At 40.6% G+C, this 144,179-nt stretch overlaps 4 protein-coding genes across 4 annotated transcripts in view; all 4 read right to left on the bottom strand.

Moving 5' to 3' along the window:
* UPB1 (beta-ureidopropionase 1) overlaps positions 1 to 9,111 on the bottom strand; it is an 18,198-nt gene extending 9,087 nt beyond the window's left edge. The window contains exons 1-5 of the mRNA XM_050906960.1: positions 8,992 to 9,111; positions 8,066 to 8,237; positions 6,436 to 6,523; positions 5,644 to 5,738; positions 4,196 to 4,357 (exon numbers count right to left, since the gene is read on the bottom strand). Of these exons, the coding sequence (XP_050762917.1) occupies positions 4,196 to 4,357; positions 5,644 to 5,738; positions 6,436 to 6,523; positions 8,066 to 8,237; positions 8,992 to 9,092 (618 nt within the window). The 5' untranslated portion in view covers positions 9,093 to 9,111. The remainder of the gene's footprint in view (positions 1 to 4,195; positions 4,358 to 5,643; positions 5,739 to 6,435; positions 6,524 to 8,065; positions 8,238 to 8,991) is intronic.
* Positions 1 to 27,066, bottom strand: part of GGT1 (gamma-glutamyltransferase 1) — a 129,297-nt gene extending 102,231 nt beyond the window's left edge. The window contains exon 1 of the mRNA XM_050906959.1: positions 27,056 to 27,066. The gene's annotated coding sequence lies outside the window, so the exon portion shown is untranslated. The remainder of the gene's footprint in view (positions 1 to 27,055) is intronic.
* Positions 27,067 to 36,956: 9,890 nt separating this feature from the next.
* ADORA2A (adenosine A2a receptor) lies at positions 36,957 to 45,930 on the bottom strand. Its single transcript, XM_050906782.1, has 2 exons — positions 45,563 to 45,930; positions 36,957 to 37,933 (listed from the first exon to the last, which is right to left on the bottom strand). Exons 1-2 carry the CDS (start codon positions 45,910 to 45,912, stop codon positions 36,973 to 36,975), a joined length of 1,311 nt encoding a protein of 436 aa, XP_050762739.1. The 5' UTR covers positions 45,913 to 45,930; the 3' UTR covers positions 36,957 to 36,972.
* A 30,440-nt stretch (positions 45,931 to 76,370) lies between these two features.
* On the bottom strand, positions 76,371 to 143,735 carry SPECC1L (sperm antigen with calponin homology and coiled-coil domains 1 like). The gene is made up of 16 exons (XM_050906819.1): positions 143,682 to 143,735; positions 128,017 to 128,206; positions 122,300 to 122,459; positions 119,681 to 121,314; positions 117,602 to 117,809; positions 110,564 to 110,637; positions 109,866 to 110,041; positions 107,877 to 108,040; positions 106,129 to 106,220; positions 100,417 to 100,507; positions 98,555 to 98,638; positions 96,548 to 96,704; positions 92,981 to 93,083; positions 81,669 to 81,785; positions 80,718 to 80,777; positions 76,371 to 78,551 (listed from the first exon to the last, which is right to left on the bottom strand). Exons 2-16 carry the CDS (start codon positions 128,167 to 128,169, stop codon positions 78,462 to 78,464), a joined length of 3,363 nt encoding a protein of 1,120 aa, XP_050762776.1. The 5' UTR covers positions 128,170 to 128,206; positions 143,682 to 143,735; the 3' UTR covers positions 76,371 to 78,461.
* Positions 143,736 to 144,179: the final 444 nt, after the last annotated feature.

Genomic DNA, 144,179 nt, shown 5'->3' with positions numbered 1-144,179 from the left:
CACTGTTTAAAGAACAAGCAATTCCTTTACATTCACCTGTTATGTAATGACATGTAGTAATTTTATGAATGCTATGAGGAAATATCAGTGTATAGCTAAGACTAGTCATTTAAATTTCCTATATGCTTATTGCTCTGAACAAACAGAAGGCTTGAAATAACTACTAGGAAAATCACAGGATAAATCTAGAGAACACTCCTTAAAGAAAGTGGAGCCAACTGTTGGCTTAAAAGAACCCTTTCACCATATGCTGCGAACTTTTATCTTACCATATCAAACATTTCTAAACAGTCAGAAGTGCACTGGTTCCTGTAAAAGGCACTGGTGAAGAGAAGGATAGGGCATTGTTAACAGCTATCAAGAGACACAAACATTCACAGAGATATTTTAAATGACATGTACAGAAATGGTTCTTCCCAGATACAAGAAAAGGGTATGTGTGGAGTCACTGTCAGTTACCTGCTCAGTGGTAGTCAAAAACCCAAGAAAATCTCAGACATCAACAGGAAGGGTACTAAAACAGAAAACATCGTTTTGCTGGTTTATAAGAATTCTGTGTGCCCATGGCTTGAGTACTCTGGGCAATTCTAGTGTCTGCATCTCAATAAGGATATACTAGAGATGGAACAAGCAAAGGCAACTGAAACGATGAAGGGGATGGGGCAGCTCCCTTGTGAGGGGCAACTAAAAAGGCTCTTCAGTCTGCAGACAGAAAGCTGAGGGTGATATGGTAAGATATACAAAATCACAAAGGCAGTGGGTAAGATGAATACAGAAATCCCAAAGTAGCAGCAGCAGTGGGTATTCACTGAAATTACACTCTTACACCTGTTCTCAACCAAAGTAACTTTTTTCATGCAGCAGGCAGTGCACTTCTGAAATGTGCTTCTTTGTGGAAGCAGGTATTATCACCAGGTTCAGAAGGCATTAGACAAAGTCACTGATAAAAGACCCACAGATAAGAAACGAAATAGACACGAACATGCCACCCAACATCCCTAATACAATGACTGTGGATAACAAGGGACTACAAAAGTTGCAGAGTGGCCAAACTTATTGCTAATAATACCTTTTTGTGACTATCTCAGAGACAGAAAAGCAAGGTACACAATCCACCAGCCTGACCCAATGGGGCGTGTCTCTTATCATATAAGGAAGACGTGTTGTAAAGCAATTCCCTTTTTATCGAAACTATCCGTCCATGGTAACAACCACTGCCACTGCTCTTGAAGGAAGCAGAACCACATCAAGCCTAAAGAAAGCAGTTACAGCTGGGGAACAAACTAGGGCCTCATGTAGGAGGATGTATGATAGGAGTGTAGGAGAATGGCATGATAGATATAAGGGGATCATCTTCTGAAACCAAGAATGACTAGAGGTTCAGTATGCCCAGTAAAAGCGACATCTCACGTTTCTTACTTATTATCAGGTCTCATGAAATTGCAGTCCCTTGGGCACTGATTTTATCTCCTTTCATGTCCGTAGAGAGCACACCACGTGGTGGGCACTCACACAATCCTTTCTCAAAACAATTCTGCTGATTGAATATATTTCCATTTTTTCTTCTATTCTCAGTTTTCTTTTATTACAATAGAAGAAAAACAAGAATGCTGTTGCTTCAGGGAATTCATCAGTTCTTACTTCTTTATTCCTCACCAGAGGTCACAATCATCTCCACAGCAACAAACTGTGATGTCTCAAGAAGGATTGATTTTTGTTTATTTATATGCCCTCCCACACATGGCTGAATAGGTTACAGACCAATCTCTTTCCCCTTTCCATTTAGTTCTCACCGACTCAATAAGGATGATTTTAACAAGGCTCCTTTCCCTATCTGCTCTACAGAGAAAATCCACAAAAAATAATTTCAAATTCAATGCTTCCTTGGGGGTTAACTTTGTTGATAAAGAAAACTGCATTAAAGCAACAGAGATGAGCATAATCTTTCCCTGTAGTCTTGGTGGTTTCTAAAGTTCCTCTATCAGAATTGCTCAGCTCAGAAGAATGGACTTAAAGCTTTGCTAATAAAACTAGCTAAAAAGACAGTGCTGTTTTGGGTAAACACTACTTGCTTCTATAATGAGGTAGATACAACAAGAAATGTCAAATCATTATAGTATACCTGCAAGATATAAATAGATTGTTTTGTGGTAATTCTGGCATTTAGGATTATAAGAACTAACTCCTTTTAGGAATTACGCAAAACTCTTAATGAAACTCTATTTATGCTTCACATAGAAAACTAAAAATATTTTCTTTTTTTAGGTGCCTTTCATTACAGTTTCATAGCTGGAAACAAGACATTTCTTGTAATCTGTTGATGCTCCAACAAAACACTGTCTGGAAAACTGGAAGACATCATATTTTAGCACAAGCAACAGGAATTTGTTTTTTGTTTGATTACACAAGGAACAGATCAAGAATGTGGAAAGTAACTGTCATGGTTTAACCCCAGCCAGCAACTAAGCACCATGCAGCCACTCGCTCACTCCCCCCACCCAGTGGGATGGGGGAGAGAATTGGAAAAAAAACCCAAACTTGTGGGTTGAGATAAAGACAGTTTAATGGGACAGAAAGGAAGGGAAAATAATGATAATATGATGATAATAATACTAAAAGAATTAGAATATACAAAACAAGTGATGCACAATGCAATTGCTCACCACTCGCCGACCGATGCCCAGTCAGTTCCCAAGCAGCGATCAGCCCCTCCCGGCCAGCTCCCCCCAGTTTATATACTGGGCATGACATCATATGGTATGGAATATTCCTTTGGCCAGTTTGGGCCTGCTGTCCTGGCGGTGTCCCCTCCCAACTTCTTGTGCCCCTCCAGCCTTCTTGCTGGCTGGGCATGAGAAGCTGAAAAATCCTTGACTTCGTATAAACACTACTTAGCAACAACTAAAAACATCAGTGTGTTATCAACATTATTCTCATACTAAATCCAAAACATAACACTATACCAGCCTCTATGAAGAAAAATTAACTCTATCTCAGCCGAAACCAGGACAGTTACCAAAATTCATTTTTATTAGTGCTTGTATTTTATATGGGTTTGTTAAGTTACTGTTCTGCTAGCTAAAAGACAGATCCAATAAAATAACATTAAATATCAAAATAATTGTTAAGGATAGAAGTCAACACTGGTGACTGACAGGCCTGTGGCAGAAATCCATTGTGTAGAAACCTATTAACAGCCTCCTCTGAAGAAACACAAACCTGTCTGATCAGGTCTGGGAGCCCAGGTCAAAACTTCCAGAGGTCTTTGAACACAAAGTTTCAAGACACAAAAAAAATCTTTTAAAATTAATAAAAAAGCCGTTTGGATTCTGAAGCCTCAGTTTAGTGACTTGAGCATTTGGACAGGGAACAAAAGCAACTGCAGGTATATAGCAGCCCCCAGTGCTTAGAAGAAATGCCTGTTAATTACTGACTTTAGCTGACAAGGAGAGATTTAGTTAGGTAAAACAATGTATTTTTAGACTTCGGTTAATTTTTAATCCTGATCTTTCTGCTTGTGATAATTCTATGGATGAATAAACACATTTCAGATCTACCAGTTTTCTTCTGACGTTGCCTTTAGTACCAGTTCAGTTTCTGAAACTGATTCTGGAGGATGGCCTAAAAACTGCTGGGGGCTTCAGTGGAAGTAATGTGATTAGTAAACAGAAGATGCCGTAAACCAGCTATTCAGTCAGAAGCGTAATGAATTACGGGATTCTGCTCAAAGAACCATAAGCAGAACTGCCATTTCCAGGACAACCTCACAGAGAAACAGAGATCAAGACCATAAATAATGCTCACACCTGAACCATGAAACAATTGCCCTCCAAATTAAAATAAGTTCAACATGCACTACAAAAACTGTCTAAGCCAATCATGGACTAACATAACAAAGCTGTGACTTAAAGAATTTTGTTTTAAAGATCCTCGATAGTTTTGTAGTTTCCATCAGGCCAAGGAAGAGTACATGACAAAGACTCAATGCTATTTGTCCTTTAAGAGTCATCACTCTTTGTTCTCGATAAATTAACTTACTGTAATTACACCTGAGAAAAACTGATTTGACACTTAGTGAACCACATTTTCTAGAAATGTTACATTTCCTGCCAATATGACCCTGATGCAACACATGCTGACACGAACAAGAGCTGCAAGGTAAGACTAGCTTTATAATCACAATACTGCATCTTACCTCATTGAAATCTCCAACCCTTGGAATGTGATTTTTCCTACTTTTGCCAAGGACAGCTCCAGAATTAGAAATGACCACTGCAGCATTCCACAGAGTTCCCCCGTGTATTTCATCTCGCTCCAGGATTGGAGATACCACAACCATGTTGTATTTCTTTGCCAGCTATACAAATGAACACAATTCTTCTATTATACACAAGCCTGCAGTAATTACTTTCATTTTTTGTTCACAAAGAAGGATTAAAAAAAGTTTTCATCTGGTACATTACTCTGTTATCAAGGGCTAATGCTTAACCCACACTGGCATGCCCGTTTCTTCATCAAAGATGGATACATCAGAGAGCTGTCCAGCTGAATCCTTCAACTAAAAACGCAAGGTACCAACAGGAAAAGGCATCCTAACAGCAATGGTCTAACTACAAAGCTGACCTCTATCTATTCATAGGTATAGGAGGAGATAGATCGCATCCCACATGAGTGGTATACCAGAATGAAAGACACCATGGCCAGCTGAAAACTATTTAAAAAAAAAAAAAAAAAAAAGTAAAATAGCTTTACATGTTAACTATAAATGTTAAAGAACATAGGTGTGAGTGAGAAATACAGCAACTTCTGACCGCCAGTTTACTAGCACGTTGTGTTTTCCTTCAAATCACTTCTCTTTCTTTTATTTCTCCAAACTTCCATAGTGTCATTAATTCCATAGTGAGAGGCAACACACACTTGCCCTAGATCAGACTAAAGATATTATGCTGTCTACAAAAGCTTAACAGGTTCATGCATATCTGGGCAAATTTGACATCAAAACAGTCTTTTGTTGATTGAATCACTTGTAAAAGAAAATAATTGAAATTCTTTATCAAAGTTGTCAGAAAAAAAAAAAAAAAACTCTGCCACCCTTGCAACCAACAGTCTCTGGAAAAATAAGAGCCAGACAATAACAAATCTCCTTGGGTCCATAAAAAGCCCCCTACATTTTGTGTCATTTCACAAGGAGATGCAAAAGATTTGTGTGAAAGCGTTCCCTCTTCAGAAAAGGCTAGCTATTCTTCTCCTCACACCTTCATACAAGCATTGTTTAATGCTCAACTGTTCCAGGCAAGAAACACCTTTTAAATGGAAATTAAAAATATTTGTATGAAGAATCGTTCCTCCCTTGTAAAATTCAGGAATAGTTAAATGGGCAGTTTCATATGCCTTCCATGGTACAAGGCAGTCTATAAATGTAACGTAGTTTAAAAAATAATTATTGAGCACAGTTGTTGTTGTCCATTTCTACTTCACTCACTATCATATTTGTCAAGCAAGGTGAAAATTTATTTTCGATTATTTCAGTTTTCTCAGTGGTACAAGACCGGTACTGATAAAGAAATCCATGCTAATCAGTGGCAGTTATGGGCTGGGGTTGGAGGCTAGTATGGGGGTTTTTTTGCTTGGTTGGTTTTTTACCTCTTGACAGAATTTTGTTGTTGGCCCATCCTCTGCTGACTCAGCAAATTCAGTCCAAGGAAGCCTCTCTCTTGTACAAAAAGCAAAGGGCATGGCTGGAAAACACCAATGCAAGACAAAATTTACAAGAATGTTCACGTCACTCAAGAAATACACAGCTTGCATGAATACAGACAAAAAATTAAACACTTAAGAATGACTCAACTGTTTTCCTTGTTTCAAGGGAAAAACTATTTAAAAATATTTTTAGCAAGGGCAAGGAGTTTTGGGCCCACAAAGAGCAAAGTAGAAGAGAAAGAATGCACTTAGTGAAGTCTTACCATTACAAAATACACGCCAGCCACTAGTATACGCTTTCTGTGAATAACCTGTTTTCACAATTCAGGCCTTCATTTTGGTTTTCACCTCTATTAAGCCTCAAAGACTCCATTTTAATTAAAATCAGATTTTTTAAAATTTTAGTATCTGTCTAGAAAAAAAGCAAAGTTTTAAAAGAAAAAAAAATGAGGAAAGGATCACGAAGGATGACACGAAGAAGAAGCACACCTACAAATATCACTGTTGCAGCATACACTAGTCTTCAATATAACAGACTTCGCATACATCTTCCATATAGTTCTGCTAACTAAGACTCTGTTTTTTCCTTTAGAAAGCAAATCAGTAAGGTCAACCGTTATATCTTGGAACATCTCTGCTGTTTACTTACAAGACATACTTCTAGTACAAGATACTTGTTAAAATAGAAGGAATTTGACCTCTGACAACCTAGAAGGAATCACAGAAAATACTTACTCCAGGCCTCCTGGAAACAAACTATGTTGACCCCACATATTGCAGCTACTTCCACAATCTCCTCAATTCGTCTGTGCAGTGCAGCCACCTGATTGTGAGAAGTGTCACGCTATAAAAAAAGCTGTATGTTCTAACTCACTTGGGTATTAACAGCCTGGTTTTACAAGCTTTGTTCACATTAAATTTATCCTGTTCTATACTTAGTCCCATTGCTTTCATGGGGAATAACTCATGAAGTTATCATTCCTGAGCACTGATAACAGAAAGAGTTAGATAGAGATTTTTAAAAGCATTTAGATGTTGAAAATAGAGAAGGCAATCCAATGGAATTCTAATTCCATTAAACATTTAAATGTACGGCAACTCATTGCTGACTGACTCACAAATAGCTAAAAATCTTAACAGAATCAGCAAAAATTACAATTTTGCTGCTCATCGTAAACAACCTACAGAACGATGTTAAGTAAACATGAATTCAAAGTCAAGTACTCAGAATCTTAAAATATGAGGTAAGGACAGTCCATTTCCTTGGTTATCTCCAAATCCTGCTCAGAAATGTGGATCTTGGACACTCTCTAGAAGCTATTAACTCCAAACTATTTTCTAAATCCCTCTGTCCAAAGAGCTCAGTAGATTATTACCAAGAAATAACATCAAAGCATTTATTAATTAGTAAAAAAACACTGTTTCAAAGTACTTTTTTCTTGAGTATTCTGCTTAAAGATAAGCATAGGTGTAGCGATTTGCATTGATACTTTCAGGTGTCAATAAAAAAAAAAGGGATGCAAGACAAGTCAACAGTGACCTATGAACTCAACAACTGTACACTGATTTACAGAAATAGTTAACTAGTTATTTATAAGATAAAATCATTAATATAACTGGCAGTCTTTTTAACAGATACTACAAAGAATCCACAAACTTGATCCATATACTGAATTACTTACTTGCATTTGTGACAGGTAATCTTTCAAAAAAAAATTACTTCAGAAATGTTCTGTCCTGTCACTGTACAAAACTACTACTCCAGGAGATTTTATAAATGTGGTATTTTCTTTCATTTTTTTAAAGTTACTTTTAGGAGGCTATTTCTATATATGTCGCCTCAGTGCTTTTGTGTCCAAGATGTTAGGAGATGATGGTCACCTTGTAATAAGATTTGGGTTACTGCTGTACAAAGAATAATGAACACAGCTTTATTAATCTGTGTTTACTCTAATGGATTTTCCTATAATGGAACATTTCTCAATTAAAAAAAGAACTGCACCTGTGGTTTCCATGGGTTGCCATCTCTTTTGATTTTGGGTAAATGATTTTCTGTTTCATTTTAGAGGCAAAGGATTTTAATGTACAAAATCAGTGACTAAATATTTAGCTGTGGAAAAACTGCAAACAGGTTGGGCAATTCACTAGGTAAACACATGAGATGTTTCTGAGAAACAACAAAACTGGATGTGTCATTCAAATTTCTTACAGTATGCTGTATTAAGATAGCGATGGGTCCTATATTGCCAGACAATCAGCAGACATTTCATGATGGAGTTTCTAACATCAACAACTGAAGCGTGTTATTTCTCAATCGAGTAGAAGAGGAGTTACACACAAACGGCCCAGATCCCAGTCTGTGTACCTGGACTGCGACGGCTGTGTCTGTGGGAAGTGGAATTTTATTTTGTACCAGTCCTACTCGAACAATACGTGGCCTTCTCAATTGCTCTGGAGCAGCTTCAAATCCATAGCCCTGTAGCTCAAAATCTCTTTCCTGAGCTGCCGATAGAGCAGCAGCTGGCAAATTAAGTTTTCTGGATTGAAGAGGAAACAGACATTTCAAGATGAGATGTTCTCCTTTTCTGCTCTGAATGCAATGGATCAAAAGGATCACAAATACTGTCTACCCCCGCAGAGACACTCAAGCTCCCATGCCCCCATACACAACCATCAGACAAGGCAACAGTAAGACAATAGCCAGGTCATGTGCAAATCTCACTGCTCTCCTCCATGGCAGCAAACTCCCAGTGTCCTCCTCTCTAATTGTGATTTCCAGACACTATTCTCTTGCTACAGAAATCAAGGAACACATACGTACAAACTTTCATCTGCCATCCCCAGATTACAAACACTTTCCCGCCAACGTATTTTTCCTCATGTTAGATCCCCACTTTTCGAGCTCCCTCAGCCCGAAGCCACGACCTCCCCAGCCCCGCCTCAAAACTATACCCCTCAGGTCTTTCATTCCAGTCACCCACCTTCTCATACCACCTCTCTACCGCCCTGCTTCCCAAACTTGGATTACCTCCAAACTACTCCATTTAACTCACCACAGCCTAACCTCACCGCAGTACCACAAGCACCACAGGACCTACCCTTCTTTTTCCTTTCAGCCCAGCCCTCTGTCCTGCGCATCCGTTCTCAAACTGACTCCTTCCCCCTCGCTCCCGGGCTGGGCATCCCCGCGGAGCCCGAGGGGCAGGAGGAAGACGGAATGGAACACGACCCCCCCCCCCCCCCCCCCCGCCCCGCGGGGGAGAGGAAGGCGAACCCATCCTGGCAGCGCACCTTGCCTCGCCCCCGTAGAGGATCCGCTTCACCTCGGCGAGGTCCTCGGGCGGGATGTGCTGCTCCAAGCATGACTCCAGCGACTCCAGGATTCCCGCCATGGCGCAGCGCAGAACGGGACGAGCGGAGGCGAGGCGAGGCCAGGCGAGGCGCACAGACGGTAGGGCACGCGCTGGCCGTTAGCCGCACGCTGACCGCGCCCCCGCGAACTTTACCCCCGGCCGGCCCCCGCCGGGGCACGCCCCTTTCTCCTCAGAGGAGTTTTGGCGGGCTCGGATCACCTCCGGGGCTGGCGAGGGGCCGCGAAGGTTCTCCGCCATAGCGACAGAGCCCCGGAGGGGTGAGCGCAGGGCTCCGGAGGCGCAGGCCGCAGCAGTAGGGCCGGTCGCCTTTAGTTGTCGCAGGGCTGGTTGGGTTGTGCGCCCTGTGCACTGGTGGCTAATCCTGAGGTGCCCCAAAGGGTTAAAGAGGCATGGATGTGGCCGTTCCCGGCAACTTGCCATTTCTGGACCAACTTCTCAGCCTCAGAAATAACTCGTCTAAAAGCAGAACATCTTTAGGAGCTTTTTATAATGATATCATTCAACAAAAAGGCATAGACATAGGAGGACATAAAATGGCAGTGGTTTTCACGAATATGTGTATGTCCATTTTAGTTGCGGTAAGACTGAACAGGAGCCAGTAATGAAAAATAATTTTGTCTTTAACATGGATTTGAGGCCCAATGTAATTGGAAATTCATCCCAAAGCCAAAGTTAATGTCAGACGAAGGATTGAACAAATTAAGACCTTGATCTGAACAAAAAAAGTGCATCTAAATAAAGGATATTTCCTTCTGCAGGTACCAAGTGGACGCCCTGTTTAAACCAGTTATTCCCACTGAACTATTGGCTGTGCCTTCTGCTTCAGAATGCAACTGAAATTCACAACATGGTAACTGGTTTTCTCATTCAAATGAAGCACCAAGTCCAGGGATAGCTACACATGTCTAAATTTATCACACGGCGTTTAAGCACTGCTTTATGTATCTTCTGGAGGATGTAACAACATTCAGCACTTAGCATTTGCAGTTGTTAGGTATTTTGAGTTAAAGATTAAGCCTTTTAGGCTAAATAAAAAAAAAAAAGTCAGGGAGAGAGTGTCTAATATTTAACTTTCAACAGAAAGTGTCCAGGCATAGTCTGGTTTCATCAAGGCATTTTGAGATATGCGATTCTTTCACTCTAATCCACCCTTTTTAACCCAAAAAGTTGCAGCGATGCTCTGTATGCCAAGTGCACCAGGGCAGACACGCTGCTCTGCTGCTTTGTTAGGGGCAGGAACTCTTGGAGTAACTCCTAAAGAGCAGACTAACTCCTTTAGACAGCCATTGGGAAAATCCTTTAATCTTTGGGGGAATTTTCAAGATACGCTAAAAGTAGGGATGATAGTATGTTATAAAGCAAAAAATGGTGAATATGAAGGAGAAGAAAAAAAACCCATCATTTGAAAGGAAGGAACTTTTTAAAAGTGTGGATAGCTAGTACCTTGTGTAAGTATTTGACCTGTACTCATCAGTGTAGCATCTCCCTGTTCATGACCAAGAGCCTAAAAACCTGTTCTTAGGAATTATTTTTCTTTCCCAAACATATTTCTGAAGGGCAATAATAAGCAGTGACTGATACTGACGTGGTATTTTTCATCTGATGATCCTAATTTGCTTTAATGGCCAATTTTAAAGGTACCTATCAGTAACATTTTGTTCCATTCATGTCTGGCAGATCTTTAAACATCGCAGAACGGGAGATCAATGCAAAAATCAGCTGACAATACAGGAGGGAAATTAGGAGATGATGTAAGTTCATTTCCATATCAGCATACCCAGGATGTCAACAGATAAAGCATTTCTGGAGGATTCATAGAAACAAACAGAAGGGCCGGGGTTTCTCTGGGAACTGTTCTTTTCTGCCTGGACTGCAAATTAAAGGGAAAAACAGCAGGTCTATTTTGTATCCAGCTCCTGAAGAAGGTCACATAGCTGAACTTTTCTCTTCAAGCTTCTATTCTTAGTGTGAACTTTCACTGACTTCTCTATTGGTGCCGGTTTTGTTTGTAGTTTAGTAAATTGTACTACGTGTAGGAAATGGACTTCATGGCAATAAAACTGAAGCCCCTGAAAAGAATACTCACGAACAGTTGAGACCTGAAAAAACAGTACATTTCCTGTGCACCGTATCAACCATCCTGCAACAACGCAGTGAGGTCCAGACTGCGTGAACAGGAAATGACAAGCCTAGAATTACTAATAATGATGAAAGGAGATCAGGCTATTCCATAGGGACTACGCGTATATAAAGGTATAACTCTAGCCAACACAATAAACCTTCAAAGCACGAAATGTTAATGTTGAGCAGGAAAGTAACCTAATAAAGGAAGATGCCTTCCATAACCCAGACAAAGCATATTGGAGAGCTTGGATTTAAGTCTGAATGTTCCACCTCTAGTCATTGCAATTATCTGTTAAGTATGATGCTTGAATCCAGATCCCAGTTCTAGTTTTGACTTCTTCAAGCCTCTGTATTTAAACTTCTTCCCAGTTCTGCATTACCTGGACCAAGTAATTTTTTGGGGAAATAGCTGAACCTTTTGGTATGAACCCAGGCTCTAATAACTGGTTTAGAGGCAAGTAAGTATTTTATGGAACAAAAGTTCTTTAAAACGAGGGAAAATTCCTACAAAACAGTTCTGAAGTGTGCACGCTTTTCATCTCTATTGCCCTCAGTCAGGGTGGTCCAGAAAGTTGGACATAGAAGTCAGGACCACACAGTGTAATCTGTACAGAAAGCAGTTCTTGGGTGCTTCTGTGTTGAAACCCTGTGTTGCACAGATACCATCTCAGAGCTGAAACTGGGTTTTGGTAATACTGGTCGACACACTCTGTGCTGCAAGACTGTTGCCAAGAGTTCCTGTAAGACCCCACAATAGCACCCTGGCATTAGTCAGAAGCACCCTGGAGAATGAATTTAAGAGTCAGATATCTAGAGTTCAGGCTAAAATTGGGAAAGACCCAAGAAAAGATTTAAACAAACAAAGTCTTTCCACTGTAACCCAAGATAGGAACGAAGGCTGAACAGCATCACGTATAAGAGCTAGTAAGCACGATTGTAGGCAGCATTTCTGTCTTTCCTTCCTAAGTTAGTAGTATGTACGTGAACTCCCTCTGAAACACCCAGCTTCTTACAAACCCTGCTACTATCATGCGAATCATGTTTCCAGACGCTGTCTTCTCCTGTCATTCCTTGAAATGGGTCACACAGAGTTCCCCAGAGCAGCTAAATAAATTAGTAACTCGTGTCCCTAATGCATTAACTGTCTCAGATCACCCACAGGGTCATGCTGCTTGTTATTAACACCTATCAAGGGATTTAGGTGGATGTGTCATGCAAGGCCACATGACATTGATACTCTGTCTAAACAGCTTGCTTTCTAGATGCTGCAACACCCTTTAAAATGACCTACGCTGTCCTTCTCCAGTGACCACAAAATAAAGTACTGAATTGTACTGCAAAATAGATCACTGAAATAGATCTTTACATTGCTTCACCTCAAATACAGGTTCCCTTGCTTCATATGGAGATATAAAACAATTATCTTGGAACACACCTGATTCAAAACATTTCAAGTGTAAGAGACAGGCAGTGAAGGGTAATTAGCATAATAAAAGTTGTAAGAGAAGAGACAGGTCTAAAATATAGGGGGAAGATAAAACACTAGCTTCATGCTACTTAGAGCTAACTAAAGCTACTTAGCTAACTGCTAAAAGAAGGAAGACAGTTGGTAAACTTCCTTTCTGTCCTGCTTTGGTTTATACATTGAGACAAATGAGCTTTAAGGGTGCTGTAATGTAGGAAAACCAACATTCTCTGTTTTGAAGTCACTCCTTTGTACCATGACCTCTTGGTAATAACACTTAACTTTGGTGGGGCTTTTTGGGTTTGGGTTTTTGGGGAGTTTTTTGCCTTTACACCGGTTACAGACAAAGAGCTCTTTTTCTAATTCTACTTAAATCTTTACAGGTATTCTTATCAGTTATAGAAATGGGTCTGTATGTAAACTTAAGCCGAAGTGAAGTTGAGGATTTTGATACAGATGGAAAATTCTGGTCTGCATTTAGATTCCCTGCAAAAGCCACAGGTACAATCACCTATAGAGTAGGAGAGCCAAGTTATAAACCTCATACAGTTGGCTTTGTGTCATCTGCTTTTGGCTTCCTGCCGTTCTGAAGGCTGGGTGAGGGGAAGTGGCTGAAAACTGAGGAAGTTTATTGTTGACAATACATTTTGCCTGCTCTCAGGCATGCCTGGGACCAAAGCAGTCCCTAACCAGCCCCAAGTCTGGGGAGTGAAATGTAAGTTTTCAGTCACCTTCCCCTCCCTCCTCGCCTCCTTCCCATAGGAAAAGCCCAGCTCACAGTTTTCAAAGAGTGAATCTACCTTTGGAAGAGTCCTTCTGTTGTTAGCGCTGTTGTCTTTCTAGCTAGAAATATTGTCCTTGCTTGCTTTAACTGAATCACACCTGAAAATGTATCTTTAAACCAGAAGAGATTCAGAAATTGACCACTTTTGCCAATTAAAAACTTCATTCTTCCCTGGAATATGGCTATCTCCCTGGTGCACAGGAAGTGCATTAAAGAAGTAATAAACACTCATAAAACACATTTAATGATCTAACATTTAAGAGCAGCGTTCTTGTTCATTACTGTAACTTTCTGCTAAATTACCACAAACAAGATTGCTCATGGGCTCAAAAGGTCAGTGTTATTTTTGCTGTTGAAATCGTGGAGTCTGGGAAACAACTGTGTGTAAATTGCTGATAAACTGGAACAAAGACAGAAGAGAAAAACACTGAACATATAAGAATGCAAGTAAATCAGCAGGAAAGGAGGGGAGGGGAAGAATCTCACGGACAGTTTATTAAAAGAACAAAAGAATAAAATCTGGCGCATTTGTTTTCCACAGGTTCAGGAAGCCCGGTCTTTAAGCACCTACTATAAATAGAGGGTTCTAATCCTTCATCAAAGCGGGTAGTAGTCTCTACCAAAATGAATGAATTTTAGGTGTAATCTGGGAAGAGGAAGATGTCTCTCCCCTCATAGTAGGAGAAAGATCTTTTGTTTCAATCCTTGCAGAAATTAGATATTTCAAAGTGTAAGAGGTGGAGAGATGAGGCAGAGTCTGGAACATGGCATTCCTATACTGCCAGATTCCTGGCAAGAATATTGTTAGAGAATGGAATTAGCAAACATCTAATTTGGGATTGAATAATCTGATTTTGAGAAAGGTGGTCTTGAATTTATCACGTGGCTAACTTGAAAATCCTCAAGGAGTTCCCCTCTGAGTGGAAGCTCTATGTGAATTCTATAAACCTTGAAAAAGCATTTGATAGGGTTGATAGGGATATCATGTAGAAAGTAATGGGAACTTATTTGAAATTCTGAAAAGGACAATTTTCAGCCCTCTATAAAGGATTTGAGTGTAAAGCAATCCCAAAAAGCTACCTCAGAGCCATCCAAGTTAAAACCAAATGCAGAATGCAGGAGCCTTACATTGCCCTTAAGAAAAAAAAAAAAAGAAAAAAAAAATCACTGAAAAATTATTTCATGCAAGAAACTAAATTGTTTCAGGTGAGCTTATTAGATGGCCCAAACCCCATTATTTTCTAGGTGAGACAGCTTTGGCTGACAGCTTGGCCAGTGACAAAGTAGTATTAAATGATTCAATACAACACTCTGGCTCTCAATTGTATGGGTTTGAGTTTGATGTTATTCAAAGCAACTCAACAAGGAGGTTGAAGAGGTTTGTTTCTCCAGCCTGCCCACTGAACTGAATGCCTAATGGGTAACTTTTCGGATAGGCACTGAATATTCTTCAAGCAGGTCAAAGCCTGCACACAGCAGTCAATAAAGGGCTACATTAATCTTTAGTTTCACACTTGGCAGCGCAAAAGGAATAACAACATCCAGTAATAGTCAACGTCTTGCATTTCTGGGAAGGCATTGAAGCTATGAACCAAGAAATTATAATAAGGCCCATCTCTCACAAAGGATGAGACCCTTCCTGCCACTAGGATTATTACGGAAAACCTGTTAGATCTCTACATACAGGCACTGTCAAAAAAGGACCTCCAGTGCAGATTGCGTGGACTGGCCCAAAGACAGAACATTCTCCATGTTAAAATGCTTACCTGTTAGTCTCTCACCATAGCTATTCAACTCATGGTTCCCACAGACCAGAAGTAACTAGGGCTGCAGTGTTATTTGGGTGGCAGAGAAGGGAAGAAAAAAAGGGATCATCTGTGGGATCACTCTGCTGCAACATGATGTGGCAGCACAGTTTAATGCTAAGAAGTGGGAAAGGGGGCTTCAACCCTTCAGTTGAATTTGTCCAATGAGTTGATGCATACCCCCAGATACTCAGGAACACAGTCTCTCAAGATTTCAGCCGTTCAGGGGTTTTATACACAGGGACTTACATTGACACCCAGCCTGGAAACTTCTGCTTCAAAATAATTTGATCTGCTTTAGAATTTATTTCTGAGTAACCTACTCTTATTCCAAAGTGAGAATATCCATACAAGGTGCTAACCAGAAGGAATATTTCACTTGAACTGCAGACTCCACTGCAATCCAAATCAGTTGTCCAGTGTAAACAAGCCCTTTTTTCAGAGAAGTGGGAAGGCGACAAAGCATGCCATCTTTTAAGGACAGCTCATGGAAGGGACACTGAGGCCTCAACGGCACATTTGTGTAGTAAAGGCCAATATCTCTGGCTCACAGCAACATGTGAAATTGGGCAGGCGGTTGCAGCTGCACTTGGCAAACAAACACTAGTAACCTAAGCTTGACACTATAAATGATGCTTATTGAACTAGTGTCTTCATGAAAAGGCTAGATGCTGGCAAAAGAGCATGAGGAAGACAAAACAGAAGTTTAATTAACTTAACAGGAAAGCAAAAATCTCCTAGATAAAAGGAAAAGAGCCATTTCTGAGCCAAGTATTTAAAGGGTTCTCAGACCTTCCCAGGCCAAAGAGTGTCTGTGTGTAATGCTGACTTCCTTCCAGCTCTGTCTGTGCCAGAAATAACTCGTCAATGGAGTATATCTCATTAGTGTACCTTTTACCAAAGCTATTCTTGCAAAAGAAAGTGATACTTGCTGCTGACATGCTGCTGGCAAACGAGAAAGAAGGAAGCTCTGTTTATGAAGAGTGTAACACATTCTACTATCCTTCTGCTTGAGCACATGTGAATGCTTGCTGACTTGTAATGGCATGAGCTAAAGACTTTTAAAAGAGAGAGAGCGCGTGCGCCAGGGCAAGAGTGGATCTGCAGCAACCAAGGGGAGAAGGGGAGGATTGATTGGCCTCTTCAAGATCCTAGGTATCTTTGGCATCTTTCAAAGGCTCGTTAGCAGTTTACATCGCTGATACTGTCTTTTGTGTCATCTTGTTCCTAGCTACAGCAGAGTGAACCTGCGGTCATCTATTATGGTGGTCACACAACATACTGAAATCTGGCCAGTTGGGCTGTAAGCACAGAACAGACTTGCATGTTGCCTGAAGACACAATACGTAACTTTTGACTTGAGAGAGGCACTGAAAGAATCATATTACCTATATGGTTATGCATTCATCCACCAACTGGCTGTGGTTTGCCTGATGTGCTCCAGTTCAGGATCTGAGCTTTAATTTAGAAAGAAAAGTGCATTTCTACCTTTCACAGTTTCAAAGAAAATAATTCACATGTGAATAGAACGGAGCAGCTGAAATAGCGTCTGCTGAAGTCTGCAGAGAGCCTGAAATCAAAGCTCTAAGAAGAGTAATGACCTTCCACCCAGGTATCCCACTGGGCTCCAAAACACGAAGACTGGCTTTATGAAGGAAAAAAAGACAGAAATAGAAAGTCCGTGTTAACCATTTCATTGCTGGACAGCAGTCTACAGAGACTGGAATTTAAACTAGTTGGACAGAGACGAAAAGACAAGATGGATTAGAAACACAAAGGCAGCAGAAAGAAGGAAGGGGAGAGATTGTGGAGGACCTACTGGTGGAGATAATTTTCCTGCTGAGCAATAGTTACCGTACCAATAATTTCTGAGGAAATTTCTGACAGTAACTGTAGGAAGGCTTTTTGTTTGGTTATGGGGATTTTTCTGTTTACCAGCTAGACTCCATGCTGGACCTTTGGTCCAACCTCACAGTGCAGAGTTCTGTGGGTCCAGAGGAGAGGATAGTACTGTACTAAATTTATAGCCCTAACTATCATTAAGGATGGAATGTAGCCCTTTCCAGGAATGACTGAGACACTCCTCCCACAGCCAGAGAGGGGCTTTTATCTTTTTTCTTTTACAGACAAGGCACCCTCCTGCCCCCCCACCGCACTGCATGCATATAGCCATTTCCTGAAACATTTCAAATTTGTTTTCCTTAGGTTATTTGTGTCTACAGCCACCAGCTGGTCTGTGTCAAAGCCGATATGTTCAACATATTATTCCATTATCCTATTAGGTTGAACATGTCCTTCCTCCCATGAGAGCTGTTAAGATATCAGTCTTACAGAAAAGAGACAGCTTTAGTCCCACTGTCACCTCCTTTCTCCTTCTGAGTAACACACTATCCTCAGTGATCATATGGCATATAGCTAACTTTTTAGCCTATCTTGATATTTTGTGTTCATACATGCAAGAAATGATACCTGGCCATTTAATATCCAGCTCTGTCACTGAACAAGCCACACACATATATCAAGTGGGGGGAAAAAAAGCTCTGAAGGCTTGAAAGAGACAGTGCCTGATGCTTTCTTTTTTCAAATGACAATTTCCTATATTGTATTATAGGACTCTCTAATTTGAAATGATCACTTGTTCTCCTTCATCAAGATATCAGTCATATTTCCACAACTTCTCTCTTGATCTTAAAAAGTCTTGGAAAACATCTCCAATTCAGGTCAATGACATTTAAACTGAGTAAATGGTCACCTTTGGTTTTCCTCTGCAGGCTCCTCATGCCCCTGAGAATGGGAAAGCAGAAATTCCTGGCTGGTTTCCATGACCCCAAGGACTGAACATTCCTTGCTTGAGGAGCCTTCCCAACCCCTGCAGCAACTACAACTAAGGCAGCTTGTGTCAACAAAGATTATTCAAAAGATGCCATTTAAAGTTGGTAGGGGTAGAAGGCAATGGCACGGGGGAAGGGGAGAGAGAGAGAGAGGAAGCACCACTGATAGGGATGGAGGCAGCCAACACACAAACAAATGAGCCTACATCAAAGATATGTAGGATCTCCTGGGGGAATACTTAACAAAATCACTAGCAACAGTATGAGCACTAGCTTTTGCTTTTCTCCAAGAAGCAACTCTGGGTGAGAAAGACCCTGAACAAGGGACCCTTCTTTTTGCACACCAGAAGGAAATGTGTTTGGAAACAATACATAGCCCCCTTCATTTGCATGCCTGGAGATTTCCACTTACCTCATGCCCTACATTTTCACAGGATCTCAGAAATATCTGGTGAGGGAACAAACATCCCCAGAGTCACGTGAACAGGAGGGAAACGTAACGCACACTCCCTGGACAGATCATCTGCAAGACATGGTCCACCCCCAGATGTAAGAAAGAGGAGTGCAGGGAATGAGTGAGTGTGGCAGGGGTGTGTGATGGATAACTGGGGCATGCAGGGGTAAAGAGCTGGGATAGCACGTTGTCCCATAAACCGCTAGCCCAGAGCCTCCTTACCAATTCAAATCTCTAACTGATCAGACAGGCTATTCACAGCACTCGGTGACAATAAAGGAGCTTTTTTTTTTCCCTTTATCAGTGGGAGCAGAAAAAAAGGCACTACTTGGCAAAAGGCAATGCTACAACACATCTTCCCCCAACACACACTCTACTTGATTCGGTCTCCAGAGCTAAAGGGAGCCTGCAGAGGCTTCATATCCATGTTTTACTACCTGCTTACTCACCTTTTACATCTTTTGTTCCACAATGGGAACCAGTCACAAGCATGTCACTCACAAACATGTTGACGCTCAGTTCAGTTCCTCCTGGTCCCGGCATAATGACAACCACCAGCATCAGCTCAATTCCAGGAACTGATCAAAATAAAATAATTTTAAAAAGCCTCCATCAAGCCAGGCTGTGCCCTGGGAAGCCCCTCTAGCACAGCCTCCTCCTCCTGTGTTAATCAGAAAAATCAGTGAAGGGCACATATATGCTTACCTACCCATCCATCTTCCCCTCCTCACCCTGACTCAGCAGACCATTATCAGGCACTTCAAGAAGAGGTGAAGATGTGTGAGTAGGGTCCATATGGCTCCTTCAAGAGGCACCAAAATTCATAGTTGTCCCAGGAACACAGTGTTCATCTCTCTTACCGCTGCACCCCCTCTAGCTATAGTTTTTTTATGAACCTGTAACACAAGGGTTGTACGTTCTCCCCAGAGAGGTGGGCAGTGGTAGGTGAAAATTAACAGACGTGCACCTAAAACACAGAAAGTTAATGAATAAACTGATATTAGGGCAGAATGGTAGGGGTTAATATCAGTAGTTCCCATTGAGAGTGGCTGGTGGATCACCATTTACAGATGATGGCAGAGGGGCTTTTAAAGATGTTTATGCTGAGAAGCAGTCACTGTGAGCAGTGGTTCCCAACAGAGGAGAGCAGCAGTGGTACTGTCATTGTGGGATGGGACAGTTGGGGGATGCCAGAGTGTCTCTTACATGTGCTGTGACTCAGACCATACCCAGCCTCTTTTCTAATACACAGGGGTACCATTTTTCATCTCCTTCCTCGCTGGGTTGCTTTTGTCACCATAAATCTAGATGTTCAGGCTTTGGGAGGGAAGAAGCAATTATACCAAGGGGCTGCTCAGCACTGCAAAACCACATCAAGTTCGGCTGTGGTCCTCAGGAATTGCAACACTTACGAAATTCACTTGGACCTTGCATTCTACAAGGTACAAAAATATGATACGCTAACTATCACATCTGCTGGTCCATGCTTCTCTGTTCACGTTATGTGCTTAATTTCATGTTAACTATTACAGGTCTTCAAAGCTTCCTTCTAACGTAGTGTAATTTTCCACTGTAAGGCAAGCCCTCTTTAGAAACCGCTACCAAACTACCCGGGAAGCTTTGTGTACACAAAGCTGTAGTTTTCGGTGCGGAAGTTCTCCCCAAGGCTAGAAGCAAAATCTTAACGGAAGGATTCCTCACTTCTTACAGGTACAAAGAACCATTCTCTAGTCATGTTAAATCACAGGATCTTGAATTACCAGTCCTAGAAGAGTGCTTACTTGCAACAGAGTGATTTAGCACAATGATGGAATAAAAAGGTGAGAAAAGCAGCAGCATAAAAATACCCTCTGACTGACCACAGTTTCAAAATGTTAACGCCAGGACCCTGCAGCCATGGATTACTGGACAGAGGCTGGGAGCAGCAATAAGAGGGGCCTGCAAATGGTATTCATAATGATTGTGCAATTTAACCCAGCTATCATGAAGATGGATGGATGTAGCATGCACATGTATTGCTGCCTGCACCAAACAATGGCTAAAATTGGGCAGAGGGAAAGATGTCATAGTGCATTTTGCAAATAATTAGTATGCCTGTGGCCTTTCTTCACCTTTCCATCTCCTTATGCATTAGACAAAATATTCATGTCCCAGGCAATAACCCTTCCCAGTTCAGACCTCCGCATCCCACTCTTTCCTCCTGCCTCTGATTTGCCAGTGATTCAGCTTCCCTCACCCATGTATGCTTGACCTGTAAGTATGTTCTCACTTACTTTCGTACACTCAAACAAAACTTCTAAGATGACTACCATTTTGTCTCTCAGCTGCCTGCTTAAAATTCATGGCTTCCATATGGTCTGGATGAACTCAGACACACGATCAAATTGGTGCGTGTTGTTTCTGTTACTCCTTTGTCTTATTTCTATGTCTAATTTTTTTACACTGTATTCTTTTTTTAGCTTGTTCAATGTGTACAGCTGCTAGCAAAGCAAGGGCCAAATTTAACAGCAAAAGAAATTTTTAAGAAGATCATTTCCCTTTTTGAATGTAGAGAAACCCACAGAAAAAGTCTCTTTGATGGTTCAGCATCAACCAGACACAGGAAACACCGAGGCGGCTATTCTTGGGCCTTTACAGAGAACTGGAACACAGTGTTTTCCATTCATGCTATGGACTGTTCTGCCACATCACCTCACTGTCTGATCCTTGACAAACAACAGAGGGAAGCACTGAAAACCATCTAATGCCCGGCCTCTTAGGATGACTTACCTTGTTTAACAATGAGCCCTTTAGGTTTATTGAGCCTCCGCATCTTGTGCACGCTAGGACATGTTAGCAGTTTAACTGAGGTGAAGAAAAATAGCACTTTTATGAGTTGCCAGGCCAGTGAACAGTCAGAGTGAGAAAGTCTTGTTGCTCCTGACCAGAGTTGCTCGCCCTTCAGGGGCACCTAACTGAAATACCATAACAAAGGATCGATTATGTTACAGCTGAGAAACACAGGAATGTCTTCCTGAGCACAATTCCAGAACGTGGTCTGCATAGAGAGAGCGCTGGGGGAAAAAACAGAAAGCAAGCAAAGGGGAAGACCCTCCAAAAGAAAAAGGAGGGCTCATAAATATGAAGTGAGAGGCCATACTGACCTGTCCAAGGCAAAAAGAAGAGTTGCCACTCAGCTTGCTGCAAGCGCTCTGGCAAGGCACTGTCCAACTAGCCAGAAGGTTTTCAGGCTACACCAGAACAAATAAGGACCTGGGCTAATAACCTTAATAAGCCCAACATTCAGAGTAATTTAGAGGCACTTTTGCTCTTAAGTTGCTTAACTGCTTTTAAAAATCCTTTGTGGTTGCCCCATTCCCACCTGACTTCTTAGCACCTCCCTAAGGGCCTTAGTCTTGATGCTGAGTCAAGTAGTGTCCCCTTGGGGAGCAGTATCCTGGTGAAGACAACCGAGTCTCCATCATTGTCTCGTTTAAGTGTGGGGAAACCTGCCTGAAGTAAATGATCGGAGAAGTCAACAGAACAAGCTGCTTTACAGACCCGAGCTTTCTACCCAAAATTGAACAGGATTTTATTTCCTCTGGCCTCCCACATGATGACACAGCACAGGTGTGTCTACCTAATCAGGGTAGACCTCTTGCATGAGTGTCCCCCAGTCTAGTCCATCTTCTGCTGAATACCAAAACTGCAACGTCCATCCCTTCTCAATGGTATATTACACTGGGTCCAAACCTGCATTCACATTCACACACAGGCTGTGACCACAGTGCCACAGAAGCCAGCAAAGCTACTCACAGGGTGCTGTGAGATGCACTGGGCCTTGCATATTAACAGCAATAACTGTATTTGATATGGGTCCTTTACAGAGTCATCTGTAGGCTGAACAGCTTCCAACATTATCTCCACCCTGGCAAAACATTTAATCTGAGTGGGGACCGAATTAGTTGGGAACCTGAAAGCCCACGGACAGCAGAGGGAGCTCTCACTGCTCCCCGTCCTCCAGCTCAAGCATCCTGTCGGAGTTTAACAACCAAAAACAAAAGTAAAAATGACCCTCAGTGATCACTGGGAAAAATGGAGGTACAACTATACACACGCTGCACTTGCGGTGCAAATGCTGCTGAATGATTACACCAAGTTAGATGCCCAAATCTGGGGCTTAAGAAGGGCTGTGTTTTGGAGGTTGTTTCCCCTGCTGTACAGCCTGGTTGTTAACAGCCTGCACCGAGCACATCAGGCACAAAACACAGCGATCAAAACACACATTTAGTCCAGATTCTGGTTTGTATCTAGAGTTTCACTGGGGATGTGGAGATGGAAGCAAGGTCTGGACCGGACTGCTGGAGCCACCAGTTTTGGTCCCACCTTTCCTGCTGTGCTGCTGGAAATCCCCATGAAGGCTCCCTCCCACCTCTGCACAGTGACAGCCTCCAACTGTTGAACGCGGGGGCAACACTGAGCTCCCCCATGAAGCGCAGAGACCTCTCGTGACAGTCACTAGAGACGAGATGGCCATTTTGTGAGCTGAATCCCATCAAATTAGTGGCTGAAACATTTCTGTAAATACCAAACGTTAAGGAGCTAAAGAAAGAAACAGTCAGGGGTGAAATGTCAAGTTTAAGCTATTGAAATGGAAGGCAGATGCTTCCTAGTCTGTTTACTGGCACATTACCGGTGGTTTGTTGTCTGCAGTTCTGACAACCCAGAGTTTCTAGATCTGTGAGGAAAAACCCAAGTCCCTAGGCTCCAGAAGTTACCTTTTCCCTGCCATGTGCTTCCCAAGTTAGAGGAACAGCAATTGCCTCTACTCTGCAAATCCAGCTTGCTCAGAAAAAAACAAGTCCTTTAGACAGCCCTTTTCTGCTCCCCCAGCAAGCAGAAGGAAATGATGTAAATAAGTGGAAAAGCTTGGTGCTGCTGCTGTTTCCTGACTCCCAGCACCAAATGAGAGTGCAGGGGTCTGTGATCAAGGAGAATATTCCCAAAGAGAAACAATCATAGAAGGAGCCATGCCGGAGGCCTTCCCTCCGCTTGAACAGCAGTGCTGTCTCCTCCCTTGGCTAAAACAAACTGCATATGTAAAGGAAAAGTGCACATACTGAAGATTTAAGTTGTGGTAGCACCTGGAAATCTAGGATGAAGCCATCGTCTGAGCACTCAGTCAGGGTGACTTTTGGGAACAAGGATCTACTGAGACTGGCATGTGCCAATGGGATGGACAGAGCTACACCCGTGAGCAGCTGGAAGGGAGCACAGAGAGGGCAGCTGGCAGGAGTCCTGGGACACACAGGAAAATGGCACGGGGCGGGTGCTGGGGCTGCTGTGGCATGGGGAACCTGTTGGCAAGGGCCAATAAGTGCTTTAAAGCTGGTGGCTGGGAAGATCTTTTAGGATGTGATTCTTAGGTGAAAGGTAAGAAAGAAGAGGGCAGGAAGGCAAAAGCCGTTACTCCCCCCGAGGACGAATATAAAAATGCAGAAAGAGTAGGCGTGGACTGGAAAGCAGATCTGCCAAGGCAGCAGATGTAGGCAGAGTGCTGGGAGAGTCCAGGCCCAAGACTGTAGGTACCACTGCTGTGATTCCCGCACGAGCCTTAGGAGCAAAAAGCCCCGGCTCTTCCCCCCACCTCTCACCCTGGGCCCATCTACCACATCAGTGCAATAACAGCAATATCTCAGGTTCATGGCATAAGTGCCTACAAACTGTAAAGACTTCCTGTGTCAAAGACTCCTCTGATACAAAGAAAAAGGCAGTGTCTGAGTCAAAAAGCGAGACTACTTCAGTGGCACTTGAGAAGTGCGAAGCACAAAGAGGAGTGTGGACTCAGCCAAAAGAGCAGTCATCTCCACAGCTGTTATTTGCAGCCTCTTGGAAATTTCTCATCAAAAGGGCCCTGCTTGGCTACACACCACCTCTTCATCCAGCTTCTCAGTCTCTGACCTGTTTTCTCCCAATGGTGCTATTCTTTTCTCCCTCTTCCCTTCTTGCTCCTATATGGCTCCCTCAAAGAAATAGCAGGGAATGAGCTAGTATATCCTGGGATGCCAGTGCAGAGAGATATGGCCAGCCTCAGTGCCTCTCCCTCACACACCGCAGCATGTGGCTTTTCAGGAAGCAGGAGAACATAGGGCAGAGGGGAAGAAACCAGCAAAGAAACAAAAAGCAAAAATGAAAAAGCAGCAGAACAGATGCACAAGATGAAATGGAAAAAATACCCCAGAAAAGTGAGGAGGAGAGGAAGAGTGCAGCCACCTTCAAAACACAGCACAGGTAGAAGCTGGGGAGACAGGGAGTATAAACAGACACAACTCACTCAGAATTTATGGGAACAAAAGGTTTTTCTTCTATTCCTCCCATGATCTCTGCCAGCAGTCCTGCCCTGTTCCCCCCACCCACCCATGCAAATTCACCTTCAATTACCTTACCTCAGGAACATTCATTACAGGAAGATGCCCTGAGTGTATCAAATTAGTGCCTTATGAAAGCCCATTCAGGAAACATCTATGTGATCCTTATTCAGTTAGCAGGAGGGGATGGAGTGGGGATGCCAACTGAGAAGGGGGTTTTATGCAAACACATGTCTCAGGACTGATGAGCCGGCAGTGCTTTGCAGGCACAATGCAGAGGGACCACATCCTGCCTGCTCTGTTCTGAGTACTGATGCAGCCTCGCAATTGCTTTCATGCACCAAACCATGGTATTTTAGAGTTGAAAAATTTCTAAGCCTGGATGGAAAGCGCTGGGATGAACAACTGGGCCAGGAGGTATCCACAGGGGACATCCCATTTTCATCTACATGAGAGACCAAGGACAATGAGCCCCAGATGCCTTTGGAGGGTGTTTTAACCTCAGAGCTTTGGTATGAACTTATGGCATTGGAACAAGCAGCCAAGTCACTTGGAGCAAGAAACAAAGATCATAGCACTCCAAAATGTTCCCCCTGTAGCGGGGGTTGGGAAAAGGTGAGATCTCCATCTGCAATACACAGAGGTCTTGACTGCTGCAAAATCTACCAATCAACTAGTTCAAACTGCCCATGACACACTGGTGCATGTCTTCAGCACATTTTCTTAGGTGCTGTACAGAGCTCTCATCCAGAGGTCACAGCCACAGACTAATACCTCTGCTTCTCGAGGCAAGGTATAGCAGAGTTTAGGAACATGGTGTCTCACAGAAATGCCCCATTCTCCTGCTTGTGTTGCCCCAGGGAAATGGGATGTAAGACGCTGCCAACAGCTGTGAGCGAACAAGATTGTCCACGTGGCAGCTGTAAGGCGAACAGGACTGAAGAGAGATAAATTCCTGTCTCTGACAATAGCTAATGGGCTCCAGACAGGCTGGCAGCTGCAAAGCACCCAGTCCTCTGCTCTGGTTCAGCTGACCAGGCACCTCTGGGACTGTACTTTGAGCTGGTGAAGAAAAGAGGCAGAACAAGTCTGCTTCAATCTATTTTTATACTGCAGATCCATCTGCTCCTCTCCACAGCTGGCAAGGCCTGGAGCTCAGCTTAGATCCTCCCAACAAAAGCCTCTTTATGAGGCATGGGAATCCCCCACCACTATCAACACCATTTGGATTGGATTGCCCAGGCAGAGGCTATTTTGGGCACCACAGGTGGCTTCTCCATCTTGCTGAGCAAAGAGATGGAGCCAGCAGATGCCTCGCCACAATGCTAGCCAGCCATACCATCAGCGATAAACTCTGAGCAATGTGGAGGCTCTGATAAGCCCACAGGACCTGGGGGGATGGGACACAAAGAGGCCAAGAGGAGGAGTTCAGGGAATGGGTTTCACAGGTGAGACAGAGCAGAGTTTCCATCAACACAGAGAGCCTCAGAACTGCTTTTGAGACAGAAAAACAACCAGGTGGAGCAGAGCTAACCAGAGTCTCTGCCCTGAGCAAAGCACGAACTCGCCCCACATCGAGACCCAAGATCTTCATTCCACAGACCCTGTACCCTAGAGAGCAACTCCTACTCTGTCTGGGCTAAGCAGAAACCTTTTCTCTCCTTTCCTCTCTGTCCAGGCAGTAACCCCTTCCTTTGTGTTAAGGTTCAACATCTGCTTGCTCCTGTTAGGGAGAGCTCCAAGCCCTGTGCTTCCCCCCGACACACACACAGCAGAAAGCTCTCCCAGCCTCTCCTTTCTCTGTTATCTTATTGCATGGATGCTATTTCCTGTGTTTATTTTTCTTGTCTGGCTGGCTGGCCTGGAGGGTCTCACCTGCTGGAAAACTGCCATTACTTCTCCATCTGCAACACTGACCAAGGATTAGCAAGAAAATAGCCTTAGGTCACTTCTGGTTTCCTTAGGATGCCTGACTACCCGCAGAGGCCAAAGGCCACAGATGCTGAGAGAGAGCAGGTTCCTGTGCATCTTACCTGGAAGCTGACATCAGCAGATGCATCTCTTTAGGAAGCAGAACAGGGACACGTGTTTTACAGCACTGGGATTCATCCGGCGTAGAGAGAACACAGCCACCTGGAAAACACCAAATTCATGGCTACGTCCACAAGGACCTCCTTTCAGAGAGAGCAAACATGTCTGTGCAGCAGACAGAGCGCAGCCTCTTCCAAGACCTGACTGACACAGACTTCAGCGTTCATCCACATGTCACTGACATCCTGACCCCAGGATGCAGCCTCATGCTTTTGATGGGAAGAAAGCATTAAGCTCTCCCTGGGAGGATCGTATGTCCCGCACAGTGCTTCCAAATCAAATGCTGATCGAAAGATCCTCCTGCAAGGGAATCGGAGACTGCTGTTAGCATACAGAGAGCACATCCCTCCCTCCAGCCACACAGTGAAAATCTACAGAGACGTTGTTGCTACAGTTCATTTGAAAGTCCAAGTAGTGCTGAACTACCAGGTAGAACAGAACAGGACAGAGAGCCCCTGCATCTCAGATAAACTTCTTGTGCTTCCTGGGTCTGGCATACAGCAGGAAAGGAGGGATCATCTGCAAATGTAGAACTTAGGATGGGAGGGAACTTGCATGGGAAGCAAGTGCTCAGAGAAAGCAAGCTATAAAGGTTTCTGATTAAAAGCCTTGATTCCCAAGCGTTGGCTCAATCCATAAGGAACAGGGCATCTTGGGTTTAATTTAGTTGCAGATGAATGTTACATGGGTTAGTTCTGCAGACTGGAAGGCCTCAGTGCAAGTCAGGGATATTACTGTATATTTCCTCTGGAAGGAAATCAAAATGCTATTTCTCATGAATTCAGAAAGGACGCAGCTGTAGAACAAGCAGCTGACTCTCAGCTTCAGTTGTGGCATTGAGTTACCAATGGTGGGAGAAAATACTATTTCTGTTTTTCTAATGCAACCTTTAGCATTTTGATCCTTCTGGAATTAGAGGAGGATCTTGAGGAGGGTCTGAGATTTTTTGTCTCCACCCTATTCTGTTAGTGCTTTTGGCATGAATATAAAGAACGGCAGGAAACACTTGGAATACTGGACTGCTCCCAAATGGCAGGCACCTCAGAAACAAGGCAGCCAGTTGTCCTTTACTTTAAGGTACTGAGTGCTCACATAGCCCAGCACCCCAGTGCCAGTGCTGGGTGCTCTCCTCTTGAGACTCTGCCTTTGAATCAGCCATAATCTTTGTGAATTAACTGCAGCTCTCCCCCTGTAGCTTCTCTGGGACTGGGAACGCAAACATTAGCCCTCTTTTCCCTGATGTCTTTTGGCTCTGCAGAATAACTTCACAATCTGACGTGTTACCATCACACAACAGCTTCAGTTTAGCAGCACAGGATTCCCAGTTGTCTGCAAAGGAGCCCTGTATGTCACAGCCCCTGCCACCAGGGCTAGCTCAGAAAACCTGACTGTGATTGCTCACAATCATGGTTAACAGAGGAGATGGTACGGCAGGGATTCACCCGGCAGCAGGCAAGTCTCAGAGCTACCATTCCTGTCACCTGCAAAATCGGCCACATCCTCTGGATGATGGAATTGTTTAATATCACAGGATCCAGCGTGCATGGCAGGGCTGCTCAAAAGACATTAATACAGGAAGCAATACTGTTCAATGCCAACTTAAATGCTTGTCAGGTTATACAGTAATGTGAAAGGATGGGAGTCCTCTTTGCCCCAAGATTCACACCACTGCGAACAGCATTCTTCCTTTGCAAGACATTTCTTTTCTTTTTATGGCCCAGTGGTAAAAGGTTGTATCAGCATGGATTCAAAATGACCTTCATCCAGCCTGGATCAGCATGCTCAGAGATGCCGGGTCCAGTGCACCTGCCCTGCAGAAGGCTTCAGCATCTGCCACTGTTCAGCCCTTCAGCACACCTCCAAAATAGGAACTTGGCAAACAAAGCTAACAGAGTGCATTGCTAAGCAGAACATTCTGCCGAGTCCCAACGCCAGGACTGCATGTTATAGGGCACTTGCCAATTCCTGAGTCAACTTTATTTATTATACACCAGAAAGGTCATGACGAATCTCAAAAGATAAAATCTGTGTCTGTCAAGCCACCTTCCTTATTTTCATTGGCCCAGACCCTCACGTTCCACACCAACAATAACAGGACATGGGTTCAAGAGGCACCATGAGTGCAGCTTACCCTGAGATGGCCCAGGCTTGTTTTGCATTCTTCGTAGAACTGATCCAGGCTGCTCAATTCTCTTTATTAGGACTTATTTTTCTTCTTGGATGCAATCACCACACTGCGCAAGAGCCTTGCATCCCTGGGAACCCCAAAGCACAGGCACAAGCTTTCACAGCCCAGATGATGCCAAATGCCCAAACGATGCAGCTGCAAGTTCTCCAGCAACGTGAAGTATCCAACTGAGATATGCTTAACTCCCATTTAGAAGTAATATCCTGGACTAATACCAGCCCAAAACACATCCCCATGACCTCATCAACAGCTGAGGCAGCAAGATACCCCATGCACGTGGATTTTCTTCACTGTCATTATGAGCTGTTATCTAATCTCCTTGCCTTAGGTAAGGCAAAAAATCAGAGCTGCCTAGGGCTCTGGGTAAATCCTCAGCAAACAAAGCCTGAGTGATTGCAGCGCCAGTGCTGTCAGTGTCCAAGCTAGCAGGTTTAAAGACTGCCCTGGGCTCTGTAGAAGTTGCAGTCACCTCTCTGGATTGCAGCTGGACACTCCCAAAAACCACAGTCCCAGGTTTGGAGTTCAGTGCAACAGGCTCAGACCACACAGTATGGATCTGCACTCCAAATAACTTTGTATTTACACAGTTTGTTCTGAAATTGCAGATTGAAAGCTCTTTTCCCAGTCCTCCCCTTTCACTTGCTGAAAAATCACCATGCTACTCTCAGACCCAAACTTGGCTTAGATCATTTTCTTTGACGTGTTGCAAGGACTCCAATTCTTGAAATGAATTTCTGATTTTCTGAGATCTGGGTAGTACTTTCCTGTCACTCTGCAGGATCTCAGCAGTCACTACTGCAGTCACACAGCAGAGAAATGATAGTGCTTGTAAGAGTGGCACATCTTACAGCCAAAACCCCTCCAACAGTCCGATCCTCAGGGTCATTTCTGAGGAAACGTCTCCAATATTCAGAAGCACCCCCCTTTCTTCTCAGAACAGCACTGAAGAGGAGATTGGGAAGTCGGGGAGGAATACAGGTCCATTTACTATTCAACAAGACTCCAACCTGCAGTGAGTTGCATCATCTAACCTGAGGTGCTTATTTGCGGGATCAGAGAGGTGGATTCCTCCCAGGATCACTCCGAGCTGGCAGAAGTCTCTCTCCCTCCCCTGAATGAACACATGGGGAATCTCACTCCTCACTTGGTCACTTCAGTCAAATGCAAGACAGTGGGAATCTTTCCTGTGAAAGTAAATTGTGAGGTCCACAGGGCCTCAGAAAAGGTGCTCAGAGCTTTTAACTCCCCAAAACTTCTCCTTGAAACACATGATGGTCAAGAGCACAGCAGGTACTTGTATGTACCATTCTTAGCAGCAAAGGCTTCCCTGTTTGGGGGCAGAAGTGACAAGGAAGATCCTGCTGCTTTAAATACTGTGAAAAGCTTTTTAGCCAAAAACATTATCCACCCATTAGTAGGGAAAACACCATCCTCCACAGTCCCATCCTACTTCACCATTCAGAAATGTCATCTGTTCCCCATTGCTGCAGTAAATATTACGCTATTGAGCTATATTATCCTCAGACAGCTCTTAGTCTACAGCAAAAGCCCTGCAAAGTCTAGTTTCTCTGGGTGACTAAAGCCAAGGTGTGGATCTCTGAGCAGAGATTTCCAGATCAGGCCAATTGTGTTGTTAAACTGGGAGCTCTCTCTGTTCTTTCAAGTACTCGCTTTCTTCCCAGGGCCAGGTACGGCCATTGTTCCCCCTGGGCTCCTGCAGACGCCCATTGTTCCTCTGAGCTCCTGGCCTTTGATGCTGCAGAACAAAACACACAGTGTTTGTGAAAGGAGGGAAAAATCAAAAAGCTTTTCAATTACACAGTTGGTTGAATAGCTCGGGCACAGCTGGCCGCAGAGCACCAGGGTGCCAGCACCTCTCCACAAACTGGGGCCTCCAGCGAGGCCTCTAGCCCAGCTGCAAAGTGAACCAAAAGAGGGAATGACCAGTAGTTGATGGTTATCTGGTGAACGTTCATTTCATCACTTCCCAGTTCCAAATGCTCCTGGACTGTACAGACTTTCACTAACCTCCTCACACACACATTTAGTAGCTGCCAGCTGGAAGAAGCTGGAAATTATTCCTGCTTCATGCTGTCAGCATTGCTCAGAACTGGCTTGAGAGACACCACAGTAGCATCTAGATTCACTGCTTCCAGTTCTAGACTAATTTGGCTGACACCAGGCTGGGGCTAGCTCAGCCTGAGTGGCATTGGCAGAACAGGACAGAGGTCTGAAATTGTGATGGTCTTACAAGGAGGTCTGAGGTGTACCAGCAGGGCCATGTGGAAGGAGAGAAAGCAGGCTCGGATGCTCCAGTCACAGCTGGCAAAGTTGCTTCATGGTCCAGTTATGGACCCTTCAGGTCCTGCTATGTAACACACTGTTCCTGACACTGCAGTGGTTTGGGCAAATACAGCGCTCTACCTTGTGTTCAGTACGCAGCTGTAAATATTTTCTCTTATTGCCAAGATGACAGATCCCAGGATGTCAGAGATGTGAGGGGTCTTCTAGTCCATCTGGGTCTGTCACCTTAGTCCACGCTAGTATCTTCTGCAAAAGAATAGGCAGTGCCAGGGAGAGAGCTCTCCGGAAGGATCCATCTATGGAAAAAGCTAATAAAATAGTAAGAAAATACTTGCACAAAAAAGGGCCAGCCAGCCGGATCTTCCTGGGACAAAGGCACTCACGCTCTCTTTTACAAATATATTTTATTATTTTAATGCTTATTAAGAAATGTAACCAAGACAGACTCAGCAGCACCAGCGGCTCCTCACTGCCCAGCAGTCTGATGACTTCACAGATATGAAAACTTCACAGATTCAAAAAAACCTTTGGTCAACTCACTTTAAATACATATGCATGCACAGATTGTCCCACCCCCTTCCCTCCCCTCCCACTGGTAACTAACAAACAGAGGGAAAACAACAACTATATTCATAAAACATTTAAATTAAAAGAGTAATTGTTTTATAGTGACAGCGTGTGCAGCAGGGTGTTCATAGTGTCTTGGTTTGCAGACCACAGAGACAACTGCTCCACAGGACGGGGCAGGAACACCAGCTCCTGAGACAGAGTGGGGGAAGCAAAGGATGTTCTCAGATCAACAGGTTCCAGTCTTGATTTTAACACGTCCTTGTGTGAACAGTCCCAGCAGACAAATAGGACAGGGACCTACACACAACATTGCCCCAGTTTTGGGATTCTCAGTCTGTCAGGGTTAGTCACCTCTCATGCAAATGAGGAACTGGTGTGATTTAGTTACTCTTGATGTGGTTTACTGTAAAGAAGGCCAAAAGCTCAGGGCTAGAAAGAAAAAACTCTCTGGTATGACTCAGTGCAGTTTGATGCCCAAAACAAATTGGGAGAGAACTGACTATTAGGCAGCTAAACTTAGCAAACACCACTAGAGAGTATTCTACAGTTTTAATGCATCGCAGCACTGTTACAGCGTGCTCATCCTTCCCACAGAATATGGCTGGATTGATTTGTTTTTAGGTAGGGCGCATGCTCATGAAGCAGAAGAGCTTTTGTTACACCTGGACACGCTCATGAAATGGGACAATGTATCTGAAAAGGAGATAATTCACAAGAACCATCTCTACCTCAGTCACATATAGACCGTGTGAAGTCAACCCTCCGCAGACATCAGGCAAGGTTGCCCCTCTGCAGTGACCCCAGGAGAGCTGTAAGACTGTACATCCTTTCCAGAGTCCTTCCTCAGCAAGTCACACCTTGGTCTCATGCCAGCACCATCTGTGCAATCCCCAGCACCTCCTAGCACATTCCCGCTCCCCTGAAACCCTCCTAAACACCTACCCTACAAATCTTCCTTCACCACCAAGATTTTCCATCTAACCTTAACCCTCCAGTCTGCTCCCACACCTTAGACTCTTCTATATCCACCAGCAACCCCTGGAGCCTCTTTTCAAAGAATGATCAAAGATTCCCACCACTCCATATAACTCCCAAATCCATCTGCACAATAAGCTTCCTAGCACCAACTGGGATCAGTGGCAAACCCTTTCTGTCTACAGTAACCCCAGCCATCCCACCATGCCAAATTGCCTCTCTGCTCAAGAGCTGCAGTTCAAGCTTGCACAGAGCTTTGAAATACTACCGATCCAAAAGAAACTCTGCAGGACAAAGCTGTAAGTGCATTTATTTGCACACACAAAAAGCAGTGCCCTATTGAGGAGAGGGCCCCAAGAAGAACTCTTGATAAAATTACTCCCAGCAACTGATCAAACTTTACTTTCTCCAAAACCCTATAAAGGAAATAAACCCTGGAGCCTAAGAGCTTCCAGGGAATGGTGAAATTCATGGAATGCCCTCACGCCAAACAAGGCACCACATCTCTCTGTGGGTCTTCAGCCATTTTTAGTAAGAAGTTCCAGTTCAATGAAATTAGTCTCTTCTTACCCCAGCTCTTACTCTCTGGACCCACTGCACCTTGGATTCCCAAGGAGGTCTTCTCCAGCCTCTCCTGATGGTCACCTCATTCTTCCCTTTGTCTTGGTACCATCTTTGTTTATCCAGAACAGCTATATTTCATCAGCTAAACATTCTTCAGCTGGAAAGAAAATGGTGATATGAGTGGGGAGGTTAGGAAAAAATTATTTAACTTTCACTTTTCTAATGATCCCTGCCCTACGCAGTTTGGAAGACAGCTATTTTTCTCAAGAGTGGAGAGCACTGCCAGGAGAAGGAAAGAGCACACTTCATTGATGGGACCCTACAGCTTCTGTTTTTTAATTTAAAAACAAAAAAACAAACAAACAAACCTTGAAATCATGATCCCTAGGAAATAAGAAATAAGTCGTCCAAAATTCTGTTCAAAAGGCTCATGTTCCCCCCAACAACTGCTTCAGAAACATCTTCTGAAGGTCCATCTCAGACATATGTTTGCCAGAAGGCACACAGCATGTGGTGCAATTGCCATCCTTTCCTTCCTGTGACTACAGACTTCCAATTCTATATAAAACATGCTGCCTCCTCACCCCCACTGCACTTCCTCCTGCACACATCCCCCGGCCCCTTCACACACCCTTTTCATTTCAAATCTGGATCACTAATATTGAAAGGGACTGGACACACTTGGGAGACATCTCAAACAGAAACAGAAAAGCTAATTTCAAGACATCTGGAAATTCCGTAAGCTTGCATGGCGATCTGGCTGGGCAGGAAAGTTTTCCAGAGGGACAATCCTAAGTTTGTCGCATCAACATAGATCAACTTGATTCTTGTGGCAAACAAGCAAGAAGCTGCCATAATTGAGTGTGAGGAAGCTCAGGAAACAATAGAAAGCTACCAACCCACATCAGCTGTTGAAAGTCTGATGCAATGTGGCATAAAACATCCCTTTACAACGGCAACTAAAGCTCAATAGGAGACACTTCTGCACTCATGTGTGTTCCAGCATGTGAGCGATGCTATTTTCCCACACTTCCTTCCCTGCTCTGCTTCTTTGTGGACCTAATTGTTATTGACATGAATACCGGATGTAATCTTGTGTTATTCTTAGAAACATTTCAGCTCCCAACTGAGGCCTGAAGAGATCAGACCCCCATTTTCCTGAGTGAGTTCCTCTGCCACTGTTACAGGAGGTCAGAAGAGCCATCCCACAAATAATCTACAGAAATATTCCATCAAGAGTAACAAGATCCCAAGTCACCCTACAGAGGAACTACCTATGACGTCAGTCACAGGGAAATGGCTTAGTGTTTGTTAATGGTGCTGGAGTGATAATCCACTCCTCTGACGTTAGACTACGTGGAAGAGCCGTGCCAAGAAAGCAGCAATTCAATTAAACTGTGAAGTCTATTGTTCTACAGACTTGCCTGTATTTCTGCTAAGGATTGTGGTGGCAACCACATCTTTTTATCCATCTCACAGTAAGCTTTGTGCTAGCCTGGAGCACATTCAGCATTGTAAACTCCTCCCCACCTTCATGTAGGGAGACTGGCAAAAAGAAAATTCTCCTCAAATAAAACTGACTTTTCATTTTAATAGTTCACAATATTTAAAATAAACATGGAATAAGAACACACAAACCTAACCTGCTCTTCCTCAAATACCAAAATCCAGTTCCCCTTTCCTTTCTGAAAATGAGATTATTTGGCTTCTGAAATGTTAGTGGACAGACATGAGGAGGAGTCAGGTTTCGGGGATGATATTTCTGATATTTTCAGCTAGGGAATAAGCTTCAGATCCCTGGAATTACCAGACTTTTAGTTTTCCAGTAGGACCATTACTACCTGTCTCTCCAGAAGGGTGGTGGTATTGGACATGGATTATTTGTCTGGAAAACAAAAACCAGACGATCTTTAGGTAGAATTCAAGCTGATGTGACATTCTGCTGTCCTTGAGCTACCAGGCTTCATAAGTGATACAGAAAATTATCAAACTGCTGTGAAACACCTGTACAACAAACCACATCAGTGCAGACACTTGCTGCAGCACAGATTTGCCTGTTCTCTTACACGGACTACTGCAGTTTCTAAGCTGATTTCCACTACTACTGACGCCTTTCAGCTTCTCAGAGTAGGAGCATCTTCTAACCAGACAGACCCAGCTCTGTTGACCTCTGCACCGCAGGGACACATCAGGCTTCACAGTAAAGCACATCAGGAAAAAACTGAAATCACAGGAGAAAAGGTGTTTAAATAGAGCTCATTGGAATTCTAAAAATAAGTGTTAGGTATGTGTGTCTGTTCCTTTCTACCCAAGAAAGAAGAAAAAAATCCCACAGCCTTTTGAGTGAGGATGAAAATGACCAAAATATTGAAAATTAGCTCCCCTCACACACATTTGGGGCCATGGAAAGAATTTGCATTCTAGGAGCTCAGGAGGACAAGCACAGAGATGGGGGGAAAAAGCAGACAGTGCCCACCAGCTTACAGACAGCTCACCCAACAGCTCTTCACAACACCTCAGGGCACAACCGCCCTGGTGACACAGACTACATCCTGGCCCGCTTGTCTGCTATCTGCAGCACCATGTCCTGCTAACAGCCCTTTTGCTAAGGGAAATCCATATTACAGACTCCATTTTCATTATTTGTTAGACAAAGTGGAGAGCTATGAGGTTATATTTGCCTTGTGCATCTGGAACATTGAGCGCTCAGGGAATGGATATGAGTTCTTGCCCATCTTTTATAACTTAACATAAAGTAATCTTATCAAGACAAGAAAAAAAACCTTTTGAGCAACCTGTTGCAGTATAAGCTTTAAAAACATGAACTGAAAGACAAAATGCCATGGTTGAAGGTATCCAAAGTTCCCATCAGGTAAATTGCTTCCCTCTCCAAGCAGTTGCTGGCATCCTTCCTGACCAACAGATGTTGCTATCCCCCTTCTGTTTGTTGCAGGGCCAAAGTACTAAAAGGCTCCTTCCCTGTTGCTCTTTGCAATTCAGTGAATACTTCCAGCCATGCTTTTATTTCTGTTGGTAAAGACAGCAAAACTGACATACAACCACAGATACACAGTACAGCATAATGTCATGATATGCCCTGCATCAGCAGAGTCTCCCAGTGCTGAACTTGGAATGCCATCTTTGACCTTGGCACTGTTCTTGGTGACAGGTCATTGATGGGTAACATGTCCCTCCTTCCTTAGTCCATTTCAATGGTCTCTTGGCTTTTCTCCAGTCTAGTATTTAGGATTATCCCAACAGTCCTGGGCAGGGACGCCTTTCTCCACAGCGGCCTGAATACACACCACTCCCCCCGCCCCCCAACCTCCCCTTCTGCCATGGCAGAGGTCACCAATGGAAAAAAAAAATTCTACCAGGAAGACTTTGAAAGTCTCATCAGGAAACATCAGCTGCTGCAAAGGCTGCTCTTTCCAGATCTGAGTAATACACCGGGGCATCAATTAGCTCTTCACTGTGAAGCTCCCTGTTCTTGCACACATCTGAGAGAATCCCATTTTTGCAGGAATGTGGGAGATGCCCATTTGTCTCCACGTCCAGAGCATTTCCATTCTGGTGCCATTCCAAGCCAGCTTTGCATTTGTTTAAGTCCTGCTTTTCAGGATCCCTGTGGATCTCTCCATTGGTGTATACCTCTAATGCATACTCACTGATTCGTATGCTGGCGTTCTCTGCATCCCCACCATGAGTGGAAGTCCTAGAGCTGGCTGTTCCTGCCTTGAATGGCTCCTTCCGGCCCAGGATATGCTGGCTGATGATTTTACGGAAGGTGTATCGGAACTCCCTGATCCGGTAAGCATAAATTAGAGGATTTACAACCGAGTTGGCATGAGACAGGATAATAGCCAGATACATCAGCCAGAGGGGAGCATGGGCACAATCCGGGCAAAAAAGGGTAAAACAGTTAATAATATGTAGTGGAAGCCAGCAGACTGCAAACAACCCAACAATGATGGCTAAAGACTTAGCTGCGTGGACCTCCTTCTGCAAAGTGGAGCGAGAACGTTCCCCATGTACCATCTTGTTCTCCATCTGCTTGAGCTGTCGCCGGGCTGCCATGAAGATTTTCAAGTAGATACCAAACATGAGGAGGAGGGGCAAGAGCACACAGGCAAAGAAGTTGTAGTAGACCATGTACTCCATGGTGACCACAGCCTCAAAGAGACATGCCACCATACTGTTGCTGCAGTTGATGGGAGAGGACTTATTGGAACCCAGCTCTTCGATTTGGGAGCGATTGTGCCACCCTAGCATTGGTGTCAAGCCGATGATGAAAGATAATACCCAGCAGATGGCAATGATACCTTTAGCTCGAGAGCCGGTCACCAAGCCATTGTACCTATAAAGCAGAGGAAATGGGAATTACATTAGTATCATTCAACAAGCCCCTGACACCTAACCAACTTCCCAATGGCCCAATGGCCCAGAAGACAGAAGACAGCAAGAAAGGCACCTGCTTCTTCAGATGGACCTTTGAACTGCCATGCAGAACCCATGCAGCACAGCACAGCAAGGACTCCCATGGTGACACTGTATGACACCTATTTCCCTCCCCTTTCCTTTAGGCAGTGAATAGGTGACAGAAAAGCAGGGAAATTAATACAGTTTTCATCTGTGTTCCTTCCCTCCACCAGCCCACTTGGTCATGCACATAGATCTTGCAGCCTGAATAATCAACAGCACTGCTCCGACCCTTGGTGATGAAGACCGCTCTGGCTTTCTTGCCAAAGGCTGAGGTAGTTCCTCCTTTCTGGCAAAGGAGCAGCCTTATAGCATGGAATTGCTAGGTCTGTCTTGCAGTAGATCTGTAAGCCAAATAGCACAAAAGAACTCGGAGGCACAGTGCCATCGGCCCCATGTCCACGTTCAGGTGTGCTCCAGGGAAATTCTCCCGACTCAATTGCAGAAGCCAGGCTGGCATTGCCTTGCACAGCACCTCAGGCTGCTCCACAACGGCACTTTCAGGAAGGCCAGCACCACCAACCTTCCTTAAATAACTGAGACTAGTCAGCAGTTTTCCTCACCAGCCCAGCTAAGCTGACCTCATGTGTTTCTCAGAAAGGAGGAATTAAGCTGAGGACAGCGCTCTGACTACAGGTGTGCTGTGGGCTGCACTGCACACACCAAAGGGGACTTCAATGGTGGAGGTATTGATATGCCTGGCTGAAGGCAGTGCTCTTAGCAGTAAATTCTCCACGATCTGTTGAAAGAGACAATAAGCAACATGGTAAGAATCTGACAGTGCAGCCAGGGACCTTGGTTTGTTTGAAATATCAGCCAGTTCCCAAGGCCTCACAGGTTACTGCGAGTCCCGAGCTGACTCCACCAGTTCTTCTCTCTGAAAATGTAAATCAGGGCAACAGTTTAACATTTCAATGCAATTTCCTTCCCTTGGTAAGGCTTAGAATGGAAAGTAGATGGCCAGATTCCCACGTTGTCCAGCGTGGGTCCCACACTGTACTTGACCCCATGTGTCTGCAATCGGACAATGGTAGTGCTGGGCTCCCAGTGTTTACCCAATGCTCTTTCTCCTGTCCCCAGAATTCTCTCAGCAAACAAACATTAAAAAAGAATAATTGAACAAGCCATAGAAATCTTTCCATCTCTCAATGAAATAGTTACTCCCACAGGTTCATGCTCCTATCCCAATGCAAGTTCAAGACAGGAGAGGAGAGAGGCTGCTTTTGCCGGGCACAGAATGGAGATGCTGCACATGCTTTAAATCCCTGCTGATGGACCTTGGAAAAAAACCTGGCTCCACACAAGACCCGGCAGGCTTGAGTCTCCCTTCCTCAGTTGCATTTCAAAATCAGAAAAGAGGGAATAAGTGAGAGAGCCAACCACACAATTCCCAGTATGCAAAATACACTGAAATCCTCCTTCCAGAAATGAGGGAGGGATTCAACTGATTCTGAGAGATAAAAAGGTTTCTCCAGCAAGAGGTGGATCCTGCTCAATGCTTAGGGGATGCTAAGGGCACAGCATGGATGGTAGCAGGGAGCTGCTCACATTCAGACCTCATCAACACAGCAAAACAGCATCTGTGCTTTGAAAAGTACACTCAGGGAGCAAGAGATTGGCTGAAGGCACTTGAAGCTTGGAAAAACAAAAACCAAAAAAAACCCCTCAAAACCCTGCAGCCCTGGAACTGGCTACATCTTGTCAGAGGAATTTAGAAATTGTGCAGCTGTTATCCCACGACTAGAGATGTCCCTTCCCTTCCACTAAAAATATATTCATTACTGCTCCAGGCAAACACCCCCCCCACTTCTCCCTCCCTCTTACCCTCTGGGGATTCCCATGCAACAAACTTTACAAGGCTTAAGAACAGCACTTAACCCAAGCAGCTGCCTGCTTTCCAGCTGCAGTGTATTGTGCTGGCAGTGGCAATTATCAACCTATCAGTGAGTGCATTTCCACAATGCCTTGCTCAGTATCTCCAAGGGTTGAGAGAGACAGCTTACAGCATCGTGATGTAGTGTGTGGCACTATGTTGGCCAGGTACCCATTGAGAAGTGTTCATTTGCTTGGGAGAGCTTAACTTCTAGGATATACATGAGACACCTCTGGCTGACTTGGCTGAAGTAGGGTTATTGTCCAGACGGACCTTCCTGGACTCATTGCTTTTGTCCACTTAGAGATGTCATCAGGCTGGTATTGAAGAGTTTGTGCACCTATCTAGGCATCTTTCTAGGCTCACAGCAGCCAGGCCAAAGCTACTCTCTGTATCCCCAGTGCTGTACAGCTCTATGTGGTAACTTCAGGGCTTCCAGGAAGCATCACATATACTGTGAGTTGCTGGCACCTATACAGGAGACACAGCCTGCTGAAAGGAGCTGGTCACACCTACAGTCCATGTTCTGCATAGTTGGCGGGTGACTTTGTAGCATGTCTGATGTGTCCAGACAGCACTGGATTGTCTGTGCACAAGGAGTTCTCGTGCTTCCTGGAAATACTGGACTTGTTACACAAACAACTTCTACTCGTGAAATTCCAGACACAAAAAACATTAGTGCAGAGCACAGGGACACTCACGATGGAGTGGGGTGTGGGGATAAGGTCACCTGACTCCTCTAGAAAACAAACCCCACTTTTGCAAACACAGGAAAATGGGGAGGTTTTCCCCAAAATAAGTCCACCTGCCCTGCTGCTCTCCCAACCATCAGGCTGGCAAACTGACTCCAGGGGAACAGCTGCCCTTGGTGAATGTACAACTCATCTGTGCTGCCTAGAGTAACTTGGCTGAGCATCTGATGCTTCTGGGTCCTTGGCCTAAGCTCTGTGTCATCGAGGCAATGATTCCTGCACAAAGTACCTCACTAGTCTGATTCATAAACTATGAAGCTGGGTGGAAGGCAGAGCTGGTATAAGAACCACAGGGTCCTCAGGTAGACGTTGAAATCTTTCCATACATTGCATGATATGTAGCTGGCCCAACTCATTGTCGCAGCATCCAACCAGCCTGCTGCTTGTCTTCCAAACCCACGTCTGGTTGACAGCACTGCACATCTTGGCCAGATGGCTCTGCCATGCATGGAGCATGTTTCAGCCACCTTTACTGCATCACACCAGAAAGCCTGTGCTCAGCATTGAGGGCACTGGGCTTTAATCTGAATTCCAGCAGTGCTCAATGGTTTTCAACAAATCACTAGAAAACACTGTTCACTGAACACATCCACTCAACAGCCCACACCTCAGGCAGCTGCAGTCACAAGGGGCAAGACAAAAGGAGGACATTCTATCCCTATTACATGTATCTGGAATTGAGAAACACTGACAATCCCAGATCATCCAGGAGATCTTGTGGCAGAGCAATAAACCAAACCCAGACCTTCTCATGCACCACCTGAACAATCCTTTCCCAGAACTCTCAGTCAAGAAACTTTCTCCCCTATTACCAAGCGCTAACTGATACTAGTGCTTGTCTCTGCTATGGAGACAGGGTAGGGTGGGATCCCACAGGTGGGCACAGGGCTCTAAACAGCAGAAGCGGTAATGGTGGACAGGCACCGTTCTTTTGCTCATGGCATGATCAGCTTCCAGACTAAAACCTTGGTAACAGCAAGTTCCACTGTGGCCCATGAAGCCATAGACAACTGGCACTGCTTTCAAAGCCATGCTCATGCTTGCTCAAAGGAGGAAGTGAATTATTCTTCTTTCATATTATGCTGAATCTGCCCATAATCTATTTGACACAAACACGAGTGCATGTAGGAAATGCTTGTCATAAAGTCAAAAGGTTTATGGTGAGCAGGGAAAGAAGTAAGTCCGGATATGGCTCAAAGTGACAAAAAAACATTAAATACCTGATTCACTGATTCAGATGCTCATATATGAGCATTTGAGAAGGCAATCCTAGAGAATTAAAGCAACTGCTGAAACAGACTGTTCTCAGCACAAAGGTCCCTTCCACGTCCTATACTTTATTCAGGGTTTGCGTTCATCTCCCCTATTCCTCCTACCCCAGACTTTGAGAAGCCAGTTCTTCATGTCTAGCTCTCCTAGCCTCTGGTAGAAAAGCATCCCAATGTCACCTCAGAGCTGCAGTTTCAACCACTACTACATGGGACAAATCTGTCCCAATGTTCCAAACGTCAGGGAGCTGCACCTTAGTAATGCTTTCCCAGAGAAGCATCCCAGTAGCTTAAGCAGTCATCTCCAAAGCAACTTTCATCAGAGGAAAAGGTCTGCACTGCAGCAAATTACTGTAGTTGGCACTGTATGACCTGCGTAAGTATTTATGCCACAGGTGAACACCTGAATCCAGCACTCAGAGCAAGCAGTAACCTGAGAAAACTTTTCTGTTTGGCTGCAGGAAGAAAAATTTCTCCTCTCTTTCCAGTGCATCGGCGCTACCTGTCCTTCACCATGGGAGTATCTTTACCACAAATGCCTGCACAAGGGCACGTGGCTGGGCACCATGCCCGTGGAGCATTCGCTGGCACCAAAGAGCCTGGAAAGTGGCAATTGTTCTTGGCCCATGACTTCATCCTGGAGCTCAGGCTCCCAGCCAGTTTTGTTTAGAACACCCAGGGATTTTGTATCAGCAAGCGCAGGTTTTCAGGTACCTGCCATGTTAGAGAGACAGTTCGGATTTTTTCCTAGACCAAACAATGGCTCGGACTCACTTCCTTAGGATGGCTTTATTGCCACTTGCAGAGCATTACATTTGTATAAAACCTGGCAGAATTCAGCAAAGTGTTTGAGAACCTTCAGAAAGTTTATCAAATTCTACACAATGTTTTAATCATTTGAAAGGTAGAACCCACAAGACACAAATTCAAATTCACAAATTAGTTTTTATGTATTTTTAAATTTTACCTATAGATGTCTTTCCTCATTGCAATTTTTTTGGGGAGGGTCTTTTATCCACAGAAAAATCATTCCAAAGGTAACTCTAATTATGTACTGAGGTGTCCAAAACCAAGCAGTATCAGAAATCCCACTCTTCTGCCTCCTTAATACTAGCAGTTTATTTGTGTGAGAATACACATCCACATATGTATCCACTGAGACATGCAGTTACCTTCCTTAGGACAAATCAGACATGAAACAGTTCAAAAGAAAAAGAAGAAGAAAAAATAGGTTTGGCCCTTTTCGGTTTTGCTGGAGTGAAGGAAGTCTGATTTATTATTATTTTAAGAGCATTCATCTAATGAATATTAGGAATGCCTGGTGTTACCTTTCTTGTCCTCTGAGGAGGAGAGAAAAGGCTTTCCCAGGCATTAAAAGGATGGGGTGAAAACGTTGCATCTTTAGTGGCAGAAGTTTCCTTCCAGAGGTTTGACACATTTTTGAGACAACCAGATATTAGAAAAAGAAAAAAATGAGGATGTGAGCAGTCTGAATCATATCACATTTCCCTCTTCAGCTAATCAGCTTTCACTTTCTCAGCACATCTGAGGCTCTAAATCTAATGCTTATTCATCCATAAATTCTTAAGGGGAAACACAATTGACAAGTTCTTCGCTCCTACTGTAAAAGGACAAACCATCAGAGGACAAGGAGGGGGAGGAACCCATGGATCTACCTGCGGGTTTCTGCATCCAATCAACTCCACTGTTTCTGGGGGGGAAGAGGGCGTGCTCTGTTTTTTCAAAAACAAAATAGCAAAACCGGTACCGTGCCCAGCACTGATGAATTTTGATTCTTCTAAAAGACTCTACCTTGGCCATTCCAGGAAACTAAATTTTCAAGACAATATAGTTACAGTGATACCCCCAAAAATGGACAGAAATCCAGATTTTTAAAATCCTTTTCCTGGCAAGTCATCCTCTAGCAATAAGAGCACTTAACCTGTCAGCAGAAGTCTTCAGAGTTAGATCATGAGAGATGAATTAAAGACATTAGCCCTTCTCAAAATCATTTCAGAGGCAAGCTCCCGAGGGCTACTCTACCTATATTTCTTTGTACCATTTATCATTATTTTGGTTTATAAACTAAAACCATCTATATGTAGAACTGTAGAAAAGTGGAGACAGTCCAATTTATAAGGTAACTAATATTGATAGTTTTCTCTGCAGTGGAATGGAATAGTTATTCCTTACAACTACGTCAAAAGTAGAGGCTGTAACAGGTATGACTATAGGTTTGGAAAACAACAATTAACAGTAATGTTATAGCAGCACAAGCTTGCTGAGGCAAGGCGTCAGGAAAGACTATGCTGCACTGGTCCACATGGAAAGGTAATCTCCGCAGCTCTAGGGAAAAGAATGTTTTCTATTTTTGAATGGGAGGTTTGTGTTAAGTGACATAAGTGCTGGATGACCAAAGTATTCACAAGAGACAAAACTAAATTGCACAGGTCAACACAAGTGATTTAAGCTCAACAGGAGTGAGGATGTCCAAAAACTCAAACTTGAAAGCACAACAATCGGGAATTTGTTTCATTTTTGCAGCCACATTTGTTGTTCAGGATAGGAAGCGAGTCCCTCCATTCCTGAGAGCATGCTGCATCCTCCTAAGGACAAGACGGGAAGGAAGGAGACTCCTACACTTTGCCTGCACTGGCCTCTCCTGGGGCTTCCTCTACATCTTTCGAGCTTACTGAATGACTCGGAAGCATTGTCACACAACATTCAAACCCAGCCCACAAAACGCAATGCTGCTTTGCACCCACGGTGAGATATATCCTGTCACAACAATGTGCTTCTGGAAAACTGAACTGAATAGCAGCCCCTGTGCGTGTGGCAAAACTTCCCCTTGTCCCACATCAGCCTCCCTGGTTGCACACAAAGTAGCTGCTAGTCATATTCAGCTTTCAAGCTCTAATATTGAAACGTCCTTTTCTTCCTTTAAACTCCAGAGTAGAGACCACAGAATAACCATCTGCAGGTCTGGGTTGGGACAAGCCTCTGCCTTGACCTAATACGTGCTTTGCTTCCAGAGGCAGTGCCTAAGCTAGTCCAAATCTTCCTAAGGCCCATTTCTTCATAGCCTGCTGCTTCTCCTCCCTTCGCATTTAACAGATCCCCAAGAGAAAACCCCCATCCACACTCTCCACAACCCTGCTGCTACAGCTGCAGGCAGAGTCCCCCATTCTCCCCATGGGGAAGGAAGCAAGTTGACCTCACCCCCTTTCTGCTCTCCACCATGTATTGCTTTAGCTCCACTTTCCCACAGTGATCCTTCTTGTGCTGTTGGCTGCAGCTCAGAGTGCAGGTTATTGAGGTTACTGCACGATCCTGTCTAAATATGGAATGGCAGCTCCTAGGCAGCACTGTTGCGATGCCATGGGCATACACCGTATGAGGACAGAGAAGAACTGGAAAAAGAAGGGACCAGAATATCCAGCAGCCAAGGCAGCCTTCAAGACCTAGAAAAGTTTTTTGCAAATTACAAGAGAAAAAGTGCTGATCCTCATTTAACTTTTCCTTCCTCGATTCATCTCCAGGTCTGTTATTTTCACTGATGTTCGTCCCTCACCACCCAACCACCCGTCCATCCCCCCAGCCCAACCTGTGCTTACCTGAGGGGTATGCGGATCGCAATGATTCTGTCAATGGCAATAGCAAGGAGGCTGAAGATTGAACTCTGAGTCAAGACCAGGACGAAGCAGGCAATGAAAAGGCAGCCATAGAAGAAGGCACAGAAGCCAGTGCTGATGGTGATGGCAAAGGGGATTGCCAGCACGCCCACGGCAATGTCAGCAGCAGCCAGGGACACCACAAAATAGTTGGTGACGTTCTGCAAGTTACTATTCAAATAGACTGCCCAGCAAACCAGGATGTTCCCCAGGATGGCCAGCACTGCAATGACCAGTTCCAGGATGATGTAAGCTACGTCTGAGAGGAAGTCTTCTTTCCCATGTACTAGCATGGTGAGAACGACCAGGCCAATGTGAGAACGTGCCAGAAAAGCTCAGCGTTCATATCTGCAGAGCACTGAACAGCCAAGACACCTCAAAGCTGCCTGGGGTCTGAAGAGCACTCAGCTGCCAGCCGGTGAAGGTTGCTCACACACACCCTTTTCTCCCCATAGTTGTTCAAGATCTTTACAGTAGCAGGTGTCAAAAAAAAAAACCAAAAAACCAGGACTTGCCCACTCCAGCAAAGTGGATTAACCAGATGCAGAATAATTCAAACTCCAGCAGACGAATGGACAGGAGAATCTCTCACGTAGACATACACTGCTCCCCAGGCCACAAAGTCCAGCAGGCAACACGACACAGAAAGTGTATTGTATGGCAGCATCACATTGGCTGTGACTTTTTGTTTCCTGTTGACAATCACACTGCTAGTCATGGCTTCCTGTCATGTACATACCTACTAGCAACATCCTCCAGTTCTCTTTTTCACCTTTTCCCACTAGGACTTGGGAAATATTCTCTTCAGCTTCAGCTAAAGCAAACATTCAACTTCTTCACTTGTAGTTTCCTTTAAAAAAAACAAAACAAACAAAACAAACACCAACCATATACGCTAAGTAATCAGCTCTATGAAGGAGATGGAAAAAGCAAAATCTCATTAAAGTGGTACATTAAATTGATAACGGATATTAAACAGACCTAGAAGAATACATCTTTGGCAAAAATCTCACATTTTGTCTATCCTGAAAGCTGCAGGGCCAAACCCAAGGTTCAGGAAGGCAGTATTTCACAGTGGTGATGAGAAACAAGGGGTGTTTTGTTTTCGAGGCTACCAACTGAGCTGGCACTTCAGCAGCTGCTCAATAGTCTGCCCTGAAACACGAGAGCCCCACTAATTATGCCTTGGCAAGTGCTGTGGCTGCACAGAGGAAAGGTGGAGGAGCCTTTTTACATACACCTGTCTCCCTCTGATCACAAACACAAGACTTGAGCCATCACATGCTGCCCACCCTCACGTACTTTGCCACAAAAGCATGCTGCACCAATACACTGCTCTGCGATGACATGAACCTTCATTCATAAGGGGGTTATGTTGCTAGCATGTGCGGTCACCACTCTGTTGCCATACCCAGTCTTTCCTTCAAGTGCACAGATACTGGAATGTGATCAGGGAGAATAGTTTAAGGTATGTCAGACAGTGACATCTTTGAGGACTTTCCTGCTGGGTACGCACACTCTCTGCAAGGGTCTCTGCAGGTTCCCCTCCTGCAATGCCATCGTTTTTGTTCATGTAAATATTTATCCTATAAGCAAACCATTTATTCATTATACCTGCATTGTCCATAGTGTTTGTTGCATCCACAGATTCAGGTCAGCATCATTCTTCAACTACAACCAGCCAGAAACACATTCACCAAGATACACCTCTCCCAGAAACACACACATAGGCACAATGCCAACATCATCTCTCAAGTATACATTCATGTTCCTGTAGTATCATGCACACAAATCTGGGACTAAAATTGGTGCCACTTGCAAGGAAACATAGTCTCTACAGCTGCCATTTCATATGAACAGATACACATCACCTACATGCTTACATGCCTCACTTGCACACTAATCTTGCAGATCACCTCATGTCTCTGCCCTCAGATATGGGTGCATTTCACCACAGTTTCAGCTAAAAATATAGCAATGGAGAATACAGTTCCCTGAGCTTCGTGCCACAGTCAAGAGAGAATTGTTTGCTGTCCTACCCTGTTACTTCCAGAGTGGGTTTTAAACCTTATTTAGCAAGCTTTAGCAGTAATATTTTCTCATTAATTTAAGAAAACAGCTACTTGAAACATCAGAGGGCTGGCAGAGAGAGAGACACAGCACTAACTGATAAATCACTCGAGCTCAGTTTCAGATGCAACATGAACCTCCAAAACGAAAGATTTTTGGGACCCCATCCACAGGTGATCCGGTGTGGTCTAACCCAGCAGGGTTTCATGCCTTCACAGTTCACTCTCTTTTCAAGTCAGAAACCTAATTTCTCAGGATAAAATAAAAGGGTAAAGACAGTGATAATAAAAGAAAATATGATTAACTTGTGATTCACATCTGATCGCAGGAATATAATCCAATTTTAGACCTTTCATTGATTTAAAGCTCTATTGCTAATGCTGCATTTGAAAGGAAAGTGAATGATTCTTGGTGGTTTGGATGTGCTTCAAAAACCTAGCTTTTTCTCCACCTTCAGCAATCTTGTTTATGTGTTTTGTTTGGTTTGTGTGGAAGAAATCAACAGAAGAGAGTAGTTTGTGACCTGGCTATTAAGAGGAAGATAAAGATCATTCATTTAATGTTTTCTAAAGAACAAAAAAACCCAAGAAGTCTCTATATTGTCTATCTTCCTTTAGCAAAAACTCCCATTTTCCACTGACCTCCTAAAGATTGCTTCTACTTTCTTCTGTTTCAGGGATGTCAGTGATATGCTCCTACATCACTCTGCTAGCATCTGATTGTCCATTACAAATCCCCATAGATTTGTTTCAAAGCAGTGATACTGAAAACTAACCGACCCCACCCCCCCAGCCTGATTTCCAGGGAAGGGGATTAGAATTAATAGAAGACAGAAATAAAGAAAATCTTGAGGGAGAGAAAACAGAAAGGGCAAGATGAAAAATAAACAATGCTTTGTGCGCATGTGTGAGCAAGAAAGGGGAAAAAAAGACATGAAAAAGTTGATAGGAGAAAAAAACCCAACCAAACAAGGGAAGCAGTGGGCAAAACAGGCCCGTAAGAGAAAGACAGTGTGTGTGCCTGTCAGAGGTACAACACACGGCTGTGCCTGAAGGCTCTGAATCGGGTGCAAGCTCCCATGTTGCTTAGCATCATGGCAGCAGAGATGGCGATGGGGTAATACTCCGGCAATGGAGCAGGGAGCGTACACCTCTCCGCTTCCTAACATGCTCACACGTTTCCATGCAGGTCAAGCTCATGACCAAACTCCACTGTCAGGACAAGTTTAGAAAAAATTAATAAATTACTGTGACATACTTGGGCCAAAACTACTGCTATGTAAAAAAACACCATAATCACCCCACAAGCTACTCTGAGATGAAGTCAAAAGAACTGAAGAAACTGCTTTTTGAAAGGAGCCAGCCTGAGAACTGGTCATGTTAATCCTGATGCTGAGAGGATTTACTTAAAGTCCTGCCATGTTGCTCTTGCACCTCATATTCATACCACATATACCTCAGTGAAGAGGATCAAAGTGAAATTACTGGGATATTCTTCCCCATTTCAGAGCTTCCTTTAGTAGGATTATAAATCCATATTAATCCCAGATGCACTTTGTTTAACCTGACTCTTTCAATGGCTCATCTCAAACTCATTTTCCAACAGGACATGGAGGGAAGTAACAAACCTACACTGTGGAGGTCCCCCACATACTAATCGTTCAGCACAAAGACAAAGCTCGAATTGCCTACAGCTCTGCATGTATCTTGAAAAAGCATGAGGCTGGAATCTGAAGTTTAATGATCACATCACATACTGTTTTCTGACACAGCAGAGCTTTTAACCTTCTACTTCAACTGTTTGTTTCATGGTCTGATGTTAAATTTGAATTTTTTATCTCTGAATTTGTTTAGTCCCTTGTTTCCCATCCCCCTTCACAAACAGTGGCCTGATTCTTCAACCCAAGCCCTAGCCATTTATTCTGAAGCAATCTGTGAGGTGTTATGTCCAGAAGAGGACAACATGTCCTTCCACCCTCTGCTCTCAGATGGGCCGAAAAACACTTACAGTTCTGCAGAGCCAGCACATCTCAGAAGAGAAATGAACAGAGCTGAGCAAGTGTCCCAGCCACCACAAATCAACATTTTGTGTCTGCTTCAGCGCCAGTGCTTCTGCAGTAGCCACTGACATTAGAAAAAGCAATTACTAGCCACACAACCCCAGCACATCAGAGGCCTCACCTGCTGCTTACAGAAGGTGCCACAACCCAGGAGCTTCCCATATTCAACCCAAACTCACCCATCTCACCTCATTCATCTCTTGCAGTGTCAGCCTGCTATAGCTTTCACCCAACATGATAAGTCTTTAATTGTAGAAGTATTTACAACTTGCTTTAAAACAAGAACAGGCTCAGTCTTTCTGCTCATACAGCTAGAAATTTACTGCACAGGGACAAAATGAAATACAGACCATCTAGAGAAGACGACATATATCCAGAGGCAATACAAAATTTATTATAGAATCATCTACTTCATGCGAGACCCAAAGGCTCAAAAACCAGGTTTCACAAGACAAAATTAATTAACAACCTGCTTTACTCACCGAGGGAGTATATATTTAACATCTCATGCCCTTGAGGGATCAATATTGCAAGCTTCTTGAAACCTGTATCACAGAACCTGCTGGATAGCTACAATTAGTATTTCTTCTTAAGCCTGTGTTTTATTTTGTTAATTTGATTAATTCCTTCTTGATACCCTGGGCTATGTTCCGGCCTTTTCCCCATTATTAAATAAACCTTTTTTGCCACTCACAAACCTGTAAAGCTGTTGCTCTGTTCGTTTTTAGTGACTTGGAACACTCCGTTCTCTCTCATATTTCAGCCCCAATGAAAAACTGCTCCTTGAAAATTCAATAAAGCATCTGAACAGCACGTTCCCATGAAGCAATTCACCACTGGAGCCTAAGCAAGCTTTTGTTTGGCATCTCCAGTTGGCTTTGGACTAAGGTGTTGCCCCTTCTCTCTCCTGAGTGCCAAAAACATCGAGGTGAGCCCTTGGCCACTGCTTGGTTCAAATCACCCACCTCAAACAACCTCATTTGCTACTCTTGGCCCCTTCAGGCTGAGTTCAGGCATCCCGGTTTTGGATGCCCATGCTCTGTCACACTGGTACAGAGAAGATGAACCCTCTGCTCCGCGTGCCAGGCTGACATATACGACAATGTCTGTGACACTTCAGTTTGACAGCTACTCTCATATACTAACAAAATCTCCAGGGGATCAGCAGCCCTCAGGGCACCCAAGACAGTCTACGGGCACGTAGGTGACAGTCTGCAGCTTCCCCAGGCTCCAGAGAGGACTGGTTTCTCCTTGTCTGCTTCAGGACGGGATAAGCAAGGCAGTAGGCAGCTCACGAGGCCATGGGGGAGTCTTCATCAAGGCTCATTCCACAGATCACAATCTAGCATCTCTTTTTGGCAACATGACCCTTCCCAGGTACCAGCCGCGTACAGATTACCTAACTCCCTTAGGGAAAACCCTTGAATTCACACATGGCTGTAAGCAGAAAAATTGGTGCTGCTAAATCATTTGTTTCCTACTTTCTAAAGCCTGGAGGGGGAGATGCTTGTCAGTTTTTATCCTCTCTTTGAAATCCCTTCAGCTCAAAGAGAATCTCCCTATCTTTTAAATCAAAGACTCTAAGAAATCTTGTCTCTCCCCATTTCTTTAGAGGATCAAGTCACAATAAATAAGCCAATGTGCTCACAAGCAGTACACAAATTTGCAGAACAACTCAGGCTGTAAAACATAATGAAAACAGCTGTCCTTTCCGGGAGAATGATAGGGAAGGCAGCAGTAGCACTCTTCTGTGTTGCTGAATGGTTTTCTTTCTGAAGTTCAATATTTTATTAATACTTCACATCGAGCGGCTTCCCCGTGCCCCTGACTGCTCACACGAAGCCAGTGTGCTTGGAGCTGTCAGAAAGCAGCCTCACTCCTGCCTCCTATCGAAGGATGAAGAGATGTGGCTGGGTGGGGCAGGAAAGAGAGGAGGAAGGAGGCATCACCCATCTAACTAAGACATACTTTTTCTGGTTCCCCTATTTGCTTTATTATTGGCTGCTGGCTAAATGATCTTTTAGGTCATCTGCTTACAGTAATAGGAGGAAATTAAATATTAATAATAGACTATTTCCCTCTAGACTGCTCTTTGTTAACAAAGGATACAAGTGAAACAAAGCAGGCAAAGTTATCAGCACACCATGCTCTTGGTTTTCAGGTACCTGGAGCACTTGCAGTTTCCCTCAACCTTCCCTGGAGTTACAGATGCCCAGTGTCCTGCACACCTGCCTGTGTGGATACCCATACAAGTGCAGAACACAGTGATGTCTGGAAATCTTTGTTCTATCAAGGGGCTCCACATGGCAGTCTGACCCTTCCAGAGGATCATTTCAGACTTTATCCAAAACATCATCTGAGCTACTGACACTCCGACTGCAAAAAATGCAGGGCCAAGGATCTTTTGAAGCACAGAGCTTGTCTCCATTTGGGGAGTGAAGTCTTCCTCCAGTGTAAAACCTACAGCGGGGTAACAAGGTTTCTGGATTGGCTTTGGAAATTCTCCAGAAACACTGAGTAAAATGAGGGCTTCCGCTTTGCTAAAATTGGTCTAATCTCCTCTTACAGGAAAGCAGCAGCCCTCCAAGACTTAAAACCTTCTCTCCATGTACTTGTGAAAGGCAAAAGAAATGGTTCTTCAGAGATCTGTACTGCCCCTGATCTTTGTCTGTCAGTTCAGAAATGGGGAAGAGGGACAACTTTTCTGCTTTAGATTTCCATCTCTGCTGCAGTCCAGGCCAAAAAAGGAGGCTATACTCACAGCAAGAACAAGCGTGGTGAATCTGGGTGTAAAGTCTTTATTGACTAGGGGATTACTAGAGACACCCATACTGCTGCAGCAGTGACACCAACAAAAAGCGTAATAAAATCATACCCTTCAAGCTTGCCCCGTGTCTCTCTCCTCCTGTTTATACCCCATATAAAAATGACAAAACAAAAACACCCAAAAAGTGAAACCCCACTGGACAACAAGCAAAGGTCATAACACAGATAGGCTGGCTAATAGGAATGGCTAATCCAAACCCAGTATTTCAGCTTTGCCTCCTGCCCTCCAAGTGCTAGAAGTGGATTATTTTTTTATTGCAGTAGCGGAAGAGAAGACTAGAACAGAACGCATTTGACATTTTATTTTTCCTAAGTGGATGTTATAAATGTTTAAAAGCAAGAAAAAAACCTCACAGTAATTATTCCCATTCTAATGGTCACAAAAAGCCAGGGAGGGCAAAACTAAGTAAGGCTGAATGACCAGCAGTTAAATAAGCCAGATCAAACAAACAAACAAAAGCGAAAAGGTTCCCCTGTGCTCACTAGAGTAAAGTATCACTGAGCAGCAGGCATCATGATATATTGCCAAAAGGCACAGAAACATGTTGGATTTTTGAGCAAACTATTTGTATCCAGGATTGATGATGTTGATTTACCTACAGTGGCATTTCCAAAAATAAAAAAATAGAGCATTTGGATAAGCTTTCATAAGACAGACATGTAAAAAAGCATAATTAAAACCATGTACCATGGCCAGAAACAAGTTACTACTGCCAATATCATCCACAATGTCTCTGAGGAGCCAGTTTTCCTTTCCTGTGTGAGGGAAGAACTCAAAGGCAAACTTTGCCTCCCCACAGCCCTGCTAAAGCCAGCTGTGTTCATACATAAGGAGCATTTCCTTCAAGAACAAAATAAGAGAAAGGAGGAATCAGGGTATCAAGAAGAGGTGACCCACTGAGGAATACAGGCAAGGGAGGAATTTGCTCTGAAAGTATTTATCATATTGCTAATGCATCCATTCTGGTATATTTCAAAATAATGGAGTAGACTTCTCTCCAGATGTGACTTCACCTCTCATTTCTATACGAAGCTTCCAGACAGGCAGTTGAGAATTGGGTACATCTGTTCATTTTCCTGCATTTTTATCCAGTTGTTCCCAAACCCTTTTTGCCTTCTCTAACTACAGGTTTGCTCTCCACCAGGCCTTGTGATCCCTGCTCCCCTCCTCCGAGCACCATCCTTCTGCAGGTTGCAAGTAGTGTTTGTGTAAGCTCTGCCAGTGAAACAAAAACTCACTCTACTCCAGTGCAAGGAGTGCTGTTGTACCAGGGTCAACCAACATCCTATCTTCTACAGTAGAAGGAATATAACTCTTTCCATCTCTCTCCGTGTAACTTAAAATGATTCCCCAGCTGTCCTTCCCTATCCTGATGAAGGCACTGTACAACTTGAAGAGAGATGAGCAAATTCTACCTGCCTCTGAGCCAAAGCAAAGCTGTCTCACTGCATTACCTCATCCATGGCTCATACACTGACCCCTCTGAGCAAGGGTTATTACTGAGGACTCACCATGAAGCTCCCGTTACCACCCAAGTGGTTTGACTCATACCCACCCACAGTATGAAAAGCAGTCAAGCCTCCATTAGGTTGCTAACACAGCTCATGACATCGTTCCTCCCCAACTTGCTCCCTTCTCTTATCAGCTGAAGCAGTGACACAGCGGCAGCACTCAGCCCAAGCTCCACAGAGCCTGCCCCGCTGACACGGCAGCAGAGCCTGTCCGAACACCCCCAGAGCTCCCCGTCCTCTGCCCCTGCACAGCCCACCTCACTGACTGCCGTTTGCTCTACATGGGCCGTTCACTGCTGGCTCAATCACAGAGACTGACCACGTGCTCCCTGTGCCTTGCAATACCAGCTGATTTTCAGCCAACACAAGAAACCCTATTTCCTCCCATGCCCCAGGGTGTGTACTGGCCCCTTGCACTCCCAGGCTGTGCACCAGTATGTTTTACCCAACTCATTTCACCTCCGTTTGTCAATCAGCTACCAGTGAAAAAGCATTTAGACAGAGTGACAATGCTGGTGGTGTGCGTTCATCCCAAAAGCAGGCAAAAGCCACAATAACACATTTTCTGCCTCCTTAGTTTGTTTCCAGCAATTTTCCCTCAACTTTCCCTCTTCCATTTTTTAAGGTACTTACCCTGACTCGCTAATGCTTATTTGCTCTGTGTCACACCTCATCATCCCGTTAGTGTTTCTGTCTCAGTCTCAAAGCTATTTAAGACATTTTTAGGACTCTGTCCCCCTCTGTGGATAAGGAAGAGTTGATCCGCTGGTGATGTCTTGAGGCCACATGCCCTTACTTTGTCCCTCCCTCTTCTCTTTGCTATGACTTGCACCATACTTGTTGGTTTTACAAAGTGACTTGCATTTTCACTATCACAGTCAGCCATGCCAATACAAGCCTTTCTAGAGGTACTCAAAGTGACTTTTTTTTTTCCCAAGTCCTTGATTATAATCCGATTTATTAAGAACTCTCCAGTGTCCCTGCTTACTGATCCCAAAGTCTCAGTGTTTAGCTGGTGCTCTGAGGACTCTAACGAAGTCCTTCCTTCATTTCCTAAGTCCTCATGCTGTGGTAAAAGCACATCCGCTTACACGTAACAGCCTGCTACCTCTCCCGCTTCCTCCTCTGACTGCTCAGGCCAGAGACGCTGATGTTCTGGGGCGGAGAGAGCATGCAACTGCTGGTGAAAATGACATTTCTAGTCATTGGTTTCTCTCCTTCTACATCAAACCATTGCACTGGAGAACCAGTAGCCATTCATAAATCACTTTAGAAAACATTCTACTAGACTTGCTAGCTGTTTATGAGTTAGTGTGCTTGTCTAGAGGAAGCTGAAAAGGCAAGGAGACCAGCAGCAAGTACCCCGCTACAATAGACACACCTCTACCACGCTTGAGAAGCGGCCCTTTTCTCCTATGAAAACTTAAGGTATTTTAGAGTTTCTGCACAATAAGAGATCATAAAAAGCTCCAGCTGTAAAGAAACCTGCAAGCATTTCTCAAATGCATGACAACCACGATCCTCACACCTTGCTGAACAAGGATAAACCAAAAGACTCCGAAGGCAAATTCCTTAGGGACTGTGGCATTTGACTCCAAACACAAAAGATGTTAGTCAAGCAGAGATGGATCCCAGGGAGGTGCCCAGAACAGACATCCCCAAGACTTTAGGATGGTTTCTCCCAAGTGGACTGTGTCCGTCTCTTGCCTGCTGTAATCATACAGCTAGGCTGTACTGTGGCTACATGGAGGAAAAGGAAGATTTCCCTTTAAGAACTGGGTAGGAAAGACAACAAAAACCATCAACGAATCCTCTTTCCAGTCTTCAGACCATGAATACAGCTTCTCACCTTTCCTGCAAGAGCTGACACCATACAGTTGTACCAGAGAAAAAGAATCATGTAACTACATCGAATCCACCAGAATCTTCTATGTCTACCCGTGTTATAATCCTAAATGAATCATAATGGTCAAGCAGAGCTTGGATCAGCATTTAGCAAGACACAGGACAACATAAGCGAAAAGATTAACAATTTTTAGCTGTTTGACAAAGTTAGGTACCTCAGTTTTAACAGGTCCAGCTAAAGAGGCTTGATTTCTGGGAGGGAAGCACTTTTTGGAATCAGAGTATTTTAAGGAATTCCTGATCAGGTAGCCATTAGCACAGGTCATTTTTTGCCAAAAATCCAGGCTGTAGAACACTTCAGAAACTTTTAAAAAGTCAATGTGCTTCCCCGCACATGCTCCAGGAACTGTAATGGTGCCAGCCCAAGTCAGTCCAATGTTATTTTCCATCATCCCATTGAACCTGGGCACTGATCTGTGGATTGGACGTATGTGGAAACTGTAATTATTCAAATCAATTTCAATCACGTGCCTCTCTTCTGAAGATTGTATTAAAAAGCCACATACCTCTTAGCTGTCTTTTATCCTGGGAAATGTTTCCTATGGAAAATTCCAGTCTGTGCCCAAGTATATGGATCTCATACTGAAACCAAAGTTGTTATCACCACAGAATATGATATTTAACAGCCTACTCCCCTTAACTCCTTAACCTCAACAACTGATTCATACCAGGATCTGACAATCCTATTCTGGGGAAACCTCAATAACCAAAATGATAGGTCAGTTTGTAGAGGACTTTCCCAGTACAAGAACGGGGATGTGGGTAACAGGCCAACATTACAGAACAGGCAAAGAGAGCAGAAACACTTATGTTCCCCTAGTAAGAAAAAAAAAAGGGGGGGGGGGGGGGGGAGGGGAGACAAGAAGCTAGATGAGAACACAATAGTCTAAAACCAAAACAAAATAGCTCCAAAGAAGCAAAACCAGGAGAAAAATGGGAGAGACTCTGAGGTCTGAATACTAAATGAGGAAAGAAACTTCTAACAGGGAAAATAGTCCAAACCTCACCACTCCCAAAGGGACGCATTAAAAGAGCAGAATGAGACCAAATTACTCTTCCCCCTGTTCAACAGCATTACTCACTCAAACGCATGAGGGACTCTGCCCAGGTTGATACGCAGACATGACCCCCAGCTGACGTTGGCTCAGGTTCAGCTGAGCTTCGAATGGCTCCACCAGTGAACAATCCCTCTCCTGCCCTCCTTGAAGAGCTACTGAACAAGGAGCCACAACTGTTGCTGTGAGTGTCACCTGAGATAAACACAGGGGACAGGGAGACAGAGAATGCTGTATCTCAGCTAGCCAGCAGATAAAACAGTCCCAATCTGCAAGTACTAGAGGCCTCTTGAGAATGCCTGAGTGCCTTCCACCCTGGATTTGAGTGCAATCACAAATGCTAATCAACATACAGACAGGAGCCCAGCATGTCATCCGTCACGTCTCCAAAGCTTCAGGAAAACCCCCCTTTCCTCTCCTTGTATCAGAGAGGGACAGGAAGATTCCCTCATCCTCTGTATGCCTTTCCCTCCCCCTGTCCCTGGCTCAAACCATCCCTGCAAGAAGTTTCACTCCCCGCTAACTTCTCCATTGTCTCAGATGCATTGTTTGCAAATGTTCCCTAAAAATGCTATGTAAAGTATTCTTTATCCCTGTTTCAGGTCTTTCCACATCTCTGTGTAACACCTGGACTTTATCTTGTTACCTGTCAGATAGTGATAAACCTACTGCATGCAACCCCTGACTTATCATCTAAGATAAATATAATTTGTCTTGTAGCTGTCATTTCTTTTCAAACCCTGCCTTCCACTGCTCCATTTGTAGTTGTAACAAATTACTTATTTTATTTGGGCTTGAAATGTGTAACTTTTCAAAAAATAAAAATAAAAAAAATATCAGCAAGAGCCCCAAAACATCCATACAATTTCATGTGTGACCTTCCTGGCACTAGATTTACTGCTGCTTTGTGGGCAAGGAGGCTCCAGTACTGCTGCTCTTGTGTATCTTCTACAATGGCATTTGCACATACTTTACATAAGATACATTGTATTTTATGCTACCTGGTAATTTTTGTTTTTAATAATCAACCAACAGGCCCAATGATGAAAAGCATCATTTCTCCAAAACAAGTCATGAACTAAACTGAGAAGGTTTGAGTTAGTTGCTTAAATATAAGTGAATAGTGAGGTCTAAAGTGCTCTAAGCTATCACCTGAGCCTCTGCTGTCACTTTAGAAAGGCACGTGCCTCCCTCAGGTCCTATCCTATTCTCTGCCAGCCCCATCAGGATGTCTCACATAGCACTAGATGTCTTTTTATAGCACCCATATCAAGCCCCAGGCGTCCTGAACAGGAAGGGACAAAGCTTGCACTCAAACACAAGCCGCAGCACTGTTAATGCTTTTACCTAACAGCAGTGACCACCCTGAACACGTAACTTTTACAGAAGCCATCTTGTTGCACTTGGCTTTTCTCTGAACTCTCCTAAGCACTTAGTGGCTCTTCAGCTCTTTTCATAACCTCATTGCTGTGTGTTTATCCAAACAACTTAATCCTAACTTTGCAATTGCATCACCATACTGAGCCGTAGCACAGCCTACCTACTGCATCCCTCCCATGCTACTGTGGATCTCCAGCGATACCAGGCACAAGGTAGCCAGGTTTTGTATGATTTGCTCCTTACAGAACACAGGTTGAGGAGTGAAAGAGATGACACCTTTATTCACTCACATTTACCAAATACCTACATTTGCAGAAGCACTTCTAAATATTCTTTGCTGATCCTCTGTGGGTTGCCCACTGTGGTCAGGATGAAGAATGAGTTACAGCAAAGGAGGTTTAAGCTGGACATCAGAGTGTTTCCTGCATGTCAGGAAAGTAAGGAGTCTCCACTGCAGGTCTTTAGGAGCAGGATGGAGAAACAGCTGTCAGGAGTGGCAAAAGCATAGCTGATCCTGCTTTGGGCAGAGGCATGGATTAGATGACCTCGAAGTACCTCCTGAGGATATTTTCCATAACTTAGAGTTGTATGTGCCATCTGTCCATTCTGATCTACAGAGATTTACTTCAGGAAAAAAAAAAGTGCAATACAACCAGTAATTATTCCTGACACAGATGCAACCTTTGTGAGGAGAGAGGCATCTTCTGATTCTATGGAGGAAACTGAAGCCTTCAGAGGTTAAACCACTTTCTGTGTATCTGCCCAGATCCTCTTGCCCTCCCAAGGCAGAACGCTGCTGGTTCTTTACTCTTAACAGACCAAGCCTCAATACTCAGCTACACAAGCATCTCATTAAGTAGGAAACTTTCTCTGCCTTTTTAAAATGAGCGGAGAGGCAAGGAACTGGTGCCGTTGTGTTCAAGTGCACTGATGCAAAACCTGAAGGTGAGCCATGAGGCAACCAAGCCTTCTGGTCCTAAATACCAGACCCCAATGAAAGGCAGTAACTCTCCACTGACTTGTGAGAATCCTCCCTGATTCCTTGACACATAGCTCAAGATATCTTGGGGTTTAGTTTAGAGTCCAACAAAAAGGAAAGCTTTAATAGCCCATCTTCATTTTCAGATGGAAAGCACACAATAAAGAAGTACCTAGAGAGTTATTCACCATCCAGATCAGATGGAGAGAATGAACAAGAAGAGCTGAAATCTGTTCAACCCAAAGACAAGGACAAACTTTGCAGGACCCCAGGAGAGATGCTGATACCAGCCTTTGGATGGAAAACACCTCACTCACAGCTGTGCAGAACTCTTAGAGACAGCTTAGCCACACTATGCCTTGTCCCATCTCACGTGTAAAAACGTGGGCGGAAATGTCAAACCAAAGTGAAGAGCTGAAGCATAGTGAAAATAAGTGTTTTGGTGGAAAATCTGTGAAGCCTTAAACATCCTGCATAGACAAGAAATCATACAGCCATCAGTCACCCAGGCAGAAAGGAAGTGGTAAAGGGGGAGGTTTTCCCTCCACACCAGATGGAAAAGCTGCCAGGCTCAAAACCGAAGGGGATGTACTCGGCCAGCCAGCCTGGACCCTTCAGAGAAACACAACTGAAAGGAAGAGTGAAGATTCAAAACAGTCCCTCCAAACCTCCTGCTGGACTGAGCTTTTCCCAGTAGTTCTTAAGAGGGCTTAACGACATGGCTCTACATAAAATCCATTATTGAAGATTAAACAAAAAAGATGAATAGCTTTCAAAAGTTGATTACATCCAAATGCAATAGTGCCAGCAGCCCTTATGGAAACATCCTATTAAAACATAGCAAAAATAGAAATGCAAACACAGGAGACCTGGCAGGAGGCTTTTCAGCTCAGATCTTTAGTGCCTTTTGCACCCACTGACAGAAGGACAGAGGCTAAAAACATCATTACTGGGCTGACATCCCCTGACATGGCACAGGATGATGCTGATTCTATTTTTTATGTATAAAAATACATATGGAAAGAGAGACAGATCATGTACACGTGTAAATTACAAACTTATCACCTGAACAGCATTAAAAAGGAGACCTGCTTGCCTTTTTTTTCCCCACACCCTAGAATAGGTCATTTTTATTTTATATACACACATACACGTTTGCAGTTTGTACCCACGTGTTCTCTCTACAAATTCAGAGGCTCATAGCTTTCCTGGTTAATTCAGAATTTAATCCATTTGCCACATTAGACAGGATTTCATTTTCATAGTATTTTTGTGATACGTGATTACATTTATATTGACTTTTTTATTGAGATTCAAAATAAGGTATTTCTTCCACAGACCTAATTAAATTGAAATATTTCTCACATCCCCGTTGGTCACTTTATCTAATCTTTTTGTACTTCACTTGGGCAATATGCTCTGGGGGGTGTCTCTCTAACAGCAGGAGCTGGCCATGCTTTCTTTCTCTCTGTTAGTTTCTCTCGTACAGAAGAACGAATTTATCAATTACTAGAGTTCTTGAGTTACACAGGTCTGAGACTTACAAGCCTGATAAGAAATCTGAAAACAAATACATCCAAAGATCGAGTTATCTAATAGTTGACCATCTGCTTAGGAAAATAATTTTAAGTAGTTATGGCAATTCTATTAACTACTATTTACTAAGTGAGTCATGTTGTTCTCTTTAAGTTAACCCTTCCTGTCTCCTCTGTGGGCCCTCTGCCCAAGGCGGTTTTGAAGAGGGTGCTCGACTACCTTTACTACTTTCAAGCTATAGCAAAGCCTGCAATAACTCTGCACTCGAAACTTACCCCAAGCTCATACTGCACCAGGACATAAAAGAGCATTAAAGCAACTGTAGTGCTTCTGGGCAGCTCCTAGACCACACAACCAACCATGCACAAAAATCTCCTCCCAGGAGCATCCCCTGTGAGGGCACCACACACCAGCACATACACAGCGGGAACGCACCTGCTGCCTAATGCACTCCTCCAGGATGGGCTGCCTGCACCTCCATGAGGGCAGGTCACCCTGGCAGGGCCCCAGAGCCCTGTCCACCAGGACAGAAAGCCTTCTCACACATCTGCCCAACAACTCTGGAGACAACCGGCACCTTGCAGCCTGTTCCCCTTTCCTTCATCTGCCCTCTCCCCCTAGCACAGAGATACTAGGCCCCTCTGTGACTGGCACATCCACCAACATACTCGCTGGATCCAAGGCTTAGAGAGCTCCCAGGCACAGCAGAAAGGACACCGCTGAAAAACAGTTTCAGTGGCTTGGCACAGATGAGGCAGGGTCGGGGCTTTTAGGAGCAAGAAATAAGATAAGATTCCGCACAGATTTAATGCCATCTATTCAGTCCCTGCCCTTTTTCCCTTAGCATGATTGCAAAGCGCATGGAAATCTCCTTTGTTAAACACTACGGAGAAGTTTACAGGATGCAGGGCGCTCCCGTGGAATCACGATTTTATCATAAAGCACAAGCAGAAATATGAGCTGAAGGGCTAGGAGAAGGGCTGGGTGCAGGGGGGCAAAGTCCAGCACTTGATGTTTGAAGGAAGATCCGTGGAGCAAACATCTCGGAGCGTGGGGGTGTGTCGGTGGACTGACAGTTGGGAATCAGCATGGTGTGAAGAGCACCGGCTCCACGGTGGAAAAACCATCCGAGCCAGGGCAGGGGAAAGTGGTGGCCAAGAAAAATCGCCCCCGTCTTGAGGCAAGGGGTTAGGCAGCACCGAGAGGGCAGCGGGCGGCCACTTTTAAAACTCGCGGGAGAAGGAGGAAAGGGACCGCGGCCGTCGCGAACACCGCGAAGGACGCGAGGGAAGTTGAGCTGCCCACAGCGGCTCCCAGGACGGGCGACCGCAGGGCTCGGGATGCACCAGCGGGGCGCTGGGGCCGCCCGCACCGCCCAGGCGGGAGGAGGCAGCGGGGCGAGACCCGCAGCCCGCCCCGGCCGGGAGGTCCCGCTCCGCCCCGAGAGCTGCACACCGGGCACCCGCCGCCCCTCACCGTGGAGCCCAGCCGCGGCGACGTCGGCATCACCCACCTGCCCTCGGGGCGCCGCTCCGCTCCGCTCCGCACCGCTCCGGCGGCGCCTCCGCCGCCGCGCCCGGGAGGCGTGTGGCGGTGCCGGTGCCGGCCCGCCGGGCGCTGCCCCGCTCCCGCCCCGCGGCGCCCTCCGCCGCAGGACGCGGGCAGCCCGGCGGCGCGGAGCCGGCGGCAGCGGCTCCCCCTGGAGGGCGGCGCGGGCGGCGCGGGGCGGGAGCGGCGGCGGGGACGGCCCGCGGCGGGGTGGCGCGGCGCCCCCCGCTCCCGGCCTCAGCCCCTGCCCCTGCCCCAGCGGGAAGGAGGCGGCGAGCCCCGCCGGGTCCCGCGGCCGCAGGAGCAGCTCCCCAAGGTCGAGCGAGCGGCGCCGGCGCCGGGCGCCCGGCAGCCCCGCGGCTTTACCTGCCGGCCGGCGGTAACCGGGCACCGGGGGGCTCCGCACCAACAAGGACAGCCCGGACCAGCATCTCGCAAGGCGGCTGAAGGAGGGATTGCCACTTACTTCAAGAAGTCCAGCTCTTGTCTTGAGGGACCTGCAAGTGACAGAAACGGGCTTTTACTGTGCTTGATCTGCATACAATGAAAGTAGGAAAGGAAAGGAGGGCTTTCTCCATACATTGTTTTAAGCATCTACTTCTTTCCAGGCTGGAAAACCCACCCAGCGAGTTTAAGCCTACAGCTATACCAAGCGGCACAGTGCAGTGCTATGCGGAGATATCCTGAAAGACTGCACAAGCAGAGAGAAACTTACGCTTTCTTCTCTGCTTAACTGTCGTTACTACCAATGGAAAGGAAACCCTGTGCATTACTACTCCGGAAGCATTTAAGAGTTCTCAGTAGAGATATTAAATATTTTACAGAAGTTTCACATTTCCCACTGAGTAGGTCTTTGTGGATCCCACCAGTGTGCACACATGCATTTCCTGCCCGCAGTCAGGCCCGTGGTGACGTGCCCCTTGGGGCTGTGCATGTCCCCAGCCATCTCCTGTTCCTCTGCATGAGCAGACTTGGGGAACAGCCATGACTCATCTCGCAGCAATTTTGAAGCAGGGAGAGAACCTCTCAAGCATTTGAACCCGCTGCTCTTTGTGGATATCTTCTAAGTTTTTTTTATTTCTATTTTTCAACCTTACATCTTAGCAAGTAACTTATCTACACGTTCCTATTGGTTGGACATTACAAACAGGAAAAACCACCAGCATGACTCCACACTTCCCACCACCTCCATGGCAGATCCCAGCCTATGAAAAACCGATTCATTTCAACGACAGCCAGTCCAGGCCCCTCTGCGCAGGGGACTGCCACAGCTTGGATGCTTGTGCCATGCAACAAAAGTTATTTCAGGATTCCCGACCCCAGAGATGCTTTGCTCACGCCACATCTGCCAGAAGTGTGTGCACATTACTTTGACCCACAGGCAACTGGCTTACCCAGCCTTCTCTGGCAGCAAGAGCATGAACGATGCTTTAAGTTTTTTTGGTGCATCAAGACAGTAGGAAAGAAGTAGCAGAACTGGCACCAGCCACTTCAGCATCAGCCTCAAAACCTATGAGCATCTAAGCATTAAAAATTTAGCACTGGCAGCAGCACTTGGCACCTGTGCTGTCCCCCCCTCCACTCTTACACCAGACAGGAAGGCAGGCTGGTACAGGGGCTGCTTCAGCCATGCAGCTATGAATTACAGAGCGGAGTAGAGGCCAGAGCGCTGCTCCAAACACAATGGGAATCCTGCAGGGAGAAAAAAAAGTCATTTCTCCCAGGAAGTTACAGAAAAGGCTGGAGTAATCTACCACACAGTAACACGTAATGATTTTAAGGACCACATATATTGACTAGCCAAGTCAAGAGAAAAAGCAAAAGTGGGAGACTATGAGAAATTCAGGAGCCTCATCAAAACATGCTGCAATAATGATAAATTTAGAAATGCTGCCTGCCTACATGAAGTTTGCCAGAGCTTTTTGAAAAATGCTGACACTAGAATTGGGCACTGTTCGTGTAATGGTCTCACTTTTGCCCTGTACAAGAGGTAGTGTTTTCCCACTCCTAGCTGATACTCCACAAATTTTTTATGCTGTGCAATTGTATTTGAACTAGAGGGGCAAGTGTCATGCTGTAGCAATTAGCTGTCTGCCAGGATCTGCTGCGTCTGTTCAGCGTTGCTCGTTTCCAGGGTAGTGTTTCCTATATTGTAGAGGTTGCCTCTTATCTTTGGCCCAGATTCTCAAAGACATCCAAATGACTCCCTCCCACTGAAATCAATGAAAGCTGGGAATCAAAATACTTTCAAAGAGCAGGGATGCAGTTTCTAAATATGATTTTGTTCCTGAATACATTAAAAACAAAGTTGTTGTAGTCAGCTCCCTTTATTAAGTTGTCAGGCTGGGTTCTTCCAACTGTCCCATCCTCAACACATCATCTTACAAGTTTCCTGAGTCACAGATGTTGATCAACATATCTTTGAAGGACCCCAGAAATGCTTCATTGGATGTTTCTTTTCCCAGTTATAACTCTTCTTTGATTTTTGGCAGCTAATCAGTTTTAAGATTATTTGATGTAGACTCTGTTGATTTTCTTTTAAATCAGCAAGTCATAGAAGATCCAAAGCAAATGTCCGAGTGCTTTCACAGGGCTGGCTGACAATGGCACCCTGACAAGCTTCTAATGTTTCTTAGAAATTACTTTTTTTCCATAAAAGCATTCTGATACCATTACCAAAACCACCAAACCACTGGTTCCTTCCCTCACCGGCCATTCCAGTTTAGGCGGCGTATCAGGTTCCCATTGTCACCTACTGATTTTCTCTGTGCAGTTGGGAATTCTGCAGTGTTTCAAGTTGTTAAAATCAGTATTAACACCTCCCAGAGCAACTGAGCCAGTTCCTCTATTACTTTCGCACACTCATTTCTCACTTCTGCACAAGTAAATGTGTTTATAATGAGCAGCTGCTGTTTTATGTCCTATTTAGCAGTTGGATAGGATAGCTTTCATTACTACAGTAAGATCTGAATAGATCTGTTGCCTTTCTTTTGAATTAAGAAATTAATTGGTTTTCTATTATTTTTATTCTATTGTCCCTGTCAAGTATCAGAACTGCACTGTTCTTCAGATCATATTTCTTCTTGTGCATATTCAAGGTGTATTGTCCTGTACATATTTCTACTTGTGCCCTCCCTTACCAGTGGCCAACAATGACAGTAAATTGACAGCAAGGAAATACAATCAGCTTTTATATTTTTTCTTTGTTTTTATAATATATGGAGGGGCAGCAGTACGGAGAGTGCTAACTTCCTTTCCCTTCTTAGTCACTCCTGAAGGAAAAAACAGCATTTCTACGACTGCTGTGGCCAGATACACTTTGAGAAGGGACTACATGAAGAGGTAGGCTGAAACTACCTGGAAACAAAACAGCTTCCAGTAGCCTCAGCAGCCATGGGGAAGGTACTGCCACATGCTTAGAGCTGGCTGCTGGCTCAGGCTGTGAGCTGAAAGAAGTCCAGGACTGCAAGGAAAGAAATTAAGTTTTCTGATTCTCCTGTGTACAGCCAAGAAGGACTTTTTCATTCCTGAAAAGCAGAGTTGCAGTAACATACTGTACACTATCGCCTAATTGAACAAGCCAAACTCCTAAATTTTGGGCAGCTGAAAAGTGAGACTCTCATGAGACTATTTGCACTTCTCAGACTTAGCAACTGAGCTCAAGTAGTAAACTCTAGAAAAGACTGTGTAGAATAAACCTTGAAATGCTTCCTTCAAAAAGATGACAGCAAAGTAAATAAAAACTTCACACTTGAGACCTATCATGAAACTCACCCTTCTCTTTGCTGATACTGCATGAGCGACAGTCTGCTTGGGCACGTCAGTGAAGCCACTGTAAACACAAAACAGACTCATATAACGACTATAACCAAAATCAGCCTGCCACTCTGGTAAGCAGCAAGATAGCTAGAAAATCATACCTATGTATTGAGGCTTCTGTGTGAAGGACTGAAAATGATCATTTGTCTAGAACAGAATCTGGAAGAATTAATGTTTTTCTAAATAGAAAAATTATTTCTGTCTTTAAGAAAGAGATTACTCTTTATCAGATTTGGAGCTCTTCTCTGTTGTGAAACTTTTCTTTCTAACCAGACTGAATCACCTGATATATGCAAAATTACATTTAAGGGATGCATAGTTTGCAAAGAAGCATCAAACTGAGTATTGCATTAGCATACATGTGCAATGTTGTTAAACAGGACACTTAAAATGATGTGTTCTCATGTGTACGTAATCCCATTCCCACAAATACAGCCTGAATCTCTTCAAAAGCAGTGAAGGGCACTTGTGTTAGTCTAAGAGAAGGGATGGAGGCAGGGTTACTTGAGGTCCTTTGGAAACACTAGCAAATCTTTCAACATTAACATCCTTCAACATTAAAGATATATATAAATAAAAATCCATATGTGTGTATATATATGCAATTATTGCTCTCACATTGTTCAACATTAAATATTTGTTAGCAATTTAAAGATCAACATTGGGGGAAAAAAAAAGCTAGATTTTCTGAAGAGAGTATCCTTTAACAAAGTTACACATGCAAAATTTTGCTGGAAATGCCCATGGCTAACAACTTAACGAAGGACACTCCTCTGTGTCAAAGACTGAAGCCTTCTCACAAACTGTTCAATTCCAGCATAGAAGGAGCTCAGCTTTTACCTAGGCTTAAGGAAAACAAGCTAAAGTCAAGGTAAGATTTGTGCTCACAGGGAAATGCAAACCATATCCCCAACACTGTTTAAATCCTGCCATTTACTTTTAGGTCAGGAACGAAAGAAGGATTTTCAGTAATTTCATGTCGAGAGTTGGACTACTCTCTGTAAAAGGCACTGCCCAAACAGACTGTGGCTTCATTTCGCTAAATGCTATTCAGCGTGACAGACTATGAGATGGAGTTCAATCTAAATTTAAGCACTCTGTAGACTATTAATAGAAGAAAAACTGGTAGCATGAATCATCATGTGGGAGCTGCAGAGCAACAGCTATTTATTTTCTGTAATAGTAATATATAGAAGTTACCTTTATACAATAAATTAACTGTTAGAGTTGCAAGGCCCAGCGGAAGTCAGATGATTCTTCTTCACTTCCACTATTCTCATTTTATTCTAAGGAGCAATGAGAGGGCAACCCTTATTTAACTTGACAAAATACACATGGTGTATAACCAAGCTCTGTCATAACACAAATTGGAGACAAAAAGTAGCTACTGACCCTGCTCCCCATCACTCCCTGCTAGGGAACAGTGTGTGCTGGAAATGGTGCAAAATGATGGAACTTCATAGGTTTATAAAGTTAAGTTAGTGTTTTAGCACCCTGTTCCAATGCCTGTATAACATCTGTACCTCTGGCCAAGAGGAGAACTGCAGCATGCCTTCCCTTTATGTTTCTTCTCTGGCGAGAAGATAGTCCAGCTACATTATTTTGGCAGACCAGCCATTTTTGGGAAAGATTTTTCAGGAAGACCGAACACCTAACAGCTCCTGAACTGCAAAACTGCCAATGCTCAGCACCCCTCAGGATCATACCCTCCAATGTTGTGATTTTCTCTTTCAAGAGAGAGCACTGGTTATGTGCAGCACAGGCTTTACCCTGGGCTTTACTCCATTGCAGTTGATGGACTCTGAACATGGCCCCACAGAGACACATGGTGTTAACTCAACATGCTGGCATTTCGGTGCTCTGGGGGATATTTATTTTTGAAAAATATATATTGTCAACAGCTCAGTGAAGTTGTCTCCAGACTGTTATGTCTCCTTCTCAAGTTTCTTTCATTTTTAAGAGCTTAACTTGTAGGCTTCTGGTGTGAGGAAAGAGCCTAAAATGGTTTAAGAAAAGGAAGCATAAATAAGGCAGTGAGCTATGCACAGCACTGGAGAGAAGCACAAATATTTCCTCACACTATATAATCTATGCAAATGTCTAGCAGTAAAAATACCGTGGTAAGACACTACTGTGTTCAACCCTATTTTCATAATGAGATTAAGGAGGTTCCAAAGAACTGAAAATCCTGAAGGGCAAAGAACATGTAAGAAAAGTCAACATCATCTTTTTCAAACAGGGCATCATTTCATATACAGAAATTCAGTTCTACAAACAGAGTTCACTAAAAACCATGGTGATACAGAGGGCAATGGCAGACAAAGACTAGTAAAAACCTTAACTTGGATTAGAATTGATGGCATCAGTCCATTATTTTTTTTTTTTTAATTCATAGACAAATTTTTTTCTCAACAGACTTGCATGGGAGAAGTTTCAAAGCAACTTTTCTAACAGAAATGAAGCTAATAAACAACATTTAATTAGACATAAATGCTCTTCTAATCTTGAGCTGCCAGGAATAGAGACACTAATTAGCTAACTTCTCCATTAAAGGTGTTGGGTTGCAGCATCAAGCAGTAATTCATATGGAAGGTATTGGAGCTTTCCACAATACCATCACTACTTTTCAAGTAAATTCAAAGAATTCTGTACCTCACTCAACCTTTAGTATTGAGGACAAAAAAGAAAACATACCATTTTAAGAAACAAGGAGAACACAAACACTGGGCCCAAGGAAAGATAGTGCTGAAAAAACCTCCATAGACAAAACACTAAGTGAGGGAGCTAAGAGAGGGTGAGCAATGTGAAAGGCACAGAATTCAGTGCCTTTTTTTTTTTTTTAAAGTCTTAACAGTAGCTGCTGGCTGTTAATAACTCCCCATCTGGAGAAGGGAGTTAACTTTTTATGGTAAGTTAGTGTCTCTGTTTTAAAAGAATTTTGTGGGAAGAACTTACATCTTCATGAGCCCCTCTTGTCTATGCACTTTGTGGAACTACACACAGCTCTTGGCAATATACATGATATAATCCAAGTCCCTTCCGTTGATGAAAGCAATTGTGAAACCCTTTATGATAAGAATTTTAGTTGAAAGTTCTGTAATGCTAACCTAGTTCCTATACAGAATTTAACTGCAGAACAACCATGACTCCAATATAAGCTTTTGTGATTTGATACAATGGAATGTTATATTGCAGTTGCTTCTGAGGTTTTTATTTTACTGTTCCATATAGCTGCAGTTTTTCATTACAGTAAGACCTTCAAAATTATTTAACTGATTTTATTATAGTCAACTTAAACGCACTTATGGAGCTAGCTTCACATTTTTAACAAAATTCTCTAGTGACAGATTGGAAGACAATCCATGAAAAAAAACTTTGGTTAGGGAATATTATTTCAGTGGATATGGGAAAGAAAAGTTGCAGCTCTACAGATTGTGCACACACTACTGTTTTAGCATACCTCAAGCCTGGCCTGTGTCTGGCTCGCTGCTTCTGTCTTGACCTTCAGATTGCCAACTGCAGGCATACAAGTCACTTCTACAATGCTGTCATGCATTTGCTACAGAAAAGAAAAACATCTATTTTCTGACATGAGTTTACTACACTACACTTTAAAAACATTTATTTTTAAAAGAAGTATGAAAACTGAAGATCCATGCTTAAAAACAGGATATAAATCCACTTTGAGAACTAATAAGAGTTTTCTTAAACCACTCAAATTCACGGAGAATATTTCACCTCAGGAAAGGAGAAGCGAGACATTTTCTTGCAGAATAACATTACTGAGACAAACAGTTTTCTGGATTGCTGAACAGTCAGAAAACACCACAGAAAATCTCAAAAAAACTATGTAAGAAATAGGTAGACTTAAAATACCTATATTAGTCAGTGCATTTAAGAACAACATTTGCAATAAACAGGAGCTCAATCCAAACCTCTGGATCCAATTGATTCCAGAGCACTTGAAATTAAAGCTCTAAAACAGCATTTGAAAACAGTTACCATCCAGGATGATTGAGACCAAATCAGATTTAAGGTGTTCTAGTCTTTATTTTCACCTGGAAATTTTATTTTTAGGCATCTGCTTTAAATACTCTGAACTGTTCTAGAGATTAAGTCCCCAATCCCTCTAGAGAGAGAGGGAGCGAGCGAGCACACACACATGCATTGCTTTACTTGGGTTGGGTTAAGTAACATTTAAATAATTCTAATCCTGCGGTGTATTACAGAAGTTGCCTAAATTGAACATATTCTCTGCAATCCCCTTCTCTGTTACTCATATTCAAGACTAGGACAAAACAGGCTAAGCAGATGGTTTAAATATGTACCTCTTATCTAGGGTATTCACCATCTTATAATTTAAAACCCTTTGGGGGTAGATACTGTAAAGTATGCTGGTATACCAAAAGAGACATGACTTCCAAAAAATCATGAGGTTATGTGCATGCAAATCATTCGCATGCACTTCTCATCCTTAGCGTATAAACCTCTGCAAACTGCTTCCTGTAATATTTACTCCTGAAAAACCACGGTGCCAGAAATAGCATTAAAATGGCTAGCGGCTTCACTCAAGAAAACATAAACACACATTTTGCTATTTGCAATCTTTATTTAATGAATAATTAAGAAGAAAACATGGCAACATTGGCAAATGGAAGGCATACATACTAAATACTCATACAGAATACATTATGGAGAAAGTAAATGCCCAGCTCTTTAGTGGTCCTTACAAACTAAAAGCATATTGGTCCTCCAAAAGGTTTAGCTTAAAATATGCTTGCTGACCTTCTAAGTTCCAATGATTAACAGCTTGTGCCTTTCAAACCAGAAGCAGGGTGAAATACAATTTGAACATACTTCCAAATTTTCCTCAAACCTATGTTTCTCAGCTCTAACCAGAAGCAAACAAAATTTTTTTTTCCCTCCTTACCTTTTAAATATATACACTAATACACCACTCTAAGTATTCAAGACGCAAGCACTTCTTGAAACATGTTCAGTTTTATTAAGAACCTGCAGATGTACATGTATGTATACACACATGTATATATGTGTGTGTATATATATGTACATATATACATTTATGCAAAACCTCTCTATATATGTAAAATGTCCATATGTGTCAATGTGTGTGTGTAAACCATTTGAAAGGATTCTGGAAAAAAGAAAAGTGCTTGTTGTCTAGAACAAGAATTACTAAACCCATACACGTACTGTTAGGTCAGTCTAACAGTTGTGTTTCAAGGGAGTATAAAACCAATACAAATCAGAAAAGCTGGATGGATGAAAAGAGCTTTTAAGAATCACTGGTTTTTACATTATCTTTAAAGGCCATAGAAAATGAACTTTAAATTAGCTATTTAGGAGATATTATTACTGGCTGCAGTGTCATCTCAAACAAGGTTAGTCCTTATCCAATACAGTGCTGTGAGACATCAATAAAATTCTGCTCTTTCATGACGTCCAAAATTCATCACACTGTTCTGTCAATTCTGCCTCACACCTGAACTGAAAGTACCCTCATCCAAGAGTTGGAGGGTACCAATTAATGCCCTTCTGACTTTGATCTGGAGAGTTGTCCAATATTAAATGGGATCACTGATTTATTTCATACACATTGAACAACTCTTGATCATTACTGACCTAAAGTGAACTTACAGTCTGGAGGCTAACTAGTCTATGCTTTGTTTAGTAGTGTTATACTTTCTTCCCATTAGATAACATACAGAAAAAACATTTCTGTTCAAAAAACCCCTTCAGATACGTATAAAAGTGCTACTTAAAAATAGTAAAATTGACCTTACAATACACGCAAAACCAAAAGTTTCTAACAAACTGAAATGTTGTAAGTTACAAGGATTAATTACTCGAGTATGTTACGTGTACTCGTGCCCTCTTTACTGAACTGATTCCCAAGTAATCATCCTAATTGAACATATGAAATAATTGGAAACCAGTAAAAGCCTCCAGAGAAATTTCAACAATGGAACAAAAAAAAGAAGAGCCTCTTTCTCCCCATTTGTTGAAATAGAGTTCAGAAACAAAAATTGACTATTCCATTATTGCAAATGCAGTCTACTGTCAAAACAGGTCAGTTCATGAACTGTGGAACCAGGACTGCCAATGGCTCCTCTGCAGCAGGAAATGTCCACTGGGCTTCCTAACTACCATATAAATACACTAGTTACATGCAATTAAAATAATACATATATCACTAGAATGAAAATGCACGTAATACATTGCTGTGCTGGGGCAGAGTAGGTTTTAAGCCTTGACTTCCCCAAACAACTTGTTCATATTCTAGAACTCTATGCAAAATACAAAAGCCTTAGAAAAGTGCAACAAAACTAGCTTTATAACATTTTTCTTTCCATTCCTATAAATACAATCTCATAAAAATATTATTAAACAGAAGCATACTTCCCAGTGGAGAACAAATGTGCCACATTTCAGCTTTGAGTAAGTCATTTTGGCTAAACTGAAACTCCCAGAAAATAGGAGATTAAAATGAAACCAGCTTAATTGCATCAGGCTGCTGTAATATTCTGCCAAAAGTTTAGGCTACCATTTTGCATCCACAAGTCCTGCTGGAACTGATGGGAACTTCATGTGCAACTTTGTGGCAGACAGTGGCCTACGGGTAAGGAATATTCCAAGTAAAAGCTAATGTCAGTTGGAAGGAAGTCATCTGGTATTCATAGGTTTTAATGAAGTTTCAGTGTGAGGAAATAATTCTATTATCACAGAATGAATTAATTTAAGGAGGCTAGGATAGTGGCCTTGTCAAACTGAGTTCAAGGGTGTTGCATCCCAAAAACTGGCAAGTGCAAATACAGAAAAAAAGACACTCGTATCAACACTCTAACAGAAATCAGAACAGTACAAACCTTGATCTTTTAAGTTATTTAGCATTAAGTATCAAAAGCATACTTGCTACATATTCCAGATGCTTAACATCTTGGCTTTGACAATTACAAAGTGTACTACAACACTGATACTGCAATCAGGGAATACAAAAGAAAAAACTTAGATGAATGAAGGACTGGGAAGGCTCAGCAAGCCAGACAGTAATTTAAAACCCATCCAGCCACTCTCCTTTGAAAGCAGAAACACTATTAGAGGTACCTTTCTAAATAGGGACAATTAAAAATATTAAGAGATGTCTATGAACCCTTAACTCATCTAAGGAGTTGATAATTCAGGGGCAAGAACACCTGATGGACACCCTGGGGTGATGTAGGCTATATGGGAGATAAGGAAGTCGTGGGAGAGTTAAGCAGCTCTAACATGTTTTGCCAATCAACACACACTAACTTGGGAAAGCGCAGTGGCATGTCCAGAACTCATGGATGATGACACTTTAATACCACTTCTCACCAAATCATTTCTCAAACTGGTTAATATTACTGAGTATTCATACACTAATGCTAGTTTAAAGAAAGGAATGGCAGAAACAGAGCTTGGCAGAACATAAAAATAAAACAGAAATAAATATTTACCAAGTCAAGGGAAGGACTACAAACTAACTATATAGTTAAATCAGTCTGTACATGAACACTACTATTTTAAAATCCTCTTTCTTAGGCCACCTCAGCAAGAGTATTACTCACAATAAGCAAAAAATAGTATAAACGTGTACAACTGGATTCCTTCCCAGAAGAATTCTGCCCCTTAATAGCTCCTGCTTGATGCAGCTTGCAGTTAAGCTGTGATTGTATTAGTTGCAAGAGGCAAATAAGAAGTGACCACGAGTCACACAAACACAGTTTTAAAGGCTTTCCTTTAGCCTATGCATAGCTTCACACCAGCCATACAAAGGGGGTAGCTTAGGAAGATAGTCACGTATCACCTGAAAAACAGACAGCATTCCCAAACCAGTCACAAGCAGAACACAGAAAATAAGAAAAACACCCAGAAGTTCTCTATCTCCAACTTTCCAAATAATCTTGTTTAAAACTAGGCTATAATAAAATTTGTACCCTGGGCCAAAACTGTATAGAAAGAGAGAGAATTGAGTAAAAGTAATTTTTTTGCGATGCAAAAGATGCAACAGAATCCAAATCTCTGAAGTGTTGAATCAGGGAACTGAAAAAATAGATAAGAACATTGAGATCATTAACAGAAATGAGATGCCAATGAGAATTTTTCATCACAGCCACAAAATTCTTAAGGCAGATCCTCAGCAGTTTAAACCGCTGTACTGCATCATTAGAGAAAGGGCCAAATTTATTTCTCCTTATGCATGTAAAATCAGAGTACGACTGCTGCCAGTGATATTAATATGAGTTTACACCAATACTTTAAAGCCGAGTTCATTTAGCTCTGGCAAATTAAGGGGCCCCTGAAGCATGATGATGGACTTTACAGAAAAACACAAACAATGGGAATATTTTACAAAATTGGAGACAAAAAATTATCAGAAATGCTACATGTAACTTGAGGAATATATTTTATGCAAAAGAGACAAAAAATTACTTTTAAATCAGAATATGCTGTAATTAAATACTATATTCTGGATAACCTATCCACAAACACAATTTTAAAAGGGAAAATTTCACTCACAATTTTTCAGAGGCATGAGAATGAGAGGTCTTTGTGAGGGCCAGAGATTCACACCAGAGATACTAAATTAGTGTTTCTATTTAAATAGACAACCAAATCAAACTGGATCAAACAAAACCAACTGAAAACCAAAGCAAGTGTAATCCATTCTGAAGTCACCTCAGTTCTGTTATTGTTAGATACTCCATATCAAAACCTCTCTGACAGAATTTTCCTGAACAACCAAAATTAAATTTTTCCTCCCATCCCTTCTTTTTTGGTAAAGAAAATCCCACAACTGTTCATTCAGTTCACTGCTAATGATCTTGCATCAGGATGACAACTAGCCAAACCGAATACACATCTGGCTCTAAACTGACCTCTCTAATCTATGGAAGTGTTTCAGTAAACAGGATCCAGAAGATGATATAGCTGTATCTGCATCAATATGTTCAACAGCTCCATTTTGTTGCCCACCCCACCCCTACAGCTGGCAATGAATAACCCTGATATACTACAGCACAGGCATTTGCAAGGCACATATTAAAATGCAATAATATAGATTGATGATAAAATATTTGTCCTTTTTTTAGTACATTCAGAAATATTTTCTGGATTAAAAAGAAAGGAAAGTAAATCAGCATAAACTTGCACTTCATATGCACAAAAAACAGGCTGTTTCAGGATTAACTATGAGTAGGAACCAAACAGAACAGTATCATCCACATCCGGAAGGGCTACAGCTATTCTTCCTCTTGAAAAATTGAACGCGGTTTGAACCTTCAGAAAAAACATGTTGTAGAGTGCAGCAGGGCATTGTGTTTGTTTTAGATCTTCCATTGCTTCATTACTTCCACTTGGAGAGCTGTGCAGCATCTTATATGTAAAGGCTCAGATACATCATTATAAAAAAAAAAAAAAAAACAACCTCTTCATGAAGCCCAATATTCCTCTACAGATATGAATTCAGCAGAGGTTTATCAGACAGATCACACCAAGAAGAAGTTTACAGAGCTCTGAAGTTCAAAACAAGATCATTTTTATAATTACTATAACCTCTCTCTCTCTCTGAAGACTAGCAGCTCATCTTTTTAACAGAAAGTATCTGGAAAATGTGATTTCCCCTTTTACAAATGGTTATACTATTAGTGTTATTTCAGTTAAGGATTAATAGAACGTTCCAGGTAAATGAAGTTGACCATTGGACAGAAAAAAAAAATCAGCTTAAAGCTCAAATCACCTTAACAAAACAGGTCATGATAGACCAAGAAATGCTATCTTTTTCATTAGAAAATTATTTTCTTAAAATCTAAGGCAATGAATAAGACAATCATAGATAAGGATGTCTGTTCAGAGGATGAATAGAAGATTTTTTTAAACACAAATTGCCAAAACCTGGAATTTAGTAGTAGGAGATGGAATGTGAGACAGCAATAATGTGTATTTCCAATAAGACTATTCTTATTGAAACTTATTTGAAGAAATTAAGTAAACAAAAATTTTTGAAGAAATATACGGGAGAGGAAATTGTATTTCAGCCTTTTATTAAAATCTGTTAATGAAGATTTTTCACTTGAAGCCTCTCTTGCAACAATTGTCTTTAGATTACGTTGGCTCTTCAAATGCACCAATTAATAATCTGAGGGTATCTAGCTACTTTTAGGGTTCTAAAGAACTGTAAGAATGTATGAGACACTGCTGCTCTGAAAACTTCTCCAAAGGCCCTCAGCATGGATGAATTAGTTATTTTGCAAATTTTCGTAATTCTTACAGGCACAGGCACATATCAGTGTAAGCATATATTTTTATACAATGCTAGCTGCTAGAAGACATGCTGAATTATTACTCTTCACATGGGCTATGTTCTTCAGATGATAGGTTTTTGGTTTTGGCAATAATTTTGAGTTAAATCTGTGCTTTTATACCATGATGAAGTTTCACAGATGCCAAGCACAGTTGCATTCACTGGGTTAACATCTATGACATTCAAACTGTCCTTAACAGTCATAAGAGCACCATAGGAATGGCAGATTCATTTTCTTTATAACAGGGTTACTGTGGTGAAAGAGCATGTGCTTATAAATAGCAGCTGTTACAGAACTCACTTCTAAAGTAGGCTTCTGCTTAATATTAATGGGAAATGTTCAACTGTGGCTTAACTGCTGATAAGTGTTCAGAAAAATAAGAGGCAGAAGCAATGACAGAGTGAAGTCTTCCCTTGATTTGACAAACAAGATTACAACAAACAGCTTATGACAAATGGATATATGAAATCGTTCTGAGCCATTAACATTCTGCACAAGGCCCTGAAGTGCCAGGATGTGTCAATTCAATGATCGCTAAGGCACTTACTCGAACTCTTGCCCGAGAGCTGTTACATGAATTCAGGTACATTTTAGGAAAATAGAAGTTGAGCAGACTAAAGTTTCTCAATTCCTTCCTTGTGACAGTGAGTCATTTCCACGCAATATTTGAGACTACTGGGTGTATACACATTACATCAGTTCCTCCATAGTTCCTGTCAGAGAACGTCTCACCTTCTGTCAGTCAGATGAGGATGTGCAAGATCAATGAAAAACACACAGAAAACATGGCAACGCTGGATTTTGAGACAAACTACTTCATTATTACATCTTATTGAAAATATCTTCTCTGCAGAGGAAATGCTATCCCAGTTCCAAAATTCTACCACAGAAATCCATGACGTATGCTCGTATTGCTGTAAAGCCTGGGGTAGCTGTGTGCGCTATACAGGCAAAGGAGGGAGAGGGGAAAGAACAAGCCATACAAGGGTCGATTATCGATTCATTTCTGTTACAATGGAAGCACAGGGAGTTTGGACAGATTCCTTGAAGTGTAGCATACCCTGAAAACCAGGAGCTACATGTGCTAGTCTTTACAATCCATAAGATAAAGTTGGAAGCCACATCACTGTGACAGAGGTAGGCTTATAATGAAGCTTTAGAATGAAGAGTTCTTCTGTGCCAAATTTTTCGAGGTATTGAGAGCACTTTTCCACTCAATTTGTCGTTATGGACTAAAAGCTTGTTTTCCTAGAATATTGTGCACATTTTAAAGGAGGGAAAATAGCTGTAAAGGCAGTAACTTAATTACCATTAAGAACTCTACTGTATTGGGGTGCCACATGCTGTGGGTAGAATATTCAGACTCTGTGGTATCAGGATGCTACAGAAAGTTCAGTAATACGATGCCATGTTATCCTTTTCCTTCTCAAAACTTTATCTGTACATTCAGTCTCCTATATGCTAGGGGATCCATTCATCTCACTCTCCTAGGAAAGAAAGCTTCAGGAAGTCTGGCTGGAGAGGCAGCACATAAGTAGTCCAGGCTCTTTAGACTACATAATTAATCTGAATAGCTTAATAACTTGGGTTATTCCAAGCACTGTGGCAACAAGTTCTTGCTTTTAAACAGTTGTTTCCAGGCTTAGTAGCTGAAGCAATCTGAGGCAATCCAGGATAGTGTCATTGAAGTTTGAGGGGACTCAAATGTTGCCAGTTTTCAGTGAAATAAGGATTAGCATTTCAGTAAGATTTCCATCTGGTAGGTCATGTTGGTTCTATCCCATGGATCTGTTGAATTATTGGGGTTTCAGGTTTCAAAGTATTTGTAAATTGCTGTAACATACAGCATGACATTCTGCCAGTCTGGACGCTCAGTTCGCACCATTTCATTGATGTCCTGTCACAGAAAACAGATTGGTCAAAATCAGGAATGATAACCTTGTGAGTAATGTGGTAGTGTTTTTACAAATTCCTGGGAATGGTAAATCTGTAAAGTTTCCACAATTTAAAGCATTGATGAAGAAAGCTCTGTTTTCTTCCATATATCTTTGTGTTACTTACACAATGTAAACAGCTATGAATAGCATATCTCCAGATAGTTATTTTGTTGACTTAAGATCAAAATGTCTAATTCTGTGCATGCTTGAGTTGTCCCCCACTTAGTACAATTAGTATAGTAGTCAAGACTTTAGTGTTCACATACCCCTACACCAGCCTTGCAAGTCAATGCAATCTACCTAGGAACTGTGAGTCACAGAATCAAGGCCCAGATATTAATTGAAGCTAAAGTTCAAAATTCATATCAGGGTAAGAGTCAAGCATCAATAAATAATTGAATCCCATTTTACAGTAGACTACTGAACTTTAGATTATACGTATTTTCGAGTAAAGAGGCAGGGAAGAGGGAAATTTACTACCAATTCGGGTATATCCAAGAGACAAAGCAATTAGTTCGTGTCTAACTGACAGGCCAGTTCACACGTGTTTCATAGTAACAGTATACCAGATTGTCAGTGAATAAGCAGGGTAAACAAACCTACCCTTTTCAGCACATGCACAAAGAAAAACAGTGTGATGTAGTTTCTAATAATTTTTGTTTACTGTAAGGGCCTATTTTGTAAGCTTTGGGTCCAGGAACCTCCAGAACTCAAAAAAGAGAAAGTAATTTTTTTAAATTTTCCACAAGAAAGTAGCCAAACACTTTCTTTCTCAGGGAACAAATAACCTCCCCTTACATTACCACTACTATTTACATACAGTAGTTTTCAAACCCTTTTTCACCCCCCACCCATGTAACATGGACAAGGAAAAAAATCCACAAACATACACATTGTACACACTGCATATGTAGGTATCTAAATAGATACTAAATCCCTAAGATGGATACAATTTGCATTTAGAAGATCTAATTCCATTCAATTTGCCTTTTTAGAGTATCTGTAATTAAGTACATTACAAAAAGAAAGGACAGACAGTAACCATTTAGACTAAAGCTGAATTATGTAAGAATTACTGCAGTTACTTTCCACAATCTAGTTCTTACAGCAGCACTTGTTAAGAAACTTCCATGTTTCAAATCACTAACAAAGTCACAGTACGAAAGCCCAAGAGTTGCACTGCCATTGTCAGCAAATACAATGCTGGGGGGGTAAAAGTGCTGATAAGGATCAAGGAAAGTGTTATTTTTAAAAATGTCTGACTTTGTTGTATTATTAGTTGCTAACTATGGCAGCTTTGTTAGAATTTAGATTACAAAAGTATCACTTAAGTATAATTTCTGATACTGGCAATTTTAGCTGAATTTTTGTGATTATTCACAAGGGCTTGGGATACTCCCAATTCCATACCTTCAGAAATCTTCCTTTTCTAGTAAATACTATACTATTGAAAACTAATTCTTTCAAGCTAGAATTAGTATAAGAAAGCTTATTACAAACAATAATTGAAAAAATCCCTACAATTATTTACAATGATGACAAATTAAAAGTCTAAACTTAAAACTTTGACTCTGATATTACACTGAGCAAAAGAACAAATTATATAGCTTGATTTGTACCTCCAGAATTCCAAAAAACCCAAATAATTTGAAAGTAGGTCAGAGACAGAAGAGAATTAATGAATTCTTGAAGATTGTATCACATAACTATTTCTCAAATTATTCTGAAAAATCCATTGCCTTTGTTATTATTTCTTATGATATTGAAAGATGAGTTTTGGTGAATCTTCCTTTTATAGCTTAAGAGTTTATCTGCTATAGGCTATCACGCTATTGCCTTTGCTGCAGCTGCTGGATTACAGGTCTGTATCTCAAGTCACTATTTAATGCAAAAACCATGTAAGCTTAAGTTGTTGACGACAGTGGGTTTATTAAACAAAGCCACCAAGGTAGGGAGTATCTTTTATGTTTTTCAGTCAAGTATGATACAGGGGCAATAACCTCTAGCTGAGCTCATCTGCTGCTATTTTTAAGTATACAGCATCCAAATCTTTCAAAAGTACAAAATAGAATAATCTGATTTTTATAAATGGGTCATAATTCATTCAGTATGCGTTTAAAACTTACCAGAGTAGATTTGATGCCAACACTTTCAGCTGCCTGAAAAGCCAAAGTGAAATTTCTTCTCTGTATGAGATATAAAAACATGTTAGAAACCAAGGAAATACTACTTCAAACATAATAAAGTGGTGTTAAGAATGTTCATAGTAATGCTGCTACTTTTGCTTCAAATGGAGTCTATAATTTGACTATAGTAATTTAAAAAGAGCCATAGGAATGAACATGTCCTAATATAATCCAAAAATTTATCGAAAATTATTCCTCATTCAGAAGATAATGCTGAAAAATCATTGTCAGTGAAGAATGACTGAGTTACAAAATGCTAAAGAATAGATTATTTATTCTTTTAAAAGCATAAATAAAAATCTATTCACATGTTAATGAATTTTTTTTTTTTAAAGACGTATTATCATTAATAATACATCTCCAGATAACACACCAGTAGGTATTAACTGTAGCACACTAGAATACACACAGACTACTCTGCAGTCTTGGCATCTTCTAGTTTACCTTTATTTGATACATATCACTTGAGCAGAGTATCACAGTCACTTATCATTATGAGAAAGTAGGATGAAACAACATCCTTGTGATATTGAAAGAGACGAACAAAACATGTCAAGATACAAATTTGATGGATTTAAAATCTTTAAGCTTAAACACTCCTTGCTTCCAAAACCCGAACTGACAACACTCCCCAACTGTTTGGGTTAAATAAAATGCCTCAGACTTAAATTTATGAACTTCTCTTTTTTTTTTTTTCTTATATCTGTTCCACAGTTCCATTTAACCCAATGATCTCATAATATTAAAAGGTTATAATAAGAATAGCAGCAAGGTAGTTTGAAGTGTTTCAATTATTATTTTTTTAGAACTCAAATTTGTTCATTGTTCTTTATTAACTCATATTAATTATATAGTCATGCAATCCCAGGAATGGGATTTTTAATGTCTTACCTTGTCCTGGCTGTTTAGTTCTTGATAGGGAATATGGGCTGGGAGGTAAGTATGGAGGACTGCACAGAAAGCCAAGCCATCATTCCAGCTACTGCTGAAGTTTGTTATGTCGATATTCTTGAAGGGAAAAAGATATAAACAATATTAAAATCATAATCAAACAAGTATTAGTTCTACCAATCCCCAGTACTTGTGGGTTTTTTGTGTTTGTTTGGTTTTTTTAATACCTTTGAAGAAATCAGCAGAGAAAGTGAACAGCCTAATACTAAAGTTCTGTGGTAAGAAACCAAAACACACTACTACAGAGAACAACAAAAAAATTTAGTGATAAGAAAGTCAGTTATCTTATATATTAATTCCAGGTAATATTAAGCTCCCCCTTCCCCCCCCAAAAGTGCAAAATGTGTGTGTTAAAAGGTGTAAAATGTTGTGCTAGAGAGGGTAAGAGTATAGATTTGGTACAAATGTACACACTAAGATAGAAAAGCAAACGAGTTAGAGATGTATGGCTAAAATCCCTGAAGCAGACAACGTGCTAGTATCTCTGTTAATGTAAGATTTTACTTTTCTACTTCTACTGCATTAATATCCAGACAAAATTTCTAACTGATGAGGGCAAGTATTTTCTCTTCCAAACAAACCATTTCTATACAGAAACTTATGCGAACAAGATCACAAACAAAAATTAAGTTTCATTTGGAAATAAAGATGTTCCAACAGATTTAACACTGACAGTGGCAGGGAGGGAATCATTATCTTTGGCATTGAAACTACAATTGAAAACTGCAGTCTGGCACTCTTGATCTTTTAGTTCCAGTAGGAAACTCAGTGGCACTGGTAAATGCATCTCCTGAGACTGTATATATTATGGTAAAAAGAGTTAGCCCAGTCCAAAAGAGTTATGAACAAGATGCCTCAGTGACCTTTTAAATTACTGTATAGTTGGCTGTTGGCAGTCAAACAATGGTAAAGAGGCTAAGTGGATAGCAGTCAGTTTAAACTTTAATTAAGAAACAACCAGTAACAACAACTCACGGTTTATCTTTTAGACCTTTATGGAGAAATATAAATATGCTTTAATATCTAACTCACTTAACTGGGCTTAAGCAGAAGCTAACCAGTTCCCCTACTTAGTTTTTAAAATTTGAATGTAGTAGGAACTATAACCTCCAGTCACAGAATTGCAGAAACGCAATCACACAAGTCAACCTTTCACCTGACAGCAATTTAATAGTCATCACTTGTCTTTGACAAGACACTAAAACTTGTCATTTCTAATTCAGAAAACTCCACCCAGAATCAGTGTTACTGTGCCATGCAGGCTGAGAACGAAGGCAGTTGTATTTCTTGTCAAACCAATGATTTGGATTACAAACGAAAAACAACTGCAATCCCCTCCAACAGAGGAAAAAAACAAAACTAAAGGCAATTTCTAGAAGAATGTGAGGGAAATCTCCATTTCCTGCTCAGCTTTAGCACTTTTTATACAAAGTCCACCAAATGCAGGTTCAAACTCTGGTGACGTAAGCGTACGTGCTCAGGCTCACAATGCCCAAGGCAGTGGTCTGAGCCTTGCCTGCTGTCCTGCTGCCTGCTTGCAAACGGAAATGTCATTGTTGGAGACCCCCAGTCTGTGGGAATATGTTCTTCACACAGCTTCCTCAAGCCACAGGGGTGGGAAAATTTAAAAGCAAAAGAAAAAAAAATGAAGCTCTCCCTCCTTTCTCCTCAAGAGAGACAGGAAATTGGATTTAAATTAATGCTTGGTTAAAACTTTTTCAATGTTACTTAAATTAGGCAAACAAATGCAACACACAGTACAAAGCCTTAAGGAAAAAAAGGGAAAAAATATCAGATTGTCAAAGCCAATAAATTCCTACTTGTGTCTCTTTACAAAGTTACTTTTTGAAAAGTTCTTTCCCCCCACCCTGTAATCAGTAATGCCTCAGATCACATCTGTATCGATAAGATGGATAAAGGTAGGGAGAGGGGCTTTTTCTTGTCACAGTCATCTGTGGCAAGCTAGTTATAAAAGTCAAATGTGAATGATCATGTTTCTTTTGCTACTCAATCTACCGAGGGAGAAAAACGCAGTCCTGGTTTTCACCCCTTGGCTGAAATATTCTCCCTCCTTCCCCAGGATGGTCAAGTGATGTGGGAAAGGGAGGAGAAAGATGTACATTGGTATTGTCACAGTTAAGTTAAACACAGATCTGCTCAGACATACATGCATGCATTGAGCCAAACTATTAAAAAAATCATACTAGTTAAAGCTACTGAAGAGCATTAGCAAATTTTTAAGTCTCAGGACTACAAGGATAGATATGACATTCCTTATTAAAGTAAGGAGGAATGCTGAAGCATTGCTGAATCTGATTAACAGTTTCTAACACACCAGTTTCCAATCTAGTGACTTAATGCTGGATATAGTTTCAACAAGTACCTGTTGAATTGGTATTACTGCAGAATATACTCTATTTACCATAGACCTGGAGTCCATTAAAGCCAGTCACCAGTCACTATACAAATAAAATAAAGTTTGATAGTACCTTGTCTCATGGAGCTTACAATGTCTTTCTTCTCTCTCAGGTTGCTCCACACATTTCAGAGGAAGCACAGCAATATTTATTTGAAAATTTAAGAGTTTGAGCCTAAGCACCAGCATCACTGAAGCACAGATGAGATCTCAGTACTGAAAGAGGGATGGAAGGGTACACAGCCTTCAAAGTGAGAATAATAGCTTATACTGGAAGTGAGGGAGCACAGAGAAAGGAGAAGCAAACAATGCAATACTGTTAAAGCAATGAGCTGGAACAGCGATCTTTGCAACAGTCAGGATGGACATCAACAAGCAAGAATGCATTCATCAAAATTAGAAAATAGGATGCTGCAGTGATGTGTATGACATCATCAGAACCTACACCTGAGGTGTGACCCTGTGGATGAAGAAGGAAGACTTGGGCTCAGAATATATGAAGAAAGAAATTGCAAGGTATCAAAACAGTCTGGATGCACTAGAAAACAGACCTATAGAACAACTGGAGCTGAAGACAGAACTCTTCACATCATTTAAAAACCAGGAGGAGTGCTCACCTCCAAAATCTAGAGACATTTTTCATAGTTTTATAAGTATATTCCCTCACCCCAACATGTGAGCAAGAAAAACAGGATAAAATTGTGCTGAAAATGGTAAATGAAACTAAAACAAGAGAAAGTAATCTTCCCTTGAACATTATACTTGTATAAATTAAAAATTTCACTTTAAATATTAGTAGCATCCATAGAATGTTGAATTTTGAATATAAACATTGGAAAAAAGGGCCACTTAAAAAAGTTCACCTACAAGTTTGGTTGGTTCTCAAAAAGAACTTGGAATACCCTATTTTTCTAAACTTTCCTGTAGAGTCCAGCTTTTATTATTAAGACAACAAGCAGAAAACAAACCCATCATCCAAGAATCTTCATGTATCCAGAGAAGCTGAATTAAATACAACGGAAGGAAACAATTAAAAGGGACTGGTTTCTGTTTCCAATTGCTCTGAGCATTATGAATTATTATTACCTCTCAGACTAAAAAAGTATAATATTGGTCAGACACTAAAAAACAAATCTAGAAACCGGACAGATTGTCATTTAAACTGAAAATTTAATTTTTTATGTAGGGCTTTGAGCACATAACTGGCACATTTAAATACAGCACAATTTTATTTCCCAAATGCTTTTAACTACTTGTGGTTTTTTGAAAAAGCTTAGTCAGTATAATGAAATCAATCTTGCATTAAGCTCTTATTTCTCAAAGAATTGACGGTAAACAGAACATCAGCCTAAAATCTCTGACATAATTTCTTCTTTGTTACTGCATTTATTAAGTAATTGGCTCTATTAAGATAATTCTGCTGGAATCTAATCCCGAATTTTTCTTCAAGCCATTTCAGACCACAAAGTATTAAAGCAATTGAAGGGTATACTTTCAGATAAATTGTCAAATGAGGAATAAGCCTTTCTAGAGACAGGTGAACTAGAAAGAGATTTATCAGTCCTTGTCTATTAATGTTTAATACTTAGGATGGGAGTGGAGTCACCTCTAGTATTTGGGAGAGATTATTTAAAGAAAGGCAATTCTAACAAAAGGAGTTAAGCAACAGGCTGTTGTCATAAAATGATCTGTGGAAGACCCTTTCCAATCAGGAATAAAAAACAGAGTTTAAAATTTGTAGACTTTTCCAGAGACAGAGTATAAGAATGTAACATTTTACATAATCAAACAGACCAAATTCTATAGTCCATTCTACAGCCATGACAAAGAGGGGAAAAAAAGATGGTAGGGGAACGCCCTGGTGGATCCACAACCAAAAAACATTTCAAGCATGACTCAAGCTCCTATTAAACTGCAAAGTGCAGAGTAGAAGCAGTCACCACAAAATGAGTATTCCCTTGGGCTCACACAGAAAAAAAAAAAAAAAGAGTAAGAAGATTCTTCCTGAAACAAGGCTGAAATGTAATAGGAACAAAACGATCCATCAGCTTAGGCTGAAATACAATAGTGGTTAAACAGTAAATGAACTGGATTTGAACATGAATCAGAAGCGCATCCTTGCAGTAAAGAAGGCAAACTGTATCCTCAGCTGCATCACTAAGAGTACAGTCAGCAGATCAAGGGATGGGATTCTTACACTCTACTGGGCCTTTGTCAGTCTACACCTGGAATACTGTATAGAGCTTTGGTCCCCCCAGTTCCAAATTGTCAATGAAGAATAAAAAAGGGTCCAGCAGAGAGTTACCAAGATGATTAGATGGTTAGAGAACTTGACAGATGAAGAAAGGTTGAAGGAATTTGGTTTATTCAGCCTGAAGAAGATTCAGGAGAGATGTAATCAGAGTCTTCCAATGCCTAAAAGGCAGTTATAGAGAAGACGGAGGTACTCTCTTCAAAAGGACACATGGTGACAGGACAAGACTAAACAGGCACAATTTTTTTCCAGGGAAATTCTGTCTGGATATAAGAAAAAAGTCTTCATCATGAAACAATTAAGCATTGAAATAGGTTGCCCAGAGAAGTGGAGGAATCTACCTCACTAGAAACATTCTAGACTGCTTAACAGGGCTCTGCATAACATCAATCTAAGGTCTCTCCCAACCTATGACTTTTTTAGAATTCACAATTTTGAAGTGTTTTTAACCAGTGTAGTGCTAATTTTGAAATTGTCTCCTATTGCTTTTTGCAGTAATCCTAAATTAACTGAGGGATTATAATCCAGTGATTCAACTTTCCCCGCCCTGCCCCCCGAAAACTCCACAGCTAAGAAAACGCACAAACACCAAAAAAACCCAACTATAGAAAACATTGTTTCTAACTCATAGTTCAAAACTAAGAACAAAGTTATTTTAACTATCCCTTCAGTGGACATACCCACAGCTGTCTTCAATCTCCCTGAACTATGTATATTACAATTTGAGCAGAGGAGCATACTGCATAGCAGCTATTTCTCCATCCCTTGCTCTGCACAAGGAGGAGAGGTTCCCACATCCTAACTCAGTTTGGCTCACAAATGAGTTAGGACATGGAGAAAATAAAAACATGTGCCTATGTCTCTGTTGTATTAGTTAATGAAATAAGTGGGCTGAGAAAGCAAAAGCATTAATATGATTCTGCACTATAATATATTAAACCATTAAAACAAGAGTTGAGGTTTAAGTGTACAGACCTTGGCAGGCTTCTACCCATCGCAGAAAATTACTATTAAAAAGCTTTTAAAAGCTTTTAAAGACACATACACACACAAAAGAAAGGAGTATCCATTTAAAAAATTAGAAGGGTAAACTACAAAATAACTGCTATCCATGCTCCATTGAATCAGGATTCACTGGTTCTCAAATCATGGATTAAAGCTGAGGCTATCAGTTCTTCTGGCAGTAGGCGAGAACGTAAAAGTATTTCTGGAATAGACTTAACAGCAGTCCCAACTACTGCCTTTTCAATCCCAGCTTCTGAAAAGGCAGCAAATGGCAAATATAAACCATCAAACCCCTTAAATATTGATTGCTAATGTTTCTTTCCATAAGAAAGACATGTTATTTTTCAGTTTTGGCACAAAAAAGAACCATAAAAGGAGCAGTCATTCTCAAAAAAGCCAATAATAGCTTCAGACATTAACATTTGAAGCACTTACAGAGATACAGACAGCTTCATAATTTATTCTAAATTTTGTCGTAATTAAGTCTAACAAGTTGACATTTCTCTTGTATCAGAATCCAATCCAAACAGAAAAAGGAAGCATGTCCTTCCTTAATTCAACAATTTTTGGCTAAAGCATCACAGCTTAAACCAAGGAGTGAAGTGTTTTGGCAGCCTGACTACTTTGATGAATCAACCAGACAGCACCAGGGAAAGCATGCACACTCTGGGAATCTTTATTTGAACATAGGCTTACATAAGCACACAGTCTTGTCCTCTTTTTGTGCTTTTTTTAAAATCAATATAATACTTTGAGTAGAATATGATCTAGCTTAGTGTTGATAAAGATGTGTATATAAGAACGGGTTTAAAACAAAGCAACCCAAACCATCTTTTACCTTTAGCTTTGCTATTCTACACTTCTTACTTGAGTACAAATGAAAGCATTGCTTGATTTCAAGGTGCATTCAGCATAGCATTAGGTACACATACATTCATGCTCAATCACACTGCTCAATCACTAAACAATTTCATTGTTTATTTCTGCCACATAGATAATAAGTTTTAAATTTTTTGTAAGACATGTAGCTTTGATCTGTATAGGAGATAAAAATTAGATGGTTTTTCCAGAAAAAAGCAGTGTCGCATGAATTAGAGAACAGGTACTACAAGGCTACATTAAGGAGGTCTTCCAGTGTGTCTGTAATTAGGAAGCGTGGAAAGCTTAAAGAAAGGTTAAAAAAAAACCCCTTAGTCTATTCTTGCTGCTATCTTGTGACAATTGCTTTTTTGGTGTCAGACTTCTGGAAGTGAATTACGTCTCAGAATGCTGACAAAAAATGGAAAATAAATTGAAATATTGCTGTAGATAAGAATGGGTAAGGCTGTGTGTATCCTGTTTATTGGTCCCCTTCTTAACATGAAACATGCATGCTCACATCCTTTTTTGGACTTTCATTAGTTGTGTACTCAAAATGAAAGTAGCTGTGTTCCAGCTAGGGTAAATGCTCCATAACAGCTGGATGGGATTACTTTATGCTTTGAAGATATCTGGAATTTATGACAGTTTTATGACACTGCACATATTTTAAAGGAGCCAGGAGGATTCTCTTCTCTCTGGAAAATGCAGCACTTGGCACTGTACTCTGAATCAGTATGTCAGATCCTGAGCAAAGCTAACACATGATCAAATTCCAAGTATTTTGTGCCTGTTCATCTGAAAACTAAAGGTGATTCGCTCCTCCTTTATCTAAATGCTTAAAAAAACCACCCTTATCTTAAGAGAGCAACTGTCCTCTTTCATGGCTTAGGGATCTGTTCAGCCCTGAATATAATTAAACTCAGTAACTTAGTGAGTGCAATACCATCTAGACTGAACAGGCTCTAGATGAAAGTTAATACAGAACCTGCCTGCTGTTAGTTCTGCAATGACCTTCTGCGGATCACCATTTTCCAAACCTAAGCTTCAAGGAGAAATTCTGCTTGCAAACAACACTGAGACAGCATGTATATTGAAAGCAACAATATAGTAAGAGAAAAAGCCATACAGTTTTTTACAGCAATAAGAATTTCTCATATTTTCATTGGCTATTTTAACCTTATTTTTTTAATTGAAGTACTCTTTAAAAAGTATCAGATTTGGAACACAGTTAAATATTGTTTAACAACTACCTTTCAAGAAATCTATTCATTTATTCCTTTCCAAATTTGCTCAAATGAATCAAGAAAACTGCACAATGAAGTAATTTATTATAGTTTTTTAATGGCTAGATATTAGCTTGTTTATCATAATGCATTCACAAAAGAGAAAGTCTTAAGATACCTTTAAAAATTCTGCTATGTGGAACTATATATTTGTCAGAGGTGGAAAGTGCAGTTTGGTGTAAATGTCTGTGAATTAAGGCTTTAAATATAATCCTTCCACTATAATGGGCTGAAATTAGAGCTTCACCACACTATCATCTTTGAATTATTTAGCATTCACAAAATTTCAAGCTTCTAAAACAGAGACACTTAAGACTTTTCATCAAAAGCTTGAAAGTAATTTCCTAGAGGGGACAGGAGAGCAGAAGTTATTCTTCTTCCATTTTACTTGAGCAGACAAAAAAAAATACTAGTTGTACCAAGCAATTAAGTAGTACTGTATTCTCCACAAGTATCTTGTGAGTAAAGGAAACCTTCTCTCTGTGAAACAGTACAGACCTTGGTGTGTTTTGTTTTGGTTTTTTTTTCCTTCTTTAGTATTTTCAACACATGGAATAAAAAGCAGCTGAAGAACTACAGCTGGCTTACAAAGAGAATAACGTTCAATTGTATGCTGCTGCTCATTAATAAGGGTAAGCCAACTACATCATACCTTGTTTTTAACATTTTAAGCCACTGGCAGCTCACCTATAACTCTGTACGCTTTAAACAAAATTTTTTAAATTAAGATTTGTATCTGGCTATTTGTGTGATTACTATTTATTAGTCCATGTATAAACCAGAAATTCAACTATTCTCCAATATCCAGTGCAAAATATAATCCCAGAAATGAAAGGTAAAACAATGCCAGGAGCAAACATGGCTCTGTCAGAAATGGGGCTTTAACTCCATGTGCATGGTTCCATCTTCTCTATGAAACACCAACAGCTGAAATGATTTTCTATAAACATTTGACATACATGTATGCATAAAAAACTACAGCTGTGAGACATCACCTCCAGATGAGAGGGAGAAAACAAGACCAAAAAAGTGACTGTTGTTGGCAACTGATGAAGAAGTAAACACATCTTTCCCTGTTAGCAAAGACATACTTGAAAAATACTGGCTTACAGGGCTGAGTTTTACTTAAATATTGGTAGTTTAATTAGAGTTGCATTAGAAACAAATTGATATAATATGAATAGGACAAAATTAACAAAAGAATTATTCTGAAACAGAAGCCTTCTGAGACTTCCTTTTTCTTTTCCTTGTTTCCAAATCATGGTTAAACTCTTCCAGGTCATTTTAGAACTTGTTACAGACTCAATTTGCAAGTATTTTTCCTTTAACCTGTTATATTTGTAACTAAATAAATAATAGCTAACATTGATTTAAATTGGTAACAGGACAGAAATTGGTGACTAGATAGAAAGTGGACCTACTGCTATTCCTAGAGAGGACAAGGCCGGGATATTTAGGACTCCTCTGTTCTGTGCGGCTCACGCAGCAGCTCAGAGACAGAAGATGGCTGGTCAGTCAGCATGCAGGTAGCTCTAAAAAGCATGTGCTGGCTCTTGCCCAGATGCTAAGCCAAACAAAAGCAAACAGTGGTATAGAAGAAAAGTAGAAGTTATAATGATGGGAAACGCTGGGGATAAAAGGGAACTGTGGCAGAGTATAAGACACTAGGAGGAGCTGGAGGTAAGAAAAGGTACCCTGTCAATATTTGGGTGACAGGGAAGGAGAAAGAGAGCTAGAGTACCTTAAGCAGGATTGAATGAGGAAGGGAGATATTCATTATTCTGATGCTTGTTTACTGCTTGTCAGTTTTGAATCCACGTAGTTTTAAAATAAAACTAAGTGAAGCTTCAATTTAAAAAAAAACAAAAAACAAACAAACAAACAAAAGAGATCCTTATCTGGTATTGATAACGTTGAGATGCCAGAAAGTTGGATAAGCACTATTCACAATGAGTACAATGCTAGATATGTTTAAAACATTAGAACACCACTAGCATGGTGTTCAACCAGAACTGAATTTCAGGGGATGCTGAAAATAATCAAATTCTGTACAACAAAGAAATGAAAAACGAGTGTGCCTAAAGCAAAAGACATTCTTCTCCAAAAACTAACTTAATATAACCTCCTGATATTATCTTACTCTTTCAAAAGAAGGCATGCATTGGTTCTACAGATGCTGTATGCTATGGTTTCTCAGTAGCAACACAAGCAGAGAACCATATGACAGTTGTTGCAGCAAGTACAGTAAGTCTCAAAACCTATTCTTCTACTAGTGTTTATAAAACTCAAGTAATTATAAGCAGTAATCTATATAAACAAAAGCATGCTCTTGCATGTGCACACAACTACAGAATGAAAAGTTTGGAATACTTTCTATTACTTTTCCTAACCAGATAAGGAAGCTGTCAAATTCATCTTTCGTTTCAAGACAATATGAGAAAATATTTTTGCATTCAGTTGTAGAGGATTTATAAAGAAATATAACATCCTGCCTTTTTTAAAATGTGGGGAAGGAGAAAGGCTCTTTCCACAAAGAAGCTTATCCTCAGAAATAGCACAGTTTAGTACTAGACGTGCCACAGGAAGAGGGGGGAGGGCTTATATCACAAGCCTGTCCATTGTACTGAAAGACAACTTTTCCTATGGATAGGCGATCATCCTGTTATGCGGCGCTCAACTTCCTCCTGCATTGTGAGTCTCAAGTCATGGAAAGAGTAAAGTTCTTAAAATGAGGATTGTGTTGGGAACTCCAAACACTTTCAATACAAGTTAACCAAACAAATACATCATGGTCAGACTATTAACATCCTGGTTTAGTTTGCTGAAGCCACTATTCTTTTGAAAAAATAATGTAATCAGGAGAACTCTGGATAGTTATCTTGTTAGTTCTTTTGGCTTCTGATAACATTTGGACTAACTGAAAAAAAAAGTCTGGAACCGCAGTAGAAAGCCAAGTTCAAAATGCAAGACAATGCGACCTTCACAAAACAGTCCCTAAATAGAGACTAAATGGCAGCACATTGAAAGATTCAAAAAAACCTAAACTGATTACCTATCAAAAAAATATCTCTGAAATCCGAGAAATGGTACTCTAACTGCATTTGGGAAACATGAATTTAAACCTTAAGTTGCTAAAGTTTCAGTTACAGTTTCAAAAGTGCAATCTGTAAAAGGCCGTTTTAAAGTGCCTGAATAGGAGGTCAGCTGCCCCCTTAAGAAAAAAGCTATTATCAACATGGAGGAAAAGTGACTGAAGAGCTATTAATGTTAGTTAGGTTAGGACTCGTAGCATGTGTTCCAAGAAGAGAGTACAGTACATACCAGTGCCTTTGCAATCTATGCAGTCAACTGTGGAGCAGCCTGGTTTATGCCATTGGCTGATTCTAATGTGTTGCAGCTAGAAGTATGCTACGTTAAACAGCTCTACAGTTACCTGATATCCTTCTGTTTTTTTCTGGCACCACTTCAGCAAGGCGTTTCTCTTGGATCCTCCATATTCTCTTGCTAGGGCAGACAAGGGATCTTTCCTCTCTTCCCTAGGAACAAGGCAGAAGTGCAAATACATATTGTAAAAGCTTAAAAAAAAAGGACAAATTATTGTCACAGTGAAAGTAGCAGGGTACAGCACTACTGACTGAAAAACAGAATACACAGAAATACCTGCAGAGACTTAAGAGTTATTTTAGAGTGATTTTTTCATTAGCAAACCATCCTTCTTCTTCCTTTAAACTTTTTTTCCTAGGCCTTTCAACCTCAATGATATTTTTTCTAAGAGTTCAGAAAATTAAACCCACAACATGGTAAGTTCCAGCTTGAACCATTAAGCTAACTCAAGTGACTTTATTTTGTATTTATAAAGAGAATAAACTGATGCTATCTCTTTTGCATCTCATGGCTGATTACAAATGTCACCTTGAAACAACAAGTTTGCATATTAGCAGCACGGTGTTATTAAAAGAACATTTGCCTGAGATCTGGAGTTCTCAAAAAGAGGGGGGAGATCTAACTAGGCTGATCTGCCACTTGATATACTGGCACAATAAAAGCTATCAATTAATTTCACTTCCAGTCTGTCAAGCTATCTTAAGTAATTTTTTCTTTAAGGAAAGACTGGGGAAGAAAAGAATGATTGTATCCAAGTTGGCCATTTTTTCACGAGTCTTACATTACAAGCATCTTTTTACCAGGCTTCGGAAATGAGTGCTTAGATTAAAAAATATAAAGTATAGAGCTTAATACTTTTGTAGTGGCCTAGTTACATGATCCAGTATTTCTACAGATATTCTAGTGAACAGTCTTTGACAAAAGGCTAGGTATTACACCATTATGGAGCTTATTTACTGGACGTAAAGTGTGCCAGCCTTTGTTCCTATTTTTAATAATTTCCATTTGGAAAATTAAAATAAGAGAGTGATCAGTGAATCCATACTGCAAAGATTTCCTCATCTGCCATTTTTTAAAGAGTTCTATGCAGATGTAAGCAAGATTCTCACAACATCCACAAAGATGATACCCTAAGTTACTCCTTTTCGATATTTCCAAAAGGACATACAGATTGTATACATTCACTCTCAAATCTTCAACTCTTTGTTCTTTACAACCCATTTGATGACTGGAAAGAGGGGTGGAATGTGGAAATACATAGTATTTTCAGTGGATTCTCTGCTGCAGATTTACAGGTAGCGATTGTCCAGGTCCTGCTAGGGGAAAAGAAAGCATCCAGGGAATGTGGATTTCTTCATGCATGTGTGCTACCAACGGAACATCAGAGACTGTTCCACGTATCAGCATCTGTCACTCAGCGCATGAAAGAGGAGAACACGTGCCAACATACAACAAAATGTTCTAAGGCACTAATGTTAAGTATATGTATTGCAATTTGCTTGGCCAGTCTTCACTGAAATACAGACGGCAAGATCTCAGAGTTGCTTAGAAAGAGATAATACTTGAAACATCCATGAAAATATATGCACAGCAGAACAATAAACAGGAAACAGTGCCTTTCAGCATGAAAGATAGCAGTATGAGCCTTCAAACCTAACTGCTAATCTCAGAGAGATTTAACACGACAAGGGGGTTGCTAATTGTGCATTTTAAATATGAAATAAATTATCTGAATAGGTTACTGTATCTAAACTTCATAGGCACCACACAGCCAGAATGATGCTTCAAAAAATTCTGTACTTCAGTTCTTAAATCAGTACATATTTCAACAACCCAAATTTCATCGGTGATTGAAACAAATAACAATGGGATTGCATATTCAATCTACAACGAAGATTATGCAACAGTACGAGAACTTTAGAACAGAGATTTGGGACAACATACGAGAACTCAAATTAAAAGCTCCCTCTCTTTATGCTAAACATACTGTTTAGGCATGAGGGAGCTGTACAGACTGTTCTCAAATTCCAGTAAGAGCACATGGTTTATATCAGGTTCTCACAGTTATGAAAACACTGCTGAAGAAAATAAATTAGCGTAAATTCTATGGAGACAATGAGGAATGGTTTGACATATAAATCTTACAAGTTAGTATATTAGGTCAACTGTATTCCAAATTAAAGAGCCAACAAAGTTTCAACTAGAACAGGGAACAGTAAACTGCAGGTATTTGTTTTAGTGAACTATAGCAATAACTGTTTATTTTACAACAACTTTCAGAAAAAGGTAGGGGGGAAAAAAGAGAAACCTGATCACACAACAAATTGAAGTCCAGCAGCAACATTCTGAGGATGGTTCCAAAAAGCGTGCTCATCACCACACACCCACTGCTGCAGATTCCACTGCTAAGTCTTCTTGTAGTGCTTAGCATTGCAGTCAATGGTCGGATGGCATAGTAATGATATCATAACTGTACAATTTTACCATGAAATGCCACGCTATTTGCTACAGTCTGCAGGCTGCCATCAATGCAATTTTATACGTTGTCAGTTCTAAGTTCATATACAGGTGTTTTAGTCTTTTTTTTCAATTTCTGGATGTACTTGGTCTAAATTTAGGTGCTAACACACACAATGTTAACTGCTGCTGGTAAAGTACCCACAGATCCAAATTCAATTTAACTTCTGCGCAGTGAAAGGAGAGCAGCACTGAGGCATGCCTCAGCTGATTTCAGGGAAATAATTTTCAATAGCACCCAAAGCTGTAAATAACTTCACAATTTTATAATGTAATTATTACGTATTGCAAATGCCTCAGAACATTAAGGGTTTAACACTTCTGCTGTACAAAAGCTTTGTTAGGAAGCTCGGTGTTAAATGGTCTTGAGAAAGTCATTTAACCTTTGTCTGCCAGTTTCCCAATCTATGAAACAGGGCTAAGTACGTACTTCACTTTCATAACATGAGGCTTAAGTACTTTGAAGTCCTTTGACTGATAACACTACAGATAGGAAAAGTTTGAAATTTATCACAGACTTATCTTTTTATCTTACTAATGAAAGGGGGTTGCCTGGCCATTTGTTACTTGTTACTTGCATTATGATTTCATCTGTGGGACAAATAACCCAGGCCCATTCACTCATGGCTATTTAGAAGACTTGGCAGTGGCTGGAATTAAGACCTAGTCATGCTGCTTTTTGTCTTCAGCTGCAATTACAAAAGTTAAGGTTTATCATGTGGTCTCCCTGGGTCCAAGCCACTCTGAAAGATTTGTTCAACATGCTATAAGCTCATTTCTTGAATTTGGCTTCATGGTATTTTAAACTGATATGATGCTATTATTTAGTGACATGACTTAGCTTGGTTTTCTAGTGGAGCATAAGGTTTTGGTGTTAAACTCATGAGCTCTAAAAAGCCTAACTTCTGGTCTAACTTTCAAAACATATACTGAGCTGCAGAAAACACTTTCTGAAGCTCTCAAAGATTATTGAAGATCGTTACTGTATGGGTGGCAGTAGAGTCTGCAGTCTTAGTGCCAATATTATATACTAGATATATGCAGACAGATAGCTATGAAATTAACACATTTCAGTTCACCACAAAAAAAGGGTTTTTACCTTATTCGACTTCGGGTTGTAGGGGTGACTGATGCTGTAGGAGAAGATGAGAGTGACAGCTGTGGTGAGGTGGTACCCATTGCCATGAGAGATGCTGGAGATGCTCCATCAGGTGCACTGATATCCCGCTTGATTTCTTCACTACTTCTTCGAGAGACTAAGTGGGAAAATGCCCATATATTTATCATTTGCAAACATAAAAACTTTCAGACTTATTCTTGCTCTCTGACAAGCATTAGTTCAGAAACCATGCATAGAAACCTAAATCCAATACTAGGCTTCAATGTTTTTCTTGATACTTTCCACTTAGGAAATATCAAGGATTTAGACTGCACTACCAACATTTATGATCAAGCCTGTATCTTGAAGCAAAGAAAATTTGATGAATGTATCTCAACGGAATATGGCTACTTCCATTTGAAGGATTTAATGAATGAGAAGGAATTTTAACACCAAACCACTTAATTTCCTCTAGTCCATGTAGTTATGTTGCTAAGCTTCAAGTAGTTAAGAAAAAAGAAAACCAAAACTAAAACAGTTTAGAGATGACAGCTGCTTTATTTCCACTTAATTTTAATCAAGAATTGGCATGTATGTGATGCTCTGGACATTAATTAAATATCATCAACAAGTATATCAAAGATTGACCTGAGACCATTCAGCCACATTCTACAGAGCTTGCTTCATTTCATCAAAGGACAAACAATTTTTCTTTTGAATGAAAGCACAAGCATTACACTCTCTAAAACAAAATTTGGAATGGTTATGTTTTCTCTACATGGAAGAGTTTCCAGTTAAAAGTATGAGGTTTGCCTTCTGTACCTGAATAGTCACCATTGTTTAAGTTTGTGCAAATCAAAGATACAACTCTCCACAGGTATCAGAAACTTATTTTCTAATGACTTGGGGCAAGTACGTTAATTTATAAATACCAGACACAAGCAGTTGGGAAAAAACACTTTTGGGGTTTTTTTTGGTTTTTAGGACAAATCAAAATGATCTAACACATTTTCTTCTTGAAACCATTTACTCAAATATAGGTGTTTTTAAAAAATATTTCTCTCAAATTAGTTCTGCCTAGTTTATAGAAACTATCATTTTCACAGTATCACACTGTTTGTGCTATAAATCTTGAAGATTTGTTTTTAGGAGCCCCTGCTGATACTGAGATGTCAGCTTGATAGTAAACTAATACTCTACATAAACTTCTATTTAGCAAGTCTATTTTTTAAAAATCCAAAGTTAACATCAAATGTGCAGCAACCACTATGAGTAATACTGAAGAATATTTGTAGGTTATGCCAGGCACAAAATGGACTATTTTAAAATTATTCACTGCAAACATTCTTTTGTCTTACAGAATAGGCAGAAGTTTTGCTAGGTAATATGCAAAAATATTTATATGCATTAGATAATGTATAACGATGCATTTGTTACCTAAAAAGAACAATCCTCCTACTTTAAAACACTGACAATAATTCTTTCCACAAACAAAAATGGAATTGCTTAATTAGAGAAGGATAATATGCTTGTCTGCCTCAAAAAAAAAATAATCCAAGCAGTAAAAAGTAACAGCCAGGAGCAGTTTCTTTCCTCACATATACCTTGCACACCAAAATTATTTGTAATACAAGGAAAGATAACACAGAAGTCAACTGTTACACGCATGATTCATACTCATCCATCTGGTACGTTGCTGCAAGTCTGTATATGCAACAATAAGGACACTAGACGAACAATTAAAAAAAATTTCTTCAGTTCCACTTGATGCAATAAAATGGAATATTATTTTACCACTGAACTTTAGTTTCTTTCCCCAAATATTTCAATAGAAAACTTGAATACTGAAAAATAAGCTAGTCCACATATCCAAATAGAGTTTTTTTGACAAAAGCTTGATGGTTTGAAGATCAAAGTTCTCTCTTGAAAAAGTAAAGTAGATCTGTAAGTATAGCATTGAAATGAGAGTTCCTAACTTTACTAATCATCTTAAAAATGTGATATTACCAGAAATAGATTTGGCACTTTCCATAGTGGGTACTCTTGGCAAAGATGCTGGCCTGCTGGTAGAAGATGTTCTCAACAAATGTTCTGGACAAAGAAAAAGAAGAGAGAACATCATTAATGAAGATTCCAGTTAAACATAAGACATTTAAGTATCAGTCATGAATATTGTCTACCAGTGCCTGAGTTTGGCTGTTTTAGTGAGAGCAACTGATTTTAACTGTATGAAAGAGAAGGCCTAAATTTGCTCATTACCAATGAAGTTCACTATGAATACATCATGACCTTCTTAATCCTTTTTCCCGAAGGCCTCTTACTAATCCACTTGCCCTGGTCTATAAAAAAAATGAATTGTTAAACCAAAAGGCTGAGCAAGGAATCCCCATTTAGCACATGGCCAAAAATATTCAATATGCCATTCACAATGTGGATTTGTAAAGCAGATTACTTTGTCCCTCGTGTTTTTTTTTTTTCCTTTGGTTTGTTGGAAATCAAACTACAACAAAATTCATTTTCTGTAGCATCAAATCAAAACTATTTCCTATTATTGAAGAAATATTCCTTCAAATAAAACCTTTAGACTATAAACAAAAGGTTTACATACTCCCATGTAGAAACACTTAGAAGGCAGTAATTTGAATACAAAAAACATAAAAATGAAGAATGAGGATTTAAAAAAGTGAAACCTCATTCATTAGTTGAAAACGTGACATAAGAAACATACACTGCTACAAGAGATACTTTAAAAATATATACGGTTGTAAACAGCAATTCTGTCTGGCACACTCTCTATTGGAATGCAGTCCTGCTCCTGCATTAACTGACTATAATGAAAACACAAAAACTATGTAAAGCATACAACTCATTGTGTGTTTAAGCTTATGTCTACCCATGAACTCTGTAACAATTAAAGAATCCTAAACTATCTTCTTGGAAAGGCATTTCAATATTCCTAAAAATATCAAAGTTTCTAAAATTAAAACTCCAGCTGCGTTGTACTAATAACCTCACTATGCATTCAACAAAAGCAAGAAGGAAATCTGGCACATACAGACTATTATGAAGTGCTACAAAAAAAAAAACCCAACCCTTTAGAAAGCATCAGACCTCAGGAATACCAAATTGAGAGGAAATATTCAGCCTGGAGTCATATGGGGATTATCTTGAGAAACATCTAAAAAAAAAAAAAAAAGCCCTAAAGCAGGCATAAATCAGAGAGCTACACCCAACACATGATAGCCATTCATTCTCACAGGAAGAGCACATTGTGAACAGTGTTTTGAGAGACAAAACAAAGTTCACAGAACAGGGAAATATTGGGAAACAGATAAATCAACACTCAATTTAATTCCATTCAATTTTTCATCTGGCTCCTGAAGATTCAATACTTAATAAGTTTATATTTTGTTATTCACATGCAATGCAATGCCAACCATCATCCTTGTTTCATTTGGGGGGAAAAAAGAACCCCGCCACCACACAATACATAATGTAACCCCAGAGGTGTGTATTTTGAATATCTGGAAGACAGCTGCAAGATGGGTCTCTGAAATCATCTTATCTTGATTTTGCAAGTGATCTCAGTTTATGCACACCTTAAAAATGGTCAGAATAATGCCGAGTTATTAGCATGCAATCATGGTTTTGTTGAAAATTCAAAAAAGCATCTTTATGATATGCCACCATGTGTGATGAAACACAAGTAATTAAAAACTTGAACACGAGATATTCTATGATTCGATGAAAATATTTTGATAATAAAAAGTATATAATATGATAATGCTTTGGATACTACACAATATAAAATAAAAAAAAGTATTAATAACATTGCTAAAAACAAAGTTTGAATGAACTTGAATCAATACCTTGAACAGGGATTTCAGCATAGCTTGGTCTTTTGTCTGTCAGTGTAGCAAGGGGTTTTGAGGCTGAGATTGGTCCACTTATAGAATGCCTCTGAAATGGAAAAATACTTGTGTCAAACATAATTTGAAGGTAAAAAAACAAACAAAAACAATAGAGAATTACAGAATCAATTTTAGAAACTCAGATATGACATTATTACTGATTTAAAAGAACTAAAACAATAAAGCAACCTTTAAAAATACTTAGTAAAAAGGGTGTGTCCTCTTTACGAGTTGCTTTTGCCAATCTGAATATATACATACACACACTATGTATTGATATTGTAACATTTACTTCTTTAAACTGAAATCTGTTCTTCAAACCAATGTTGCAAATTAAGGTTGTGAATTCTCTTGCAGTTTTTGTATTAATTTTCACCTTCATTTATATTTTGTTTGTACAAACCTGTTTTGGTTAAACTTGATGTGTTTATTTAAACTAATCCAACCCCCTATATGTAGCCAAGATTTTTTAGTGCTTGATTTGTGTTATTAATATATGCCTTTACAGCTTTGTGCCTTTTCCTGGAAGATTAGGATAATGGTGTAGTGAGTGTAGTGACACAAACTACCCTTTGCTAGGAAAAACCCTACTGAAAAAACTATTTTTTATTCAGAATGTCAACAGGTTTTGTTACCACCTATTTAACTGAGATGCTCTGTGAACAACTGGAGAGAGACATTTTGTTAAGTATTTGTCAAATATGTAATAAAAGACAAATATAATTATTTTTTCTTTCTCAGGTGACTTTCTGTTCTGCTCTAAACTAGCTACGAATTGATTTTTTTCTTTTCAAGTTTTATGTAAAATATTTAGCAATGCATGGCTTCTGGCAGCTTAAAGTGCAAGTACATGATCACAGACGTGTTAAGTCTTGCACACAACAATTTAGTAACCACTGGATAGTGCTGAAATAAGCATTTTAGTATCACACAAATGAACTGCAGAATGCAATAATTACCCTTACAGTTACTGAAACTCATATTCAGTTGCTGAAGACCCACAGGGAAGACCGTCCACATTTTTTTTTTTTAAATTAATCATTTCAAAGAGCCTATTGCAAATTATAGTACATTCTTTATTCACCCTGTCCTTTCTATTAGATTCCAATATTTAATCACAATCAGTCCAGTAATGTGTTTATCCTGAAAACTCTGTCAGCTCTCCATCTGGCCCAAGATTAGATGAGAAGCTTAAATGAGCCTTATCTTCAGAAGATAATAAAGGTCAGATGTTTCTCATGCCAAATCATGGAGCAAGACAGACAAATCCAAAATTGTGATTAAAAAAAGTTAACAGTATATACTTTGCAGCATCTTGTAGCACAGGCAGGATTACAGGGCTACTTATTCATCATTTAGAGTCAAACTGGAGTTATGCTTTTGTGCTAGAAATCAAATGGAGAAAACAACTGCCAACATATAGCATGAAGAATTTCGTCACTTTATATATCAAAAGGCCTGCACGTACACTACAAAGATTATTCCTTTAAATGTGCAGATGAAAGTGACTGCAATTGTGAGCCATGCACAGAAGTGCCTACAACAGCTTCCCATAAGAGCTGGTATTTCAAACTTGCATTACCTTTAAAGTTCACTTCACCCAATTAGGAAATTTATTTTTTTAAGTAAAGGACAAGGACTGTATCAAAGTAAGAGCCATTTTGTTCCACCGCCCTACTCCCCCACAAGGAAACAGCTACAATAGTTAGATAATGAGGTTAAAAGAAAAATATTTCATTTTGGTTAGCTTTGGGATTGTCATTACAAAGACAGGGTAGTACAGAACTTCAGCCAGGAAACAGAGGTATGTACAGAGCAGGCACAGTGCTGCATAACCATATACCTTTATCACTTCCTCAGCTTCCGGATCTCACTTAAAAACAAACATCCTTTACGGATATTGTCAGAAAGTGGTCGTATTACTCACCTGATAACTTGCTGCGTACTGGTCTCGTCTCCTTGTTATACAACGAACTGTTTGTCTTTTTGCTCCTGTTAACGCTGCAGACAGGGCTTACTTTCACTGTTGCTAGTTCCTTATTACATACCTTACTATTACAACTACCAGTAGTAAGGTAGTGACTAATACACTGCAAATTAGAGGAAAATGAACCAACTAATGTTTATCTAGTTCCACTTGGCATCATCTATATAGTAGTAGTAATGCACAAGTCTCTTGGAGAATAATTTTTCCTGAAAAATTTTACAAGTGTGAGAAACTTTTCTGCTTAACTGAGCTTTTGCTGAATTTGCAGATCAGCCATTCCTCATTTCACTTACAAAACAGAACACATCTGATGTGCAATCAAACACGTATGGATCCTACCAATCCCTTTATAAATACCTCTTTTTCTTCAACTAGAAATACATTCTAAAACTCACTTAACTGCTAAACACCATTTGTCCTTTACAATAGTGTTCAAACTCCTCAACACTAAATGAAAGGATCAAAAGCTTGGAGGAATCACATGCTTTTGAGGCTATTCATGGAGGCTACCAATGGGACAGAAATTACTAAAGATGCTTTGCAATCTGTGATCCTTTTATTCATCCTATACTGAGGTCTAGCAGAGGAAAATGCTAGAAACTTTAAGGACTAGTTTTGATGTGATGTATGAAGAAAATTGTTCACAGAGTTAAATAACATGTTTCTACATAGTAGTCTTTGTATAACGTAATTACAGTAACAGATAAAGATGCTAAGATCATCAACAATTACTTTCTCACAGCCATTCCTAGTTTGAAGTTAAAGTTTCTGCTAGCTACCTATGACTCTTTTCAGATTTTTTTTTTGGTAAGATGAGTAACAACTCCAGAAGAGGAACCAGCACACAGGTGAGACAAAAAAGTAAAGAAGAACAAACACCTGACACTTCAAATCTGAGACAGAACTATGGCAGGATGAACTAATCCCTTAAACTCCAAATATTTTGCTTCTGACTCTTCATTCTTCTGTCTGTTGTTGGCTATGGAAGGAAACATCACCTTCAACCACTATCCAGGTACCTATTTCTGATCACTTTGCACTTCAGTACGTACTTCAGCAAGTACTTCATGCCAATACATCTACACATGGCAATTTCAGAACAAACACAGTTCTTCACGTATTAAGTAGTTAAGATATGGAAGTCTTTGACACTGAATTGCTTGGAGCCTGAAAGTTCACACGCTCAAAGCAAAGCAGGACATTCAGTGGTGATCAGTAAATCTGAAACCACATCCACTTCAGAAAGTCCTCCAGCTATGAAACAGAAAAAGAAAGTACTCAGGGAAAGCAGCAGATATGCTTCCTTGTCCTTATATTCCTCCATAGGCATCTGCTTTGGTCACTCTCAGTGGCATACCAGACCAGCTAAGCTTTGGGCTAACCCAGCAGGGTTGTTTTTACATTCTGAAGAGCATTCTCTTCATACTTCTCTTCCTAAATTGTTTTGCAGTATTGCTAAAAGTTCCACTGCGGGCTTGGATCTGAAGCCAGAAAGGGTTTTGTTTGTTTGTTTGTTTTCAGTTGCAAAAATGTATCCCAGAATGTACCTCCTTATACATACACATATTACTGTAAAGAAAAACAAACAAAGCAAACAAAAACTCCCCAAGACAGAGGAAATTCATTACACAGTCCAACACAAAAATGAAGTGATACGCATAAATCAGAGAGGGCACTTGTTGATGCATCTGTACTTGGAGAATCTTTTTTGCAACCAATCCATCTTATCATAGTATCAAAATTGTGCCAGTTTCTGAGTAGGTGTCCATGTAAATATTTCCCCTGTCACAGCATTTAAAAGGAACTGAGATTAATGATAATAAGCGCTGCAACACCCATACAGAAACCAACCCTTCCACCTTTACTCAAGATCTTAAGCCATGGATGACTTCTATAAGGTGGGAGCCAATAGGTCAACTCACATAGTGACTACTTATTAAAATCTTGCTTTTCAATTGCAAGAGAGCAAAAACCACACACAAAAAATATTAAAAAATTGCATCAAACACAACAGTAGAAAACAAAGTAGTAGTATGAAAACAAAGAAAAGGAAAAGATGATGAAAATTGGTTTTGAACCCGAACCCCTGCTCTCTTGAGCAGAAAATATTCTTTAAATGCAATTTACATAATTGAGGTCACAAAACCCAGTTGCCTTCTGGATGATTACAAATACTCTCAAGAAAACCACCTATCTTCAAAAAGGCAATAGAAGCTGTTTTCATTTACACACTCTCCCCTTTGTTTTTCAGGCAATTTTTCCCACTAATGAGTATCCAGCTGTTAATGACTTGGTTCTATACCAGAAGCTGAATTCAAAATTCAAGTAAATCTGGCAGATAGAGAACATCAAACAAGAGCTGTAAACCTGAGCAGGTTTGCAGTATTCTAAGAGATTACTTTGGTTCATGGTTAATTTACAGGTAAATAAAGTGAAATAAGCCTTAGGCTTCATCAGAAAGTCTTCTGTCTGCCAAAGCTCTGGTGTAGCCTTTTAGAACATGAGATTAAGTCTGCCCCTTCCTACAAGAGCACAGAAATAAACAGAAATATAAAGACAGATCAATAGGAACAAAGCATCTGTCAGAGAACTTGTCACATTTACCTACTTTAGAAAACTGCTGTCAAGAGTGACTGAGCCACAGAAAGTAGCAGAAGCTCTCACAAAAACCATTTAATTCTTTCTCTTTGCTTTGAGACTATCTGTTTCATGAAATTCACTCTTAAATGAATAAAAGCTGCACTAGTCTGAGCACAGGAGAACAGTCAGTCTGTTCCAGGTATTGTTCCTTGAGCACTAAAAGCCAATATGGATATAGATTCTTCAGTTCACACAGAGAGGATTTATTACCAAAACATTATGCTGACCTATAGTAAAAATCAAGTTTTGGTACTCCTGGTTAGCAACAGGAGAATTACTGATATTAAAGGAGTAAAACATATAGTACATTCTTTGATTTTTCTTTGTGAATCTGGTCTCATCTGCTTTGTCCTTAAACTTGTTGGCTTTTGCCAAAATCTCACTTCACACAGCTAGTGAGATAATAAAATCAGCAATGATCTATAAAGCTGAGCATTAGAGTACTGATGATGCAATCTTAGTGTACCTAGGCTCCTGTAGCAGCTGAACAAATGGACAAAGCTTCAGAGGGGACAGGACAAAATACACAGTACAATCACCAACTGGCCAAACTCTCAGTCAGTACAAAATGAACAAAGATCATCAATTCACAATTATTTCATTCCTCTCTGGTCAGGTCTGATATCGAAAGCCCATGCAACATGGGATACATTTATACTGATGATTGCTGACAGATTCTGCACAGATCTCAGTCCATTGCCCGAAGGGGATTACTGCTGTTTCCGTGCCAGGCACAGGACTAAGAACTGACAAACAGCAACTCTAAAACTAAGGAATGCAGATAAAGTTTTCCTCCCATGCTTCTCAATAGCACAGTAATGGTTGGGAATATTTAACAAGAACTTCCAAATTATGCCAATCTTGTATTTACAACATGGTTCTCAGTGAAAGACTCTTGTTAGACTGAACATTTTAGTAATTACCTGAGACAACATTTTATCATTATTCACCCACAAAGTCAGCCAATATTTGTATATTACCATCCGTAGTTTCACATGCTCTTCTTTACAAAGAAGGATTAAGTGCAGTCATAAAACACCTACCTGCATAGGGGATACAGCAGCGGCCGGGGGAGTTTTCATGGGACTTGGGCTCAGGGGAGTGCGAGGAATTGTGGCAGCAGCAGGGCTTGGGACTAGCAGAAACACAGAAAGGAAGCCATCGTGAGCATTGCGCTGTTTTGCAGTGAAACAGGAGACTGGCTGTTATAGCGAACTCTCGCTTTGTACTTTACATTACTAGTTTTACCAGATCACACCTTTCAGAATTTCAATTAGTAACTGACTGCAAAATCATTTAAAAGTATGCCTACTCCTCTGTAATTACATTTATTTTGTCTTGAATATATCATCCACAGTAAAAACATAAGTTTACTGGGGGTGGACAAGGCCAAGGTGCAGGATACTATTACCCTGGCAGATGTAAACACTACTAGTTCTCTGATCTCCAGATAATTAAAGAGATGGTAGCAGGCTCCTGGGTGTGCCAGTAAGACAAGAAAGATAACCTGTATCACCTGCTTCTCCTTTCTAGTTTCCAATCAAAGTCCACAGGTACTACATATATCCCTGAAATTTTGGGATTATCAAATAACATGTTTAGAAATGTATGAAAACAGACAAATACTGAATTGGTGAATCAGTCATCTGATTATTTAACAGCATGATTAGACATGAATGCTGAGGAAGAAGGCAGATATTAGCTTGAAATAAAAGATTAAAAAGAAGGGAGAGGGGATTTATCATTTTAGCAAACTAACTCTGGCAAGAAAGCCCCTTTATCCAATAACAGATTAAAAAAACCTTCTAAATTAACACTAAGAAAGTAAAAAACTGTAAATACCTATGAACAAAGAGAACAAGCATGGAAATAGAACCATTTACAGAATCACCAAATAATACGGAGATGTTTCTATACCTTAACAAATTTTCAGGTAATAAGCAGTTAAAAGTAGATTTGCCATGCACAGTACAGTACTGTAAGTCTCTCTGGCAATATAGTCTACTTCAGGCCAAGCCTTTTTGCATCAGAGAGTTACAGTGACATTATTGTAAATGAAATTCAAAACCCGAAGACCTGGCAAGGGAAATATTTTAATCCATACAAGGTCTCATATGCAGTCAAAGCTAAAACCCAAGTGTTTCTCATTTTGGGATAATTACTTGGATTCCTTATTCTGCTCATCTGTAGAGAAGGAAACAGCACCTGCTTCCACAATCAGAATTGCAGTAAAGTCCATCGTCTCAACAGTGAGAGCCCTTTCATTTTAGAAAATATTCCTTATATCTTTTAATAGGTGATAGTGGCTGGACCTTATTTTTAACTTTCTTCAGCACTTTGACTGTAAGAATGTAAGTTATTAAAAGAAACAAACTCAGCTCTAGCTATTACATGGCTTTTAGAATGCTTAATTTGGCACATTAAGTTCACATTTTAATAGTCAGGCTGAAATCAGCTGTGCTTCCAGCTATAATTATGTGTGTAATATGTGTTTATGTATTTCTAATCTACGGGAGCATTGAATCAAAGCATCTAGCATATGAGTCATTGGCAATGCGACAATACAGAAAAAAATAAAGACAAGACAAAAAAAGGATGCTTGCACTTAACCACAGTGAACAATCTGTTGTGCAATCTAGTTTAGGTTGGTTTGTTTCAGCCATCACTTACAGGTCATGACAGTACAATAAAACAACTTACCTTTCAATTAGCTAAGCCATTAGAAGTGTCCATATCAACACATGCAAAATCGTAACTTGGTACAGCTACTACACTGGTTGAAAATAATTACCTTGGGAGGCACTGTCAAATGACTTGATGAGTGTTTTTACAGTAGGAGTTGGCTCTGAGGAGGTGGATGATCTGCGACTCAGGCCCATTCCTTGTCTCAGAGCTGCCAAATCTCTCTCTACAGCATTCATGTAATTGTACACTCGACCACGTTCCTCTTCCTGCCTGAAATCAATATGCAGCCCATTTAAGGCATTTAAAAAACATTTTTAACATGCACAGTCTTAAAAAAATCAACACAAATTTGAACCCAAATTAAAATCTATGGTCCGAATTGGTCATTACATTAACCTAGTTTTCTTTCCACTGTAATTTAGAAATAGATTATCAACCTAAATAATCACTGTAAGTTCTTACTATTTGTCAGCAAGAGAGCTTAAGCACCAGGTGAAAAGTCTATCAAATCAATACTTGATTTAAGGCTTAATTCCTGCTCCTCTCTCTCACACACACACACATACACATGGATGGAAAAAAATGAGCCTTAAGGATTTCACCATTTCACATTAAAATAATAATCTCGGAGGGGAGAATTTTTTTTCCACCTGCATAAACAGAAAACAATTTAAATGAATACTAAGGAGGTAAGAATACATTTCTGGCATACATCTTTAGGCAGCATATGAATCCATTAAAAAAAAAATTAGATTTTTAGTACAGAATATTTATGGTGGTTATTGTATTCAGTGTCACTCACAAGACAAGAATTGTTTGAAGCAGCCTATTTTCTACAGTCTGCACTAATTAAACATTGACTGATTTTTGCTTCAGACATTGTAATAGACTTTCCTACCACCTTCCCTCCAATGCAGTAGCTATACCACTTCCAAGGCATCTGATTCAGTTGCCTCTTCGTTCTTTGTCCGCAGTGAACCAAACGTCAAAAGATGCTTGTGTATAGATAATAATAAATATACTGACCGGAATCAGCAAGCCAGTTCTACCTCCAAAAGTGCAACTGTAACCTCAAAGGTTCACTTGCAAGCAGGAATTGAACAATTACAACTCTGGCTCAAATGTATTAGTAAGAATTGTTCATATTACTTAGTCTGGTGATCTTACTTCAGATAAGATGCCTTACGCCCACCACTCATCCATCCAGATAATTTTCCATTTTCAGTGTAACCAGTCTGCTCTTCCTACCATCTGCTTTTCCCCAAGTTCCATAGCCTGCATCATCTCATATCCTACTGGATGCTGGGTTAAGTGTCATGTATCCTACAAAATGTTCATCCATGTGGAAAAATATTGTTTAATATATACACATCACAAACATCATTACTGTAATTGTAAGCTATACATGTATTCAATCCCTAGAGACAACGTAGTCAGGATTCAAACGGTGCTGTCCAAGATGTTCCTATTCTATGGTTTTGGGGACTTTAATACTTCCGAAAGACGTGTAACTCAGCTTCCAAATAACTGTAGCACCTAATTCAAGCCACAATACATGACAGTTTGAATTATTTTTATTAAAAATGTTTTTATACACAAAGCATCTCTAATTATTCCCAGAAACAATTATCAGTGGAAAGAAAACAGTACAAGATACATGCAGAATTAGACGAAGGTTTTTTCTCAGGTAAAAATCCAGCTGTATTTTTAACCATTCCGAAAGCCTTGGCTGCTAATAAGAAGTATTAATGATGGTACAGAAAAGCCAACACTGCTTGTTTTTCACACTGAGGGAAGTTAAATCATGTCCAGCTGTTAAACGGGAAAAATCCTCGATTGCAACCTAGTTTTGCAAAAGCGCCAAACTGAATATTCTTGGATGGATTAAGTATACAGCATAAAGAAACAAATATGGTTCTTATAAGTTTACCTATTTCAACCCCTGAAAGCCTGGTAAAGCAGCTTGTTGAAATACAGATCCTCACAGTAAGAGGATTTACGAACTTCTGCAGTCTCAATAATAGTTAAGATACTGGATTTCCAAAATTGTACCCCCCCTACAAAAAAGACAATATCCCTGTTGTGTTTTGCATACTTGCGTGACTTTATTTCCTCCAATTCTTTAGTGAGCTTCTCATTTTTCTCCTGAGCTTCATGTAATCTACGCTTCAGGTCTCCTATCTCTTCCTGGGCCTCAGACTTTATATCATTTGCTATAACCACTGCAGTCTGTAGATCAGCCTGGAACTGACGCCATTCTGCTGACTCCTCCTGTAAGTAAATAAAACTTTAAATTGAAAGCAGCAGCAAGAATTTTGAAGTTAAAAATAAAAGTTATCCTTATTATTCATAGTTACCCTATGCTGTTACAGGAAACAATTTACAGGAATGACAAAGGCACTCATCTCTGGCATTAGGCACAACCTAACTTACAAGTTAAATTGAAGTTTTGCTGGAAATAACTAGACTTCCAAGGTCATGAATTTCTTTTCTAGAAACAAAGAAAATGTTCAAAGTGGAGGGGGGGGGAATTAATATTAAACTATGCATCAGAAGACACAGAAACATTTTCTCCTAAGCCCAACGCCATATCTTTGTGACACTGAGAATTTTTCAGAAGTTAATTCTTTAGTGTCTGTAGGTTAGTAAATATATTCCCATATGATGCCTGTCTCTCAGAAGTAATTATTTTAATGGTATTACATCTAACCATTTTACCTTTTCACAATTTCACATGCAGGTCTCATGACATTCCAAGTTTACAATTTATTGAGTTTTTAGGTTTTAACCTACCCGGAGTCTCCTGTGAAGATTCTTTATCTCTCTTTCCATGTCATGCTTTTGGTCCTGAAGTTTTTTAACTGTATCTGGAAAGAAAATCAAATTCTCTGTAAGATCTCAGTCAGGGATCTATTTACTTAAAAAAGAGTAACTGAAAAAACCTGCAAATGCTTTTAAAAACTTACTCAGAGAATACATTTTTATAACCAAAGCCATCTGGAGAAAAATAGTATAAGCAGAAATAATTTGACAGTAACTGTCAATAGGTACATACTTCTCTATGGTGAGGGGAACAGCATAAGCAAACTCAATTCTTATACAAATCCCAGTCTCTTCTCTATCCTTCACAATATTAAAATGACAAAGCAATAACAAAGAGCAAATAAACAAGGTAGGTAATTTAACATGGAAGGACCCTAAAAACATGGATGTCTGGGGGTTTTCCCCTTCAATCGTAAGCTGCAGCTACACAAAGCCTTTTGATTCACAATTTACTCCCTGCCACAAAGCAGCTGACATCACACTCACAGCCATGCCTTCAATGGGATAAAATTCTACTCATGTCCTCAAGAATCTTACATTCTTGTCTATCAAGCTACTATTTGAAGTTGAAGCAAGCTATATTTACAGCAAAGGGACAAACAGTCTATGATATCATGTTAGGAAAGAGATGGTCCCCTAAATCTGTCAGCAGCTATACAAAAGGGCATGCAGCTTGATCACAACCAACTCCTCATGTGGCGTCTGACAGACTGGCTACTGCAATCATTATTCATTTGTTACTTTATTCAATACACAAGGACAATGTGATTGATTATTCCATTCTTATAACTACGCAACTAATGAAGAAGAACACAGCATAAATTTCTAATTAGTGTGTCACTTCACTGATCCTTGGATTCTAGGATGTTTTATTTCTATAGCATCGTGCAGCTATTTCCAAACTGTAAAAATGATAGGCCAACTGACTTGAATGCATTTTTTTTGTTCAGGTTCATGATTCCAAGACCTGCTGGAAATAAATATTTTTCCTGTACATTAACAATGCTTTTTCCACAAAAAGATTGAAGGTGCCTAATACATTTAGGCTGTTCAAAATACAAAACCTCGGCAAAAATCTATGGAACTGCATAATAAATGTTTGAATAGTCAGAAGATAGGTATATATGTTCATACAAACAGACTGATACAGTAAAGTTTTGTGGCTCTCATTTTCTAACATGAAAAAACTTTCCAGTGCTTTTATTTGGGTATCAGGTCTCAGGAAAAGCATTAAACCAGGGCTTATTCAGTCACTCGTTCTACCAATACCTACCAATGTCCTCCCAAGTAAGCCTATACCTTCAGTACTCCTGGTCTTTTGTCAAAGGGCTTTTCTTAACAATAAAAATGAGACTACGGCAGGCTAAATGGAAAATAGTAAGCATTTCAAAAGTATTTAAATCAGATGTAACAAAGACTAAGAACAGATTTAAGCTTATTTATGCTGATGTGTACATTCAGGAGCCTCAGCTATGCTCATAAGAACATTTCAGTTTTTCAGCCATGGAATTCCTTTTGGTTTCTTCATCAGAAGAAATTCTTGAGTTTTGCCTCAACAGTCCCAAGTACAGAGGCTTTTAATGCCACAGCTAATTTCTTTACAAGAATGATATAAACCTCAGTTGGCCTGAAAACATGATAACCTTTCAGGCTTGGAAAAGTTGAAACTCTAAAATTACACAGATATTTCTGTATTTATCTCCTCCGTATAAGACTGCGCATTTTAAGATGCATCCAACTGATCTTTAAGCTTTGAAGATAAGCCTAACAGAGTGGGCCACTCAAATCTCATGCTACCATGATATTTAAGCAAAGCCCTCCAATTTTTAGCTTGTCTCTGTATACACAACTTGATTGAGCTAAAGTCAGCACTGAGATGCCAGCTTTAGGTCAAAGTTATAAAAGTCGCTCCCCCTCCCCACCCTTTTTTCCTTTAAACACATGCTAAAAAAAATCTGCTGCAAATTAGATAACTTTCAACAGTGAGTGCAAGTCAACATGCCCTAAAGAGCTTCCACTAGCATTTTGAAAAAAATCTAGTGGATGACCATTTTCTCTTCTAAAGACAGTTCAAAGAAAATGTGTTTTTAAAAATAAAATTTGTTCTACTACTAAAAGCAAGCTATAGTTAATCTAAAAATAACCACAAACCAGAAACTATAAATGCATCCAGAGTTAAAGCTTGTGTAATGCCATTGTTTTGAGCTTTTGTGAGATATGAAACGCACCGTTAAGTTTTAGTATATTTATGCTTTGAAGTAAAACACAATGGTCTGAATACTCTGCAGTTACTATAAACAATACAGAGCACTTTACAGCAGTTGTTGGAAACAGTCTTCTCCCCCAAGCAATTGAAGAGATTTTACAAAAATAAAAAACAAACCAAAAAAACCAAACTGAAAAGAACTACCAAATTGCAACTGAATTTGAAACGTAGTGAGAAATTAAGACTAAGATAAGTGATTTCACCTCTTACAGCCTGAACTCCATTCTTTGCATTGTGTCACCAATTACAGCCTGAAAATCTGAGTAGTCAAAATAGGCACATAGGCAGTAATTCTCTCTACTGCTGCCTTGTGGTATCCTTCCTTTCTGCATCCTCACAACCTCCACAATTCTTCTCTAACACACACAAATCCTTTCCACCTGTATGTGCTGCAATTTTCAGTATGGTAGGACAGGTATTTCTCTTCTACCATTATCCAGTCTCCTCCTTTTCAGGAGCATAGACAAGAAAGAGGACTGAGATAAAAGGAAAAGTAACTATTTTTTAGGGTAAGTGAAGAACAAGGAGACCATTCTGATGAATGAATAGGATAATCAAAAATGGCAAGTCAGCAAGCTGCTTGTGTTTTACTGCAGGATTCAATTATGTCTACATTTCACAAAATGATACTGATTTAAATCACAGTTTGACAGGGCCTTGCTTTTTAAAAGGTAGAAAAATAAATTATGGGAAATGCAGACTACAAATGGTAAAGAAAAACATTACAACTAGGGCTGGAGATGGGAGGAAGAAACTAAGATATCATCTGAATTTTGTAAGGCTGCCAGAGAAAAAGTATCACTGCATTCTGTATCTATAACTCTTACTAATTATAATTAGCAGTTAGAATTTATCACTATGAAATAAAAATGAGTATCAACATTCAATTGTTTAATTTCAATAGTCTCTGGGGAAAAAAAAAGAAAGAAAAAAAGGAAAAAAAGACTTGCAGTGTTCAGATATGCATAGTAGTTTCAAAACATGACATTGCAATTCCTGATAAACAACACTAAATCAAGTAATCCCAACACAGGCAAATTCACAATGGGCATTCTCGCAGTTTTTGTACTAGTTACATTGGTTTGCCTTATACGAGGATAGCATTTCAATTTTTTAGCATAGAAATGGCTATCCCGTTATAATCACATCTACACGGAGTAGTGCCAGCATTACAGTTAATTTAAGAGCTATAGCTTCCTTATATAAGGAAGAGGCACTGGTTACAAATATACCAAAGCTCACGCAATTTGCATATCAATCTTGCTTTTGAGCTTATCACTGTCAGACAATAGGTCTATACAGCAAGAAAGCTGAATTTTTTAAGGGTCTAACACCAGTGGAAAAAAGAAGTACTAACAATTAGAAAACTAACATCCAATTGACTTTTCCAACACTATGGTAGGAAAGGCCTAAACATGGTAATGTAAAAATTTAGTTTCACAACTGCTGTCAAGATCCTTTTCAAAATGAGATATAGCAGAATTAAAAACTAATGCTGTCAGCTCCATAAAAGAACTATTTATTCACTGAACATTAGATATATCAACCTTCTTGCTCACCTACCCTTGTCCAAAAAATTTACTGACTTAAATAGTTACGGACTAAGAGAACTGATATGTTTAGCACGTGTACCTTGTGCTAAGTGAACATGCAATGAGTATTTTCAGGCTTCAGAAGAAACATCTGACAACTGATAAGCTAACCTACAAATACCAATTTTCTGCAAATCAGGAGACAAAGTTATCTGAAAAAATTTCCCCACAAACACTTATTAACTGCTTGGAAGAATAATAGGTTTCTTTTTTCCCCTTAGTCATCGAAGATGACTAATGTGGCAGCTTGGCTACCTGACTACTGAAAGTTTTTCTGAAGTCAGAAATGAAAACCAGAGGAAACACGCCATCTAGCGCAATGCCCGCCTCCCCTGCCGACTTCCAGCCTGCCCTGCCTTCTCCCAGACCCCCACCTCCACTCCGGTACATACAGACTCATCGCGACTACATGTCGTTTCATCTCAGCACACTAGTGAGGATATAAAACATACAGGTTATTTTAATATTTCTTAGACTTTTTAGCTACAATACAGAAGCACTACGCTTAAAACTCCTCATCCCACCAGTAACGAGTTCAGCTGCCACTGACTACAGTTCCTGCTGCATCTGGATGGACATCAGGAACATACCGTATGTTTTTAATCAATGCAATTTACATTCTACTGTCCACATCAAAGAGATCCCAGTTTTTGCAGGCAGACATATTAACAGCTAAAATGTGACTGTTCAATATTCAGATTACTGTGAAAAATGTTTCATTATATGTTCATTGTGCTGCTTTTTGGTGTTTGGAAAGCTCACAATGAAGCATGCCCTAAGTACCAGTGCTACAGCATTTCACATTCCTGCATTACTATTTAGTATTGATTAACCATTAAATTGAATGAACACTCACCACCTCATCTATGAAGCACCTTTCTCCTAACTGTAAAGTCTGTCTTTTGTGACTTCTTTAAGTGATAATTTTCCATCACTTATCACTTGTCATTTATTAGTTGTCTTGGCATCACTTTCATTCACCCAGTGACTTTGCCGTTAGGCAAATTCTCTCCTTAAAGGGTAGGTTAGATTTCCTTATATTTTAAAACCTAAAATAAAAGTTTACTAGAGAAAACCTTTATGGATCTTTATTACACCTGGTTATTTTAGGCTGAAAAAGCACCATTCTTCTAACTAGTGCTTTATAATACCTAAACCTACACTAAATTCTCCATGTTTAAAAGCACAGGCATTATACATTTGGCTGACAGAATACCAGAATTGACCCAAAGTCTGATCAGCATAAGATAACTTGCTACTGTTAAGATGTGCTTTTCTGTCACTTTAATACAAATTATTAAAATTCTGTCTTTTATACATTGTATGTACTACCTCCAAGTCCCAGATTTTCTGAGACGCTGTTCTTTGCTGTCACTACTTAGAGGCCACCACCAAGAAACTCCTGTATGAGGTTTAATTATGAAACCATAATGAACATCGTTTTAAAGTGGTCAGAGAAAAATATTTTTTTAAGTTTATACTATTCTTCGGGTGCCATCCTTTCTTACTGCCACTAGATGCCACCCTCCTTCTTCCTGCCTATAACTAAAATACTGCTTTTCTTCCCTAAAGGATCACACCAGGCCATTAGCTAGTACAGCTGAATTTTCCAAACTATTTCAAGAGCAATGAGTAACAAAGACTGTCGCAATTTTTGTTGAAAATTTCTGCCCAGGCAGAGGTTTGTCTGCCTGAATTTTTACCAGTTTAAGTTAAATATCTGACAGCTGTTTTGTACCCTCAAAGCAGAAGCATCTAAAAACTAGAGTTGCCTTGTAATCAGGTATTACTAGGCAGATACCTAAATGTTTACTTGACTATGGTGCTGTTTTTCTGTATGAATGTATTTCAGTTAATGGACAAAACAATGCAAGTAGAAAAGTGTTCAACCTTTTTAAGACTTTGCTATAAAATTACTTCAGGAACAAAGTCAGAGCCACTGACCATGTGCCTCAGCTCCTGCTCCCAAGTAAATGTCTGTCTTTGGTTTTGGAACAGAAAGAGCAAAAAAAAAATTGCAGAATAAAAACCTAAAGCAATTTTCTACAGAGAAACAGTGATTGTCTTTCAAGATAAGGAAGGGTTGCTTAGGGAAACCAAGCTGACAGCCACATATCTGAAGACACTGAGCTTCAGTTGAATAAACAATTTAGCTTGGTTAAGACACTACTTTTTCTTGATAGCAGACCAATTTAAAATCCCTTCTATGAATATTTCCCTTGCAGTTAAAAGGGATCATGCTTTGGGTTTTTTGCTATCTTGTTTAGTCTTCGTATACCATGGAAGAATAGCAGATATTTGAATTCTGTAAGTAGCACTGTGCAAATACAGCTTGCCAGGGTACAGTTGCCCAAGTTCTTATTTAGATGGAGACTAATTGCAGAACTCCAGCCTGTCTGGAATGTCTGAGCAGGTCTTGGAGATCAGAGAGAGAACTAAGGCACAGAGAACTAGACAAGTATACAGTAAACATGAATTTCATTATAAGCCCCAACCACTTCTTGTACAGTGGCAAGAGTCAACAGATAAAGCTTGAAGTTTGTCAGATTCACTTTTAGGTTCACAGATCAGTTTCATGACTTGAGCAAATCTACACAGAAAGAGATATATAATACATCCATATTGCCAAGTCAGCTCTAACATTTATAACTTTTAGGGCCTCCATTCACCCATTTCTCCACTAAAACCACCTTTCTTCAGGTAGGAGAAATCATTAATTATAAACATTCTCAAGCTACCTGGTAAATCCTAATATTTGGGCACTCGGAAGAGAGAGCATTCTTAAAAAAAAAAACAACCACCAAACACTAAATCAATCATCCAGTCTTCAAAATGCACAAGGAGCGCACTATTATTAAGTCTGTAATTACACGTTCTTCTACTTTGAAAAACAACTTGAAAACAGCATTATCAGATGTGATATTTATTCTCAATTCACAGGTTTTCATTCCCACACCAGCTACTACCGGGACTGGAAAAGCAAAGCCAACTTGATTTTTTTCCCCTAGTGTACAAGGGTTCTGCAAAGCCCAGTCTGACTTGAATTCAGACATATGAAAGACAAGTGAAAATATTTTCACTATTACAGCGTTGTACTTCAGCTGTTCTTAAGTTATCATTTCTCTCACAAGAGAAACTCGTAACACTTACTCTCCAAATCAGATATGATGAGATTGTCATGAAGCTTCACAGCACGATGCTGCTCTACTTCATCCTCCAACTCAAAGATAGTTTCTTTCATGTCACTCCTCTCAGTCTCTTTTTCTTCTAGTTCTGTTCGAAGTTTTTCTAGAGTCACATTGAGATCCTCAATTTGTTTCTTGGCTTCTTCTTGGAACACTCTATATTCATCTTCAACCTGAAAAAGAACATATCTTATCATAACTAAATTAGTTGCATTTTAAAACACACTTTTAGTTTTCTAACTACCATACTTACAATATATTTCTGCAACCATAAAGAAGTATGGGAGAAGTAGTCAAGTGTAAGCCTTTAAAAATGTATTGTTCTAGTGCAACTATTTTCCTGAGCCATAGTTAGACTCTTTTATTCCCAAGCTGAATATATGAGCATTCCCCAGCTATTCTAACAGCAGTATCCTGTATTCAAGCGAATCAATGATACCATAGTACCAAGGCTGTGATTTCATGAGCAGCTGATCCAATTTCACATCTGGCTGCCATGGAAAAGGGAGGAGGTGGTGGGGAAAGCTCTTTACCCTTTCTTTCTCTTGCCAAAAAAAAAAGCCTGCTCTCTTCTGTGCATCAATTTTAGTGGTTGATGGACCTGTGAGATGATTCTTTTCCTTAACCAAGTTGCAGGATTCACATTTGTGTGTGAGATGTGTTAGTGAGTTGAAGTAGTTCCCAGAGGAGTCTTACAAGCTATTGCACTGAATTTAAAAAAACAGGGCAAGGAAGAGGTAGTAGACATCTCCCTTTCAGGAGCTGCAAGGCTACGTTATCCTGCCTCATGCAACTGCAATGTAAGTAACAAGCTGGGATCAGAGGCACAGTAACATTAACCCAAGAGCAAAAACAGGGTGTCAGAAAAACAAGAGAAATTAGGTCATGGCTTAGGGTGGGTCAACACAGTCAGGCACCAATTTTAATAGACAAAATGCCTTGCTTCAAATCATCTGTTTCAGTATTTTTTATTTTAATAGCACTACCCAACTTTAATTATTAAAATTATATATATATTTTTTTTTTCCTCCCAAATTAAGGTTGATTCTAACTGGCTGGTGATCATGACTAACATGTTGATTTGCAACTAATATATAGTTCAGACATTAAATTTGGCATAAATTTTCTCATCAGGAAGAAATACCTTTAAATGCATACTTAAAGTTATTAAATAAATTTTATGATTCTTATTCTCATATTAAATTATGGTAAATGCTTTTACTAGACATATTTACTAGATAAATTAGTTATATTTGAGTCAAAATAGTTGTTCTAGAACTAGAAATACACATTTCGATCCAAAACCCAGTCAACACACAAGCTGCTCCTGGATGGATCATCAGTAAAAAACCTATGCATATTTGCCATATTTAATAATAGTTGTTTAAAAGCTTATAAAAATGTTGGTTTTTTTCATTTAAAACTAAAATATGTATTCAGTAAATTAAATTAAATTTGGTAAAATCTCTGTCTACCTCAAAATTAGTTATTTCTTGTTTGGAGAAAGAGGACACTTTTCCTGCTTTCTTTATCATTAGTTTATTCTAAGTTAACTGCACCAACTTGAATAAGCTGAAACTTCAAAATATTCTCTCAACACCTATGAAAGGTCCTAGAAGTCATCAACAGCTGGGTTATCACTTCAAACTCTGACTCCCAGTACTTTCTCAGTGACATCCCTCTTCCACCAGTTTGGCACTAACTCCTTGAAAGTCTTGCAGAAGGCATGCAATTTAAGCACAAAGTTCATACAGTATCTTAAATACTGTTTAAGTTTGGTCCTTGAAATAAGTTGCAGAGTTCAAATACCAGTATTTTAAAAAAGTAACACGACAGCTACCCTGTGGCTGACTGTATCCATATAATTTTTCAAAAGGCCTCCATCATTTTCATAACAAAGGTTAAGAGAAAGTAATCAATCCTAACACTACTGCAATCTGATTAACGTCATAATTAATCCTTTACTTCTAAAAGAACTACAGTGACCAACAGTAAGTCATGGTGTATACAGGATGTTAAAATACAAGTTTGTTTTAAACACTACCTTAGCAATGGCATCTTGCAATCGATTGGCATCATTGCGAGTGTGTGCCAGCTCTTCTTGCAGACTACTGGCCAATGTCTCTGCTTTTTCTTTATCCAGCCTGACACTCTCCAGCAAATCTTGTATATCCGATTTATCTCCAGAGTTGTGTATAGAATACAACTCAGCCACTTTCTGCTTTTCATGCTCTAACTGAGCTTTCAGCCTGTTCATCTCAATCTGGTCACTGGCTACTGTGGCTTTGTACTCCTCTAAGGTAGATGCTATCGCTGTTTTGCTTTTCTGCTCTGACTCAATAATCCGTTCCATGTGGTGATTTCGTTCTTTTAATGCCCCTATCATTTCTTGGGCCTCCTTGTTGTCTTGTTCTGCCATCTTCAAAGTGTTGCTCAAGTGCTGCTGAACACCTAACAGCTGCTCTCGCTCAAACCGAGCGTTCTCTGCAAGGTCCATATAACGTTGCTCTAACTCCATGTAGCGACCGCTTTTCATATCTTCATCAATTACATATGAAATATGGTGTTCATCTAAAAGGGATCGAAAATACTCGATCTGACGGCTGAAGTGTTCTAACTTGTCACTTTGCTGGCACAAAGATTCCATAAGGATTACTTTTTCCTCTCCGAGTCTTTCATTCTCACTGTTTAGCTCTTGTGTTATTTGTTGCAGATCTGCAAGCTCTTGAAGTGTGGCTTGGAGCTCTTCAGCTGTACTGTGTTGATTCTCTTCCATCTGATGTATCCGTTCTGTCAGACAAGCTACAGACACTTCGCTTGCATTGCCACTGCTTCCCTTCCGAGATCTTTCTATACTGGGTACGCCTTCAGACTCCGAAGATGATGGAGCATCTAAGGCATCATCGCTTGATGTCAGTGGCTGATAAACTTCACTGCACTCACTGTCTAAATTATCCATGGAATTACTATGTTGGTTGTCCATTAAAGTGTTTTCATCCTGACTTAACAAGTCTTCCATTGATCCAGGAGCAGAACCTTCCACTGAAGATGTCAGAGTACCACCACCATCACTGTGGTTGCCAGCTGTAATCTCTGGACTCAAAGACTGATAACCAAACAGTTTTTCAGAGTTGTCCAGCCTTTGTTCCAAAGAAAAGCCTAATGCATTTAGTCTGTCTTTTAACATTCGATTCTCATTCTTCAGCTGGTTGAGCTCTTCTCGGATGGCAGTGTTTTGTTCCTGTAACTGTAGCAACGTAGACTCTACATCAGTTGGCTGATGGACAACAATGGCCTCTTTTTCTTCAGATTTTTCGTCACCTTCAAGTTGATCTTCGTTAAGTCCCAGCTGAGCACGCATATCTCTTAGTTCATTCCTCAGATGCAAGATTTCCACGTCTTTAGTTTTTGCTAATGTCAAAAGATCGTTCACCTTCGCTTCCAATGCAGCCTTGTCACTGATTTGATTGTCTGATTTGGACTTGCTCATTCGAATATCCGATTCTGGATTGGTGCGACTACGGGAGCGTTTTGCCAGTACTGTATCATTGGTCCCCTGTCCAGTCAAAGGCAGCTTTTTGCTCTGGCTTAAACGAGAACGATCGCGTATTCTTTCTCTAGAAGAGCTTGACTCTTTATTTCCAGATGAAGTGCTACGCTTAGTTGTGGAACTTGTACCTATGTTTTTTGAAAGTTAGGAACATTAACTTAAAATACAGTATCTGTAATAGAAGACTGTGTATTCTATATCAGCAATACAGTGGTTGATTTTCTGAATCACACTGATAAATACATTTCCTAAAATACATTTAGATTGAACATTTATACAACCTTAATCATGAATCAGTGCAGTTATATTTTAATTGATACATGCTTTACCAATTGCTATGCTTTACCAGTATTTTGAAAATTAGTTAGACCTTAAAGTTTAACATTTGCAAGTTTCTTTTTTTCTGTCTTCAACAGCTTCTGATAAATTGTACAAAAACTGCAGCAATGCTATTCCTACAAGTTCAAATTTGTCTCTCTTTTCAGCAGATTTGAATGCAAGCTTTTAAGTGATGAATTGTATATTATGATTCCCCAACATGAAAGTCAAGGTTTTTTATATTTTCATCTCATTTCATAAAGACAAGGACAGATTATTACTACTTTATTTCCAGATGCTTTACAGCTTTGCAAGCATTACTGAATCCAAAACATAGCAATGGAAGGCAAGAGATATTTCCATCCATATTGATAACACACTAAATAATTTCACTTTTCTGAATAGTTTCTGAAACCTCTCTTACTTCATTTCTATAAAGCAATACAGAATGTCCAGAATGTTGACTGCAACAAGCGATCACATCTCAAAAATTTAGTGCTTGTGGCATGGATTTTTTAGACAAACTAAATTATTTTACACAAATCTATGGTTCTCTAGATTAATTATGTTATCTAGTTTTATATAGTAGTTGCATAATCAGTACTGAAAAAATTAAAAGGAACACCCTCCAAAAAGGCAATTACATTATTAAAAAACAGTAAAAGAGCACAGGAGGTGTTTTATTTGACCGTGGCCTTACTGACCATTTCATTAGGCAGCCTGGATCCTCAATACGTAACAGGAAAAGAAAAAGCCACCCAACTACCATCTTTAAGGATCAATATATCCATGTACCTGCAATAGCTTTGGGTTTATTTTCCAGACTGTTCATGGTCGTCCCTGAAGCTGAAGATGCTGTTGATACACAAGTGCTCTTCTTTGCCTTGACACCATTGGTCATTGTCACTCCACCGCCACCAGCCATCCCTGCTAAGAGGTCATCATTACTCTTAGTCTGAAAGAAAGGGAAGAAGCAGCTTTAAGACAGCTGGCTGAGAAGTCTGCATAGCCAATATTTCTTCTGTTAAAGATTCCATCAGTTTAAAAAGTACATATTTGACTAGTCAAGTGTCTATGCAAGAATGCTGAGAAGTATAAATGCACTGCACTGTCCAGAGTTGGTAAGTTGAAATTGAACTTCAACTCTTTACATATGATTGACCACAGAAACTGAGTCTTCTCTCTCCCAGACAAAATGATGAATGTTTCAATACCAAGGAGGGGAGGGGAAAAAAAAAAAAAAAGGAAAGTACAGTAACACAACACAGTGTAACACTTCTTAATTTTGACTGAAAGTTTGCTTAAGCATAAAAATGAAGACAATTCTTAGATAATTAAACCACTAAATACTAGGAAGTTAGTATAATGTCCTTCAATAGAATATGATCAAGCATTTTCTGGTGGACAAATTCACAACAAAAAGATCAAACCAAACAACCACAAAAATCAATCCAACATTAATAAAATACCCTTTCTAGCTCAAAATACTAAGCTACAAATCACTAGAGACTAGGACAGTATTCAGAGGGGGGAAAAAGCCACTCTCACCATATATCCTTGCCTTGTTTTCATGCTCTTTACTAGGCACTCTCAGAGATGGGCTATCTGTTTGATGGACTTTTTCTCTGACCTCATATGATCGTTCCTGAAACTACTGTTAGCCACAAAAGCTGCCTGGAATGTGACAAGGCAGTAAGCACAGGAGTCTCAAGAACCAGATTCCCAAATAGAGAATACATCTTTCAGAATAAAGCAAACTCTAGAAATACTAAGTTCTTAAGTATTAATTGGCAGACTTTACAACTCGTTAAAATGCAATTTTTCAAATGGTAAAACAATCTAAATATGCTAAACTTTCTTCCCGTTATAAGGGCAAGAAAAATTAAAAGAAAACAGCTGTGTTAGCAGCATTCCTTGAGTACCTGTATTATTGAGCTGGATAACACATCTGAAGTCTCAACCAGCATCCCAGCTAAAAGGTAGTGCTTAGGAATTAACCATTTGCTTTACATCATGACTTTCAAATTCTGCAGGTTTATAACTTCTAGTTCCCATACATATTCATGTTAAAAACTATATGCCAGACATTATGATTCTATACATTAAAAATGAAGGTACATTTGCTTAATTTAAAAAAAAGTTGCATCTTAATCCATTCTATAGTTTCTTTGTGCAAGTACAAATTTCAGAACAGTTAGGAACACTGATCACGATATTGTGAAAAGGGCATGGATGGGATTTGTGCCATTTACAAAGAGCAGCTGCAAAACAAAAGGGAGCTTGGGAAGAGAATATATTTGCTCTGCATGCAGTTGTTGGAAATACAGATAATTTACAGATAGAAACAGGTATTTCTAAGAGTGAAATCCTCTAGGACAAGAATGTTTTTATTGAATCATGTAGGAAATGGTATAGCCTTCTAAAAAGGTTTATAAAAGGCTGGAAGAAAACACATTACTTGGAGGCTTTAGTTTGATGTGCATCTAAGCTGGCTTTTCTGCTATGAAAAAGCCACTGTTGTTCTATCCCGCTCTTCTCCATGTGCTTACACACTGTGCTGTGTAAACTGAAGCCTTTTCAAAGGGCTCCTTCCTCCCAGGAGCCAGATCAGTTCCTTGATCTGCTATGTCACACAGCCGTGCAAAACAGCAGATGCAATGTAAGTACCAACGAGAAAACAAAAATGTTGGAGGGCCACAAAATCAACAAAGCCCACACCACTTGTGCGGGCGGGGGCAGGAAGAGTTGAGCACAAACTACTACTGTATGACTATCCTCTGTTAACCTGTAATCTAATCAGATTTCATATCTAATCTAAACTAATTTTGTGGGCATGGGGATAGAGGGGGAGTGAAACAACCTTGTGATGCAACTATCACCTAAACTAAGCTATTACAAAAAGGCATAGAACAATGATTTTTCTATTTTGCTACTGAATCTGCCAGTCAGTCGGCAAACGTGATAGTTCAAATGGAATATTAGCTGTCAGCATTTTTACCCTGTTGAAAGAGCGGGGAAATTAGATTAAGCTTTTAGACACTTATAGTACATGTTATCAAGCCAAATAGGTCAAGATGTGACTCAGCTTGGGGGGGGGGGTAAGTAAAATACACACTTTCTGACATTAGTCATCTCCAGTCCTTGCTGAACAAAGGAATTTAAGACAGCCATTCTTCTTCTGACTTACCCATAAACTATTTCTAGTCTAGGTTGGAAGGCACTGCCTCCTCTGCAGCCAATTAGTAAACAGTTTCTCAAAACTGTAACACTATACTCTTGGCAAAGAAGACTATTTAGCAAAGCTTTGGAAAAATTACAAACCAGCAGCTCTCTCTTCTTAATGCTCCACAATGGCAACCATTCTTGACTTTAAAAATCAAAGTATTTTTGTAGCGTATATTTTTAATGGAAGCAAAATCAATGTCATATGTTTATTAAACAGCTTTTTCCTCAAGGAAGAACAGTTTCTCCCATTTACTGAGAACAGTGCAATCCTGCTTAGCATTAAAACTCCTACATTAAAATATGAAAAATTAGAAAATATCATTATGAGAAATGCTCATCCAGGCATATTTTGTTTTTCTATATAAAAAAACACTTTATAATTATATAATTCATATTCCATTTTCCCCGCACATCTTTCTTTCAGTACAACGAAACTTGAATGATCACCTCTACAATTCATTTCATCTTAGTTTCTCAACATGTATATCCTACTTACTGCACCTCATTCAAATTCATTTATATATATATATCTAATTATTCCTACTTGGGATTTTCTTTGATGCTTGCTGTTGCTGCATTTGAGTGCTTCAAACACCAAACTTCACAACAATCTGTAATTAAGTTACTGCATTTTGCAAACAGAATACTGAAGCCTAGACACATGAATACTGAAAACACATTCTAATTTTTAATATTCAAATGTTCATGTCCAAGTCCTGGCTTTTCAGGGGCATTGGATTTTGCAATTCATTTGTATGAAGTACAGCTGCCGTCTAATTACAGTTGTGAGTGTTAGCACAATCACAAGCTCATTAGCTAAAGAAGTCAAAAAAACAATGATCTTAAAAATAAGAACATACTGTTATTTGCAGAGAATTTTTTGACAGATTAAAACTAGCAGTGGCTGGTAGTTAACCTTCTAGTGTAATAATGTGTGTAGGGTGGTGGGGGTTGCTGAACATTTACAAAAGTCCTGGGCAAAGTGGGAGCCAAAAGCCTACAAAGAAGTAACCGACAAAAAGGCATTCTGAAGCTGATGGACAGCCTGACCTCTGGAACAGTGTTCAGCAGTACAGAAGGGTGGGTCTCACAGTTTCTTCCTGTGCTCATTGTCCACACACTTTGAAAACTCCACAAAAAAGGACAAATCTATGGAACAATGCATAGTGAAAGAAGCCCACCCAAAGCTGAACACTGGTCTATGCTTATATCATGAAGGGGATAGGAAAAAAACAGACTATAATTACAAAGTAATTTTCAATTTTGCAACATTATTACTGACTGAATTAAGATTGGTATAGTACTGTAAGTGTGTATTTCTACTCCTTAATAGTGGCCTTTCATTCACTATACAACTCAAAATTTTCTGTATCTGTATGCACACTTACTTTAAGGACTGAATAAATTAGTAAGCTGTTGCAATTAAAGTTATTTAATGCCGGCTTTTTTTTTGTTTTTTTGGTCAAGGAATATTGTATATTCAATATTTCTAATTCAATATTATGAATAATGAAATTCATAATACACACACCGATTCATCAAGTCTTAGAGAAGATCCTACAACCGCTATGAGGAAAACAACGTGCCAAATGCTTCATCAACAAGATCAAATATAAAACTATACAAAAAATTATTTTAAAAGTAATACAACTTGGTTTTGTAACTTCTTTCAAGCCAGTAATTATAAATGTGATTTGCCAGTATCAGTAAGTCAAAAACATACAAACAACTAACTTTGTTGTATAAGTATGGAACACTCAAAGAAGATAAGAGTCGTCATTAAGCCACATAGTTGGCACAACAGCAGCTTAACAAGCAAAAGACATCCAACTGTATGAGTAAGCCTGGCTGTAACATAAAGCTGAGATAACTCTTAGTAATTAAGAGAAGAATCTTCATTGTGCCTCAAACATACAATTGTCATAAATTCTAATCCTACACCCAAACATAGCCAGAAGTGTTACTAATATAAGTAAAATTGTGAAAGCATATCGGGTCAAATTTCTTCAGTGTTAGATCATCCTCCTCTTTTATCTCACTGAGAGGTATGACATAAGAAACTTGATAAGTAAACTACAAAGGACTTTCATTTCTGTATTCTTTGAGAGGTTTCTAGACATACAAAATAAGTAGTGTCAACAAGCATCAAAAGATTATTTAAAGTTAAGAAAACTGCAAGATATGTTGGGTGGCAGAGGAAAGGGGGGGCACTGGGAGAAAATCTAGCTGAAACCTGGCTTGCAAGTTCATCAGCAAAAGTATTAACCATTCTTCCATAAAAGAAAAGCAAGAAAAGAGAGAAAGGGAACACACCTTTTGACTTCAGTAATCCTGCATAGCTATTACAGAGAGACCTCAACCCTTAACACTTCTTTAATTTTAGACCTTTATTTGCCAGTTATTTAAATGGCCTATCTGGCTTCCTGTAGCTGACAGTGGTTCAGGTCCCAGTTGCAGACACCAGCCCTTTTTCTTGTTCTGTTCATTTGCTCCAGGGCAGCAGCAGCAGTGCCACAGCTCTGCATACTAGGCTGCAGAAAGGCAAAAGGAGGTGGGTCCAGCCATGCTTCCATGCCAGGAGAGGGAGGCAGACCAGGCAGGCTCATACCATCCATCCAACCCAGATGTGTTCGCTCCCAGGTGAAAACTACACACCAGCACACCTCGGTACGTCTTATTTTTCTTGGTTGTTGAAAACCATATGCTCCTAAATCTACTGCCCTGTTTTTCTAATATGAGAAAACCTCTACCTTTGAACTTGTTCTAGGAGCAAGAACCAACTTGTGAAAATTCAGCTCAAGCAATACTTCACACAAAGCAAAGGCCAAAACACCTAGAAGAATGCAGCTGCACTGACCTGACACAGATCACTGATATCAAAAAGTTTCTCATGTTAGATACCTCATTAGTTCTTTTTTCAGAATTAGTAAATAACTTTTATCAAATCCCATTAGTCACTGACACACCATTCAAGCATAATGCATGACACTACTAATAACATTCATCAGAATGCAACTTCCACTCTGCTCCTTTTGCAGAACAGCCAAGTTCTGCAAAGTATATTGCTTTCCATCACATCACACACTGCAATATGAAAAATACAGCACAAGTGCCACACAAGTTCCTATCACCCTGCCCAGTGCTGTGTAACTATCCAAATTCCTTTCAGTTACCCATATAACAAACCTCTAGTCTAAGCTGCATTAAAGACATGCCTTAAAATTCTACTCTTTTTAAAGCTTTATTGTAAAAAATATAAATAATCAGAACGTTCTATTGGTTATTACCTTCAAAAGAGATGCTGATGTTCCAGTTTTGGTCAGTTTTGTTACTGCAGACACTGAGGAGCCGTTTTCTGGTTTGGTTTTTTCAGTTGTTTGAGTTTTATTTACTCCAGGCACTTTGGGCACTGAGCCAACACTCCTGCTTGCTTTCTTCATTCTGGGCTGTCTGTTTATGATGCATTTACAAACAAATCTACAAGCAGAGAAAAAGAAATTTTATATTTAAAATACAAATGAAAAGCAACGTCTTTTTTTATAATGCTCTACTTTAGACCAGAAGTCCAGAATAGCCGTAAAGACCACAAATTAGAGCCAAACAGAACGCATGTGACTGACCAATGGTTTTTGCTTTTTTTAAAAAGGAATTTTTACCAAGAACTAAGCACTCCCTACAGCTCCACTCCAAATTATAATTTTTTTTTTTTCAGTTCTCTTTCCACAAATGGCACTGAACCAAGGATATTTTATAAGTGACCCATGTTGCCGAGTTCACTTGTTAGCTAGCAAAATAAAGGCTTATTAGGGTGGCAATGTTCTTTATTTGTGACTCTGGGAAGGAAAATACCATGGGAGTATTTAGGCAACAGCCTGACTACCAACAGCACTGAATCTGAGAAAAGATTACCACCAGCTTGGTAACTAAAGTACAGAGAGAGTAACAGCAGTTGCAAAGAAAAAAATATTTTATAAAAATTAAAAGAAGTTGAAAAATTCAGATTCCCTGAAACCAATTATTATTAAAAACCACATTAATAAACACATGGGATTTTACAAAATTTAATACTAGTCATATGATTATAAGGATTATCTCTGAGAAGAAACCAGAAGTAACCCACCACATTCCACGGTCCGCAGTCAGGACACTTCAGCATCTTTACCTTGCCTTCAGGTTTTCTCAAACAGCAGACAACTGTCAATACTGTCATTCCAACCACAAGCAAATAAACGAAACCCCGGAAAACAAAGCTGACTTTACTCAAACCAGGAGCAGCTGCAGCAGACCCGAACACTGCATTTATCACAAGAACTGCTAATTCTGGAAGACAACCTAAGAAAGGGTAGACTAGCCAACAGCCATAATTTGAAGCATGGACTACCAGAAGGACTAGACACATCGTAACCTTCTTCCCTCCTGCAAGAGTGGGATAGTTGGCAGCTGTTTTCTTCATCTCCCCTGAGTCAGAAGACAAAGGATGGAAGGTTAAGAGGAGGAAACTTCCACTCCTCTTTCAGTCTTACAGATTCTGGGTGGAAGTAAGTGATCGGGTTTATCTGAGCCCAATACCCTGCAGCTGATTAGAAACAGGAAACACATCTAGTTCTTTCCATCTCTTAAAAAGTGAAGCATTTCAAAGGCACAAAAAGCAGACTGATGATTGAGTGCATGAGATGTGCGACAAAAACACAGTGATCAGGAGTACTAATTCATTTCAGCTAACAAAATTAACACCATACACTTACACACACTCCTTCCTCCCCATCACCACCTCAGCTGCACACAAGTATATTTCAAGTCTGACTTTGATAAAAGTCAGTAAAACTCCAGGAGTTTTGCCTCCTCAGACCCCTAAGTGCTGTTAACAGAAGCAACAGGAAGTTTCATTTTAAGACACTAGAAAATATTTGTTTATAGCTTCCAGATTCCCTTTAGCTCTGAAAGCTAGCATGAACAGACACAGAAAACTTTGTTTGCTGTTGCAGTTTCATCATCAGAATGTCAAAAATGCACCAGTCCTGCCATACGGCTACTAGTAATCAGAACGCCTTCACAGAAGATTAAATAACTGAGAGATAATTTGAAATGAGAGACACTCCTAAGAAAACCAAAACCCAAACCAGAAAAGCCCCATGAAGATAATATGTTTGCTATACACACATAATTTTAAGTGGTGCAACTGCCTACTAGATTCCAGAAGCAGACGCTAATGTTTACAGGTAGGACCAAGTTGCCACACTTACATTTCTTGCCTTTTTCATGTTTATGAGTTCAACACTTACTTGTGCTTTCAATCTTATTCAATTGAAAACGAAAACTGAAAAGACCAAAGAGGATAGAGTTGTTTAGTAAACTGGGGTCATTACTATTGAACGATATATTTGACGTTCTACAGACTACATAAAAAAAGTTGTTCATAGCACGCCTGCGAAATAATCAAACAAATTTCAGTGCACAGCTTGCTGTGAAGGTGACTGCATTTAAAAAATTACCTCAAAGAAAAAACTGTACTCTTGCAACAGATCCAGTAAATCAGAACCATGGCTTTTTGACAGCTCAGTTAGTAAACCAGTGCTATAATGAAGGTTAGAGTACTGGCAACAATATGACTATCATACATTTGGGTAGAGCTTGACAACCCTGTCTGGCAATCTAGATAAAGCAGTAGCTCCAGCTGGCCTGCAGACATCCAGCAATGACCATTTGCAATACACATTTATCAAGCCTACAGAGCACACACATCAAGTCTGACACACCTTACAACATGCCAGATACACACTGCACACATGATATTTGCATGCACAGTAAAAGATCAATACATTTGGGATCTGCTTATTATAGCAAGTAATATAGTAACATAACCCACTGGATGTATAATCTCAAAAACAAATACAGGCTAACATTAGCTTTTACAGTGCAAACCATTTATACTCTTACAAATATATCACAGAGGTTATTACTGACAAAAGACTGTGAAGTCAAATGTTTCTCATCCATAATGGATTTGTAACAAATGCATGTTTTAGAAGTGTTCCTGAAAACATGCAACAGTGTTTGCCTCAAGAACAGCAACTGCATAGCAAAGCAATGTAAATAAGTGAAACTAAACAAAGTAACTAAGTATAATCCTCATGTTTCATCACATCATTGCTTTAAAATATCCATAAATTTGACATTGAAAAACACTATTTGTGATTTACTGAAACTCAAAGCTAGAACTACCTTTCCAGAAACTTCAAAGATACTTAGAGGACAGGGAGGGTTAGGTACCACTGTTCCTGTTTTTCTTCCAGAGAAACTAAGCTCTAGTAGTTACTCTTACTGAAAGAAGATTGTGTACTTATAGTTTAAAAACTGAGATAAAGATACAAATGAGTCAAACTTCACCTAAAATAAGGACAAGACATTACTTAGCATTACAGGTTCTAAAAGCAGCTGCTCACTGAGGCTCCTCAAGTGAATTTATGACCTCTCTGTGCCAATTTCTCCCCTCCTGCCTTCTCCGGGAAGGAAGAAGAGGATGGGGTTTCAGCACTGAAAACAGAAGACATCAATATTGTTGAATTGTAAGTTGAAAAAGCCCTACTTCACCCAGTTTCTCAAAAGGCAGATATCACAGATAAAGACTACCTTTATGCTTCTAAAGAAGATCACCACATTCCTTAGGAAGACACAGTATTAGGAACCAACAGTAAATTTTACTCTGCCCAGCACTAAATTTTAAAATAAGAAATAAAATGCTCACTAGCCAAATGAAGCTTTCTGAAGATTAACACAGAACACTAATAATTCAAATGAGAGCTAAAATATTATTTCACTATTGTTTTTAAAAGCAAATACTGCATAGAAAACTGTAGTTTATATTTTGCCCTAGGGAGAAAGACAGAATTACTGAAGACTTCCTTTCCCTTTACACATACCTTCTCCCACCTCAAAAGAAAAAAAAAAAAAAAAAAAAAGAAGAAAAAAAAGAGTGAAGTAGAAGTTTAACACTAAAAAGTTGCAGTGGAATTAAGAGTTGTAACTCCATAAGACAGTCAAGAGAGACTTTTGGAGGTCCCTCATATCACACTAGTAAACAAAATACTCATCTATCAACAGACACAAGACGTTACTGGAAAACATCTGATTAATGCTAGCACTACAGTATCAATTATAAAATTAATCAGGATGGAAAAAAGCCAAAACAAGCTCAAAAGATCAGATAGAAAGACTGCATTCCTAAACTAAAATGTAACTATTTGCTCTAACCTGTACCCTTTCCCAGATGTCTCTCTTTCCACAGCACACATAGTACAGGAAACAAAAGGGAATCTTGTTCAGGAGCGTGCTCTCCTTGCTCTGGTGGAGGCATGTGAAACCAGTCCTGCATTTTATACCAACTGCAAATACAACTCCATAAATAATAATTTAAAAGTGTTTTGCCCAATAGCACGGCTCTGCTCTTTACTGTAAACTGATATGATACATCCACGCAGCCAACATGAAATGCTTTCAGGATTACTCTTACGTACTCTTTAGAAACCTGAAAACTGAAAGAGGGGGGTATGATTTCTTACTGTGACTATTTTAATCTCATCCATTATTTAATATGCTTATTTATGCTAATATTGCTGTCACAAAAGTAAGGCTCAATTACAAGAGTACAAAAAATAGTTTCCTGCGCCTGTAAGGTGAGAGAGGGTTAAGCAGCAAAGAAGATATTAGCCTTTGTCTTTGGTTGAAAATACAAAGTTATCAAGAGGTACTAAGCAGTTTTATCTATTAAAAAATTGTGAGTTATTAAGAAAATGATAAATAATCTTAGAATTATCTTTTAAGAGTTCCAGGAAAATAGAAACAACTGATGCCTCAAATTTGAGGATACTGAGCATTTTTGAAACATCAAATACCCCAAATGCAGAGGAAAATAGAAATATTCACATCTAAGAGCAATGGAGTCAGTACACTTTCACTCTGTATTTGTACAAGTTCTTTAGTTTTGATATACTTAGGCTGACAACTTTTGCCCAAATAATTAGGGAATGACATTTTTAGGTCACTTACACAGTTCCAAAAGGCAGAACTGTGAAGGAAAGATTATGAAATACGGCCTCTTCAACCCCCTGTAAAACACAGATTCAGAACTTCCCCAGGTCTCTGCAGGCAAGACAGCATAGTCACCCACAACTTAACGTCTCGGATATGAAATAAGCTACATACTAAGAGAGAGAGTTCTCTACATTTATAATGTCCACAGCTCAAACTTTCAGCCTGCAAGCTGCACAAGCACTCTAAAACGACATCTCTTGCTCAATAATTCCAAAAACATAATCCATTAACCACTGGATTCCAGAAGGCCAGAGCAAGCAGCGCATTTGTTTTATTGCTGAAGATCAAGACATCAGTTTTAGTGACTTGAAAGTTTGTTGATGCTAGAGGGTTATTTAAGATACTAAGGATAACAGGAAACTGCATGGAATCACAGAAGACCCTTATGAGACTAACTGGACAATAAAAACAGCAAATAAAATTAAATGTAGGTAAACGCAAAGCAATCTGTCTCTTGGGGAAAAGCAACCTCAGCTTCATATATAAATGTGCTCTCAACTCATCCATATTGCTCAGCAAGACTTCAGTGTTTTGATTCACAGCTTCATTAAACTGTCAGTTACAGTGTTTGGAATAAGGCAAAAAAAGCAAAGCAATTCCAGGAATTATTAAAGAAAGAAACAGAGAACAAACCATAAAACACAAACATTGCACTCAACAAATCAATTTTTCACCCATCTACCCACACTTTAATTGGTATGTGCAGTTCTGGTCTCTCAACCTCAAAAAAAGGACTTCTTATAGACCTGAAAAAGGTTCAGCAAGGGGCAAAAATAAGATCAAAGGTAGCTTCCATGAGACATCTCACAGGGAATATAACAAAAGCCTATCAAATCTTGAATGGCATCAAGAAGGCAGACTGGGACTGGCTGTTAATCATCTCTTCCAGTACTAAAACTAGGGACCAACAAATGAAGTTAGAGCCAGGTTCAAAATAAGAAAAATGAGCCGTATTTTTAATGCAGATGGAAAGAATGCTGTGGCTGCATGAAGCATGAGTGGAAGGGGAGACTGGACATACACAAGGTAGAGAAATTCCCTAATGGATGCTGAATAGCTGAGCACAAAGGGTTCAGAAACCCCTCTGAGCCAAAAATAATTGCAGGGTGGGAAAGCAGTCAGGGTAGGAGGGAAGACTTCGGTTTTGGGTTTTTTTTTCCTGAGGCATCTGCTCACAGCCGTGGCTGGACCCAGAGCACAAGGGTGGGATGGATCTCTGCTCCAGTCAGGGCAGTGTCTGCTACGTTCTTATGCCGTGAGGAAAATATACAGATGTCAATGATTTATGGGTGCTGCAATTTTGGAACAACTGCTGCAGGTAGTTATTTAGAGAGGAAAGGCTTTCCTATTACTTTCTATCTTAAAAATTCAAAAGGGCCTTTACAGTTTTCCATTACAAGTTGTGGAATTACAAAAATAGGAATTCTACCTTTAAGTTACATTATCCATCCACTGTTCTCAAGCCACATTTGCTATTGCTGCTTCTCTTTTAAACAGAAGGGAGGAAAGACCAGAGCCTTGGGCAAGAATTGGCTGTTACACACCTACATTTCTCTACTCCTTCTTTGGAGAAAACTTCAGAGCTGTAACTGCTGTGAGCAATGTGGAACCGTTGCAATACTTAACATTCCAGACAAGTGACAGGAACATTTACAGAAGAACCCCTAAACTTGCGAACTGTGCTCTAAAAGCCTTTTCATAACAAAATTAAATAACGTAGTCTTGTTTTCAAGCTCCTACTTTACACAACTGCTATTTCAAAACACTGCCAAGGAAAGGAAAAGCAACTGTTCGTCAACTAAATCCAACTGATTCTTCCCAGCGTGGGGAATCTGTTCCACAAGGAAGGGGAGCACTGTCCAAAACTCAGTCTCAGCACTAACTTCTACATTGACTGCACCTTCAGAAGCTTTTTTTTTTTGAATTGCAGTTCTGGAAAACAGAACAAAAGACCAGGTAAATCTATACCTTATTGGTATCCACCCTAAAACTGATTAAAAAAATATTCTAAGTGGGCTAAGTACCCCATAGCACACCCATTAACTATGGCTGCTCACACTATGGATGGTATTCTCATCTACATTACTATTACGTAGGTTTTATTTCATTGGTGGTGATAATACACATAATGAAAAATATCCTTATATCTGAAGGCAGTCTCTGTGTCCCTTACAGTGCAAGCTGATATAAACCTCAACCGGTAGAACATGCAAAAGGAAACAGAAGAGGGAATATAATATGTAGAATATTAGCATGATAAACATGGAGGGACACTAAAACCTGGTTTTGGCTATGGTGTCATTTTTCACTCTTTTTGGTAAATTTCACAGTTGCATCCGAATTTTAAGCAGTGCACTAACAGATGATGTAATATATACCTATTTCCTGGACAGTAATTACATCCATACATCTACATCAGATTTTAAAGGCTTAAACAAACTTAGCAGAAATATCAACCTTCTCTGTAAAACCTTTAGGTTTATATTCCAATAAAATACAACCAACTCTTCATTTGGCACTGTAGGTTTTCTGGGCAAAAAAAAAAAAAAAATCTTAACACAATACATTTCCCAGCCAAAGGACTGGCCAGCTTTAACTATAAAAGTAGCTAGTCTAGAAAGTGACACTTGGTCAGTTAACCACATTAACTGAAAGCGTTGTTATCTATCATCATTCCAAGCATGGTCTAAAGTAAGTGTTACCACAAAAATCAATAACCCTCCAGTTACAAAGGTGTATTTAGTATATATAACCCTAAGTATATACTGTATTCCTTACCCAACAATCAGACTCCCCTGCACACATGGAAATTTTCCTTGCACTGCCAGGGAAGTACTTTCAAAACCAGCAACGTAAAATTTTAAGCCCAGGGAATTTGGCAGAAAAGCACAACAAAAGGTGCACAACTAACACAAAAGCTTCCTTCTGTTTCAAAGTGACTAGCTCAGTAGATAACATTTCATTGCAATGTACTCTGTCTCTACCACAGCTGTTCCCAAAAGTGCCGGCTAGAGTAGGTGACCAGTGGTGACCTTTTCCCTTTCGTCCATTGAAGATGTTGTCAGCTGAACTCTTGTATCAACAACTGCAGCAAAGGCTTCTGCTGCATGATGCTCACAGGGAGAAGAAAGGCAAGCAGTAACCTAGCTCCCATCACAAAAAGGGGGACAGAGAAAGGACATGTAATGTGCTATTTCAGGAGCTAGACCAGTGGCTCTCAGCACATGTATGTTACAGGTAAAACCTGTAAGATAACTGAATAACTTCGACTAGGTCCCCTGTTCATCCAAAACACTCCATCAGATCTTCAGTTTGTGCAAAACCCAAAAAAACCCAAATCCTGTTTCTAGCATGGTTACGATGACAAATCTGTTCTTACCAGCTATTGACTAATGTATTCTCAACTTGAGGACTTTCTGTTGCCTGGATTTCTGGAACTGGGAGGTGACTGGGTGCTCACTATGTCCACTTCACCAGCGACCTGGTCTGGCAACATTCCTGAAGGCATTGCACCAAATAAAATAGAGAACAGGAGAAGCATACAGAGGTACACCCCCCAAGGACCTTCCCAGCCCCCAGGTGCTTACAGCTCTGGTATTCCCAGTCCCAGAAGGACCATCCTGGTCTCAGCTGGATCAAGGGAATGGCCTGGATGGGAATGGCCCATCCACAATCCAGCCTTGCTAAGGCTGGGGGAGAGAAGTGCCTGCTGGGGATTGCTTAAGCTAGTCATGAAAATAATTTAATTGTACCCTGCCACCAAAAGAGGCAGTCCCACCCCTTCCTCAGTCCTCTCCCTTCTTTCAATTCTAGAGATCACAGCTCATTTTCTGATGAGTTGTTTTTTTCAGTCAGATCAGGACTTTTGTTCTGATCTGACTCACCTTATAATTGCTAGATACCATGCAAAGGAAGCAGCGGGACTGGGAACTGGGAACAAGGCGGCTCACCCTTTCAGAGACGGTATAGCCCCAAATTTGTTTTAATTCTGTCTCAGGCTATTGGACACTCAGCAACAGCCCTGATTTAAATGAACTTATTGCTTATTGCTGCCCAACCACCACCACTTTCCAAGCCACACTATTTTGTGGAGCCACATGGTAAGACAGACGAGGCAACAGATGAACTGTGCTATTTTTAAGCAATCAACACAAGACAAAACAGGGCACTGACCACCGCAGAGGGGCTGAAGGTTGGCTATCTATGGGTTTGAATTCTGTGCTCTGACCCACATCTTCCTTCACCTCCAAGACTTGTCAGCAGCACACTCATTACTTACTTAATTTAAAATCCTTCAGGGTCAGCAGACAGAGAAGAGACAGAACTGCATGCAAATCTTTCCTAAATACCCTGGTATCGCTAGGGGAGGAGCATTTACCTACCCCAGTGTGGAAGCCCAAGGACATACATTTGAGTCATACAGGAGAAAAGTCCTTGGGATAGGATGGAGAGGCTCCCATCTGCAGCCACTATTTTTTTTTTTTCTCTCCCAGGAAAAAGGATAAGATACTGTTTCTCTTCCACATTTTTATTCCAAGCCTTCCGGAAAAGGGTGAATCACATTTACGGAGTCCCTGTTTCCTTGGACAGTTTGGTTGTTGGAGGAATGCAGGACTCTACATGGGACGGAGCCTTGGAAAGCACGAAAAGGCCAGGACCAGTACAGCATCCCTAACTGATGGGACTGCTGATGTGCTGATATCACCATGGAATGCCAAGTGCCTAACACTTTAGCACTTTCCATTGTGAAACACTTTTACAGTATTTCTTTGAGAAGCTCCTATACCTCCAGGTTTCGTGGCAAGCCTTTGATGTTTGGCTGAAGGCCTCAGAATAGTTTTCCCATTCCCTCCAGAAAAATGTAGTCTTTCTATTAAAAAAGGCTATACTGAAGTCTTTATAGTTATTTTTTCCTTCAAATATCCTTTACTTACAACACTAATGTCTGCAAGTCATACACTTAATGGTATTTTCTTCTGTAGATAGATACTATTTATTTTTTACAGGTATATATCAGAAACATTTTCAGAAAACTGTCAAGAAGTTCTTATAATGCATATTTGTATAATTTTATTTTTTTAATATAGCAAATTTATTTCTGAATGTGAAATGCAAGTAGACTGAAATCTCACGTGCACACTTGGAACTATAATCTTTAAAATGTTTTTAATATTTTTCCTGAGTGAGCTTTCACAAACAGAATTTATACTGTTTAGTATGAATTTGAAAGTGTTGGGTATCTTTCAATCAGACACATAGAGTTAAAATGCAAAAACAAATAGGTACAAAGCCTAGAATATCAGCACATAGAAGATCAAATCTTGAAAGCATAATATAGAGCTTAGGAGCACATGGTATAAACAGCAAGTTTTTTTTCTTTGTGACAACTGCTGCATAAATACAACACATCAATTCCCGCCATTAATGACAAGCTTTTAGGGCTGAAAATACTGATAACTTTATAAGTGGGAAACAAAAGGAAGTTAGGAGAGTCACCCAAGATATATGAAAAGATAGTGGTCCAAAGATACGGGACCAAGCCCCTGTATTTTGAGTCCACAAGAATGAAGGGCTGGCAGCACCATGGAATGGCACAAGCCACTGGGACCTCCAGCAGCTTCACTCTCCTTTCCATTAGCCTTACAGTACTGATTGCATCTGGAAGAAGAAAAAGACCGATGACCACAGCACTGAAGAAAGGGGGATAGGCCATCGATGAAAATCCATAATGTTCACTTAATTAAGCAGATTCATATTGGTAAAGGATGTTATCTACTATGAAACACGAATACTTCACTATTAAATCAGGATTCTGGGTTCTATTCCTACATCTGCCCATCTTCCTCTACGGCTTTGAGATGACCAGCTCCTTGTGCCTGACCTTGGTTGTAAATCACAGTAATATCTATCACAGCAAACTACCAAAACCTTTGGAGAATAGCATGACAGCAAAGCTTTTTCAAAGTCATAGCAATGCCCATACTTCCAGATTAAGGAAATCCTCTTCTGTAGTTTTGTATAAGGCTAGAAAGAAGAACAGCAACAGTTGTGGGGGAAAAGTTTATGTTAGAAAGTGTTCATTTTAACACCTTCATTCTTGATGAAAAGTTCTCAGTATAGTCAAACCTGGTGATATTGCCACATTCAAGGATGCATCTCATATTTACAAATCATAAGTCAAGAATAGTTTGATGACATCAACTTCCAGCAACGGTACCTATTTAAGAAGTATCATTTCCAGAAGAGACGTGTAACTGTCCATCTGATACAAGTAAGTGCAGATAAAAAGTAGCTTTGCATGATTCTGTCATTGCTAGGAAAGAAAGATATTTTTTGTCACAGAAAAAAATAAAAGCAAAACTAGAACTTCAAGTGAGCAGAGTTACTCAATCAGATTTGTGGTAGGAATCATGTCTATAAAGAACATTTTTAATTATTTTTTTCTTTTCCTCCAGAAAAGGCCATATTCCTTCAGGCACTTGAATGAAATATTTGGCATTGACTATTTACAATGCTGGTTACTTCTTAGGGAAAAGCAAATTGAAACAGACAAGACTGTTGTTTGCAAAGAAAGAAAGATTTTTCACGGCACAACAGGTGCTACTTTAAACGCATACCCATTATCAAATCTCAGTGTCATTTAGCTTGCTAAAAAAAAGAAACTTTAAGCTCAGTACAACTTGGCAACTCAGTAAAGATTAAAAAAAAAATTTTTTTAAAAATCCTATGGCTAAACAGAGAAAGTCAAGCTCTAATAGATCATTTTTATAAACTTGCCCATGTCAGTTAAGGCTTGTCAATATGAAGACTGCCAACATTTTAGCAATGAACAGTGAAATACGTTGAAGGAGCCTCTCCAGCACCAACCATCACACAGCAAGGAAATTCTGTAGCCGAAGTTTCAAGAAGGCTCCATCTGCCAAAACCACTGTGTGCTTTTAATTAAGAACGTATATAGAAATGTTTAAGAAGAACACAGAAAGTTTCAAGGAGTGTTAAGAATGCCAGCCTCTTGGTCAAGCTTTCCACCAACCCCTCCAAATGTATATCCCATAGGAAATCATTATTCACTGGATGTACCTGTGCAGAACACGTATCTTACAGTGGCTGAATGACCAAAGTCAAGGAAATGTTTTTAGCATCAGAAAAATACCAATACTTTCAGGCTGATGTCATCAAATACATCACTCGAGTACTTCAATACTACCTTTATTCTTTTTTAATACTATTTAAATACTAGATATTAGATGCTCAGTTTATTTTCCTGAATAAAACTGCATATATACCAGTTAGTTGCAGGCGATCATTAGCTTGGCTTCATTCTGGCAAACAGTCCTGGAAAATAAAATTAACTGAGGATCATGCAAGACTTATCTTTCATAAATGTCAAACCAAGTCTTGAAGTAAGTAAAAATGAGTTATTTTCTCTCTTGAAATTTTGCTTAAGTGGCTTTACAACCCTTTGATATGTAACAAATGGCTAGTTCTAAATTATGATTTTTTTTTTTTTTTTTGGTACTGAAACCTTGCAGATCGATCCCCTTTAAAAAGTCTTCTTTTACCGAACTTCACAATTTATTCTTGTATTACTCTTTTCTGCAATTTGGGAAGCTACTGCCACAAATAAGTTCTGCCACTTATTTGCAACACAGTGTCAGTTCTTTGCAAAATTAAGGTATCCTGAGACATTTACTTACAAAGATGAAGATCAAAAGTTGTAGTGCCTTTACAGTAAAGAAAAAGTCCTCTTTCCCAAAGAAAATCATGCATGTATGTGTGAAAACTCTAATGATGAATTATTTATATGTTAAAAGATAGTATCCTGTGATTACTTGCAGGCTGCATTAAACTGTTAAGTGCTCCAAATGGTGGCTTCTCTGATCATTTCAGTTGGAATAAGCTCAAAAGAAACAAGTAATATGGTCCCTGTGACTAGTCACTTAACACTACGATTAAGTATATAACTCAGCTTCTAACACCCATTTTTTCACCCTTTTTCAGTATAAAGACTAAAAATAAGATCAAATGGAGTGATTTTTGAAGCCAGGAAGTACAAGCATAATATTTCTTATGCTGTTTTTCCCACTGAGCAAGAGATTCAGTCACATTAATAGCATTATACACTTCTAGAACTGGATCCTAGTTAGCAAGACGGGCTCCAACATCACAAGATCAAGGCAAGAAAAAAAGAACTTCTGAAGTACATTAGTGAAAGATCTCTTTAAGGAGTTTCCATCACGTGCCTCCACCTTCTGAGAATATATTTTCCTCTTTCACACTAACAGTAAAGCAAAAATGGCACAAACTTATCTCCCTTCACCATGTTACTTGTAAGTATATATTTATTCATACCTAAATGTTAACTGTACATCACCTCATCTATTCTGTACAATGAAATCTTTGCAGCATAAAAATAACTATTCCAACACGCACTTAGACAGAAACTTTTAAAACTCATTGGCTACACCTTACACTAGTAACTAACACACGCCAGATATTGTTCTCCAGTCCGGAGGCAAACCTGCACTGCTTGATTTGTGACTATACAGCCAAAATCGCTTTCCCCTCTCCCCCATCCAGAAAGGGTGGCCATTTCCCATGTCTGTTTGGAGAAGTCCTGGCACTTGCCACCTTTGAATGATGCCCAGGTATGGCTTAGGAAAATGCTAGGTGGCCTAGCTAAGCCATACTAGCGACCATGCTGACAATTTACTGGCATGAACGATTACATGCCAGAATCTCAGCCTAACACCCAAGTTTTCTTTGATTTGCTACTATGGACATACTCTCCATTAAGGGAGACCTTCGCTCAAGCCTCTCCTCAAGCCTAATGCAGAACATGCCTTTGGTAGCATGCCTGGAAGTCCACAGAGATCATGCTGCCTTAGAACATGGAGGGAAAGGGAAAATACCGCAGAGCTGGTAAGCTGCAAAACACAATAAAAAGTACAGTCCATGAGAACTGGAAATCCCTGCACAGAGGTTTGCCCACTGCAACGTTCCACCATCATCAAATTTTAATAAAACAATCCTTTATACTACTAAAGAGAGAACATAGATCTTTATCAATGATCACACCAAAAGTCAAACGGCTCTTTGACTTGAGCAGATAAAAGAACAGGGAAACGTGGACTGCAGCGTTTAGATGGCACTATATTTGACAGAAATGATACAATAAATTAAAAAGGATTTCAATTAAAAAGATTTGAGACGTTTTGTTCCCCACAATTACATATTGTATTCAACAAAGAAAGAAAACTAGACATGGGTCTTCAGACATACAAAAACGTCTGAAAAATCTAATTTTCTTTTCTCTTATTTCACATAGTCTACCAGCCTAGAATCTGATTTTTCCATTAACTGAAAATTAAGTGGCAGTGTTACAAGAAACAAGAGACTGCTCCTATCTCAGTTTCTCAATTTTAATCTCAGACTGTTTACAATGACCTGTTCTTTTCATTTTTGTTAGCTATTACCTAACAACAATCAACTAGGCCGGCGGGGGGAGGAGAAATTGTACTTCTGAGCTACTGCAGAACTATATTATGATCCACAGAGTGTCAAAAGCAGCCACTGGCTTTAGTTTGCCTACATTTCAGCAGCCAAAGTCCATACCATTAATTAAGCAGGAAGCACCAACAGAAGGTTTATGTTTGCTTTTGGGGTGAGTAGAGCTTGCACAGACTACGTCCTTCGACAGAACCTATGGCTCTTCATAACACTTTTCACCTAGTGGAACCATTTACAAGACAAATTTTCTGCTACAAGAGAGCTATGTTTTCCAGATTCTAGCACAGACAGACACTTCATGCAATCACAGGCAGTGAGATGCTGTTGTGGAGAGAAGTGTGCAGTTTGCTCAGCATCAGCACTGCATTGTTTTTCTCTCTGAGGACACACGGTATAGGAGACTCTTAGAACAGGCTGGTGACTCTCTGATTTTGGCCCAGCTATAGGAACCTGCTTTCCTCCGTGCCTGGCACTACCAGGTCACGTAAGGCTTGCAAGAAGGAATACTGTGAGGCACAGGAAGGCAGACAGCAGGCACAAAACTGGAACCGGTAGGATCTTTCAGCTATAAAAATGCAGAAAAACGGCACTCCAGACAAGCATGAGACCAGAATCCAGACAAAGGTCCTCCCCGCCACACCAAACCTGAATACAAAGGTGTAGAAGTGCAGGCACTCTACCTTTCTCCTCAGAAAGCTCCCACACGCACCACCACCACCATCCCTCTCCACAGAAACAAGCCAACAGCGTAAAACAAATGATTTCACCGTGGGATGCAAACGCGGGCAAACCTGAGCTTGACCCGCTAGCCGGGAACGGCGAAGCCCTCCGTTACCTCACCGCCTCCCAGCCAGACGGGCGAGCCAGCCTCCCCCGGGGCGGCTCTCGCCGGCAGCGCCGCGAAGGGACAGTCACAAAATGGGTGACAGGGACGACGCAGCGCGCTCAGCCAGCGAGGGAAGAGAGGAGGATGCCGCCGCCGGGCGCGCGGGCGGCCGCCTGAGGCGCGCGAGGGGAGCCGAGGCGGGAGCGGGGCGCCTGTCACCGCCGCGGCCGGCTGAGAGGGCGAGCGGCGCGGCGGGGGTGACAGCGCGGCCGGCGGCCCCTCGGGGCGCAGGGGGCGCAGGGGGCGGCGGCGGTGAGGAGGAGACCGAGCCCGGGGGCGTGCGGCGCGGGAACGGGCTCCCCACGGCGGTGAGGCGCTGCAGCCGGCGGGAGCGAGGCGAGCGGCAGGAGCCCGGGACACAGGCCCTGCCGGGGCCTGCGCGGCCGCGGGCGACCCCCCGGCGGGCGGGCGGGCGGGCGGGCGGGGGTCGGGGCTGGGCTAGGCTCGCCGGCGCTCGGCGCTTACCGGGCAGCCGCCTCCTTCCCGCTTCTTCGCGGCGCGGCCCGAGTCTCGGGGGACCGCGCCGGGCCGGGCCGGGCCGGGCCGGGCCGCGAGCGCCGCCGGCGGGAGGGGGAGGGGGCGCGGAGGGGCGCGCGGGGACGGCGGGGACCCCTCCGCCCGCCTCCGCCTCCGCCCCTCCCCTCATGGGCGGTACCGCCGCACTGCGCAGGCACCAACCCCCATGCAGGGCAACCCCGCGCCGAAGGGGTGGGGGAGTGTGCGGCCATTGGCGGCGCATGCGCCGTCGCGCGCCCTCCCCGCCTCGCGCGCCCCTCCCGCAGAGGGCGTGGTCGGGCGAGGCCCCTCGCGGCGCAGCGCACCTGAGGGCGAGAAGGTGGCGGCGGCGGCGGCGGGTCTGGGGGTGCTGCCCCGCGGGAGGGGACGGCAACCGGTTGGGGCTCGCCCGGGCACTGCCTGCGGGGTTGGCGCCCGGGAAACCGCCGGCGAGGCGGTGCGGGGACT

Source organism: Gymnogyps californianus, chromosome 16, assembly GCF_018139145.2.
Source record: "Gymnogyps californianus isolate 813 chromosome 16, ASM1813914v2, whole genome shotgun sequence".
Classification (NCBI taxonomy): domain Eukaryota; kingdom Metazoa; phylum Chordata; class Aves; order Accipitriformes; family Cathartidae; genus Gymnogyps; species Gymnogyps californianus.
This window is presented reverse-complemented; position numbering and strand designations above follow the sequence as displayed.

Coding starts and splice junctions, on each gene's coding strand:
- ADORA2A (XM_050906782.1), bottom strand. CDS start 45,912: ATGCTAGTACATGGGAAAGAAGACTTCCTCTCAGACGTAGCTTACATC. Junction 37,934..45,562: donor GCGATCCGCATACCCCTCAG/GTAAGCACAGGT, acceptor TCTGCTTTATAG/GTACAATGGCTTGGTGACCG.
- SPECC1L (XM_050906819.1), bottom strand. CDS start 128,169: ATGAAGAAAGCAAGCAGGAGTGTTGGCTCAGTGCCCAAAGTGCCTGGA. Junction 117,810..119,680: donor TGCAAGATGCCATTGCTAAG/GTAGTGTTTAAA, acceptor GTTCTTTTTCAG/GTTGAAGATGAATATAGAGT. Junction 93,084..96,547: donor ACAACCCGAAGTCGAATAAG/GTAAAAACCCTT, acceptor CCTTGTTCCTAG/GGAAGAGAGGAAAGATCCCT.